The sequence below is a fragment of the Pinus tabuliformis genome, chromosome 4_1 (genome assembly GCF_031772625.1).
Source record: "Pinus tabuliformis cultivar Carrire ecotype Pingquan chromosome 4_1, CPIR1, whole genome shotgun sequence".
NCBI classification, from domain to species: Eukaryota; Viridiplantae; Streptophyta; class Pinopsida; order Pinales; family Pinaceae; genus Pinus; species Pinus tabuliformis.
In genome coordinates this window covers 432464783-432608961 of record NC_142303.1, presented here as the reverse complement: position 1 = coordinate 432608961, position 144179 = coordinate 432464783, and positions in this window count along the sequence as shown.

Sequence of the window (144179 nt, the reverse complement as noted above, 5' to 3'; positions counted from 1 at the left end):
GAAAAGGTCAAGGCTGGAAATGTTTTGTATGTTGATGGATTGAAGCATAATCTTCTAAGTGTCAGCCAGATGTGTGATCAAAGAACCGAGGTTATATTCAGATCAAATGGATGTCTTGTTCGTGATCTTGATACAGGTAAAACAGTGATCAAAGGCAAAAGAACTCCAAATAATCTGTACATATTTGAAGAAGGACAACAACAATGCTATCTGAGCAAGGATGATGAGCACTGGTTATGGCATCGGAGGTTGGGACATCTAAGCTTTTCACAAATAAGGAAAGCATGCAAATATCAGGCAGTTCGCGATCTTCCAGATATCAAAATTCCTGACAACACCATATGCAAATCATGTCAGTTTGGAAAACAAACCAGAACTAACTTTCCAGAGAAAGAAGGATCAGCTAGCATGCCTCTTGAGCTAGTACATACAAATACATGCGGTCCTTTCAGGAAAAGAACACCTCGAGGAGAAGAATACTTGATATTATTCATTGACGATTTCTCCAGGTTTGTCTGGTTAGGAATTATGAAGCACAAAGATGAAGCATTCGAAAAATTCAAATCCTTCAAAGCCTTGGTTGAAAATGAATCAGGTCACAAAATTAAGTGCCTCAGATCCGACAGAGGTGGGGAATTTACTTCAAATGAATTTTTCGATTTCTACGAAGAACATGGGATAAGAAGAGAATTCTCTACAGCAAGAACTCCTCAGCAAAATGGAGTTTTGGAAAGAATGAACAGAACAGTCCAACAAATGGCTCGTGCTATGCTTGATGAGTCAGGAACTCCCGCAACTTTCTGGGGTGAAGCTGCACATGCTGCGGTTGTTATTCTCAACAAAACAAATGTCCGGGTGAACAGCACTCAAACTCCTCATGAGCTCTGGAGTGGTAGGACTCCTTCGGTAAAGCACTTCAAAATCTTTGGGAGCAAATGCTATATCAAGAATACTGATGAGCAGCTTGGCAAACTTGAACCTAGAGCAGATGAAGGCATTCTTCTTGGTTACTCTCCACATAGCAAAGCATACAAATGCTACAATAAAAGACTTGGCAGACTTGTTGACAGCATTGATGTAGTGGTTGATGAGAAGGGATACATTCCTAGGCAAGTACATCATGAAGACATCGAAGAAGATGAAGGCTACCCCCAATGACAGAATGATGAAGAAGAAGAACCTCAAGAAGAACCAGAGGAGCAAACAAGAATAGAAGAAAAGACTCCATCCAGATATGTTCAGAAGAATCATCCAGAATCTCAGATTATGGGGCAGAAAGAAGCAGGTGTACAAACAAGAAGAACAGTTGCAGAAGCTTCAAGCTATTTGGCATTACTCTCCTCTACTGAACCACAAAATGTGAAAGAGGCATGCAAAGATGAATGTTGGGTGAAAGCAATGGATGAAGAAATTGAGCAGATCGAAAAGAACAACACTTGGGAGCTGGTTCCTAGACCAAAGGATAAGAATGTTATCGGAACAAAATGGGTCTTCAAAAATAAATTGAATGAAAATGGAGAAGTAATTAGAAACAAAGCCAGACTTGTTTGTAAAGGGTATGCGCAGCAAGAAGGAATAGACTTTGAAGAAACCTTTGCTCCTGTTGCAAGACTTGAGGCCATCCGAATGTTCCTTGCTCGCTCAAGTTTTCAAAACTTCAAAGTATTTCAAATGGACGTGAAATCAGCCTTTCTGAATGGAGACTTGGAAGAAGAAGTGTACATTGAACAGCCAGATGGGTTCATTCTTGGAAATGATCCAAATCTTGTATGTAGATTGAAGAAGGCTCTCTATGGTCTCAAACAAGCTCCAAGGGCTTGGTACTACCGTTTGGACAAATATCTTCATCAACAAGGCTTTTCAAAAGGATCAGCAGATAGCAATCTCTATATAAAAGTTGAAAATGACAAATTGCTAATACTTGTTGTGTATGTAGATGACATTATTTTTGGGAGCAATGAAGAAGCTATGAGTCAAAGTTTTTCCTTGGTCATGCAGAAAGAATTTGAAATGTCCTTGCTAGGAGAACTGACATATTTCCTTGGTTTGCAAATCCAACAAAAAGAAGGAGGAATCTTTTTATCTCAAACCAAGTATCTCAAACAGATTTTGAAGAAATATGGTATGGAAGATGCAAAACCAGTATGTACACCCATGGTCACAGGATGTAGCCTCAGTGCAAATGATGAATCTGCAGCAATACATCAACCAACCTACAGATCTATGATTGGAAGTTTACTTTATTTGACAGGTACCCGACCGGACATTATGCATGCAGTTGGAATAGTTGGAAGATTTCAGGCAAATCCGAAGGAGACTCATCTTCAGGCAGTGAAGAGAATTTTCAAATATCTTCAAGGGACTCAAAATTATGGCTTATGGTATCCTAGAGATACAGATCTTACACTTCATGCTTATACAGATGCAGATTGGGTCGGAAGCGTGGATGACAGGAAAAGCACAAGTGGTGGTGCGTTCTTTATGGGTTCCAGACTGGTATCTTGGTTCAGCAAGAAACAGAGTTCAATTGCCTTGTCTACAACTGAAGCAGAATATGTTGCTGCTGCATCTTGTTGCACCTAACTCCTTTGGATGATGCAGACTTTGCAAGATTTTCAAATCACTTGTACACCGCCAATCCCCATCTTATGTGATAACACAAGTGCAATCAGCATCTCAAAGAATCCTGTTATGCATTCAAAAACCAAGCACATACCAATCAAGTACCATTTTCTCCGGGAACAAGTGCTTGAACAGAAGGTCAAGTTGGAGTATGTTCCTTCTAAGGAACAAGTTGCTGATATTCTCACCAAACCATTGCCCAGGGACACTTTTGAATACCTCAGGCAAAAGCTGGGGGTTGTTGATGCATCATCTTATTGTTGAACCTCTTCTGATTGATGGTACAGGTTCAGGGGGAGCATATAATGCATTGTTGGCATTATGGAGGATGTGCAAAAGGAGATCTTGGAAGTAGCTGCAATATGTCTCTATCTCTTTCATGGTGGATTATGGTTCTTCGTTGCAGATCTGGTTCATATTTAGGGGGAGCATGTTCTTAGGGGGAGCATAACCCTTTGCCCTTGATGTCAAAGGGGGAGAATGAAGCTGAAGTTTTGAGGTTGCCATCAAGTCCAAAGGGGGAGATTGTTGGCATTATGGCTAAAGTGTTGTCCTTGATGGCAACCCATTCAGGTGATAGATCACAGTACTTCAAGTCAACAGCAGAGATTGATGATCAGCTATCAAATATTGAAGAAAAAAGGAGGTACGCAGGTACACCTTACATAAGGTGCGTACACGCAGGTCAGTGTTACATAAAGTGCGTACATACCCGCAGTTATCCCGTTCAGGAGGTGCGTACCCCCAGTGCACACATTTCAAGGCAAAGAAATTCACATGTGGGGTTTTCTTATGTTTTACTCTTGGTATTTAGCCGACGGTATTGGGTTATTATGGTGTCGGCTTGTGGTATTGATCCATGTTTTAAGGAAGAGCTTTCCTATATAAAGCAAAGGAGATCATTTGGCTTGGGTATGTTTTGGGTTGAATATCTTATGAGGGCTAGATCTGGTCTAGATCTAAATAAGGCGAATCTATTGATGGACTGAGATCTCTTCGGCGCATGTTCAAATCTGTAGATCTGACTGTCTGGTTTATTTCTGAAGTCTTGAAATCATCTATGCCCGAAGGTACGCAGGTACAGTAAAAGAAAAGTGCGTGCATACGCAGGAACGAAGCGTTTCAGGTGCACCGGTACGCAGGCACAGAAGGGTTTCAGGTGCGCCGGTACGCAGGCACAGAAGGGTTTCAGGTGCGCCGGTACGCAGGCACAGAAGGGTTTCAGGTGCGCCGGTACGCAGGCACAGAAGGGTTGCAGGTGCGCCGGTACGCAGGCACAGAAGGGTTGCAGGTGCGGAGGTCCGCAGGCAGTTCAATGAACTCAGAGCGAGGTACGCAGGCGAACAGTTGAGCAGGGTGCGTACTGTAAGCAGGCAAGCAGTTGAGCAGGGTGCGTACTGTAAGCAGGCAAGCAGTTGAGCAGGGTGCTTACTGTAAGCAGGCAAGCAGTTGAGCAGGGTGCTTACGTAAGCAGGTGAGCAGTTGAACAGGGTGCTTACTTCTCTTAAGATCTTTGTTTATCATTGCTGTGTTCTGGGTTTGGTTCTATTATTGTTGATCTGGTTACTACAGTTGACTGGGTGATTTTCTTATACTTTATGATCATTTGATGCTTATGGATCCAGTTTGAAAATTTATGAAAAGTGGTCCTTGTAAGAAAAGAAGTAGGGGGTTGTAGCTCCCTTCCAGGAGAGACTGGAAAACGAGAGAGAGTTGTAGCTCTCTGCAGGTTGCAGCCTGTGTACTGGTAAAGGACTGCACCAGTACAAAACCATTGTAAAAGGAGTTTCTAATTTGAAAGAAGATAGAGACATATTGCAGCAGGTGGTTTTCACCCACATTGGGTTTCCACCTTACATCTTGTGTTCTTTGGTGTGACTATCTGTTTTCTTTGTTCATGCTCATTATTTTATGGTACTGACATGCAAAAATAATTCAAAGAACAAATGAAGAAGATTTATTAAAAGAATTAGATAATACTGATTCACCCCCCTCTCAGTATTATTTCCATCAATTGGTATCAAAGCAGGTCCTTCAGAGAAGCTTGATCACTTGAAGGTAGATCGTTCATCATGAGCAACTATGAGAGAGAAGCATCAATCAGGCCACCGGTTTTTGATGGGACAAACTTCAATTATTGGAAGGTAAGAGTTACTGCCTATCTTCAATCTCTTGGTACAGAAGTTTGGGACATCGTAGAGACAGGCTACGCTTTTCCATCAGCTACTCCTACAGATGCAGCCGAGAAAAAGAAGTATGAAACAAATGCAAAAGCAGTCAGTACTCTATTAGGATGTATATCTCAATCAGAATTCATGAAGGTAATGCACTATAAATCCGCGAAAGAGATTGGGACAAAATTGTCACGAGCTATGAAGGAGATGAACAGGTAAAGCGTGCTAAACTTAAACTCTCAGAATTCAGTATGAGACTCTCAAAATGTATAATGATGAAAGTGTGGCTAACTATTTTCTTCGGGTAGATGAGGTTGTTAACTGTATGAAAAATTTGGGTGAAGAAATAAAAGAGGCTATTGTGGTTGAAAAGGTTCTAAGATCATTGTCCCCCAAGTTTGAATCTAAAGTATCTGCAATAGAAGAAAAGGAAAATCTACGAATTCTTACTATGTCTCAGCTACATGGAATTCTAACTGCTTATGAAATGAGAAAGGGAGGTCCATCAGACAGAAGAGAAGCTGCTTTCAAGGCATCAGGCAAAGGATATTATTATGAAGTGAGCCACGTCCCAGAAGAAGAGGAAGAAGAATCAAATTTTGTCAGAAATCTTCAAAGGGGTTCTGGAAGGTTCAGAGGTAAGTTACCTTTTAAATGCTTTGCTTGTGGAAGAGTAGGTCATTATGCTGCAAAATGTCCTTATAAGGATAAAGGAAAGGAACCTGCTAGATGGAACAAGAAACAGAATGCAAATAAGAAAAGCTACTACACTCATGAAGATAGTGATGGTCTATCAAACAGTGATGAAGATGAACAAGGTAATGAATATAAGTTGTTAATGGCATTTGAAGATGATGATTATATGGATGCTATAGATGTGGATAACCTTTATGATGAAATTACTAGACTCAAGAGATGTATAGAAGAAAAGAACATGATCATTGATACTCTACAATTTCAAATTGATGAAAAGGAAAAACATCTTGAAAAATTAGAAGGTGAAATTGTTGGTCTTAGAAAAGAGATTGAGAAAACAAAAGCTATTAATCTCAAGTTTGTCAAAGGATCTGAAACTTTGGATGAGATTATCAATGTGCAGCGGTCTCCACTAAACAAGACAGGTCTGGGCTATAATGGAGAAACTTCTCAAGCATCCACCTCAAAAAGTTATCTTGATGCAGCAAGAAGAAATGAGCAAAAGCACAATGAAGATCATCAGGTAAAGCAGGGACGAATTACAAACAGAAACTATCAGGGGCAATCCATCTTAAGAGTGAACAAAAGCTACAACCAGCCACAGGTAAAATCTTCTCAATTTGGTTCAAGAATAGATGACAATAGAAATTACAATCAATTGGCTGGTAGATTCGATAACCGCAGAAGTTTCTTCAATGGACAATGCTTTTCTTGCCATAACTTTGGTCACAAAGCAGCTCAATGTGTTGCATATAAAACGATCATGACTAGGGAAGCTCAAAAACAAAGAAGTATGACCGGGATTACAAAAAGGACCTATAACAACTTTTCGGTTCCTGAAAATGAAGTTGAATGTTATATTTGCAATAAATTTGGTCATGAAGACTCTGAATGCAGGAGCAGGTTTCAGCAGAAAAAGGAACAAGCCTCAAGCACCAAAACATGGAGAATAAAGGAACCACAAACAGAAAGATGTGGGATAGCTTTTTATGCAGAGGGACAGGAAAATCTATGGTACATTGACAGTGGATGTTCGAAGCATATGACAGGTGATAAAGAAAAACTTGAGTCATATTTTGCTCTAGAAAAGGGAAAGAAAGTCTCTTTTGGAAATGATACTCCTGCAACTATAAAAGGAAAAGGCATTGCTCAGTTAAAAGAAAAGGTCAAGGCTGGAAATGTTTTGTATGTTGATGGATTGAAGCATAATCTTCTAAGTGTCAGCCAGATGTGTGATCAAAGAACCGAGGTTATATTCAGATCAAATGGATGTCTTGTTCGTGATCTTGATACAGGTAAAACAGTGATCAAAGGCAAAAGAACTCCAAATAATCTGTACATATTTGAAGAAGGACAACAACAATGCTATCTGAGCAAGGATGATGAGCACTGGTTATGGCATCGGAGGTTGGGACATCTAAGCTTTTCACAAATAAGGAAAGCATGCAAATATCAGGCAGTTCGCGATCTTCCAGATATCAAAATTCTTGACAACACCATATGCAAATCATGTCAGTTTGGAAAACAAACCAGAACTAACTTTCCAGAGAAAGAAGGATCAGCTAGCATGCCTCTTGAGCTAGTACATACAGATACATGCGGTCCTTTCAGGAAAAGAACACCTCGAGGAGAAGAATACTTGATATTATTCATTGACGATTTCTCCAGGTTTGTCTGGTTAGGACTTATGAAGCACAAAGATGAAGCATTCGAAAAATTCAAATCCTTCAAAGCCTTGGTTGAAAATGAATCAGGTCACAAAATTAAGTGCCTCAGATCCGACAGAGGTGGGGAATTTACTTCAAATGAATTTTTCGATTTCTGCGAAGAACATGGGATAAGAAGAGAATTCTCTACAGCAAGAACTCCTCAGCAAAATGGAGTTGTGGAAAGAATGAACAGAACAGTCCAACAAATGGCTCGTGCTATGCTTGATGAGTCAGGAACTCCCGCAACTTTCTGGGGTGAAGCTGCACATGCTGCGGTTGTTATTCTCAACAAAACAAATGTCTGGGTGAACAACACTCAAACTCCTCATGAGCTCTGGAGTGGTAGGACTCCTTCGGTAAAGCACTTCAAAATCTTTGGGAGCAAATGCTATATCAAGAATACTGATGAGCAGCTTGGCAAACTTGAACCTAGAGCAGATGAAGGCATTCTTCTTGGTTACTCTCCACATAGCAAAGCATACAAATGCTACAATAAAAGACTTGGCAGAATTGTTGACAGCATTGATGTAGTGGTTGATGAGAAGGGATACATTCCTAGGCAAGTACATCATGAAGACATCGAAGAAGATGAAGGCTACCCCCAACGACAGAATGATGAAGAAGAAGAACCTCAAGAAGAACCTCAAGAAGAACCAGAGGAGCAAACAAGAATAGAAGAAAAGACTCCATCCAGATATGTTCAGAAGAATCATCCAGAATCTCAGATTATGGGGCAGAAAGAAGCAGGTGTACAAACAAGAAGAACAGTTGCAGAAGCTTCAAGCTATTTGGCATTACTCTCCTCTACTGAACCACAAAATGTGAAAGAGGCATGCAAAGATGAATGTTGGGTGAAAGCAATGGATGAAGAACTTGAGCAGATCGAAAAGAACAACACTTGGGAGCTGGTTCCTAGACCAAAGGATAAGAATGTTATCGGAACAAAATGGGTCTTCAAAAATAAATTGAATGAAAATGGAGAAGTAATTAGAAACAAAGCCATACTTGTTTGTAAAGGGTATGCACAGCAAGAAGGAATAGACTTTGAAGAAACCTTTGCTCCTGTTGCAAGACTTGAGGCCATCCAAATGTTCCTTGCTCTCTCAAGTTTTCAAAACTTCAAAGTATTTCAAATGGACGTGAAATCAGCCTTTCTGAATGGAGACTTGGAAGAAGAAGTGTACATTGAACAGCCAGATGGGTTCATTCTTGGAAATGATCCAAATCTTGTATGCAGATTGAAGAAGGCTCTCTATGGTCTCAAACAAGCTCCAAGGGCTTGGTACTACCGTTTGGACAAATATCTTCATCAACAAGGCTTTTCAAAAGGATCAGCAGATAGCAATCTTTATATAAAAGTTGAAAATGACAAATTGCTAATACTTGTTGTGTATGTAGATGACATTATTTTTGGGAGCAATGAAGAAGCTATGAGTCAAAGTTTTGCCTTGGTCATGCAGAAAGAATTTGAAATGTCCTTGCTAGGAGAACTGACATATTTCCTTGGTTTGCAAATCCAACAAAAAGAAGGAGGAATCTTTTTATCTCAAACCAAGTATCTCAAACAGATTTTGAAGAAATATGGTATGGAAGATGAAAAACCGGTATGTACACCCATGGTCACAGGATGTAGCCTCAGTGCAAATGATGAATCTGCAGCAGTACATCAACCAACCTACAGATCTATGATTGGAAGTTTACTTTATTTGACAGGTACCCGACCGGACATTATGCATGCAGTTGGAATAGTTGGAAGATTTCAGGCAAATCCGAAGGAGACTCATCTTAAGGCAGTGAAGAGAATTTTCAAATATCTTCAAGGGACTCAAAATTATGGCTTATGGTATCCTAGAGATACAGATCTTACACTTCATGCTTATACAGATGCAGATTGGGCCGGAAGCGTGGATGACAGGAAAAGCACAAGTGGTGGTGCGTTCTTTATGGGTTCCAGACTGGTATCTTGGTTCAGCAAGAAACAGAGTTCAATTGCCTTGTCTACAACTGAAGCGGAATATGTTGCTGCTGCATCTTGTTGCACCCAACTCCTTTGGATGGTGCAGACTTTGCAGGATTTTCAAATCACTTGTACACCACCAATCCCCATCTTATGTGATAACACAAGTGCAATCAGCATCTCAAAGAATCCTGTTATGCATTCAAAAACCAAGAACATACCAATCAAGTACCATTTTCTCCGGGAACAAGTGCTTGAACAGAAGGTCAAGTTGGAGTATGTTCCTTCTAAGGAACAAGTTGTTGATATTCTCACCAAACCATTGCCCAGGGACACTTTTGAATACCTCAGGCAAAAGCTGGGGGTTGTTGATGCATCATCTTATTGTTGAACCTCTTCTGATTGATGGTACAGGTTCAGGGGGAGCATATAATGCATTGTTGGCATTATGGAGGATGTGCAAAAGGAGATCTTGGAAGTAGCTGCAATATGTCTCTATCTCTTTCATGGTGGATTATGGTTCTTCGTTGCAGATATGGTTCATATTCAGGGGGAGCATGTTCTTAGGGGGAGCATAACCCTTTGCCCTTGATGTCAAAGGGGGAGAATGAAGCTGAAGTTTTGAGGTTGCCATCAAGTCCAAAGGGGGAGATTGTTGGCATTATGGCTAAAGTGTTGTCCTTGATGGCAACCCATTCAGGTGATAGATCACAGTACTTCAAGTCAACAGCAGAGATTGATGATCAGCTATCAAATATTGAAGAAAAAAGGAGGTACGCAGGTACACCTTACATAAGGTGCGTACACGCAGGTCAGTGTTACATAAAGTGCATACATACCCGTAGTTATCCCGTTCAGGAGGTGCGTACCCCCAGTGCACACATTTCAAGGCAAAGAAATTCACATGTGGGGTTTTCTTATGTTTTACTCTTGGTATTTAGCCGACGGTATTGGGTTATTATGGTGTCGGCTCGTGGTATTGATCCATGTTTTAAGGAAGAGCTTTCCTATATAAAGCAAAGGAGATCATTTGTCTTGGGTATGTTTTGGGTTGAATATCTTATGAGGGCTAGATCTGGTCTAGATCTAAATAAGGCGAATCTATTGATGGACTGAGATCTCTTCGGCGCATGTTCAGACTGTAGATCTGACTGTCTGGGTTATTTCTGAAGTCTTGAAATCATCTATGCCCGAAGGTACGCAGGTACAGTAAAAGAAAAGTGCGTGCATACGCAGGAACGAAGCGTTTCAGGTGCGCCGGTACACAGGCATAGAAGGGTTTCAGGTGCGCCGGTACGCAGACACAGAAGGGTTTCAGGTGCGCCGGTACGCAGGCACAGAAGGGTTTCAGGTGCGCCGGTACGCAGGCACAGAAGGGTTGCAGGTGCGCCGGTACGCAGGAACAGAAGGGTTGCAGGTGCGGAGGTCCGCAGGCAGTTCAATGAACTCAGAGCGAGGTACGCAGGCGAACAGTTGAGCAGGGTGCGTACTGTAAGCAGGCAAGCAGTTGAGGAGGGTGCGTACTGTAAGCAGGCAAGCAGTTGAGCAGGGTGCTTACTGTAAGCAGGCAAGCAGTTGAGCAGGGTGCTTACATAAGCAGGTGAGCAGTTGAACAGGGTGCTTACTTCTCTTAAGATCTTTGTTTATCATTGCTGTGTTCTGGGTTTGGTTCTATTATTGTTGATCTGGTTACTACAGTTGACTGGGTGATTTTCTTATACTTTATGATCATTTGATGGTTATGGATCCAGTTTGAAAATTTATGAAAAGTGGTCCTTGTAAGAAAAGAAGTAGGGGGTTGTAGCTCCCTTCCAGGAGAGACTGGAAAACGAGAGAGATTTGTAGCTCTCTGCAGGTTGCAGCTTGTGTACTGGTAAAGGACTGCACCAGTACAAAACCATTGTAAAAGGAGTTTCTAATTTGAAAGAAGATAGAGACATATTGCAGCAGGTGGTTTTCACCCACATTGGGTTTCCACCTTACATCTTGTGTTCTTTGGTGTGACTATCTGTTTTCTTTGTTCATGCTCATTATTTTATGGTACTGACATGCAAAAATAATTCAAAGAACAAATGAAGAAGATTTATTAAAAGAATTAGATAATACTGATTCACCCCCCCTCTCAGTATTATTTCCATCATGATGGCCCTTATCTTTTCTGGATCTACTGTTATGCCTTCCTTGGAAACAACATGTCCCAAGTAATGCACCTCTATCTAAAAGAAGCTGCACTTGATAATATTGGCATACAACTGATACTCTCTGTTGAGCTAATTTATGGTCCTAAATTAACACAATTATTTCTTATCAATCCGGGTTGTTTATGCTTTGAGGCAAGTTCACTTTATGTGAAGATCAGATATAACCAAACCTTGAAAGATAAGTTATTCAAAAGCTAAAAGTAATACATCCTACAACTCTAATTCAATCAGCTTAAAAAGAGAGAAACATTGAAAGGGTTCCTGACCTCAAGAAGTCCATCTTCACCTCAATTATCACTTAATGAATCAGAGATTGAAACCAAAAGCTTAAGATGGATAAATTATTAATGAAAGAAGCTCTTAACTTAAGAGACACATAAGATATTCCATCATAATTCATTCATCTCAATATCTAAATCTTAATGGAAATAAAACTACTTGCATGCAAACAAAAGAAACTAGTTTTGATTCATCATTTTAGCAGAAGGGATGCCCAACTTGAACACCTGTTTTTCCAACTCAATAAAGTGATGAATAAGCTATTAACAAATGAAATCAATCACTATGCATGAACCATAAAGCAAACTGAAATAAAGCTTTGAAAAACTAGTGCTACAATCAATCAGATTACAAGGAAATAAAACTAGTTAACAAGGAAGTGTACTTAGCTTGGAGTGGGGGCCCTCCACCCTTGCCTTGCACACTTTGAGAGGTGATATCAGAAGCTTAGATCAGTCACACATCCATAGCATTGCACAACAAAATAATAATAACACAAGTCTTCAAATTAACTTCTCAATCCAAAGATGTCACAGCATAAAAGTATATCACAAAATCAATACATAAGCCATCAAAGTTTTGGCTTTAAATAAGAAGTCTCATGAACAAACTGATCTATATTCACTCAAACAAACCCATCTACTCTCATCCACCTATCCAAGTCGAATTCATTATCCCCATCCCAAGAAAGATGACCATTCCTATGGAATCTCAAAACTGCCCTATTTCTATGGGATTCCTGCATGACTAGTCATGGTTGACTAGCACCAAATGGGCCTAATAAAGCTTGTTTTGTTCGAACTAAGAATTGTTGGCTTAGTCCTAGTTCCCAAGCTGTCCATCCATGCATTCCATTCGTGCCCAAGTGTCCTGCAACCATATCAACCATAGAGCTATTACGGGAATTTCTGAATCTGCCAATTTTGCACTAAAAACCAAATTTTCATAAAAACTTTAGAAATTGAAAAATTAAAATTAAAAACCTGAATGGATATTAAATATACATCAAAATGGGATAAATGAAGGGAAAATGGATGGAAAATAGATGGATAAGTAAGTTTCTTTGAGCAAAAATGAGACCAAAACTAAGGCTCAACACTCTCTTAGCAATATCAATATTGTTGCTACATGTTTGACATACTCTTATTCATTCTTGAAGTATATCAATATGTCATCAATGAATAAAATAACAAACTTTTCCAAATAAGGATGCAACACACTATTCAAACACAAAAATGTAGTTGGGGCATTAGTAAAACCGAATGGAACTACAACAAACTCATAATGCCCATCCATTCTCCTGAAATTAGTCTTGTATATATCTTCTTCCTTGATGCATACCTAATGATATCCTGATCTCAATTCGAACTTAGAGAACATTGTTGCTCCCTTCAACTGATCAAACAAATCATCAATCATCAGAAATGGGCACATGTTCTTGATCGTTACCTTGTTCAACTTCCTGTAATCAATGCACAATCTAAGAGTACCATCTTTCTTCTTTACAAACAACACTTGTGCACCCCAAGGCAATACACTTGGCCTAATGTACCCCTTTTCAAGCATCTCCTTTAATTTCAACTTCAACTCTACTAGCTCTAGAGTTCTCATTCTGTAGGGTGCCTTCGATGTTGGTGCTGCCCCTATCACCAACTCAATAGAGAAATCGACTTCCCTATGAGGAGGTAACTCTAGAATCTCTGCTGGAAACACATCCTAATACTGTTGCAATACATGGTACCTATGGAAGATTTATGCATCTTCAACATATTTACCATTGTCACTAGATATATGCACTGCAAACATCACACAACCTTTTTTGAAACTACGCTTAGCTTGCATAGCAATAACCATCCTCAATGATGTAGGGTTCTTCTTTCCCTACAAAATTCTCTTTTCCCCACTATCATCCACACACTCAATGGCCTTGTTGAAGAAATTCACTTTGGTCCAGTGAAGGTATAACTAATCCATACCCAAAAGCATACTATACGATACCAATGGTAGTACATTCAAATGTGTTGTTGTAGGCATACCATTTAACTCAAATGCACAAGATCTTACCCAATGGTGAACTCTCTTCTTTGTACCTGTAGCTAACTGTACCAACCAAGATTTTGCATGCACTTATTTTCTCAAACCACAATTATCCACCAGGTCAGGATTAATGTAACTGTAATTAGATCCAGTATCAATCAAAATAGAAACAACCTGATCAAAAATCTTACTATCCATCTCAATGATAGATGCCTAATGATTTGTCTATCTGTTGTCCACAATTGCATAGATATGAGGGATGATATGACCAACATCAACAACTGTATGTGCCTCTTGATCATTATAGATCTAGGGTCTACCACCCTAGTATTGCGAACAATCCCTCTTACGATGATCATTGTCACATATCCAACATTGCAACGGTGCTCTACCATCACCTCCAGCCTACTGCTCTCCATGTCCCTTCTCAGATTTATTGAACTTCTTGTAAGGGACTACATTTTCTTTCTCACTTGCATCTTGAGGTCTTCCCCGCTTTGGTGGCCATTTTCCTTTAAATTTCTCATTTCCTTTCAAGTCATGTTTATGCTCAACTTTGCGCTTCAACTGCTCATAACAATGTTTCAGCTTTCGGATGTCCTCCTCCAACGATCTAGGCTCATCAAACTCAATCCAGTCTTGGTATGATACTAGAAGTCCACTGATGAATATATGAACCTTGGCCTTCTCCTCCTTGAGGTAAGGCACATATCTCAACGGCTCCAAGAACCTGCTACTATACTCATTATCTATCATGGAACACATCTGCAACAAATAAAAATCCTTAGATCTGTCATCTTAGTACCTTTCCGACAAATACTTCTTCCTGAAGAGGTTCTCAAACTCATTCCAAGTCAATTCATCTTCCCGAATGCCTCTAACATTCTTCACCTCTTCCCACCAAATGTTTTCTCTACCTTTGAGACTGAAAGTGATTATATTTTCTTTCATGTTCTTTGAATAATCATGTAATCTAAAGAACCTCCTCATACCAAGCAACCATGTTTCTGCATCCTGTGATTTCTTCATCTCTCCATTGAATGTAGGTGGATTTTCTTTCTTAAACTCATCTGATAAATGTCCCTTGTCACTCCTCCTATAAGGATGATGACGATGACGATCATAATGCCTATCAGAACCAAAACTAGAATAGCACCTTTGTCTATCACCCCTCCTATCTAGAGTATCCAAGTACCTACCATCTCTAACCGTGCCATCTCTATCCGATCTGTGACCACCACAAGACCTATTTCCATATGCCCCATTAGTTTTTTCCTCCTACTCATGGCTTATCCGAAGTGGTCCCTGTCACTGCAATTTTGACAAAATCTGAAGTATCATTGCAGTTACCTCTGCTTGTTTCTCTTGTGCATGTATGATTTTTTCATTTTCTGCCTTACAACTCCTTATTTCTGCCTTTAAACTTCTTAGTGTGTCTGCCAAGTCAGAAGAGTTCCCAACACCACGCTACTCGTCTAAATCATAGGGAGAGTCTTTGTAGTCTACCATCTTGCTGGTCATCTTTGATATTCTTCCTATAAGGTATATCATGTCATCTAAACCAAATCACAGTAAACCAATGTACCTTAGCATAATTCGGGGATGATACCTTGTTTGCAAGATCAATAAATCATCATGATACATGTATAACATAGTCATGACAACATATAGGAATGTAACACATAAGAATGTAACCATATATCCATCATTCTAACTAGGGCCCAGTCATCAATGCATGACCATATCAACTACTCATACCATAACCTCATGCATGAAAACAACAACCATATCAATGTACATTTGACAACATGTAAGTACTAAAACACCTAGTAATGCATAACCAATCATACACTCATGAAGACACACTTCACCCCAACAACATCCTCTTCACATGGCGACACCACTACAACCATGAACGACACCATGCATATGAAACAGGCATTCAAGGGTGATTAACACATGTGCAACCGACATGAATGCATGACCAACACAAAACCCATCCAATCTAAGGGGTGAAGCATGCTATGATAACACTTTGTAATGCCCTCTTCCCACATCTACCTAAGTAACCAACCAAACGAGGTAAACATGTGATGATAAGCTACTATGATATGATTTGACCTCCTAATTCACCTTAAGGAAGTCGAACCGATGGAAACACACAATACAAACCTTCCATATTAGCAACAAGACTCCCATGAACCATCCCAACCTCTCAAGTAACCAGCCCGTGGGTCTTACTGAGTTTTTAGACCAATTAACCCCCAGACGCTCTCATGATATGGGCATGTCAGCGTCCAGAAGGCTCTAGAAATTCCCACAACATGGTATGCCAACGTCCAAGGATTATTTTTCTCATTCCTATGCCAGCGTCCCTGGGATTTGAGCCACTTTTTCAGGCCCAAATCCCAGGTCATTTCCTAGAACTCAAAGACACTTTTATAATCCATGATTTACATAATAATAAGACTTGCGAATCAAAACTAACTTCAGGACTAGGCCTGACCATCCCCAACTAGGACTGAAATTTTTTCAAACACTTGGCATCATTGCAATATACAAGAAATGAATACAAGATAGGCCATAAATGACTGATAACTCATATGAAACTTGATAAGAAGAATTACCACCCTCTTCCCTTATCTATTTTGACATCAATTAGGTCTTTCATCCATTATTCATTATTCTTTCAGTTATAAGTAAATACATGAAATAACCATGAAAATAACTAGTGATATAACCATGCTTATAACTAGCATTAAGCCATGAAAATAACAATGAGATAAATTCCATTAAATCCACATATTAACAAGTATAAAAGCAACATAACTTAGCTTTTATTAAACATAGGAAAATCTAACAAGGTTTCGGACTTCCATGTACCACCCAACCGTAGACATGGATGAACCATTAGCTAGTCACCCTCATGCTATATTCCAAGCATGAATGTGGGATCTCATGGATAAACCAATACAAAGACAACCAAGGGAATCCAGAGGTTAAACTGCCTCCACCCTCACCAAATCACGATCTCACCAAAATCGGCACCAAGATCACAAAACCGAACTGAGCTAGGAATGCCTTAGGAATCCATCACTATCCTTGAGTAATTTTCATCTCCTTCTCTCTCAGGCCTTATCGCAATCCACACCGAATCACTAGGCTGTAAACTGAGACTCCGCCCTTAAACTTTACCATTTATGCCACCAAAACCGGTCAAGGGATTCCTAGGCCTTTGGGATTTTTCTACGACCACCTCCACCCTGGATTCCAAAACCATCCAATAATTCCAAAACTCAAAACTGAGAAAACAATCCCATCACACCATGGCTATCCGGAAAAAGGCAAGGCTAGGATGAAAACCATTATCATAACCCGATAAAACCATATACACCAACATGCAAATCCATGCATGTCAAAACCAGTTAGGAAATCACACATGCAATATGTTACCTGCAAGTATTCATGCTGAAGCTGCTTGATCCCACTTTTCCTTGCTTGATCCTTACTTTCCTTCCTTTGCTTTACCTGCTTTTCCCTTCCTTGCTCCAAAACTAGAGTGCTCCAAGAAAACTCTAAGTGTCCAAGAGTGAGAGAGAGGAAGAGAGAGCAATGAGAGAGCTCCAAAACTAAAATGACAAAAGGTTACAAACTAATCCTCAGAAGCTTTTTTATCAATGAAGCCTCTATTTCCTTCATTTTCCATTATTTTCTTTTAATTTCCTCCTCACATGCAGCCTGTGACCTTTCACCTTACTTTTCTCCTATTTTCCTTTATTTTCATAAATAAATGTGCCAAAATACATTTTTTCCTTTTTAATGCCTTTGCCTTTACCAATTTCCTTTAGCCATAAACACATCGAGTGATGCCCACTAGGATATATTTTCCCAACATCTAGCTTGGAATACGTGTCCCTTAACCATGGTCTTATTTTTCCTTTATTAAATTTTATTACATGAACTTTTAACCAGGGGATGTTACATTTTCCTCATCCATATGACCTCACATGTTTCTTGACTAGCACCCATATAATAGGCCTCTGCTGAGTTAAGTGCTACAAATATATGTTTCTTGCTATACCAAGAAATAACTCTTGACCCAACATTGAAGATAGCACATGAAGTACTTTCCCATCTGATGGACTCTCTGCCTAATATGCATTAGTGAATCCTTGGAGCTTCACTCTCTCTATCATCCTGTACCATAACCGACACCCGGTTGTGCCTCTGAGGTATCTTAACTTGTGATCTATTGCATTTCAATACAACTTGGTAATCTTCACCATGGATTGACTCAATTATTTAATTGCATATCATATGTCGATCCTTGTGTTCACTAGATACATCAAGGATCCAACAAGTTGTTTGTAGATGGTAGCATCTACCATGTTAGAAATAAATTTACGAGGCAATGAAATACACAAAATATTGCGGAAACACAAATAAAAAAATGCATAAAACAAGAGAGACATGAATATACGTGTCTCACCCAATTCAGGCTACGTCCACAGAGAAACAATGAATCCTTCCTTTTATATTTTCCAACAAAATGAAGAGATACAACCTACAACATATCTATTGTAATTTCCTCTTCTCTCTCACACAATTTCCTCTCTCTTTCTTGCTCAGAATAATAATGCACATACGCAATATAATTCCCTCATATAAAATGAGGGGTTGCCTTCTAGGGAAGAAAACCCTAAATTAAACATAACTTCTACCATCATATCATCCACCTAATGAACAACCTAGATTGAATACGAATATTATTTTACAAATCAAATTTTCATTTATTTTTAGCTTCACGGGCGCTACCCACCCCCCCTTGACCCCCCAGGAAGAAAATAGTGGGAGGGTGGGATACCCCCCATTAAGGATTTGAATGCAAACGCTGTTATCGGGAAAAGTGTCTATCTAGATCTGCTCTATCCCACTAAGGTGTGACAACAACCTTAGAAACAAACAGAGAAAACTACTTTTGTATTCTTCTTTATGAACTATAAACGAAGAGGAATAGGATGAACCAACCTGTGTCTTGCGCTAGTCCTTTGATCCAATCTCTCTCCTCTTTGACAGCTTCCAGCTACCTGCTCCCTTGCTTGCCCAGCTTCACCAAGTACCTGCAAGATCAGAGAAGGAAGAAACTATACAAAGACATGGGCTTATATTCATAAATAACTTAGGATCAGATTTAAGTTAACCATACAAATGCAACAAACATCAATGAAACACAAGCATGGAGAAGAAACTCAAATAGTTTTATTGATATACAAGAAGATCCAGGAGGAGTTACAACCGATGATTCCTGACCCAGCATCAACCTCCCAGCAAAGAAGTCCCTTCTTCAACCCCAACAAAGCATAGATCACCCAATTCTCTGATATGTATCTCAAAACCAACAACAATTCCTTACAATGTGCAAAATTCCAGCCTCTGGATCTCTGGGATGAGGGATCCATATATAGATGTATGCAAGGAGGATGAGTCAGCTCATGAATTGATTAGTGGCTTCTCTCTTTCAGTTCTTGCTTCCACTTGGAGACTGAGAGCCTCTTACTCATCCTTGGTCGAATTCAGTGAGGCAAGTGTCATTGGAGAAGATTCTGGAAGCTTCCATTGTCTCTCCACCTCGTGGAATGACTCTGCCACTTGTCATTTCCTGCTCAACGCACCCTGGTAGTGCATTTAGGTGCGTTGCAACGCACCTAGCTAGTGGACTTAGGTGCTATGCAACGCACTTGGCTAGTGGAGCAGCTGAAATGATCCTGATTTGACTAGTTCTGAGCAATTTCTGGTGGAGAACTTCTGGGAGAAGCTGTATTTTGTTGACCTTGTTCCTTTAGGAGTTAGAACAACACTTTTAGGGACTTAGGAGCCCTTGGTTTATGGAAATTTCATGCTTAGAGCTGTAAGGCACACAAATGTCTATAACAGTTGCCCCCTAAAGTATGAGGCCGTTTATCAGGTGAAATGCTTTATTAGGAGGATCCGAAGTTCTTTCAATGCTGGGAGGAGACCTGTAATAAGATACATTACAATACATTATCTTCATACTGTTTTCATGATCTAGCTGAGGCGGGCATTCCCATGCTCAGCTTTATAAATTCATTTTCATGTACATAGGACAGACAAACGTCTGATGGTAGACTGATGATTCCGATAGAGCCATCATCCTTTTGGTAGGATGATTATCTGTGCTGCAATGTTGTACATTTCAATGTCTTTATTTTCCTGAATATATATCGCAGCCCGGATGGATGAAACTAGATCCGGGGTCTTCAATCTCATCCGATCTTCACTCGAAGTACAAGTCGATCCATGTGAGAAATGTTTTGAAGTCGAACATGGAAAGACATCGCTTGATTACCAGTCAATGATGTAAACTGTTAACAAGCGCGAGAGGAATCACCGATAATGATAATGATCCTCAAGGTACTGCAGTACAATTCACGTGGTGTGAATAAAGGACTTGGCGTCGAACACCACGCAAACTCTTTTGGTCGAAGGTCATTGATGTATACCTGTCGCCGGAAGTGAGAAACTTGCCATTGAGGCATGCAAGCTTCAAAGTACTGAATGGGGTGTTCCTAGATCAACTTCTTTGATAATGAGCTGATGTCGACAAGAAGTGATCCGTCATAGGAGGGCCTTAATGAATCCCACATCAATGACACGGAACGGAGCAAATGATTTTGATGGAGGTGAAAACGATCTGGTGATATATGGTTCAGGGTGGCGGTCATGAAAGAATGGAGTATAATGTATGGTAGTGGGCGGGACACAGGTGGCCTTTCTGGATGACTTCTCTTGAACATGTCGGCGACACTTATGTGATGGATTGGTAGCATTAACCCCAAATGTGGATGGTATGGCGAGACCATGGCGATGTGACCGGTGAATGAAACAACCCAACCCGACTCGGGCACGGAGTGGAAGTGTCATGTTCAGGAGCGACTTGCTACCAATAAAGTTTCTTTGAGTTTTCTTCCCAATTTTTCCCCAGTCATTGCTGACCAGTACCTCTTTATTTTTGTCAAGCTTGAGGAGGATAACATATGCTTGTTCTATAATTTGCCCTTCGGGCAAACCCATCGCTATGTTTTAACGAGCCTAGCGATAGTGAAACTCGTTCTCGTCTAAAGACAAGTTTGTCGCTATTAATATTTTTAACGAGTCTAACGACAAAGACAACTCGGTCCTTTTCATTTTTAGAGAGTCTGAAAAGGTACGTAAAGGTAACTCCAAAATTCCTTTTTCGTCATCTAATCCCTCAAGTCCGAAAAAGTATAAAACAATACAGAAGGGATGAATTTTCGATTGTTTTAACGAGCCGAACAAAACAAGCGCTCGATCTTTTTGTGCAATAATCCCTCAGGTCCAAAAAGATTAAAATCTAGAGGAGGGATAGCACTTCCTGTCGCTTTAACGAGCTGGGAGGCCAAAACTCGGCAATCTTTTCATATTTTACGAGTCAGTTGAAAAGAGCTTAAAGAAGACTCGTCTTTTGAGGAACGAGTGATAAAATGGATAGCAGCTGATTCCAGGTAAGGTTTGGAATTTTCCAATCACGACAGTGTCACAAGGATGGCTAGTGAAATCACTCTTCGCAGCTGTTCCTCAAAATGGGTAAACAATCAAATGGAGGTGAATGATCGGCCAATGGAAAAGTGGAGGTGACGGTGCAAACACGACCAAGGCTTTAATGGCTGAAATGTTTCATTCACGGTGGTTATTTACCGGGGGATAGTTCATTTTTTAACGAGCTTAAACGCGGGTGGAAACATTTGCTCATGTCTTATGTTTATTTTTTAACGAGCTTGAACTATGTGCTAAAACTGCTCGATTAGATGGTCTTTTTTTGATTTTTACCATAGATAGCTTGGAGAATTCCTTCGTCGGTGCCATGCACTTGCGACCAGGGATCTGAAGGAGTACCATATTCTCTAGAACTATCTATCCAAACGCTTGACGAGCGTTGATTTGGGTTTGCTTCCCATGCCAGAAACATTGATTGCTATAATATTTCCATTGGGCTTAGGGGCAAAACCATTGCATGATCCATGTTGATATCGTTTTTTGAGATCTTTGTGGAAGATATCATGTTGCAGGTTCCTATTGATGCTACTTCCGCCAGATTGATTGGAGGTGGAAGAGCGAAAGTTCCCATTAGTATAGGATCGTTTAGTAGGCCTACTCCGATATTCTGAAGCGAACGGGGGCTTCCATGGATCATGGGAATGCTTCCTGTAACTTGAGAACCATTGGGGAGGAAGTTTTGCTGATCGACGATTGTGATCCCTCCTTGAAAGGGAAAAGCAATCTTTCGAAAATAGGTCGACACAACAGCTGCCATGGCATATATCCATGGTCGTCCCAGTAGGATGTTGTAATCAAGATTCCCATTGATGACTTCAACATCTATTTCTACTGTTTTCCCTCCTAGTTCAACTTTCAAGTTATTTAGGATAACATACGGGGTATATGTCCTTCCGTTGAATGCTTTTAATGTCATCGCAGATCGCGACAAGGTTGGAGATCCTAAAGTTTTCCAGCAACTCATCGACATAATACATGTGGATGCCCCCTCATCAATAATTGTTCGATGAACAGTTTTGTTGAGGGCTTTCACTTATACAAGGAAAGCTAGTTGAGCCGGTAACTGAGGATCGTATCCTTTGTGGTCGAAGGATACAAGATTGGAATCCTTTGGATCAATCCCACCAATGGCCGATAATAAAGCCTGCCTTTGGGATGGGAAATTTTGTAGTACTTCAAGAGTCGACATAGGGGATGGCGATTGGGCCAAATCTTCCACTATGTTATAATGCTGCGCCGCTCTAGCGCGTGGATTAAATGTCGACTTGTGTACTACTCCCTTCGGCGGTTTTATCGTCAATTCAGGGATGGTGGGTGGTACAACTTCTGTCGAAGTTGTTGTCGAACTACTTGGTTGATCTTTATCCTTGTTGTTCGACAGCTGCGGATTCCGTAATCTTTGTTCCTTGTCGAAATCAAAGCATCATTCTGCTCTTTTGAAATCGACAACATTAGCACTTGAGACGGGGAAGCATTTCCACTTTCAACCAGATTTGTTCCTAGGTTTGGAAACGGATCAGTTAACACTGTTGAGGTTTTCGAACTTTTAAAGAATTTCTTAAGCTCAGCTTTGTATGGACATTCTCTCGTCCAATGATCCTCATCGCATATATGACACCCTGCAGGGGGTTTCTTATTTCCAGGAGGGTTTGAAGAAGATTTTTCAGGTGATGATTCATCCTGTTTCTTCTTCTTCCCTTTGCCTTTCTTCTTGCTTCCTGGTTGTTTGGTTTCTTTGCCCTTATCTGTCGATACGACATTTACTTCTGAAGCAAGAAGTTTGTCTTTTGCATTTTGACCTGAAATCTTACGGGCCTTCTTGGATGTAGCCTTTGTCGATTTCGTGTCTGTCGTGCCAATCACGCCATCGCCGGCATGAGAGTCATTGTTCAATTTAGGAGGAGGAGGAATTGAGAATTCCAGTCTAGCGGCGTCAGGTATTTTGTCATAGAGCGTGCCGGACTGAGTGTAAATCAAGTCCAGATATTGTGCACGAGCGATCACTTGCTCTTCTGTTACGACTCCCCCCTTTGCCACATCTTCCGTGATGGAAGGCAATAATGACTTGATAAACCATTCAGCTAATAGTTGATCGGGAACATACGTTTTTACCATCCTACGATGACGTCGCCACTCATGTATATGATCAGATATGTGAGTGGCCGTTGTCTGTTTGAAGTTGGTAAGCAGTTCTGTTCCCGTTTCATACCTTATTGGTAATTGAAAATGGGTTAAAAAGGTTGTGGCTAAGGTACTGAAGTTGTCGAACAAAGCTCTAGGCAATTCAATGTACCATTTTGCCGCTGGACCCGTTAACATCCTCTAAAAGAGGCGAAGTCTTATCGAATCATCATTTAGGGTGTTTAATGAACACCATAGATGAAAGGTCATCACATGATTCGATGGATCTTCACCCGGATTTCCATTAAATTTAGGAATATCTGATGGAAGTTTATGCGGAATCGCTGGCCACCAAGGGGCGTAAGCAATTGGATCGTTTGTTAACCGGTTTAAATCAGGTAACTCTAATTTTGCCACGAATGGTAACTATTGATTCAGGTTAGGTGAAGCATACCTAGGATACGATGGAATCGCCTGAGCAGTTGGTCTTTTCATACCGGCATAATGCATTTGATGCTGGTATGTTTGGTAAGGTTGGTGGACTTGACCATTATAAAATGGTTGATTTTGACCGTTTTGAATGTACGACTGTCCATTGTTTGCAAAGCTCTACTGCTCAGCACCTTGGTATACTTGTTGGAATTGTGGTTGTTGGTATTGCACCAGCCACGGTTGTGAAGCCATGTGCTGTTGCCCGATACTAACTGTTTGACCAAGGTGAGGGGTAATTGTACCCGTCTGGACCTGTGTCGATCCACTAGTCGGCGATTGTGGTTGAGTCGTAGGGTCAAGGGGCTGTTGCATTACAACCTGAGAAACCTGAGGTTGGCATACAACAGGCAGCGCTTGAACTTGCGACACCGTCACAATAGCTGGCGTAGTCGGGATGTTCGACATAGGTACGCATTGTTGCATCGAATACACAACTCTTGGTTGTTGAGGTAGTATAGGTACCCAACCACTTGATGTAATTCCAGTATAACCTGAATGCTGTTGTGAATTCCCGTATGGATATCCTCCCGGAGGGGATAGTGAAAGGGCATACTGCCCCCCATACGGTGGTATTCCAGAACTCAAGGGAATTGTTTGCCCTTGGGGACCGGACTGCCCAAATTGACCTCCAAATGGATCAATTTGTTGAGACTCAACATAAGAGTTTCCGGATATTATTTCGGATGAACAAACAGGAACGGACCAGACTGTCGAAATAGCCCCTGGGTGGGCTCCTTCTAGCGGTTGTGAGCTAGTCGGGACAGATGGTATGCCGGCGAACATAGTCGGAGTGACAGCAGGGAGTTATGCCGTCGCTGTGTCAGAAGACAGAGTCCTAGATGTTGACGATTGTTCAGACATTTGTAGTCTATCCAAAATATTACCTAGCGATTCTACAGGAACTTCCGCTGGTGGTAGACTAACTTCTGATGTCGAAGGATATAGAGTGATCCCGACTCCAAAGTGCGTTGGAGTACTTGTTTGAGGATCTTCTATAATTTCTTCTATCGCAATCAGACCAGGTGGAAGGGGAAGACCGTCAGGTCCATAAAATATTTCTGGTGCCGAAGAAGCAGCGACAGATGTTTGAAGAGTAAGACTCTCTGAACCGGTTATAGATGGAACTGGTTCAGTAACACAAGTGTTTATTCTCAAACTAGGATCAGTACCACTGTCCCTCTGTGGCTGTTGAACTTCTTCTGTTGAGGCAGGGATTCCAGAAATGTTTGGAGTAACCGGAGTCTCTGATGTCGTTGGAACACTTGTTCTAACTTTTACAGGAGACTTGGAACTGGTTAAACGAGTTCGCTTTGTCCGTACTGGTTTCGATTCCGGAGATAAAGACGGTTGACTCGTAAGCCTCCGCGAACGACGGGGTTTCAATTGACTTTCTTCCACGATTGCGGATTACTCGATCAACTAAAATAAAAGGGAAGGTGTGTTTCCGAATTAAATGAATTTTAGACGCTTTTGACACAACTTGTTTTTTCAGTTTTTAAGAGTCGAGAAAAAACAAAAGATGACTCTAGTCTCCTTCGATTTTTAATGAGCCTGAAGTGACAAGTGCTCAGATGGACCTTTTCTGTTAAGGAGTCTGAAAAGGAACGAAAGGGACTGCTCTGGAGGTCTAGGTAGAGGGAGTACCAAACCAATCGCAAAACTGCAGAATAATTTTTACGGTACGACAGTCAATCTTCCCGAATGCTGTGTTCGGTGCATTGCGATCAGTAGGGCGGCCGACACGGCTTCCTATGGATAAAGGTTTTAAGCCTATAGGGGTCTCCCAATATATACTCGACGGTACGTGGGAGCACAAGTCCGTACTGGCACTTATCATCTCAAAGTGGAGGAATCACCCAACCATCAGTGAGGACAATAGTTACCAGGCTTTACGACGCCAGAATACGTCTCTAGCCTAGACCTCTAAATGTTGTGCGTTAAGTTACAAAGCGTTGTTAAGTTCATTGAATTTATTTTAGGTTGATCTTTCTTATGAAGTTTGCCTTTTGGGATCACCACGATATGTATATGTAATTCCTAAAATGAAATCTAAAGATGATAAACAAACTTTTATCTCTTTTCAGCAATGAAAATCCTAGCTACTAAGGGAAAAGAAAGACACAGTCTTTTCGCAAAGAGCAAAGAGCACACTGTAAATGCACTTTCCTAAATCAAGCCAAAAAGACTACCAATATGCAAATGCACATGCATGTGTTTTGTTTTTCACTTTCTTAATATTGATGCCTAAAAAGAAAGTTGTTGTACAAATCTGAATTTGCTTTCAAGTGACAAACACAAACAAGCTTCTTTTCGAAATCAAAAGGTAGAGACGATTACGACACTTTATGATTTTGAAATAAATACTCGTTTCGACACTAGCAAGTCACAAATTCAAGCCAAAGGCAAAAGTAAAAGCATAATCGACTATCAACAGCAAATAAACTTTCTCCTATGATCAAAATCGACACTTGCGACAGATCTAAATCAAAGGACGACAATACGACTATTATACTTTTGCAATGGAAAACTGTAAATGATGTAACAAACACAAAAAAACACCTACAGTTTCTTTTGTACAACTGAGGCGGAATATCAGTAAGGAAAAGGGGTTTGAAACAGTGAAATACTGATCACAGGCTGCAAAAAACAGAGACAAAACTGGAAAAATGAAGCAAAGAACCTCAGCTGCACAAGGCTAGGCTGATCAGCGCACCTGTTGCACAGAGAAACTGCATTTCAGCGCAGGTAGCCCTCTCGGGAAGTGCGTTGAAATGCAGAACCTCTTCACAGAGCCTGCGCTGGGGCAGAAACGAGAGTTCTATCCGGGTTCTGGGTCACGGTTTGCAGTTTAATCTATGGTTTTTGGCCGAGTAAAAGCAATCAGTAATACACAATCAGAGGTAGATCTAAGAGGGGTTCTAAGAGCTATCACAAGGGTGATTAGTTAGTTTATGAATCAGCTGTTCAAATCATAAACAGATCCAGTGAGTGGATTGAAGTAGCAGATGTCTACTTTGCATTTGTCAATGGAAAATGCAGTTCGATGGCTACTTCTAAGTTTATGAAACAAACAACAAGAGAAACACAAACAAACTAACTAGACACGGTCCCCAGTGGAGTCGCCATTTTGTTATCGGGAAAAGTGTCTATCTAGATCTGCTCTATCCCACTAAGGTGTGACAGCAACCTTAGAAACAAACAGAGAAAACTACTTTTGTATTCTTCTTTATGAACTATAAACGAAGAGGAATACGATGAACCAACCTGTGTCTTGCGCTAGTCCTTTGATCCAATCTCTCTCCTCTTTGACAGCTTCCAGCTACCTGCTCCCTTGCTTGCCCAGCTTCACCAAGTATCTACAAGATCAGAGAAGGAAGAAACTATACAAAGACATGGGCTTATATTCATAAATAACTTAGGATCAGATTTAAGTTAACCATACAAATGCAACAAACATCAATGAAACGCAAGCATGGAGAAGAAACTCAAATAGTTTTATTGATATACAAGAAGATCCGGGAGGAGTTACAACCGATGATTCCTGACCCAGCATCAACCTCCCAGCAAAGAAGTCCCTTCTTCAACCCCAACAAAGCATAGATCACCCAATTCTCTGATATGTATCTCAAAACCAACAACAATTCCTTACAATGTGCAAAATTCCAGCCTCTGGATCTCTGGGATGAGGGATCCATATATAGATGTATGCAAGGAGGATGAGTCAGCTCATGAATTGATTAGTGGCTTCTCTCTTTCAGTTCTTGCTTCCACTTGGAGACTGAGAGCCTCTTACTCATCCTTGGTCGAATTCAGTGAGGCAAGTGTCATTGGAGAAGATTCTGGAAGCTTCCATTGTCTCTCCACCTCGTGGAATGACTCTGCCACTTGTCATTTCCCGCTCAACGCACCCTGGTAGTGCATTTAGGTGCGTTGCAACGCACCTAGCTAGTGGACTTAGGTGCTATGCAACGCACTTGGCTAGTGGAGCAGCTGAAATGATCCTGATTTGACTAGTTCTGAGCAGTTTCTCGTGGAGAACTTCTGGGAAAGCTGTATTTTGTTGACCTTGTTCCTTTAGGAGTTAGAACAACACTTTTAGGGACTTAGGAGCCCTTGGTTTATGGACATTTCATGCTTAGAGCTGTAAGGAACAAAAATGTCTATAACAAACGCGAATGAAACAAGACCTCTGAATCATGAAGATAATCAAGCTCCACATCCAACAATCTCCGACTTGTAGACTGATTATATCAAATCCATCATTGTTTCACTTGTTGGAAAATGCTTCCACTTTGGACCTGGTTGTTTCTCATCTTCACCATCATACTTGAAGACCAATTGAAACTGAGCATAATCTTAGTTTCTCCCTGGTTACAACTTTTGTTAACATATCTGTAGGATTCTGGCTAGTGTGTATCTTTTCCAGTTTCAACTTTCCATTTTCCAACACTGACCGTATGAAATGGTACTTGAGATGTATATGTTTAGTCTTGGAATGAAATGCTAAGTTATTTTCAATATGAATGGTACTCTATATATCACTGTATAACATGACCATCTCCCGCTTCTTGCCTAATTCATCCATAAACCTTTATAACTAAATCATTTATTTACTAGCCTCTGTAGCAGCAACATACTCTACTTCTGTTGTTGAAAGATCAATAATTTTTTGCAATTTTGAAACCCAACTGATAGTTGTTCCACCTACAGTAAACACATACCTTGTGGTGCTCCTCCTATTATCTCTATCACCTACCATATCTGCATCAACATACCCCTATATAGAAATGTTTGAACCACCAAAGCATAATGTTTGATTTGTGGTACCTCTCAAATACTTGAGAATCTACTTTACTGCCATCTAATGCTCTTTTCCTAGATTGTTCATATACCTGCTTACAACTCCCATTGCATGTGCAATATCAAGCCTTTTGCAGACTATTGCATACATTAAGTTTCCAACAATCGATACATATGGAACTTTACACATATAATCCATCTCTTCCTGAGTCTTGGGACACATCTTCTTAGTTTGAAATGGCTAGCCAAAGGTGTACTAACTGGTTTTGCATTCTGCATAGTAAATATTTCCAACACCTTTTCTATGTACTCACTCTAAGACAATGTTAATTTGCGAATTTTCTTGTCGCTTGTTATTCTCATACAAAAGATTTTTTTTGCAACACCCGAATCCTTCATTGCAAATGAATTTTCCAATTTTCCTTTGAGCACATTTATTTCCTGCATGTTACACCCTGCAACAAACATGTCATCTACATACAATAATAATATAATATAGCTGCCATCATTTTATTTTTAAGATAAACACAATGGATAGAGTGACATCTAGTATAACCTTGTTTAGACATAACTTGTCAAATTTTAGATACCACTTCCTTGGAGCCTATTTTAAGCCATACCAACTCTTCTTCAATTTTCACACTAAATTCTCCTTCTCTTTGACCTCATACCCTTATGGTTGTTGCATATATATGTCTTCCTCCAAATCCCCATGGAGAAAGGTTGTCTTTACATCTAACTACTCAATATGGAAATCTTTTGTTGCCATTAGACTTAAAATAGTTCTGATTGAAGTCATTTTAACAACAAGAGAAAAAATTTCATCAAAGTCTATACCTTTCTTTTGTTCAAACCTCTTCACCACAAGTCTAGACTTATGCCTTTGTTTAACTCCATCTTTTTCCTTCAACTTGTAGACCCATTTAATCTATAATGTTGTTTTACTTGTAGGTCTCTTGACTAAGTTCCAAGTCTGGTTATGCATCAAGGAGTCCATCTCTTCTTCCATGGCTTGTTCCCACTTGTTCCTGGTTTCTACTTGCATTGCTTCTTCATATCTTTTTGGTTCACTCGAATCAGTCAACAATACATAATATAATGAAGGAGAGTATTACTCAAGGGGTCTACTTATCCTGGTAGATATTCTAACACCACTTTCAGGTGTTTGAGGTGCTTATTGTTGTTGTGGTTGTTGTTGTTGTTGTGGCTGCTAATCATTATGATTTTTAGGCAACTTTACTTTTTTGTGATCTCATCAAGCACTGCATCTTATTTGTTTTCTTTTTCCTGTTTCTTTCCCTACATTTGATCCTTATACAAGACCTTTTCATTGAATATGACATATATTCTCCTAATCATTTTGTGATTTTCATAAACATATAAGCGATAAGAAAAATCATTTACACCATAATAAAGGTACATTTCTTTGATTTTGCCTCAATATTTGTTCTATTTTCTTTATCGATGTGGATAATGACTTCACAACTGAAAGTATTTAAAAATGAATATTTTACCTTTTTACTTGTCCGTGAATCCTTTGGAATACCACCATCCAAGGAATTTGAAGGCCCTCTATTTATGAGATAAGAAACAATATCTACAACATCTTTCCAAAATTGTAAGGAAAATACTGCATGCACCTTGCACACTCCATGATTGTCTTGTTCATCCTTCCTGACACACCTTTTTCCTATGTTGTTCCTATAACTTTCTTCCCTCTATGAATTCCATGCTCTGAACAGTAGTTATCCAACTCTTTGTTGCAATATTCACCTCCATTGTTTGATTTGAGACACTTCAACTTATTTCCTATCTCATTCTCAACCAAATCTTTCCATTTCTTGAAAGTATCAAATACATCAGATTGAATTCAAATACAATAAATCTAGGTTTTCCTAGTTGCATCATCAATAAAAGTAACATAATAGAGACAACCACCGAGAGATGATAACTGAGTAGGTCCCCATTAATCTGTATGCACAAGCTCTAATCTTTCTCTCTTCTTTTCCTTCCAAACTTTGATAAATATGACTCTCTTTTGTTTTCCATAAACACAATTTTCACATAAATCCAAATCAGCGTGCTTCAAACCTAGTAACAAATTTCTTGAGTGAAAAATTTGCATCCTCTTCTCACTCATGTGCCCGAGCCTATGGTGCTAGAGTGTCATATTTGCTCCCATGGAGGTTAAAGCATTAACAAAATTAGAAATGCTATTGCATAAATACAATGTACCCACCTTTTCTCTTTTTTCTATTACTAGGGCTCCTTTAGTTGCCTTCCAGGTTTTGTCTATAAAAGTAGTTACACATCTCTCACCTCCTGTTGAAGCCCCGAAAATCGAGTCGACAACAAGGGGGATACCCACCCGGTCCGGACCTTGGTTGGCAGCTCCTTATCCGTTTGGTATAGCGGGTCCGACTGGGGATAATGGGACCATTTTCCCAATTTACGAGTGTGTGTGTGCAGAGTTGGATGATGCTGATCTAAGAGTACTTAAAGCTAATTTAATTCAAACTTTTAAACTAACTCTATGCTATTGTAATCTAATGAGAAACAACACATCTAATCTACGCTAACCCGGGGTTTATTTCTTCTATTATGCGATCTAAAGAGATTTCAAACAATAACTGGTAATAAAGATCATTCAGCTATCATAAGAATAGAAATCAATTAAGATAAACCACTTTGCATAAAAAGTTAGCCAAAACAGTTGTGAACAGCATATCGCATAATAAGTTATTCATATATCAAACATAAATAAATGACTCCACCGTACAAAAGTGCCAAATGGTAACTCACACATTCATGCAGTAACATATAAACAACTGAAAACTGTATATCACTTTAAGAATATAAACATAAACGGTCAAGAGATAAAAGTACCATTTATGACTGGTTCCACTCATAAGCTTCAAGCAACAATGATTTATCTCTCCTTGCTCTAACATGTACTAAGAGTACAGAAGTGCAACATCAGTAGCAGAAATCAAATGCAAACATTAATAAACCTTGATCCATCCATTCATCAAAACCCCCTCCGAGGGTGCAAAAGTGCATGTTCTGAGGACAAGTTTTTTGACAAATTTCTGGACCCTTCTCCTAATGCCTGAGAAGGGTTTAAATACTGCTAACTAATTAACTTAATTACATAAATTTAGGATACGGTTTTAAATGACCGCCCTTCTGCTAAAGCAAAACTATTTCTAAAAATCGAATCTAATTCCTAACCATTTCTGTATTTGCTCCTTAGTGCTGCAAGCATGCAACATTCGCCTGGGAAGAGTCGGCTGGTCGCCTTCTACTTTCGTTTGAGCTATGAAAATAGAAATAACAAGCGTTGGCACCACTTTCTGGTAAACTAGAAGATATTTTCGAGAATCTTCCTCTGGCTGGGTGTATTCACTGGTGTATACTTGGTAATAACCCAAATTTCTCTCAAACTGATTCTGCTTTTTCTATTTCGGTTTCCGGCCTTGCGAATGACTGAACAAGTTAGGGACTTTTCTCTCTGAACAATTTTCTACATCGAAAACTGCCTCCTTTCTTTGTTCCGGGCTTTTCTGGTGCATTTTCCTTCTTTAGCGCCCCTTTTCCTTTACTGGGCATAAGCTTCAGGATCTTTTGTAAACATGCTGCTTTTGTGCGCTTTTGACTCTGAGCGTTGGATGGCCTATTGACATCAGCATCTGTTGAGTGATACTCTGGAATCTGTGGTTCTGTTGCATGCGGCATCCGTTTATGAAGGCATCTCTTCTCTGTTCTCCGAGCATTGACACTTTCCCCTTTTCCTTAGATGTTTCCTGCACATTGCTTCATGTTATTTCCTGTCTTACAGTTTACGCAAAGGAAAAGAGTAATGATAATAAATATTGACATGAAAGCTTTAAGCTCTTATGAATGTATAAAATCATGACACCCATAGCGAACTGACTCTTCGAAAAACACAAAACTGTCCTTCTTGAATACTTTGGCGTACATTCATTAATTTCTTTTAAGGCGCGCACCCAATTTTGGTTTATGGATAGTTTTCCTTGAATACTGCGCCGAGGAAAATTTGCGATGGGTGATTTCTGCGACTCGCATCGCAGCATCGCGGATCGCGTCGTCAAGATGTGTCATCGCAGAAATTCACGATCGCATTTATCGCAAATCGCAGATCGCAGATCGCAGCATCGCAGATCGCGCTTAGTCATTCAATCATTGTGTGCTGCTTACGCGATGTTGCGATATGCGACGTCGCATATCGGCCGTCGGAGTTTTCTTAAGATTTTTCATTTAAAAGCACTTCATAATGTATGTGATGCGATGAATTTCGCGTCGCTTCTTCGCAGTTTATTATGCTCATAAGAAAATGTTTTATTCTCTTCTCGCGATGCGATACAGCTTTAAGGAGTTGAATACAAAAATTTTCATAAAATGTTTTTTGGATTTTTACTAAGGGTCCCCATTTGCTTGGTGTTATTGCTAATACCAAACAAAGAGGGGGGTTGTTGGTGGCCACAACACCTCCCAACTTCCCTATTGAAATTAGATTTTCTTCGGATCTAGAACATGTCTTACCTCCTTCAGTAGCCATTGGTTTCCATTCTGTTGCTTTATAAAAACCTTACCCATTCCAACAATTTTACAAGGTTTACCATTACCCATACGAACTTTTCCAAAATATCCTTGATCCGGATTGGATCATTATATTGTTTTTCATCCATCTCGATGCCTTTGGAGTGGAAAAAGTGGAGGAATTGACTCACAAGATTGTTTTTATCTGCAAGACCTATTTTGGCAAAACAAGGTCTGAAACCTTTCAGGAGCGTTTTGAGGCATCAAATGAAATTTTTGGGGGATAAAACTTTCCCACTTTTGTGCAACATCATTTTATGCTATTCTAAACACATAGATATTTCCAATGGTATAAGAATCACGCAAATAGGAGTCCTTATGCAAAATCTTTTCCACTCAGAAGTTGACCTTCCTGTTTTCATGCCTATAGTTCGGGAGGATGCCAAGTCAGCCTCCATTATTCATGGAAAAGAAGCTAGTCACATATTTGTGATGTAAAATAATATAGAATAGTCTATATTGTAACTCTAGATAAGAGTTGATGTAGTCAAAATCAACCACCAGTAGGTTATTAGGCTATGTTATAACTGGGCCACTAGGAGGAAGAGGCATTCCATTCTTTCGAGAGAATTTTGTTCCATAGATGAGAAAATATAGCCATGAGAGATAGGAGGTAGAGCACATAGAGAGGATTTGTGCATTGTAGCATCCCACAGGCCACAAACATTACTTCTTTGTACCTACATCCATATTTCTAGGTAGAGAAAGAGAGCGAAGCGACCTCACCTTCCAGTTGGTTTTTCTTCCGAATGGGTTTCCCAGAGAGCATATCTTGTGTCTTATGTGTTTGTGTGAGATTATTTTGTTGTTCTCTACTCTTTTGCATATTTTCCATTTGCATTCATGCACTAATTATAGTTAAATCTACATATCTTAAAGTTTAATAAAATTGTTATAGTGTAGAATCTCATATTTTTAATATAATATTATCGGATCTGTTGTGATGAAATGCCCAGTGGAATATCCATGGTAATTTACAGATCACTCCTTGAACATAGTCATGAAAATGTTTCCTATCAGGTGTGGCATGGAATGAATCCCCTGAATCTACCACCCAGGCATCAATAATATTCTCTAAATAAAGATTCAAATCATCTTGCAACACATCACCTATCACGTTAGCTTCGTGATTTCTCTCTTGTTTTCTATCTCCTTCTTTTCCATTATGAGATTTACAGTATTTCTTTAGGTGTGATTTCTTCCCACATTTCCAGCACACTATCCCTGAATTGAATTTGGATCTGCCTTTTCTTGAATTACTGCGATTTCCAGGGCTCCTTCCTCTTTCCAATTTTCTTCCCCTAGTCTCTATAGTCAAAGCATTACTTGATGTCTCACCAGAGCTATTCTATCACATTTCCTCACTAAGGATGGCACCAACATAATCATCAAAATTTAAAGTACTAGATCCAAAGACAAAGTCACTAATAGCCATAACCAGTCCATTCCAACTTTCTAGCAATGCACACATGAATAACAGAGTCCTAATTTCATCATCAAAATACACCCGTACAAAACTTCACTGATTGGTAACTGTGTTAAATTCATTTAAATGATTAGCAACAAATCCACCTTCTAACCTATTCATATTAACTTAGATGATTCATAAGAAATACCTTATTTGAGGTTGAGGGTTTTTCATATAGTTTTTCCAATGCCATCATTAAACCTTTTGTTGTTGTTTCCTTTGAAATTTTGAATGCCACTGACACTGCCAAACAAAGTCATATTGTTCCTAGTTCCTTTTTGTCGAGAATCTCCCATTTTGCGTCCATCATACTCATTGGATTCTTTGATTTTCCACTGAATGATAGGTACAAATATTTCTAATAAATATAATGTTCCATCTGCATCTTCCATAACTGGAATTTTTGGCCATTAAATATCTTGACCCTAAACCTACCATCTTCTGCCATTGCTCCCACTCGAACTAGGAACCCTTCTCTCTAGTGAGTTTATCAGGTAAATAAACCTTCGGCTCTAATACTAGTTGTTAGAAATTAATTTACGGATCAATGAAATACAAAAATATTACAGTGGAAACACAAATACAGAAACACATAAAACAAGAGAGACACAAATATATGTGGTTCTCCCAATTTGGGCTACGTCCATGGAGAAATGACTAGTCCTTCCTTTTATATTATTCATCAAAATGAAGAGATAGAACCTACAACAGATCCATTGTGATTTCCTCTTCACTCTCACATAATATTCTCTCTCTTTCTTTCTCAGAATAATAATGCACATCCACAATACAATTCCCTCATATAAACCAAGGGGTTGCCTTCTAGGGAAAAAACCCTAAATTAAACATAACTTCTACCATCAGATCATTCACCTAATGAACGTCCTAGATTAACTTCGAAATTACAATATTTTACAAGATAGCCACCCCCTGGATCCTCCAGGAAGCAATAGTGGGGGCGAAATCCCCCCCCCCCCCTGTCAGGGATTGGGATCCAAACGTGCCTGAAACAAGACGTATGAATCGAGAAGATAATCAGGCTCCACATCCAACATAATGTCTCTCCTAAAGAAACACTATCTTTCCTCTAATTTGTAGCTAGAGGTGTGTCCATAAGCTTGTAGTTCTCCATGTGAAATATTTGAAGTATTTCAAAGGAATACTTCCCCTGAATCACAAACAACTCACCATCACCCTACCATACTTCCAACCCAAGGAAGTAATGCATCAATCCCATGTCTTTCATATCTAATTCTTTTCCACAGTCCTCCTTGCAAGAGTGAATCAACTGCTCATCCCCTGTAAGTATCAAGTCATCAACATACAACACCAAGATATGCAACTTTCCATATACCACAATGCGATGGAGATTGGAATTTGCTTCACTTTTGGTGAATCCCAATACGTTGAGATATGTGTCAATCAAAGTGTACCATGCTTAGGGAACTTGCTTGAAACCATACAGGGCTGTTCCAAGTCTACACAAGTGTTTCCCTATCATATGTCTCAAATCCATTTGGTCGTTTTATGTAAATTGCTTCCTCAACAACACCATTGAGGAAGGCGGTCTTTGCATCCATCTGATAGATCTTCCACCCCATCTGTGCAGCTAATGCAAGAATGATTCTGATTGAGGAATACCTTTCCACTCGGGATAATGTTTCCTCATAGTTCACTCCCTCTACTTGTGAGAATCATTTGGCCAAAAATCAGGCCTTGTACTTATCGATGCTCCCATCAGCTGCATGCTTCACTTTGTAAATCCACCTAGAAAAAACCACTGACTTGTTCTATGGTCTTGACACCACCTCCCATAAATTTTTCTTCATGGTGGAGTCATACTCCTCCACCATGGCATCAACCCACACTGGTTGAGAAAATAATTGCTCAAATGAATACGGCTTTGACTCAATGAGTTCTATCATGAAATCCATATAACCATAGTTTTTGTTTAGTGACCTCCTTTTTTTGTGCACAAATGAAGGAACTCCCACATGCTCCCATGCATCATGTACCAATTTGTCAACTTCTTTGGTTCTCTTCCTCCCCACTCTCTGGAATATTTCAGTTGAGTGGGTGTCTCCATTTGGCCTCTTGTTTGTTCCTCCACTTGTGGATGCTCCACATAAACCTGAAGATTTTTTTGAGGCTCCTCATTTGGATCTAGAAGTTCCTCCTCTAGTGGGATACTCATCTTTATCTCTCTAGAAAATCTCATAGCCTTCTCCTCATCAAATTTGACATCTCTCCTCACTATTGTCACCTTGAGTAAGGGAAAATACACCTTATAGTTATGTGGAGTCTCTGTGTATCCTACAAAGACCCCAATCTCAGTTGTAGCCTCCAATTTATTCATGTTATCCTTGGAAACATGATAATAAACAATAGCTCCAAAAATTTGAAAATGAGATATATCTCGCTTTCTCCGAGAAAAATCTTCTTCGGGTGTGATCATGCCAAGTATTCTATGAGGGATCCTATTCTAAAAATAAACTGCAGTGTTGCATGCTTCTGCCCATAGATGTAATGGCAACCCTTGATCATGAAACATGGATCTTGCTGCTCCCACTATGCTTTTGTTCTTCCTTTCAGCCACCCCATTTTGTTGTGGGTTATGGGATGTTATAGTTCTCTTCTAATACCATCGTTTGCACAAAATTCCTGGAAGGTGCTAGAAAAAAATTCTCCTCCATTATCACTTCTTCAGGCTTTCGATTTCTGATCAGTCTCCTTTTCAACCAATGCTTTGAATTCAATTTTTTTTGAGAAAAATTAACCTTTCTTCTGCATGAAGAGGATCCAACATTTTCTAGAAAAATTCATCAACAAAAATCACATAATACCTGTGTTTTGTTGTAGGGGTTGTATAAAATGGTCCACGTATATCAGAGTGGACTCGCTCCAAGATTAACCCCGCTCTGCTATATCGACCCTGGAAGGTGGGTTTTACATATTTCCCTGAAGTGCATCCCTTGCATACATCATGTTGGTCAAGAGTACATTTCGGGAGACCAGTGGTAATCAGTAGCATGGTTTTTAAGGCCCCATGGTGTAAGTGTCCCATGCACCTATGCTAGAGTTTTCCAACATCCCAACTCTGAACATTTTTTTCTTTACGACTCAATGCAACGCTAGACTCCACCTTAAGTTTGTAGATATTTTTCACTCTAACTCTAATTTGTTTCACCTTCTCGGTAGCTACATGTCTAAAAAATTATTTCCCTTTACTAAAAACAACATCATAGCCTCTATTCTCCAATACAACTACAAATATCAAATTTTTCTTAAGCCTACATACATACATAACATCTTTCAAATAGATGGGAGGTTGACTGCCTCTTAAACTTTACAACTCCAATTCCTTTGGTATTGTACCTCCCATCATCCCCATGTTCTATGTGCACATGGATATCCTTCTCCTCTAGGCTACCGAAGAATTCTTTGCATCATGTCATATGGAATGAGGCACTTGAATCTAGGTACCACACACTCCCCATTATAATGTTGGCTGTGTATACAATTAGGGTGAATTCTAATTCGAATTGTGAGGAAAGTGCTTCACCTCTTGCTCCTCTTGAAAGCTTCTTGTTACTCTTCTTGTGTAGACACTTTTTTGAATAGTGCCCATATTCGTGGTAGTGATTTTTATTTTTTAATCTTTCTTAAGTCCTTATTTCCATTGTTTTGGTTGGAATCTGACTTTCTTTGGGCCTTCTTTCCCTTAACTTTGTTTCCCTTCCAAACCAAGGAAAGATTCCCTTCCTCCTATGCTTTTGATGTTACTCCATCGCTAGTCTTCCTTTAGATTTATTCCTCTACAAAATTGGACCAAAGTCTCTCTCGATTTGGCAATTTGTCCCTTCCATTTATAGAGTGCTAGTAGTTGTGCCAAGATTCTAGAAGGGCTAGGAGAGCTAGGCTCACTAGCTCCGAAGATGGTATATTTTCTCCAACTCCTCCAAGCTCATCTTGACACTGAGTGAATCTAGAGCGGTAATGTGGAATGGTTTCATTTTTCTGCATGCAGGTGTTTCTAAGGTTGTCCCTCAATGCCAATTTCCTAGCATCACTACCATTTTCGAATAACTCAGTGAGGGTGTTCCACATAGCAAATGGAATATCCTTTCTATGTAAATTAGAGACTATGTGGTCTCTCACACCCTCCAAGATGATCATGTATCCTTCTTCCATTGGGTTAACTATTGTGCATCCGATATTGCTGGTTTTGGAATGTTAGTTTTGGTGTACTCTAACACTCCATTATCATCGAGTACAAATTCCATCTTGTCCTTCCAAGATATGAAATTCGAGTTTCCCTCCAAGGCATACGCCAATCTCAATCTGTTGAAATAAATTTTCCCACGAGGAAGAAAACTTGCTTCATTGAATTTGTAAATCAAAATCTCTAAAGGAGAAGATCTATTAACTAGTTTTTGTTGTGATTTCGAGCTCTGATACCATGTAGAAAATCTAACCACCCCTCCCATATCTACCCATTTTCACCAGCCTTCCAGGGTAAACATGAGAGGAGGAGCTACTATGACATGAATTGAAATCCTAGGTACCATTAAGGAAGTGGGGCTTACTACGGAAGACAAAATGTCATCTCATAACATCCTATAGGGACTACAGGTCACTGAGAGGCTGAGTAACCACACCAGGTGGGAAAAACTTGGGTTGGACACCCTTTCCTCTGATTTGGGAAACCAATTGAACCTACAACAAGTGCTCCATGTGGTTAGAAGCCTCCAAATTCATGCACAAGTCAGCATCTATGTGGTTGCAAACCAAAAATTTCCAATTTAGAGGTAGCGGTCCTAGATTCTGAGCCACCATTTAAGGCTAGCCTTTATACCACTACATATAACTTAGTGATACTCTCTAGAATGATAGAATACATTAGGTCAAATGTATTCATACAAAATTTGATAAAAAAATTGACCTAACCAGGCCTAACCATGACAATCATTTCATTAAAAATGTTGAGGACTTGTAATCTACGAGTCATGAATGCATATTTAAACATAGGGGTATGATACTTATTCAATAATAATCAAGAAGGTCTAATTCCCTCTCACAATAGATGTAATAACATATATTATCTCATTCATTCATTAACCATTCATCAACAAGAAAAACATATCAAGAGCCATAGCTAGAACCTGTTATGAAATCATACTTATACCTAACATATAACTAGAATAATAACCATGATAAAACAACCATAAAAATCACATAATAACAAGTATAATTACTCATGAAAATACAAGAGGAAAAGAGTTATTATTAACATGTTCAAAATCCAACCAAGTCAGGGACTTCCACATACCACCTGAGGATAGATTGGGTTGAAGAAAACCTCTCCTTTAGCCAATCACCCCCATGCCATATTCCAAGCATAAATGTGGAATCTCATGGAATAAACCAAAAAAAACCAATCCATGGCTTCAGAGGCCAGACCTCAACCCTCAACTAGTGATTCAACCTAACGGTCGGACATCACTAACACCAACCAAATCGGTCTCTACCCAAGTTGTCCAAGGCTCCAGAGCATTTGTCCCAACCGCTGTTCTAGGAACTAATAACTCAACCCATATCCTTCCAAGGCTCTAGATTGTTTGTCCAACCCAACTCTAGGACTAGTAATTAAATATGCCAAGGGCTCCAAAGTGTTTGTCCAACCTAGGCTCCACGACTAGTAACTCAACCCAAGTTGTTCCAGGGCTACAGAGCATTTTTTCCAACCAATGAATCCAGGAACCAGTAACTCAGCCCACAGCCACAAAGAAACTAAGCACTAATTAGAAACAATAAATGGAAAAACACACAACACCATGGGTCCCTAGGAAATGGAAAGGCTAGAAAAAACCATTGTTAATACAGGCAATCCTTCATGCCAATGATAGATCATAAGTACATAATAACATGTATATACCATGCATCGTAATCAACAAGGAAAATCACACATGCAACCTATTACCTGCAAATAAATCCAGTTGTAGCTGTTGATCCACATGTTCCCTTATGCTTTCCCATTTTATTTTTCCTTCCTTCTCCAAATCCAATGAAAACTAGAGTGCTCCAAGCATGCTCCAACAATGCTCTAATATTTCTATTAGTGTCCAACAGTATGAGAGAGAGATAATAGAGAGAGAGCTCCACCATAAAACTGTCAAAAGCTAGCCAACCAAAGACTAAATCATCAAAAGTTGTGAATTGATCCTTAGAAGCCTTTATATCATTGAGGCCTCTATTTTCTTCAATTTCCTTTATTTTTCTATTAATTTTCCTCACATGCAATTCTTTGACATTTCACCTTCCTTTTATCTTGTTTTCCATTATTTTCATAAATAAATGCCAATAAATGCCACTTTGCCTTTGCCATTGTATTTGCCAATTTCCATAGCCATTAATCAATTACCAATGATCCCCATCACTATGTTTTTTCCAAACATTTAGCTTGGAATATGTGCCTCGTGACCTTGGTTATTATTTTTATTTATTTACATAGGAAATCAACCAAGGGTTGTTACAAAATGCTCCCCCTTGGAGGAACATTGGCCTTGGTGTTCAATGACACTTATAAACCAGAAAACACATGTTTCATATGGAGCTTTATAACATAGCTCATTGAAACTCTTACATCATATCCATCTATTGAAAACATAACCAACTTATCATGAACACCATACTGCTTATTGGAGTTTTATAACACAACTTGATGCAATATTTACATACATATGCATAAACAAACATAACAAAAACACAACATCAAAACATATATCAAAATGCATCCTCTCAACCAACGAATAGAGAAGGATACATAGCCCACATCTGATTATCCAAATCCCATGTAGCTTTGTTGGGCCTGAATTGCTTCCATTGCACTTTAACTTGCTCAATTGGTCAATTTCAAAGCATGGACATATTTCATTACAAAATGCACTGAGGTTCTAGATGGAATTCTCCTTCGGGTTCCACCTGCAATACATGCCACTCAATCACATGACCAACACATTTCACATACTTATTAAGCAATGACACATGGAAAACATCATGGACTTTCACTGTCAAAGGTAGTGCAAGTCGGTAGGCTACTGGTCCAATCCTCTTAAGAATCTTGAAAGGTCCGCAATACTGAGGTTTCGGCTTTGCACGTGATCTAATATTTAAGGAGCTCTTCTTGGGCATGATGCGCAAGTACACCTGTTACCCAACCTAAAACTCCTTAAACACCCTATGATGATCTGCATAACTCTTTTGTCTGTCCTATGCTGCCTTTATATTCTTCTTGATAACCTACATTTCTTGTTCCATATATTCCAACATATTTGGTCCAATCAACACCATGTTCATTGGATCACTCCAACTGATAGGAGTATTAAAAATTCACCCATAAAGTGTCTCAAACAGACTCATCTTCAATGAATCTTGATAGATATTGTTATATGCAAACTCCACGAGTGGAAGATACTCTTCCCACTTCTGCTACTAATGCATAACATACACTCCCAATATGTCCTCAAGAATCTTGTTGACCCTCTCTGTCTATCCATCTGTCTAAAATGATAAGTTGTACTAAAGACCAACTTTGTACCCAATCCTGCATATAACTTTTTCCAAAACTTGGAAGTGAACTTGGCATCTTTGTCTAATACAATGTTCCTAGGAATACTATGTAACCTCACTATCTCCCTTATGAAGACCTGATTTACCTCACTGGCTTAATTCGTAGACTTTACTAGAATGAGGTGAGCTACCTTAGTCAACTTGCCAACCACAACCATAATAGAATCATGATTCCTAGATGTCCTCAACAAACCTATAATGAAGTCCATGGAATTGACATCCCATTTCCACTCTGGAATCGAAATTGACTACAATAAACCACCTGGATGTTTACACTCTGCTTTTACATGTTGACAATCCAAACGTCTCACAACAAATCTGCCACCTCTTGTTAGGTGTGGAGCCTAATTATCTTCCTAATTTTCAGAGGTTTTTTGCTTCAGCAATGTTGGATCCCTGTTCATAATGGGGCGGAAACACCTCCCGTTTAATCGTTGTTAGGGGGGTTTGGGGGGGGGGGGAGGGGGGGAGGTGGGTGACAACGATTTTTATGAGCCCCCCCTAGCAAGGGTTTGGGGGTAGCACCCCCGAAGCTAAAAATAGATGAAAATTTTCCTTGTAAAATATTGTAATTTCATAGTTAATCTTGGTTGTTCATTAGGCTGATGATCTGACGATAGAAGTTATGTTAATTTAGGGATTTTTCCTTAGAAGGAAACCCACGATTTATATGAGGGAATTATATTGTGGCTCTGTATTATTATTTAGAGCGAGAGAGAGAGAGGAGGTTGTGTGAGAGAAAAGAGGAAATTGTAGTGGATCTGTTGTAGGTTGTATCTCTTCATTTTGTTGGATAATATAAAAGGAAGGACTGGCTATTTCTTTGTGGACGTAGCCCAAATTGGGTGAACCACGTATATCTGTGTATCTCTTATTTTATGCATTTCTGTATTTGTGTGTCTACAATGTTTTATGTATTTCATTACTCCATTAGTTAATTTCTAACACATTTCTCTCCAAATTCAGCCAATGGTAGAACTTCTTAACCACTATCAATGTCTTCTGATATCCTAGGTGACCTGAATATGGCTTAACATGAAAGCCCCTCAAGATAAACTTCTTGATCTCGCTATTGTTCGACACATAGATCTTGTCCCTAAATCTGACCAAACCATCTGTCGTGAGATGATAGTCCACATCCTGTTCACTTGTACCCTGCTGTTGTAACCTATGCTTAAGCTGCTAGTATCTGCCATCCTATTGTCCTACCTGTAAGAACCAATCCTGTAAATCTGTCCCATATGAACTCATAGTTACTATGTGATTTACCTATACTATTCTGCTAAGAGAATCTGCAACCATGTTCTCTTTACCCTGAATGTACCTGATCTCAAAGTTAAACTCACTAATCGTAGCTAACCACCTAGCCTATCTGGCACTCTGATTTGGTTGGTCAAACAAGTATATCAATCCACTGTGATCACACATCAAGATGAACCTCCTGCCAAGAATATATTGTCTCCAAATCTTCAATGCAGGGATGATAACTGCCAATTCAAGATCATGCGTCACATAATTTTTCTCGTGCTTATTCAGTTTCTTTGACTCATAGAATACTAGTTTTCCTTCCTGCATTAGAACTCCACCAAGTCCTCTCTTGCAAGCATCTATACATACCACAAACTCTTTTTTTGGATTTGCGATCTTTAGAACTTGAGCATTTGTAAGCAATTGTTTCAACTGCTGAAAACTTGCGCACATTCCCGTGTCCATTCAAATTTATTTCCTTGCCTCTGCAAGGATGTAATAGGATAGGAAATCGACAAGAAATTTCTGATCAATCGCCTATAGTAACCTGCTATTCCCATGAATGGTTTGACCTCATCCACATTCCTAGGAGTTTCCCATTCCATGATAGCTCTAATATTTTCCAGGTCCACTGCTATACCTTCCTTGGAAACCACATGCCTCAAGTAATGTACCTATGTTTAAAAGAAACTGCATTTACTAAGCTTGGCATACAATTGATGCTCTCTTAGAAATCTCAATGTTGTTGCTAAGTGCTCGACATGCTCTTCCTCATTGTTAGAATATATCAATATATCATCAATGAATACAATCACAAACTTTTCCAGATAAGGACGCAACACACTATTCATCAAACACATGAAAGTAGTTGGAGCATTAGTTAAACCAAAAGGAACCACAACAAACTCATAATGCCCATACCTGGTCTGGAAATCAATCTTGAAGATGTCCTCTTCTTTGATGTGTAATTGATGATATCCTTATCTCAAGTCGATATTTGAGAACACTGTTGCTCGCTTCAACTGATCAAACAAGTAATCAATTTGTGACAAAGGGTACCTATTCTTGATCGTCACCTTGTTCAACTTCTTGTAATCACTATATAACCTAAGAGTACCAACCTTCTTCTTCACATACAACATTGGTGCACCCGAAGACAACACACTTGTACTAATGTATCCCTTGTCAGGCATTTCCTTCAACTGCAACTTCAATTCCACTAGCTCTGGAGTGCTCATCCTGTACGGTGCCTTTGATGCTGGTGCTTCTCCTTGCATCAACTCAATAGAAAAGCCCACTTCCCTGTGAGGCGGTAACTCCAAGATCTCTGCTGGAAACACATCCTGAAACTGCTGTAAAATTTGATACCTATTCAAGGTTTCTGCATCCTCAACATCCTTACCTCTGTCACTAGAAATATGAACTATGAACAAGACACACCCTGTCCTGCTATTGCGCTTTGCCTACATAGTTGTAACCATCCTCACTGATGTAGGATTTTTCTTACCCTGCAAGATTCTTTTCTCTCCATCATCATCCAAGAACCCAATAGCCTTATCATATAAATCCACCTTGGTTATGTGAATGTACATTCAATCCATACCCAACAACATATTGTATGATCCCAACGAAAGAAAATTGAGATGTGTTGATTTAGACATACCGTTCAACCCAAATACACAAGCTATTACTCAGTTATGAACTCTTTTATTGTTACTTGTAGGCAATGATGTTATAGACATTTTTGTGCCTTACAACATGAAGCATGAAATGTCCATAATCTGAGGGATCCAAAGTCCCTAAACATGTTGTTCCTGCCCCTAGAGGAACAAGGTCAGCAAACCACAACACTAAATATCAGTTCTCCACCTGAAAACACTCAAAAACAAGCTAATTCTAGATCATGTCAACTGCTCCACTGAGCATCTGCGCTGAATGTCAACTGCTCCACTCTGTACCTGCGCTGAATGTCAACTGTAAAGAAGGCTACCTGCGCTGGGCGAGTTTGGCCAAGTGGCACAGTCATTCCTCAAGGTGTCAATGCCCAGGAAGCTTCCAAAATGACACTTGGATCAGGGAATTCGCCTAGTGATGAGTAAGAGGGTCTAGATCTCCAAGTGGAAGCAAGAACCTCCAAGTGGACTCAAGAACTGAAGAATAACTGAAGTGGGAGAGGACACTAGTCAGCTTCATGCCAGCCTCAAGCTGACTCATCCTTTCTCCAAAACTCCTATATATAGAGCTCTCTCATGAGGTCTAAAGAGGCTGGAATCTTGTGAATGTAAGGAAGTGTTGTTGGTTTGAGTATAGAACTATTGGGTGATTTGCTTTGAAGGAGGTGAAGAGGAGATTTCTTTCTACTGGGAGGTGATGCTGGATTGGGCCTTTTATGGTTGTATCACTTCCTGAACTTTACTTCTTCCATTAATAAAGCATTTGAGGTTCTTCTATATGCATGTGTCTTAATGGCGTATCGATACTTGTATATTTGATTTATTCTAATCCTTGAATCAATTATGAATGTATGCTTCTTGTAGTTTCCCCCTCTTGTTATTTTGCAGGATCTTGGTGTAGCTGGGTCAGTGAAAGAGCAAGGAGCTGGGAGCAAGCAGCAAAGAGAGAAGATTGGATCAATCATTAGCAGAAGACAACGGTTAGTGGATCTCTTTCTCCCCTCTCTTACATCTCATAAAGAAGTAATCTCGAATAGCTTTGCTTTGATTGTTGCTGAGGTACTATCACCGTTAGAGTGGGATAGGGTCATTCCGTATTGGATACTTTTCCCAACAACAAATTGGCGACTCCGCTGGGGATCATATCTTGTTGGTTGTTTGTGTTTTTGCTATTCATTCATAAACACAGGGAGTACCGAATCAAACTGCATTTGGATCTTTCAAATGCAAAGTAGAGGGCAGCTACTCTAGCTCAGTTTCTGGGCAAGTTTATGATTTGAAGAGCTGATCCACAAGGACTCTGAACAGCTCTTAATGATAGCTTTTCATCCCTTTGTGTGTACTTGACTGATAGCTTCTGATTTGGCCAAAAACTGTGAATTTTTGAGCAATCTGTGACCCAGAAACTGAGAAAAACGAAAGTTTATCTCTTCAGTGCAGGCACTGTGAAGGTAGTCTGCATTTCAGCGCAGTTCCCGAAGGGGCTACCTGCGCTGAAGGTCAAACTTCCAGTGTACTACCTGCGCTGAACCAGTTTTGCCTAGTGCTACTGGGGTTCCCTCCTGTTTATTGCCCTGTTTTCACCCTTGTTTTTGCAGCCTGTTACCAGTCAATGTACCTATCTGAAACCAACTTTCCTTGCCACTATTCCGCCTCGGTTGTATAAAGAAACTGTATTTGTTCTTTGTGTATTTCTTATATCATTTGCAGTTTCCCATAACGAAAAGTGAACTAGTCTTGCTGTGGCCTCTTAGATCTAGACCTGTGAGAAGTGTCGTTTTGATCTTAAGAGTTAGTTTATTTGCTGTTCATAGCTGATTGAGCTTTTGCTTCCGTCATATGGTTTGAATTTATATATTTCTAGTGTCGAAACAAGTAAATCTTAAGGTGTCTTTTGATTTTGGACAAGCTTGTTTGCTTTCACTTGAAATTGAATTCGAAATTATACAACAGCTTTCTTTTTGTATTGCACCAACATTAAGAAAGAGAAAAGAAATACTTGCATTGTGCATGTGCATTATGACAGTTTGCATGTTGATTTAGGAAAAAGTGCATTAGTGTGTGCTCTATGATCTGTGTGAAAAGATGATGTCTTTCTTTTCCCTCAGTAGTTAAGATTTTCAAAGTTGAAAGATTGAAAAGCTTGCTTATCATCTTAGACTACATTTAGGAGTGTTACTATACATCTCGTGGTGATCCATAAAGGCAAACTGCTAAACAAGATCAACCTTAAAATAAATTGAATTTACATAACAACGCATTGAAACATAACGCAAACACATAGAGGTCTAAGCTAGAGACGTGTTCCGGCATCGTTAAACGTGATATCTTAGCGTTGAGTGGTTGGGTGATTCCTCCACGGTGAAGCGATAAGTATCAATACGGACTTGTGCTCCCACATACCGTCGCGTATATATTGGGAGACCCCTATAGGAACAAAGCCTTTATCCATAGGAAGCCGTGTCGGCCGCCCTACTGATCGCAATGCAGTGAACACAGCATTCACGAAGATCGACCACCCGTACCGTAAAACGTATTCTCTGGTTTTGCGAAAAGTTTGGCACACCCTCTGCCTAGATCTCCAGAGCAGTTTCTTTTGGCCTTTTTCAAACTCTATAACTGAAAAAGTCCATCCGAGCATTTGTCACTTCGGGCTCGTTAAAACATCGAAGGAGACTAGAGTCATCTTTAGCTTTTTCTCGACTCTTAAAAAGTGAAAAAGCAAGTTGTGTCTAAAGCGTCGTTATAAAATTTATTTTAAACGGAACATAATCACCTCCTATTCCTGCGTTGATCTGTAGGTTGAGAACATGGAACGCTCCAACCAAGGAATTCCACATGATGGAAATCCTAGTCCTTTCTCCTCTTGGGGAGAAGTTGGTGCGCCCCACATGGCCACATTGTCGCTTCCAGGACTGACAATTGGCCTGCCAATTTGGCTATTCTCAACCAATGTAGTTCAGAACACCATGGTTCCTGAACAGTCGAGTCAACAGTTAGATCAGTCTAGAGCTGCCCACCAGCCTTCTACTTCCTATAACTCTTCCTCCAATCCTTCATCTTCGCAAGGTAGAGCCGGCAAAAGCCAAGCTCCCATGGAGAAGAAGGAGAAGAAGAAAGAAAAGAAGAAGAAGGAGCCTAAGGCGACTGGGGGCAAGCAAAAGACATCTGACAAAAATCCACACACAGCACAGATCGGGCCTAAATCGCCATGTGTCATATGTAAAGGAGACCACTTCCATAGAGATTGTCCCTGTATTCCCCGGATACTAAGGGACTGGTCCCCTCGTTTGCACAATTCGGGAGCATCAACCTCTGATAGCCATGTTGAATGCTTACCGTCAACCAGCGAAAGTGAAGGTTCAAGACAAAGAGGGGAGCAAGATCCCCCTGCAGACTGTGTGAAGGCGATCACGCCATCCACCGTTGTCCCTTCTTAGACGAAGTGAAGAGAGTTTTGGAAGATCGTCCGGTTTCATCGGTAATACTTCCTCCTGGATACAAAAAACTCGTGCCAAGTCCTTCGTTGGTTGAAAATACAGCTGGCCCACTCAAGTGGTCAGCTGAAACGTCAGTCATTAAGAATGAACCTACTGAATCCAGACCGGACGGAAGTCCAAAGGTCGAAACGGCAGTTGACCCGGTTCCGCCTTCAGAGGTTTCATCTTCAAATGACACCGTCATTGAAGATTCATCTTCAAATGACACCCTCACTGAAGAGAATAAGGATGACACCATCCAAATTCTTTTCATCAACACAGATTCTGATGAGCATCAGGGCAATGCGCCCATTCCTTTATCGCAGGAAGGAACATCGTCAGGGTCATATCCGGCCGTGCATTCGGTCCCACCACCAAGCAACCTAGTTGTATCCTTTGATTGGAACCAACTAGGCAGACCCCGGTTGCCAGCCAGCATACCATTCAGAATCATAGTCCAAATTTATAGAATGGTAATGGCTGGCGCTATCATTGATGAAGGGGCATCTGTGAGTATCCTTTCCTCTATTGCTTGGAAAGCACTGGGTTCCCCGGGGCTTTTACCTGAGATAAGAAATCTCTCGAGTTTTGATAAAGGAACCAGTCGACCATTAGGGATCCTCCCCAATGTACTTGTTACATTGAAAGGGAAGACCCTTCAAATGAACGTGATGGTCGTTCAAGGACCCTTGGATTATAACCTACTCCTTGGACGAGACTATATATATTGCATGGGAGCTATAGTCTCCTCACTCTTTAGAGTAATGTGTTTTCCACACGAAGGAAGAATGGTCAAGCTCGTAGACCAACTTTCATTTCCGGGATCACGCATCGCAAATAGTCAAATACCAACCCTGAATGGTCTATTCAATCAAGAAATGTCTCCACCCCCAGTCCTCCTTCCCGATGAGTGCGAGTGATTCAGAAAGATGGGACTGGAACCCAGGGGGCATGCATCCTGGTCTGCTTCGGGCAGAGGAAACCCTGGGTATAAGGTAGAATTTCCGCGAGAGAATATGACTAGTCCGTACCCCGTCCGTGGATGGAAGAGGGGTTGTTCTGGAATAGGATTCTTTTGTTAAGGTTACTTGTTTGACAAGGGTCATTCACCATTGTCTACTTCGGTAGACAGTGCCGAGGAGATGTTTTCGTTTGATGGTGTTAACAAAACAATCTTTGGGTAACCAGAAAGAGGCAAGCCTCACCCTTTAAAACAAATGTTTTGACGGATAAGTAGGGGCAGCCTTGAAATTTTACCTTATACCTGGGGGCATGCAACCTTTTGGAGTGCAAGCAAGGGACGACTATTTATTTTTTAAATTTTTAGGTCCTCCCTTTAAACCTGTAGGTCTAACCCTTTAAACTCGTAGGATTAGCCGTTTCCAAACTTGCATAAAGAAAGGATATGAGGAGCATAGCTTCGTGAGATAAAGCTCTATAAAAAATAGCTATCTCACAGGAGACATTTCTTATCTTATGACTGGTATAATCGAGCAGTTTTACCGCGGAATTTATGCTCATTAAAAAATAGAAAAGCGAGATCCGAGCAGTTTTAGCACATAGTTCATGCTCGTTAAAAAATAAACATAAGATTGAGCATTCAAGCTCATTAAAAAATGAACATACCCCCGGTAAATAACCATTGTGATCGTAAATTTATTAGCCATAAAAAGCCTTGGTCGTGTTTGCACCTGCCACCTCCATTTCATTTGGCCGATCGTTCACCTCCATATGATTGTTTACCCATTTTGAGGAACAGCTGCGAAGAGTGATTTCACCTAGCCATCCTTGTGACACTGCCGTGATTGGAAAGTTCCAACCTGTACCTGGAATCTGCTGCTATCCCTGTTTATCACTCGTTCCTCAAAAGACGAGTCTTCTTTGAGCTCTTTTCATCTGACTCGTAAAATATGAAAAGTTTGCCGAGTTGTGGCCTTCCAGCTCGTTAAAAGGACCGGAAGAGCTATCCCTCCTCTAGATTTTAATCTTTTTGGACCTGAGGGATTATTACAAAAAAAGGTCGAGCGCTTGTTTTATTCGGCTCGTTAAAGTTATCGAAAACTCATCCCTTCTGTATTGTTTTATACTTTTTCGGACTTAAGGGATTAGATGACGAAAAAGGAATTTTGGAGTTAACTTTCTGTACCTTTTCAGACTCTCTAAAAATGAAAAGGACCGAGTTTTCCTTGTCGTTAGACTCGTTAAAATGATTAAATAGCGACAAACTTGTCTTTAGACGAGAACGAGTTTCCCTATCGCTAGGCTCGTTAAAACATAGCGATGGGCTTGCCCGAAGGGCAGGTTATAGAACAAGCATATGTTATCCTCCTGAAGCTTGACAAAAATAAAGAGGTACTGGTCAGAAATGACTGGGGAAAAATTGGGAGAACCTCAAAGCTTTAATGGTAGCAAGTCGCTCTTGAACATGACACTTTTCCTTCGTATCACATCGGGTTGGGTTGTTTCATTCACCGGTCTCATCACCATGGTCCTCGCCAAACCATCCACATTTGGGGTAATGCTACCGATCCATCGCATCAGTGTCGTTATATGTTCAAGAGATGTTGTTCAGAAAGAGTCAACCGTGTCCCATCCACTACCATACATTATCCTTCATCCACCCATGATCGCCACCCTGAATCATATTTCACAGATTGTTTTCACCTCCACTAAAATCATTAGCTCCGTTCCGTGTCACTGATGTGGGATTCATTAAGGCCCTCCTTTGACGGATCGCTTCTTGTCGACTTCAGCTCATTATCCAAGAAGTTGATCTAGGAACACCCCCCTCAGTACTTTGAAGCTTGCATGCCTCAATGGCAAGTTTCTCACTTCCGGCGACAGGTATACATCAATGACCTTCGACCAGAAGATTTTGCGTGGTGTTCGACGCCAAGTCCTATATTCACACCACGTGAATTGTACTGCAGTACCTTGAGGGTCATTATCATTATCGGTGATTCCTCTCGCGCTTGTTAACGGTTTACATTATTGACTGGTAATCAAGCGATGTCTTTCCATGTTCGACTTCAGCGTAATTCTCACATGGATCGACTTGTACTTAGAGTGAAGATCGAACGAGTTTGAAGACCTCGGATCTAGTTTCATCCATCCGGGCTGCGATATATATTCAGGAAATATAAAGACATTTGATATGTACATTATTACAGCAGATGATCATCCTACTCAAAGGATGATAATTTCAGCAGAGAATTATCAGTCTATCATCAGACGATCGTCTGTTATATGTACCAAAATGAATTTATAAAGCTGAGCATGGGAATGCCCGCCTCAGCTAGATCATGAAAGCAGAATGAAAAATAATGTATTGTATTGTATTTTATTACAGGTCACCTCTCAGCGATTGAATGAACTTCGGATCCTCCTGATAAAGCATTTCACCCGATAAACGACCTCATACTTTAGGGGGCAACTGTTATAGACATTTTTGTGCCTTACAGCATGAAGCATGAAATGTCCATAATCTGAGGGATCCAAAGTCCCTAAACATGTTGTTCCTGCCCCTAGAGGAACAAGGTCAGCAAACCACAGCACTAAATATCAGTTCTCCACCTGAAAACACTCAAAAACAAGCTAATTCTGGATCATGTCAACTGCTCCACTGAGCATCTGCGCTGAATGTCAACTGCTCCACTCTGTACCTGCGCTGAATGTCAACTGTAAAGAAGGCTACCTGCGCTGGGCGAGTTTGGCCAAATGGCACAGTCATTCCTCAAGGTGTCAATGCCCAGGAAGCTTCCAAAATGACACTTGGATCAGGGAATTCGCCTAGTGATGAGTAAGAGGGTCTAGATCTCCAAGTGGAAGCAAGAACCTCCAAGTGGACTCAAGAACTGAAGAATAACTGAAGTGGGAGAGGACACTAGTCAGCTTCATGCCAGCCTCAAGCTGACTCATCCTTTCTCCAAAACTCCTATATATAGAGCTCTCTCATGAGGTCTAAAGAGGCTGGAATCTTGTGAATGTAAGGAAGTGCTGTTGGTTTGAGTATAGAACTATTGGGTGATTTGCTTTGAAGGAGGTGAAGAGGAGATTTCTTTCTGCTGGGAGGTGATGCTGGATTGGGCCTTTTATGGTTGTATCACTTCCTGAACTTTACTTCTTCCATTAATAAAGCATTTGAGGTTCTTCTATATGAATGTGTATTAATGGCGTATCGATACTTGTATATTTGATTTATTCTAATCCTTGAATCAATTATGAATGTATGCTTCTTGTAGTTTCTCCCTCTTGTTATTTTGCAGGATCTTTGTGTAGCTGGGTCAGTGAAAGAGCAAGGAGCTGGGAGCAAGCAGCAAAGAGAGAAGATTGGATCAATCATTAGTGGAAGACAACGGTTAGTGGATCTCTTTCTCCCCTCTCTTACATCTCATAAAGAAGTAATCTTGAATAGCTTTGCTTTGATTGTTGCTGAGGTACTATCACCCTTAGAGTGGGATGGGGTCATTCCGTATTGGATACTTTTCCCAACAACAAACGACAACAACCAAGATTCTGCATGCACTTATTTATTCAAACCACACTTATCCACGAGGTCAGGACTAATATAACTATAGTTAGATCTAGGTTCAATCAAAATAGAAACAACTTGAGCACAAATCTTACCTTCCGCCTCGATAATAGATGTCTGATGATCAACCTGCCTATTATCCAAACATGCATAAATAAGAGGAATACTCTGTCCAACATCCCCATCTGTCTGTGCCTCTTGGGCACTGTAGATCTGCGATTTTCCACCCTCACGGTGAGAAAAATATCTCCTACGATGATCCTTGTCATAAGTCCAACACTACAAAGAATTCCTTCCATCGCCCTTGTTCTACTCCTCAAATTGAAATCCTTATCCTCTGTCAACTGCATTGAACTTCTTGTGTGGTACTACATTCTCCTTGTCATATATATCCTACAACTTTCCTCTCTCCTTAACCCCCTTTCCTTTTTTCTTCTAATTACCCTTCCAGTCTTACTTAGTCTTAGACCTACACTTTGATTTCTCATAACAATGATTCAACATTTCGATGGCTTCATCCATCAATCTACGCTCATCTAAGTCAATCATGTCTTTGAATGATACTAGCAACCCACTGATGAATCTCTAAATCTTGGCCTCTCCTCCTTAAGATAAGGCACATATCTCAACAACTCCAAGAATCTTCTAGTATACTCCTCATCAGTCATAGATCCCATCTTTAGCTCATAAAATTCCTTTTCCCTATCATTGTAGTATCTTTCAGATATATACTTCTTCTTGAAAAGTCTCTCGAACTCACTCCAAGTCAACTCATCTTCTCGAAAGCCTCTGACATTATTCACATCTTCCCACCAAATGTTTGCTTTTCCTTTAAGGTTGAATGTAGTTATCTTGGCTTTCATATTTTCTTAATAATCATGCAATCAAAAGAACTTATTCATCCCAAGGAATAAAGCCTATGCATCTCGTGACTTCTTCATTTCTCCATCAGACGTAGGAGGCTTTTCTTTCTTTAATTTATTTGGCAAGTACTACTTCTCACTCCTCCTATATGGATGGTGAAGGTGATAAGGATGTTGTCTCTCTGAACCAGAACTAGAATAGAACCTGCGATCATTACCCCTCTGATTAGGTGTATCCAAGAACTTACCATCTCTAACTATATCATCCCTGTCAAATGTGTATCCCGACTAAGACCTGTTGCCATAAACCCGATTGGTCCTTTCCTCCTGTCCATGACTAATCCTAAGCGGTCCCTGTTTTTGCAAATCTGACAAACTATGAAGGATCAATGCATTAACCTCTACTTATTTCTCCTTTACCCTAGAAAGTCTTTCCTGTAACTGAATTATTCTGTCATTATCTGTGTTACAACTTCTGATCTTTGCTTTCAAAATTCTTAATGTATCCTCTATGCCGGGGAAGTACTCATCACTATGTTGCTCATATGATCTGTAGGTAGAATCATGTGAACTATAGTCCACCATTTTTATTGTCATCTTTGACCCTCTACTTTGTGTAAACATGTCATGTCAGATAAACTAAACATAAACATAATCAAAATACCTCAGCGAAGTTCAAGGGAGACTATCTCGTCTACAAGATCAATCCAGATTAGCACAACACACACACACACATGAAATCAACATATCAATCATCTCAACATCAACATCATCAACCTCTACATGACGAAACAACTGCAACAATGACAATCATAATGCATGCATAATGAACACATATACAACTGACATGCATTCATACCAAACACATTCTGCCCATTGAGTCCAAGTGTTGAACCTGGGATTCTCGATACCATTCTGTAACGACCCCTCCCATATCTATCCAGTTTCATCGGCTTGCCAGGGTAAACATGAGAGGAGTAGCTACCGTGACATGACCCAACATCCTAGGTCCCATTAAGGAAGACAAACTAACATCTCATAACATCTCACAGGGACTACAGGTCACTCAGAGGTTGAGTAACCACGCCAAGTGGCCAAAACCTGAGTTGGAAACCCTTTCCTTTGACCTGGGTCCATAGCCTCACCCACAACAAGCCATCCGTGCATTTGGAAGCCTCTTACTGCATCCATAAGCCTACATCCATGCAATTGCAACCAAAATTTTCCAATTCAGAGGTAGCGGTCCTGGATTCTGAGCTACCATTTAAGGATAGCCTCCAAACCATTACTCAGAACTTATTGGTACTTTCCAAAATGATAAAATACATTAGGAGAAAGCTATTCATACAAAATTTGATCAAGGACTTTACCTAACTAGGCCTAACCATGACAATCATTTCATCAAACATTTTGAGGACTTTTAATCCACAGGTCATGAATGCATATTTAAACAAGGGGTCTGATACTTAACTAAGAATCGTCAAGAAGGTCCAATTCCCTCTCAGAATAACTTAAATACCATCTATTAGCTCATGCAATCATTAACCATTCATCAACAAGAAAAACATATCAAGATCAATAGCTAGGACCTGTTATGAAATCATACTTATAACCAACATATAAACAAAATAATAACCATGATAGAACAATCATCAAAATCACATAATAACAAGTACAATTACTCATGAAAATACAAGAGGAAAAGAGCTCTTATTAACATATGAAAAATCCAACCAAGTTAGGGACTTCCACCTACCACCCGAACATAAATTGGGTTGAACCAAATATCTCTTTCAACTAATCACCCCCATGTCATGTTCCAATCACATGGAATAAACCAAACAAAACAAAACCAAGGCTTCCAAAGGCCAAACCACCTCAACCCTCAACCAATGATTCCATCTCACGGTCAAACATCACTAACACCAATCAAATCAGTCTCTACCTAAGTTGTCTAGGGCTCCAAAGTGTTTGTCCCAAATCTGGCTCAAGGAAGTAATAACTCAACCCAAAACCTTCTAGGGCTCTAGAGTGTTTATCCAACCAAGCTTCAGGCCTTGTAACTCAACCCACCAAGGGCTCTAAAGCGTTTATCCAACCTAGGCTCCAGGACTAGTAACTCAACCCAAGTTTTTCCAGAGCTTCAAAGTGTTTATTCCAACCAACGAATCCAAGAACTAGAAACACAACCCACAACCATAAGGAACCTGATCACCAATTAGACACAACAAATGGAAAAACCCACAATATCATGGATATCTAGGAAATGTGAAGGCTAGGGAAAACTATTGTCAAATAGATCATAACTAGATAATAACATGCAGATACCATGCATCATAATCAACAAGGAAAATCGCACATGCAACCTATTACCTGCAAATCAATCCAATTGTAGTTGTTGATCCACCTATTCCTTTGTGCTTTCCCATTTTACCGCTTTCATTTTCCTTTCTTCTCTAAATATAATGAAAACTAGAGTTCTCCAACAATGCTCGAACATTTCTCTAACTGTGCAAGAGTAAGAGAGAGAGAGAGAATAGAGAGAGCTCCACCATAGAACTGTAAAAATCTAGCCAACCAAAAATTAAACCAGCAAAAGTTGTGAAATGATCCTCAAAATCCTTTTTATAATTGAGGCCTCTATTTTCTTCAATTTCATCTATTTTTCCTCACATGCAATTATGTGACATTTCACCTTCCTTTTCTCATATTTTCCATTATTTTCATTAATGAATGTCAATAAATGCCACTTTGCATTTGCCAATTTCCATAGCCATTAATTAATCACCAGTGATCCCCATCACTATGCTTTTTCCCAACATTCAGCTTGGAATATGTGTCCTGTGATCTTGGGTATTATTTTTATTTATTTACATAGGAAATCATCTAGGGGTTGTTACAAAAACTCCTTGAAACCTTGCAACTTCTAATGATAGAAAACTGATCACAAAAGACAATATTTCTCTACCAAAATTCTACTGAAAGAATACAATGAATAAAAACATAATCACACATAGATCAATCACACATATAAATTTATCTAGGGAACCCAACCAGGGAAAAACCCTTCTTGCTTGTATTTTCAACTAAGAAATCTGATCTATTACAAAGAATCTGCTTCAAGCTTGAAGCCCCTGCAATATTGATCAACTCTCTACAAGACTTGCCCAAAACTTAGGCAAATAAACCTACAAGGAAGATCCTATTTCCTTGTGCAATTCAACCCCTAAAAAATAGGAGTATTTAGTATATTTTAGGGGTTGAATTGCGCAAGGAAATAAGAGCTTCCTTGCAGATTTATTTGCCTAAGTGTTGGGAAAGTCTCTTAGAGAGTTGATTAGTATTGCAAGGGCTTTAGGCTTGAAGAAGATTCTTTGTAATAGATTATATTTCTCAGTTGATAAGATAAGCAAGAGGGGTTTTTTCCCATTTGGGTTCCCCAGGTAAATTTTTGTGTAATTGATCTATGTGTCATTGCGTTTCTATTCATTGTTTTCTTTCCGTGAAATTTTGGTAGAGAAATATTGTGTCTTTTGTGATCAATTTTCTCTCATTAGCAGTTCCAAGGTTTCAAGGATTTTGTACAATAATTGAGGGAGATTATGGAAACCACTCTTCTCGTGTGTTGTCTACAAAAAATACCATTCTACAAGCATACATTCTTTGAGTTCTTAGTGGCCTAGTTCGACAGTGTTCCAGTGGTATCAAATTTAATTGCCTTTCAAATGAGAATAAAGTCTCAAGACCCCTTATGTTATCTCCTTACCCTCATCCATGGATGATGGGAATTGATCAGAGTTCCATTCTAAACAAAATCAAGCCAAAGATATCTATTATTCTTAAGTGATGATACATGTTATTAAAAGTTGCAGTGGTAGTTGTAGGGAATGGCATAAACACGAGTAGCATCATAACACCAATCTTTATACATTTATGAGATGTTGATAGTGATAATTGGGATTGCATTTTGTCCTCAATGGATTATTGATTGCATCCCGCTACATTATAATTTCATTGGTAATGAAAACATCACCTTCATGCTTAAAAATTTAATTCTTACAAAATTTATTTGAGTTTTATACAATAAGTTATTTAACATTTTATATTTTTATTTCTTAATCTAACAAGATTGCTAAAACATGCGAGAAGACACTTAAAGTCGGTGGATAATTGATGAAATGAAGTGAATGATGGTTATGATTGCTAAAACATGCGAGAAGACACTTAAAGTCGGTGGATAATTGATGAAATGAAGTGAATGATGGTTATGATATCTAGAGTGCTAGTTGACCCTATAAGTTAAGCGTACAAAATTAGAAGATGAAACACAAAATTAATGGAAGGAGAGATATTTTCTTAATGAAGTTAATATTTTAAATATGTAAGGTAAAACACAAAGCCTAATAGAAGGATAAACATTGTATTTAGTATAATATATTTTATAAAAAATAAATAATAAATAAATAATAATAATAATAATAATAATAATAATAATAATAATAATAATGGGAATGAAGCACATTTTTGTAATTTGGGGTTAGCTACAAGACTCATTTTTTGTATTTTAAGATAATAACAAAACTTATAAACTTGGGTACACTTGCATCCCTAGGTGACTTCAGAGAAATCCTCAATTTATTAGATGTAACAAACATGTATCTCTCAATTTATTTTGATAATATAAAACAATTTAATTTAAAAAAATACTAATTACCATAATATTATATATTTAAAAATAACCCTAAAACTATATCATAAAGCATTTCTTTTTTTCAAACATTCAATTAAAATGTCAATCACCTCCAAGTGAATAAATCATCATATAATTATCTTTTATACTCATCCAAACCCACATTAATTCATTACTCTCCACTTAAAGTCATTTTTAAGTAACTCAATGTTGTAGTAATTTTTGGTTTTGGTAAGTTAAAATCAATTAGTCAAAATATGAAAATATATTTAAAAAATGTTAAGCTAGGATATGGACAAAATAATATTGAACCAAAGTTAGGAAATATTTTAATAAATATGTCCATATAAAATAAAATGTTAGAATAGATTCCCTAAAAAATGAAGGAAAAAGTAAAATGTTAGGTTAGAAAGAAAAGCAAAAACAATAAACTCTGATAGTGTTGCAAGTCTAAATGGCACTACTTTAGTCTAGTTTACTTCTGCAAATAAAAGTTGTGTGCAGTTTATTTAAAAATGCCAAACTTGTTTATACAATCCAGTTATATAGTTTAATCATGATTGGATTTGTATTAAATTTTTGTTAATAGGTAGCAATAGGTAGCAAATAAAATTGGCCCAACAGTTTAAACTGAGCCAATGGAGGAAATAAGGGATAGAGGTAGATTAGGCATAAAAAGGAAATGTTGAGTTGCTAGCTTAAATGCACTCAAAAATAAGTGAAAATGTTAGGAGTAAAAGGGGTAGGTAGACATGTAAAATGTAATTGGAGCATCAAATGTTTTTATCCTAAGCTGTAACATTGGAAAAACATACATTCGATGATGGGTTTTAATTAACCTAAAGTTTTAAAGTTGCAATGTTGTTTCATAAATATTTCCATTCATCCATTTATCGCCATAACCCGCAGCTGTCACATCCGCCCTCAAAGTCATGACCCCACCATCACTTCCTCTTATGTGTTAAATACCCCCTGTTAGCTCTGCTACATTCTGTGACATTTGATGGATCGAAAACAGGTGTGGAAGTGCTGGTTATGCTTACAAGGGACCCGCATTGGTCAGTATTCTCCTACTCCTCCATTCTCCTTCTACTTTCTTAACCCCCCGCCATCTTTGTTTTCTTCCAAAGCCCTGCATAAACCCATTTTCTTTAGCTCCCGGGCGCTGAGTTTATACTGCCATGTAGCCGTGATCCCATAACCGAGCGCTTTCGCAAGCCCTTTTTCATGTCACATCCGACGAAAACACGTGCTTTTAACACCCTGCTATCTGATCGTTTACCATGAGATCCAACGACATACGCTTCCCCCGCCGCCGAAACATGTCGCGCTTTAACCCACGGGGAAAGCAGTTCCCCTCCCGTCACGTTCGCCATGGGTCTCCTGCTAACTCGCATCACTCCCCCGCATACGAATACCACCCGTCCCTCGTAAGCGGTGCGATCAATACCGCCCGCCAACAAAACCACCCTCCCCGCACGCTATCTCCCCTGCAGCTTATCCGCCTGATCACCGTTGAATATGTCCACCCGAGATTTGACGGCTCATGACTGTCTACCTCCCATTTCCACCCGATCACCGTTGGATCTGTCCGCCTGAGATTTGACGGCTCACGACTGTCTACCTCTCGTTTCCGCCCGATTCCTCCCGCTAAGGGATCTCTGCCGTCCATGCGTTGGATCCAACGGCTCACAATTTTCTTCCACCTCACCTCCCCGTACTCCTCGTCAAGCATTGTCCGCCGTTAATCTGCTCGATCCAACGACTGGTTTTCTTCCACCACATGTCCTGACTATCCACATCCATAACTATTCTGTGCTTCCGAAGGACGAAGGTGGCCAGCTACCTATACCTAGCACAGTTACTCCTCAACAACTGCATTCAACCGAAAGTATGGCCGAGAAGAAAAGGACGTACCTCGAGCAGTTACAAGCATTTATCGGTCATGGAATGTCTTCTATACTACGCTCCACCTATTCGAGAAGGACAACAGAATATCAGAGAAGATCAAGGCCGTTCACCAAAGCAAGTTGATTGTGGTAGAGATCCATATTAGATAGTTAATGTGGTTGGTGGTCCATTATGACCCCTCCACGTATAAAACAACATGATATTTTTTTAATGAAACTCTATATATACCCAGAAACAAGATGTAATGAAGATTGATGGTTGTATTTTTGATGTAATGTTCAACTTCTGGAGACTATAACTATTGTGATACTTGCAACGTCTGGTCTTCATTTTCAGCTAATATAAGCTTCTTTTGTTGTTAATTGCTCACTTTCCATTTCTAATCTGTTCTAGGATATGCCTGTTATGTAATTTTCATGTGCTCTTGATGTTTAGCATTAGAGGGACTGTCATCCCACCTCTGTGTTAGAATCTAGTATGTATCATTGAATGTGCTATGTAGGTTTTGTTTACTTAGTGCCAGAGAGCTATCATCCTGTCTGTGCATTAGGAAATAGATTTGCAGACCTTTTACTGGTTGCAGCCGGCCATCACATGGTCTTGTGCATCTGCTGGTGTGGTCATTATTCTCCATGTTCACTTAATCCTCAAACTATGAGTAATTGGTGGTCTAAAGCCTTGTAGTCTGCGGGTGTTCACCCATGTCTGGAGTCAAGCATAGTAGAAGTGGTTATCTGGCTTGAATATGCATCATTCCTTCCATTCATCCATTTCCAACATTTTTTTGAGTTTGTAATGTTCCTGAGCATCTCTGAGATACAACCTAGGATATTTTCTTGGGGTGATAACATTAATTGGCGCCGTTGCCGGGGAGAGGAGATTGAAGCTTAGCTTCCCTGGGAGAACGACACAGTTCTAGATTTTGATGATAGAAAAGGTCTGGACACATTTCTAGTTGTAATCATCTATCTGGTGACTCCATTGGAGGAAGACCAACATTTGGAAACTCCACATTATAGTCCTGGCTCAGTTTGTGAGACACACTCAAAGAAATCCTCAGAAATCACTAGCTGAACCAGTGCCTGACCCTGAGAATATTGTTAAACCGAAGAAAACATCACAGAAAGGGGCATCTGGATCAGGTAAGCCTAAGAAAACTCATGCATCCCTGAAAGATAAAGTTATAGCTGAAGATATACAGTTTGAAGATTTAGAGTCCAGCACTGTTAGTAAGGAAATTCCTTCAGAGATTAATACAGCCCCTTGTTCAGTTAGTTCCCTTTTGAATCTCAGTTCAAAGAAAGCTTCCCATACAGTCCATAACATCCCTTTGTCTCTGTCATCCATTTCATTGTTTCATACTGTTGAATCTGCCAGTGTCCTTCCTCATACCCCAGTCATGGCAGGCTAGCAAGCACCTACGAAGATAGAAAGAATTGTAGCTGCCAGGTATGGACCTTTAGTCTTGCCTGTTCCTTTGGACGTTATGCCTGTAGGAGAATATCAGAAATATATGCCAAAGTTCACTGGTACAGAGGGAGTAACAGCAGAAGAACACCTTGAGGCTTTCTATAGTTATGCTGATAACTTAGACATTAGTGAAAATGATGTGTGGATGAGATTTTTTGTCCAGAGCCTTGATAGAGAGGCCAGAAAGTGGTTCAGAGAACTAGCCCTTAGATCTATTGTTGATATTGAAGCCTTAGATGATGCATTTTTGAAGCACTGGGGAGATAAAAAAGATTTGCTATATTATCATACTGAGTTTCGTAACCTGAAGAGGGAAAATGGGGAGTCATTGCTTGATTTTAATAAAATATTCAATTGTATGTATAGTAAGATACCAGCTGAGGTAAAGCCTACCCCCACCTCTGCCAAACTCACTTATGCCAATGCTTTTGACTTTGATTGCGGCCTGTTGTTGAGAGAAAGAAGATGTGCCACTCTAGTTGACATGCAGGATGCAACACTAGAGGTGGAAGCTAATATTATGGCTGCAGAAAAGCTTAAAAGTCATGTTGATAGAAGGAGGCAGAGAGGTGAGGCTTCTTCTTCCTCGGCTTCATCTTTAGAACCCAAATTAGATAAAATGACTAGAATGATAGAGTCATTGGCTGCGGAGATATCTAAGCTGAAGATTGAGCAGAACTTAGGAAAAGCAAGAACTCGAGGCACATTTGCTCCAAGAAACCCAAATCCATTCAGAAGAGAAAATGAACAGTTGAAAATCATTCAGAGGGGTAAAGAAACAAATGAAGATTAGAAGGTTAAAGCTCCTTTCTAGAATGTAGTCATGGAGGAGGAACAGTTCGAAGATGAGGATGAAATTCACTGCATGGAAGATAAAGGCAGTGCTGCATTTTTGACATTGGCTGCATATGAAGAATCATTGCTGCAGGAATAATATAGTCAGGAGTGGGACAGAGAAGCTGTTCTACAAAATGAGCAGCAGCGGAGATATAATCTGAGGTCAAATGCAAAAAATGCCAAGGAGAATCTTGCCCAAAGGGCTGTTGTCCAAACAGAGTCACAGAATATTAGGCAAAGAAGACCAGCAGCTGATCCAGTCATCCTCAAAGCTCCAGTTCAAGAGGTAAGGGGTTCTGACAAGTTTCCTTCCTCTTTCAGCTTTGAGTCAGAAGTCCAGAAGTTAAAAATATCTGTGCCTCTGGTAGAGTTGGTAAAGAATGAAGTATTTAGAAAGCCTATCCTTGAAGCTCTTGAGCTGGAAACCACACAAACCTCCACTGACTTTGTCAATTTGCAAGATGATAAGCCTGCCATTGTGCTTAGTCCCATGATTGAACCTACTGATAATAATTCTCCATCATTTTATGTCTCCTTGACCATTCATGACAAAATCCTCCACAACTGCCTGCTAGATACAGGGGCCAGCCACAATCTGATGCCTAAAGCTGTCATGGAAGAGTTAGGCCTTGATATCACCAGACCATATCATGATTTATTCTCATTTGATTCAAGAAAGGTGAAATGTCTAAGGTTGATTAAAGATCTAGCCATTACCCTAACTCAGCTGGCCATGAAGAGTATGATGATGGATATTGTGGTAGCAGATGTCCCTCCTAAGTTTGGTATGCTGCTGTCTAGAGGATGGATTAAGAGACTAGGTGGGACCTTACAAAATGATCTATCTTATGCCACTATCCCAGTTTTTGGAGGAGAAAGCAGGAGATTGTACAGGGAAGCATAGTTGGCATACATCATCAGTGATGAGAAGGACCCTACTAATCATCCCATATATGCTGCGGACACTGATTTTGGAGCATGTATCCTCCAAATAGAAGAATCCTAGAAGGCCTTATTGCAGCTCAAGAAACCAATCGTTCAGGCCGAGAATGAGCAAGGAAGTCAGGTTTGGGAGATGTTCTTTCATGGAGCATGTTCCAGGGAGACTGCAGGAGCAGGGGTGGTGCTGATATCTCCAGAACAAAAAAGCACACAACTGTCTTTTAAGCTGGCTTTTCAAGTCACAAACAATATAGCAGAATATGAGGCTCTAATATTGCGCCTTAACATAGCAAAAGACAGAGGGATTAGGAACATAAAGGTGTTCGGAGATGCTGGTCTTATCATTTAGCAAGTGAATAAAAAATTCCAGGCAAAGCACCCAAGGCTGAAAGCATACAGAGATGAGGTATGGAGACTCAAATATTCCTTTGATAATTTCTGTATTTCATATATCCCTAGAGCCAAAAATCATCTTGCTGATTCCCTTGTTGTGTCTGCTAGCATGTTTATCCCTCCCATGCCTCCCGGACTAGTTTATGAAGTGCAAATGAAATACATACCATCCTTGGCTGACAATGTCCAGCATTGGAAAGTTTTTAATGATGATGATGAGATAAATAGGTTTCTGTAAGTCATTGATGAATTTTCTGAAACACAAATTGACCAAGAAAATGAAGCCTTGGAAGAAAGTACCAAATCCCAGCTTAGAAATAAAATTGGCAAAGATAGCATTGTCCAGCTTCCCAGCAATCATATTCCTAAGGGTTTAATTCCTCTAGAAAGACTGTTCGACCAAAATGATGTGCCTTACAAGGCTGCCCAAAAAGAATATCAATCTGCAGTCTGTAAGCATGATATAGGGAGTCTAGATCAGCCAACATATGTAAATCTGTCCGCCCATCTGTCTGCCGCCCAAAATATTGAATATTCTAATTTAATGAAGCTATTTGCTGATGTGTTTGCTTGGGAATATAGTGACCTAAAAACCTATGATAAAAAGATTATTCAGCATCAAATCCCTTTGGAGAAAGATACCATACCTTTCGAACAGAAGCTGAGACCAATAAATCCTATGCTTCTTCCTCTGATTGAAAAAGAAATTAAAAAGTTGCTGGCTGCCAAAATCATAGTCCCTCTCAGATATTCAAAATGGGTAGCCAACTTGGTGGTAGTGAGGAAGAAAAGTGGAGAAATCAGAATCCGTGTCGATTTCAAAAACTTAAACAAATTCTCTAAGAAAGACAACTATCCTCTACCCAAGATAGAGCATTTGCTGCAAAGAGTCTCAGGAGCCAAAGTAATGTCTTTTTTGGATGGATTTTCAAGCTACAACCAGATTGCTGTACATCCAGATGACCCAGAGAAGACTGCATTCACCACTCCTTGGGGTACTTTTATGTATGCCAAGGTGCCTTTTGGATTGATGAATGCTGGAGCTACCTTTCATAGAGCTATGGACATAGCATTGTGGGAGAGAAGGATAAATTTGTTCTTATCTACCTTGATGATATAACAGTATACTCCAGCAGCCATTTTGACCATTTGCAACATTTAAAGAAAATGTTTATGATATGCAGAAGGTTTGGGAATCCAGTCAATCCTAAAAAATCACAATTTTCTTTAGAAGAAGGCAAGCTGTTGGGACATATTGTTTCTGCTGCAGGTGTCCGAATTGACCTAGAAAGAGTAAGAGCAATACAAACTTTGTCTGTCCTGAGATCAAAGAAAGATATCTAGTCCTTTCTGGGCAAAATTAATTTTCTGAGGAGGTTTATACCAAATTTTGCAAAATTGGTGAAGCATATTACCTCCATGTTGAAGAAGGGGTCAGAGATTAATGGATTGATATAGCAAGAAAATCCTTCGAATCCATTAAGAAGGCTATTATGGAGGCTCCCACTTTAATAAGTCCGGATTACAGAAAGGAGTTCCATATATTTTCATTTGCCTCTGAAGACACCCTTGCAGCAGTTTTATTACAAGCAGATGAAGAAGGCTCAGATCATCCAGTGGCATTTTTCAGCAAAAACTTAAGGGATGCTGAACTGAGGTATGACATTATTGAGAAACAAGCATATGCTCTTATCAAATCTTTGAAAGCTTTCAAAGTTTACATTATGCATTCTAAGATAATTGCATATCTACCCTTTGGTGCAATAAAGGATGTCTTAACACAACTTGATATTGATGGAAGAAGGGCTAAATGGATTGCAAAGATGATTGAATTCAATATAGAACTGAAGCCCACCAAACTTGTCAGAGGTCAAGGTCTTGCCAAGTTATTGGCTGAAGAAAATTGCAGATCATTGGATATTGATTTCCTATGCACAATTACAGAAATTGGTCAGACAGATGAAGAAGAGGAAGTGGCTGAACCAGAGAGAAAGCAGTCAGTGGAATAAAATCTAGCTTCTTGTGATTGGTATTCTGTAATAGTTAAATTCTTGCTGAGGCTAGAAATCCCTCCAAGCTTAAGCACAAGTCAAGCTAGAACGATAAAGATTAGGGCAACTAAATACTGCATTAATAAAAATCTGCTCTATTGGAGGGATCCATATGGAATGCTTTTGAGGTGTCTGGACAAAGAAAAATCAATGGAGGTTATGCAACAATTTCGTTCCAGCACGTGTGGAGGGCACCATTATTGGAAAACCACTACCCATAAGATCCTCAGAGCTGGGTACTATTGGCCCACTTTATTTTCTGATGAATTTCATTTGTTAAATCTTGTGACAGGTGCCAAAGATTTGAAGGAAAGCAGCAACTGAAGTCCCTGCCCTGAAACCAATACATGCAAAAGGCCCTTTTCAACAGTGGGGCTTGGATTTCGTTGGAGGGATTAATCCACATTCCAGTGGCCAACATAGATGGATATTAGTAGCCACTGATTACTTCACTAAATGGATTGAAGCAATCCCGACCATAAAGGCTGATCATAACGTGGTCATGAAGTTTTTGACAGAAAATATCTTCACCAGATTTGGTTGTCCACATAGATTAGTCACAGACAATGCAGCACCCTTCAGAGCAAAAGAATTGGTGGAAATGTGTGATTCAATGGGTATTAAACTGGTTCACTCCACCTCATACTATCCTCAAGGCAATGGTCTAACAGAATCCTCTAACAAAAGTCTGATAAGGATAATCAAAAAGCTGTTGGAGGACAACAAAAAGAATTGGGATTCTAAGCTCAAGTATGCACTGTGGGCTGACAGAGTGACCATTAAGAAATCCACAGGGAATTCTCCATTCAGGCTGGTATATGGCACTGAGGCTGTGTTTCCAATTTAGTTAACTCTCCCTGTGGCAAAGTTCCTGAAAGAAGAACATAGTGAGGGAGAAGACATGGCATGAAGGATCACTAATTTAGCAGAGGTACATCATATTAGAGAACAACTGGTTGAGAAGGCTGTAGCACATTAGAAAAACATCAATGAAGCTTTTGACAGAGGGACAAAAGCAGATAATTTTTAGGTTGTAGACTTGATTCTGAAGTGGGATGCACTGAAAGTGAAGAAAGGCAACCATGGGAAGTTTGATGCTTTCTGGACAGGGCCTTTTATCATTTCTCAGATTCAAGGGAACAACACCTTCATACTAAAAATTATGGGAGGAGAGGCAGTTTTTGATGGCCCAGTTTGTTATCACCAAAATAGGACCTTGATAGGCTGTTGATCAGACTATCTCAGTGTAACTATTTCAAACCAAATTTTAGCTGAGGCTTAGCCTCCTCAGCCTGAGAGGGCTCTCTCAAAGGTTAATGATATTGATTGATGATAATATAGATAGCTAACTCTATCTTGGTTTTGTGTGTTTGTAGGTGGAAAAGATGAAGGCTTGCTACCATTGGGCTATGGAGTCAACAAGTCAATAAATTCAGTGGCAAGGTTCCTTAACATGAAAGCTGAGGCAAATGGGGTTTTAAAACAAAGATAATTTACTCAATAACATAGGTCAAAAGATTCATTCCATTACTAAAGGAAGTCAAAGAATAGGGTTATGAATTCTGAGTAATAGTAATGAAATCTACTGCTGATGGTTAAAAGGTGGTTTACTCACAAGATTCTGAAAAAACACAGTCATCTCATTACTAAAGTAAGTCAGAGCATAAGATTATGAATTTTGAGTAATAGTAATGAGATCTACTGCTCAACACAATCATTCCATTACTAAAAGAAAATAGAGCACATGGTTGTGAATTCTAAATAATAGCAATGTAATCTAGTGCTGGTGGTTCAAATATAAAACACAGTCATCTTATTGTTAAAGGAAGTCAGAGCATTAGATCATGAATTCTGAGTACTAAAAGTAAGATATATTGTAAGTAATTAAAATAACATATAGATCAAGAAAGGATTAACCCCATGAGAACTCAGATCTGTTCAGGAAAACCTCTCTGCATTACTGATTATAGTTCATAGCATAAAGCAGCAGCTGGGCCAAAAAGTCTTCAACCCTTCTCTCATTCAACCTCTTGCTTCATATATAGCATTTAAAATATGGATTCCCTCATCCCTCATCAAGAGAATTCGAATTTTCTATGAGTGACACCTATTCTAACCATAAAACAAACTATTAAATACAAATGACAGCTAACTAGCAGTCTTAGAGTCCTAATACAATTAGGAGTGTAACTCTTCATTATGATTACAACAACCTTATCTAGGAATTAAACATTCCTTCTGACACCTATAACTCCATGAATTTGAATTTGATGGTGCTCATAACCCTCTAGCTGGCCCTTGATTCCTCATCCTTTTACTGTTCCTGGAAACTAGGAGATTGTTCCTTGCTCTGTTCTGGTTGAAAAATAGGTGTTGGGATAGAGCTCGTATCTTCTCATACAAAATGTATTTTGAAAAACTGAAGGACCCTTTTGTGAACCAATCCATTTTGAATAAAAAACCTCTCTTGTTTTTTTGAAATAATTTTCCTACTACCTAGAATATGTTTTTGAAAAACAGGTGTTAAACAGGAAAAATCTGTTTATGAAAAACTGCCCCTATAGCAGTTTCGTAGCACAAGTTCAACCATAAATTCCTCCCACCTCAGAATTAATTTGAAGAAACTGAAAGAGGTTTTTGTAGTTTAGTATGTTAGGAAGAAAAACCTCTTTTGTTTTTCCAAAATATGCTTTCAGTTTCTCAAGAGACCTTTTGGAAATTGACTACTTAAAATAATTTTTCTGCTGAAAAAATGCTGCTTCAGTGATTTCGTAGCACAAAACTGGTTTTTACACTGTCTACGCTACGAAAACATGAATTCGCAACAAATTTCAATTTTTTTTCAAAATTTCTAAACACATGACTTTCAAAACATGATATGAGATCCATAAAGTGTAAAACAAGGTTGTTGAGCTTTATTTGATGATGGAAATGAGACTCTAACCCTATGACTTAGACTTTAAAAACCATAAAAGTGACTTAACCACTATCTAACATTATGACTTAGGAACAAATGTAAAATGTAAACCTTGACACAAGCTTGACACATGGAAATAATGTGTGATGTGGGACCAGTGATGGGCAAGAACGGAGTGTTGACCCTATTTGACCATATCAATAAGACTCTTTTCTAGATCTTAGACACTAAAGCAACCACGGAAAGACTAGATCAAGACTAACACCAATCCTTTGGAATAGATTTGATTGTCCGAATTTAGAAATCATTTCTTAAGTGATAACAATGGCTCCACTAGGGATGGTGTGCCCCTGTGGTACACTAAGAACTTGTAGCTCCGGTGCCGCTATCCATTCTTTAGAATAAAACTCTGAACTTCCGCCCAATCTGCTCCTCAAGCGTTTAATGATTTTTTTCAAGAAGAATTCAAACTGCACCTACTGAAATAGATGCTCAGTCAACCTACCCTGAGCTTATTTGCACATTCCTACCTACCCTATCAGCTGCAATCTCCACTTGTAGCTCAAGGAACATGAAACTTCCAATGAAGCCAGTCATCGATCTGATCTGACACTTGAATCTATTTATTGTGCTTGAAGCAAAAATAAACCAGATACTAAAATAACCAAGGCAGCATGGGGTGTAACTGTTCTTCAAGATGAAAATATAACTGGAAGCCTGAACAGTAAATCTTTTCCATGTAATAAGCTATAGGGTCAAAAAAGACATGATTAGTTTGATGATCATCATAACATTCTATGTCTTCAGACAACTAATTCTCAGCCACACAAGATTCTTTTGATATGCTATCCAACTGCTTTTCTACATGATTTCCACAAACAATGTAATTTTCTTCACTATTATGATCATTCTTTGAAGTAATTTGCTGCAAGGAATTACATAAATGAACAACCTTTTCCTCTGCCTGAGGGTTATAAAGAATTTCTTCCAGTATTTCTTCTCGGTGTATGCAATTATTTTCATCTTCATTATGATCTGAAGACTGACAAGTTTGCTGCATCTCTACATTAATCTCGAAGGATGTAATATGATTTTCATAAGTATGCTCTTGCTGATTTCTATGTTGCATGTCATGGGATGTTATCCTTTCTTCTTGGTGTTGAAATGCATTGTTATGAAGAGCCTCTAAAATTTCTTCATCCATAAATTCATCATCATCATAACAATCCTCCAAATACTGAATAAGACTTAAAGAATGTCTACAACAATCTTTGACTAGCAATAAGGAGGGATGACACTCTTTATACATGTCATAGAATACATCATGGAAATCAGCAAGAGAATATAATGAACCATTTTCCAAGCTTTGATACCAAGACCATGCTTTTCCTTCTAAGGTGGTCATAAACATCTTCATGAGACAATCTTCAGGGAAATGAACCTTAAGACTGCGTACATGCATATGGAACCTAACCAAATGAAGAGTGGCATTGTCTTTATTTTCATCCTTGAATATTGGAAAATCATCTAACCAATCAACCTTTGGCATAGGATTTGGAAAACCAAGGATATGAGACCGATTCATAGGGGCATACCTGGCCTTCATTCTTGCAATGGAAATCATCTTGAAACTTCATCAAGCTACTGATATTTATAGCAGTGGAGTCACCTTCCAATTTGTTATTTGATGTGTGGAGTCGCCAAGGTAGTTTGTAGCCTTGAAAACCTTCTGAGCTCCTTCTACCTTCAGAAGTTCAGATTCTTGATTTCGGGAATGAATAATCTTCAGACTCCCGATAGACGCACCAAAATGTTATCACCAAAATAGGACCCTGATAGGCTGCTGATCGGACTATCTCAGTGTAACTATTTCAAACCAACTTTTAGCTGAGGCTTAGCCTCCTCAGCGTGAGAGGGCTCTCTCAGAGGTTAATGATATTTATTAATGATAATATAGATGGCTAACTCTATCTTGGTTTTGTGTGTTTGTAGGTTGAAAAGATGAAGGCTTGCTACCATTGGGCTATGAAGTCAACAAGTCAATAAATTTAGTGGCAAGGTTTCTTGACATGAAAGTTGAGGCAAATGGGGTTTTAAAAAAAATATAATTTACTCAATAACATAGGTCAAAAGAGTCATTCCATTACTAAAGGAAGTCAGAGCATAGGGTTATGAATTCTGAGTAATAGTAATGAAATCTACTGCTAATGGTTCAAAGGTGGTTTAATCACAAGATTCTGAAAAAACACAGTCATCTCATTACTAAAGGAAGTCAGAGCATAAGATTATCAATTTTGAGTAATAGTAATGAGATCTACTTCTCAACACAATCATTCCATTACTAAAAGAAAATAGAGCACATGGTTGTGAATTCTGAATAATAGCAATGTAATCTAGTGCTGGTGGTTCAAATATAAAACACAGTCATCTTATTGTTAAAGGAAGTTAGAGCATTAGATCACGAATTCTGAGTATTAACAATAAGATCTACTGCAAGTAATTAAAATAACATATAGATCAAGAAAGGATTAACCCCATGAGAAGTCAGATCTGTTCAGGAAAACCTCTCTGCATTATTGATTATAGTTCATAGCATAAAGCAACAGCTGGGCCAAAAAGTCTTCAACCATTCTCTCATTCAACCTCTTGCTTCATATATAGCATTTACAATATATATTCCCTCATCCCTCATCAAGAGAATTCGAATTTTCTATGAGTGACACCTATTCTAACCATAAAACAAACTATTAAATACAAATGACAGCTAACTAGCAGTTTTAGATTCCTAATACAATTAGGAGTGTAACTCTTCATTATGATTACAACAACCTTATCTAGGAATTAAACATTCCTTTTGACACCTATAACTCCATGAATTAGAATTTGATGGTGCTCATAACCCTCCAGCTGGCCCTTGATGCCTCATCCTTTTATTGTTCTTGGAAACTAGGAGACTGTTCCTTGCTCTGTTCTGGCTGAAAAATAGGTGTTGGGACAGAGCTCGTATCTTCTCATACAAAACGTATTTTGAAAAACTGAAGGATGATTTTGTGAAACAATTGGTGCTGAACAAAAACCTCTCTTGGTTTTTTGATATACCTTTCCTACTACCCAAAATATGTCTTTGAAAAATAGGTGTTAAACAAGAAAAGTCTGTTTGTGAAAAATTGCACATACAGTAGTTTCGTAGCACAAGAGAAACCATAAATTCCTCCCACCTCAGAAAGAATTTGAAGAAACTGAAAGAGGATTTTGTATTTTAGTATGTTAGGAAGAAAAACCTCTTTCAGTTTTCCAAAATATGATTTCAGTTGCGCAAGAGACCTTTTGGAAATTGACTACTTAAAATAATTTTTCTGCTAAAAAAAGGCTGCTTCAGTGATTTCGTAGCGCAAAACTGGTTTTTTACACTGTATGCGCTACAAAAACGTGGATTCGTAGCAATTTTCAAAATGGCTAAACACATGACTTTCAAAACATGATATGAGATCCATAAAGTGTAAAACAAGGTTGTTGAGCTTTATTTGATGATGTGTTGTGGTAAAAATACAACACCCCCCATTATTGATGCGTCCGCTTCGAATAATGGGGACCCTTTCTATAAAATTTTTGGCTAAGCATCTTTTTGATTTTTATTTTAATTAATTGCCCTACGCTTTTGTTAATTTTTAGTTTTCTTTGGATTCTTGTTTTGATTGCTTTGTTAGAATCGATTTTTTATAAGCTTCTCATCGACGCTTGTTTCGCCTCATTTGGTCAACTGGTTTGAAAATGGCACTCCTTTGAAGTCTCATCATTTATCTAGCCTGGGTTAAAAATGTGTAAAATGTACAATATCGCATTTTGTAAATAAATTTGTCCAATAACGCATTCAGTTTAAATATTAACTCGTAGAGGGTTTTACTAACATTTTTCATTATGCAGCCAAATAATTAAGCATCGGGACTTAAGAAATTCACTCCAATTTTCCAATCAAATCTTAATCTCGAAAAACCAAACATTCAAGTGGCTGTAGTTTATTTTTATTATTTTCTAAGTGGCTATAGTGTTATTTTTAGCTATAGTTAAAAACTTATGTTCATGTTCATAAAAACAAAACAAAAAATGAAAATTTAAGTTTAAAATTAAATTTTAAATTAATTAATATATTATATAATTAATTTAATTAAATTAAAATTTAAAACAAACAAAAAAAAAACGAATATAAAAATAAATAAATAAAAATCGCATCGGGAGTTTTCATATGTGCAAATTTATTAACCCCGATAGCCTCCCATCCCCGATACCGATTGCCGATCACCAAAATATAAAGTTTTGTTATAGGTCTCTATCGCATCGGAGCTTTATGTGAATCAAATTAAACACTCCTCCCGATATCGGATCGGAGATTTTGCAATGTAATGATTTTCATAACCCCGACACCTTGCCGATCCGATTTCCCGATTGTAAAAAGTCAAATAGCATGAGGGGGCATTAACTTAGGTTATCTTTCAAGTTTGTTTTGAATTTCAACTCATACGTATGAAGAAGTGGAGTGTGGTTTAGTTATAATATAATACATTAAAGTAGTTATTTAATATTTTAAATTAATTAATAATATGTAATATTATATTATATTAATTAAATTAATTAATATGTAATATATTATAATCTGTAATATATTATATTAATTAAATTAACTAATTATATGTAATATTTAATTAATTTAAATATCAGTTAGATTAATATTAATTAGTTTTTAATTAGATTAATATTGATTAGTTTTTAATTAAGAATGGATTTGTTTATAAATCATTAGTTAGTTAAATTAATAAATAGTTTAGCTTATAATTAGGAATTAAATTAGAATTAATTAGGGACTAATTTAGGATTTAATTTTTAATTTAAATTCTCATTTTTTTAGCTCAGCAACAGAATTTCCAGATTTACATCAGATTTGACCCATCAACTTTGGAAGCTCATAAATTGAGTTCTACTTGGCCAAATGAGGCCCAGGACGGCTCATTGGAAAGAGAAAATCAAGGAGAACATTTTGAAGGAGGTTTCACCAACAGAGTTAATCATTTATTGGGCCAAAAATCAGGCAGAAGATCAGGCTCCGAATTTTGAAGACAAAATCAATTTTCTGAGTTATTGTTTTGAATTTCATTTGTCCAAAGCCTCTTCTAATTGCAGATCCATTGGTCAATGATGTCATTTACCAATCGAACCATTCCAAGCATCGATACAAAGTTTATATTTGTTTTCAGTTATTTATTTAAATAAAATTTGATTGGATTTGATTTAAATGCCAGCAATGCCATGATTGATTTTGTTGTTGCATTTTAATTTATTTTGATTTCTTTTTGCAGGAAAACAGTGGGAAGAATATGGAGAAAAAAATCTCAATCAATGAGAAGGCTCCAGCAATTGAAGATCAGGAATTTTGAGAAAATAGAATTAGATTTGGCAGATTTCTCTTCACCAAACTTTCCTCTCAAGAATTCCTTCACAAACAGTATAAATAATAGATTGCAAAATGGAATAGGGGCTGCTCTCCTCTGCAATTTTAGAGCTTCTAAAAGCACTATTGTAATTGGAATTTAGAGTTGTAGGAGAGAGGAGTGAAAAATCTCAGATCTGGGGATTATTGAGGATTTTCCCTTTGTATATTGAATTATGCATGAAGAACAAATCTTGCACTATTGTGGCTCTAGTTTTGAAAGCAGAAGTTCAAGCAATGTAAAGGGCTGTTGGAGACCAAGAACAGAGAAATGGATGCAATAAATTGGTATTTCTAATACTATTGTTTTAAATATCAGTTTCATTTTTATAGTGACAGGGATGTCTCATTTTATTCATGTTTGTGCACTATTGTCAATATGGGTAATTTGTCTCAATCTTGTTATTATGTATCTCTGTTTTTTATGGATTAATTTCTGATTTCTGAGTAACTATTTACTCAGAAATCTGTCCTATTAAAACTGATTTATTGAGTGGTAATATGTTGTGAACTATTTCCACATATTATTGTTTAGTTATTGGGTTTGTTGATTTGATAATCAATATCATTTTGAGAACTACTTCCTGAATGTTGTTGATTTATTATTTCAGTTTTAAGGTCTCAATAGGATGTGTTTTGGTAACCATAATATCAGTTAATTGAACTACTTCATTAACTTGATATTCATTATAAACAAGACATATCTAAATCCCAATATTTTGATTATCTTGCTCTTAGTTGGGTTAGATCTATATCTACCTAATTAAGATAGGATTTAGATTAGTTTCTTTTGTTTGCATCATAGAATAAACTTGCATTTAGAGTAAATTATACACTCTGTTAAGTCCTCTCCTCAAAGAGGCAAAACTTTAGTTATGGCTTGGCTGAGCCCAAATCAGCTTAAGGGTCATTCTCTTGCCTGATCAGCAAGAAGAAGTGATCTGATGTCCCTGTCTATTGGTAGTTAAAGATACATTATAAACCAATAGCAATAGGGAGAAGGTAACTGGACCTAGATGAACAGTCGGAGCCACCACACCAAACGGAAAAGGAGCTGCTTTTAAGGTCTGGACCGGGTGGTTATCCCCCAATGTTGTTGCAGCGATTTTCGAGGCATCAACAAAATGGCGCTAGAAGGAGGGCCTGAGATTTTTGTCTATTGGAGTCTTTTTAGTTTTTAATATTTTATTTATTGCGATGGCTCCTCTCAAACTTCCAATTTGGAGTTGTATTCATGGACGTGCATCATCCAATACTCCACCCGAAGTGGTAAGACTCTTGTCTCAGGAAAAGTTTAATGGTAAGAGAAATTCTTCTGCTTTTAATCATGTCTTTCAATTCATTCAAAATGTTTCAAAATATGATTTTCAAGGAATTGATGAAGGAATTTTATGCAGAATTTTTACTCTCACATTTGCGGCAAAAGCCAGAAGCTGGTGCAGAATTCTTCCAGTTGCCTCAATCCACGGCTGGGATCAATTTGCTGCAATTTTCATTTGTAAGTTTGACAGCTATAATTATGAACAGGTATGTGAAGAAATTGAATATCTACGAAGGTTTAAAAATGAGTCTGTTAGTGATTTTAATATGTGATTTCATTTGAATTGCTTAAGATTTAAAGACGAAGATAAACCTACGAAAAAAGAATCATTAGATTGGTTTAAATATATTAGTTCTCTTCCAACCATTCCCAATCCATATGAAATTGATTCAAGCTTTGTTCCATCCCCTTCCAATATAAATGAGAATCCCAATTTGGATGTGCAAATAAATGGTGATGAAGTGGTTTCACAAAGCTTAGAAGATATTTCTAATCAAATGCAAGAGGACAACAGCAACAATTTTGGAGAAAAAGCCGCCTTGAGATCTGAAAGCTACTTTGAAGCAAATTCAGAAAATAAAATCACAAATCAGCAAGTACAAGCAGCAATCAAAGTAAATAAAATGCAAACTGCTGTACAAATTTCTGAATTTCTCCATAATGAGCAAATGCCAAAATCAGAGCAGCAAAGCAGCGTTCTTCAAGAAAGCATATGCACGCAAAGGAATGATCTGCAATCTGAAATTTACAATGAGCATAATGCACAAGAGCTCTTAAACAGAGACAGTTTTAAATGCATTGTTTCATGTTCACACTTTTCCCTTTATCCTGATATTTTCAATAATGGTAATATTTTTCCTCTTGATATTAATGATATTTCAGAAATTAAAGAGGATGATTTAAATGAATTACCATTAAATTTTTATCAAGATAAAGAAATAGTAATCGATCATTCTTTTGCCATTAATGAACTAGAAATTCTTGTTCCTCCTTGTTTGGATATATTGGATGAAATCGAAGGGAATTTCACACAATCTTGTGAGGTCATTTATGATGATTACTCTGACATTGAGGATGTTGATTTCTATTATTCTCAAGAGAATCCTCATGATAATATTCAAATAACATCTGAGGATGATGAACGCTTCAATTTAGGAATTATCCCAACTAATCCTCATTTTAGAGCAGCGAATTATCTTCATGATTTCACCATTCCAGAAATCATTCCAATTTATGATTCATATGAGGATCAAACTCCCATTCCTATTCATAATCATAGTTCATTTTCTAATTCACAAGTTGGAATTCAAAATTTTTCAAATTCCATAATTCTGGCCATTCTTTGTGAAAATGAAATCATTTCAAAACGATCCCAAATGTGTTGTAACATTAGCTGTACAAATAGTGATTTCATTTTAGTTTTTCTTTCACAGCTATTTTGTTTAAACTTAGATTTATTTTCTGATTTTATTTTGCAAAATTTTCACACTTTTTGTTGGCATATTGAACACCTTACTATTAAACACTCAATTGATGCATTGTCGAATTGGGAAATTGAAGTTTCATATTATAACCATGAACATAGAAAACTATTAACATATCAATGTCAATCGATGTTCATTGCTTATCAAAAGCTTCTATCTTCTCAAAGGCAATATCAACAAGAGAATGTATTTTTGCAATCTGGCCAGCAATTCAATTCAATTAATAAATTGTCATTTTATTTGAAAGGCTTCCATCCATTTTTCATTGACTCATTTGAAAATTGTTTGGAAATTTTTCCTTCAAGTAAAATTGTCAATGATTTAACATTTGTACATAACACTAACAAATTTTTTCAGGTCAAAGAATCTAAAAGCTCATCTTCACAATCTGGCCTGTTATCTCTTCCTTTGAATATTTCTCAATCCTTAATAGAAATCCATCCAGATTTCTATGACCCAATTGGTATTCAATTGGAAAGGAAATTTCAGGAGAAAGAGATTTTAAATAAGTTACTAACAATAACTGTACATTCTTATTTCAGATTTATTTTCCTTAGTTTAGTTAGATTTTTATTCTTATTGCTAACATTTGAACTGTACATAAACGCAGGAATAAAAATGAGAGAATGGCTACACTGGAAATACGACTATACCTAGTCATTTTCATGTAAATAGTTAAAATAGGAGTAGAATTAATTTAGTTAGTTTGTTTTATGTAGTTAATTTATTTTCAGCAGTTCTGTAGATTAAAAATAAAACAAAGCAATCAGCCTTCTCATACATGTTCAGTGGAAACATTTTTCCTTATCAGAAAATTTTAATTCTTGCTTTCCTTTTTGAAATTTCTTATAGTGATTTCTCTACTCTGCCTATTTTGAATAATGTCTTGATCAAAGTCAATTAAAATTGCACTTGGCATCGATTGCCTCAAAGCCACTTTTCTTTATTTCGAGATTTCCTTCTAAGATTTTCTTTTGAAATTTTTATGGTAAGGATTTGAGGATATAAAAGCTTCACGATCCCATTATCCCATGAGATGTCTGATTGACTATGATAAGCCTAATTTTAATTCAATCATTATCAGTCAATCTAACCTGTCAGAGCAATCATATGAAGTTCATATTATATTCCTCGGAATTTGCCAAAAGCTGATCTTAAGGATGCCCATTTTGCCAAGTGCACACATTTAAATCTGTGTTGACATTTTTCTACAATTAGTGGCTTAATCTCATTCTAATCTTTAGTTTATTATCTGATGCTGTAAAAATGCATCATGTCTATTTACTAAAGGCAATATTAAAAAGTCACTATAACAATACAGATTTTTCTCAAGATTAATTCGGAATGAGCAGAGGTAATAAATTGTTACTTCACTTCGAAAGGGAAGCATAGTTTCATATTTATTTCTGGTAAATTTTATATTCCATGAACATGAGTGATTGATTTTATTTAGGCTGATTGCACACCTAGATTTAGAATAAATAATGAGATGATTTTAATCAAAGGAAGGATTTGAAGATTTATCAGGTAAAATTTGCAGACAAACTCCTTTCAGGTACGCATTTACAACTTTATCCTCATCCATTATTAGTTCATCTTTTCCTTAGTTTATTTTTGATTTGTGTTCTGTTTTATTTGCAGGTTCTCATTTGTTTTCAAAAAACTTGAAGCAAGCAGCGAACTCATTTCAAATTTGCAACAGGTTCAGGGAAATTTAATTCTGATGTATTAGAATTCAAGCATTTTTGTAGCTTTGCTTTCATTCATTAGAAAACCCAATTGAAATTTCAAGAAATATCATAACACCATTCGCATCATAAGATTTTATCGGAAGAAGTTTTTAGTATTTCTTTTGATAAATTGTTCATCGAAGACCTCCGATGTATTATCATACTCATATGCCATATTGCATTTTGCTTATCGGAGCTTTCCAAGTGAAGTATACTTCTATGAACATGAATCGCCGATAATCGAGTTTACTGATATTGCGATAAACACATAATTCCGGACCTGATATGAAATGCAAATCAAAGTCATAAAATATCGCGTCCGTTCAATCGCAATAATGGTAGGAGTATAACTTTAAAGGAGGCCGATGTTTTGGATCCGATATGTTATCAAATTTTCAACATAGAATTATCGGGTCCACTCTTCATCACATATTGGCATATTGAGAATTGTTAAATCGTGCGCATAACATTGCCGATCGCGATCGCCGATTAGCCACGTCATTCATCGTATATCGGCATCGCAACAATCATATTGTGTTACATCGGGTGCTTAAGATTGCCGATCGCCGATTTACGTCATCCATCGCATCGCCGATATCACAATCGCTTCCTTGCAGTTTTATTTATAGCCGATATCTCGGATCCGATATGTTATTAAAATCTCATCATAAAAAATTATCGGGTCCGCTCTTCATCGCATATCGGCATTGCAAAAAATATATTGTGTTACATCGGGTACCCAAAGTTGCCGATTGCCGATTAACTACGACATCCATCGCATCACCGATAGTGCAATCATTTCATCACATTTATTATGCTCACGTCACTTCTCTGAATGTATGATGTGCGAAACACAATGTAAATATTTTCTGATCCCTGATATAATGTTTCTTTAATGATGCGATCTCTTCATTTCATTGCACATGTTCTTATTAGCAATTTGCCATTGCAATCTCCGATGCGATAGCTTCCAATGCATGCCTTTGAGCCATTAACATTTAATCGATATATGGCATAGCAATGAAAGTGAAGTCTTGCAAATTAAAATTCAAGCATGGTGAAGAGACATTTGATGCAGATCATCCGATGAGGCGATGTGTTAAAGAGAGCTTGGCTAACCATTATGGGAAAAGGGTAATTGATGACCAATTTGCAGCATACAAAAATCATTTCAATTTCTCATACATTTTAGTTTTAAATATATAACTCCATAATTAAAAATGGAATTCAAGACCTCTATCTTTATATTTAAATTTTATTATCTTAGATTTGGTCTTGATTCTGGACAATTTATCAAATCATGGAGTTTATATTAAAACTTATAATATTTTGAGGAATAGTCATTACTGCAAATTCTCATTCTCATCTCTGATGCATTTCTTTTATTTCAATTCCCCTGAGCACTAAGCATTCTATTTTTACATTTTACTGTTTGCTTTAGTTTAAATAAAATAAATAATGACTTTGGGTTATAGGATTTTGGTTAGTGGGATTTCTTCATGTTTTTAATGATAATTAAAATAAGAAGTCAGCTAGTTTGGGGAAATTGATACCTTTCAGGTAAGATCAAAAGCAATTATCCAATGGTAAGATTCATGTGCCCACTTTCATTAGTTCCCATTTCATCACTCTAGTTTCATTTTTGTTTTTAAATTATGCTGATGTAAAACTCTGTTTTGCAGCTCTTCACAAAATGTTCCAATCCTCCACCAGATCATATTTTCGAAAGTCCATACTCTTCTCCTGGCTTTATTTCAAGAAGCAGCAATAATCCTCATTGAAACAGCCACACCAGGAAGTTTCTGAACCTTTAGTTTGTTTCTCTAAGCATTCCTTTTTTTTTTTTTTAGAAAATGATTAAGATAATGCTTGGAAACAAGAAGATTCATATCAAACAGAAATTATTCATTGTGGCTGAATTTTACGATCACTGTTATCTAAAAGCCTAAAGCATTCACAACTCTGCAAGGTATGTTTTTCTAACTCTCAACATAAGAAGGAATGATTACATGCTTATTTTCGTTTTCTTCATATTGTTGAGGCATTGGTACAAACATTCTTGTTTGAGTTTATCTTGCGAAACATAGATTTTCCTTTTCATTCTTAGAGATTTCTTTGTTCTTATTTTTATTTTTGTTTGCTGATTTCGTTTTCACTTTAGCATAAAAATTATTTTTCTTTGGTTTTCAGTTTTGATTTTGGTGACTTTGCCATTATTTATATGGAAGGCCTATTGGTTACCTAACAATGGTCAGCATACATGGAGAAAAATTGTTAATAGTCACCTATTAGCTTTTTCTTAAATCTCTTAGTAAAGTTTGATTTTCTTATTATAAAAGTAGACATACTTAAGGAAGAGATTACCAATCAAGAGAAGTTGGCAAAGTATCATAAAATCTGGAAAATTTCTTTTTCATCAAATTGTAATCATTTTGAGATTTCAAAATTTTATTAAGATCTTTCAGAATTCTATTATCAGTCAAGAAAAGTTATTTTTAACCAAGTAAAGACACTTTACAGCAAAGCACCTTTAACTCTAAAATTGTCATTCATAACTCTTGAGTCAATGATTCTCCCTGTCCCAAAGAGTCTTATTTTTCTAGAGGATAATCCTGAAATATATTTAAACTTAGAAGATAAGAGGTCTCATCATGAGCCTGCTTACCATGATCATAGGGGAAAAATAGGCTGACATTACCACCACTGCTAAACAAACCAGGGTAATGGCTTATGATTGCAAACAATTATAAGACAAGGGGTCTCATCACGAGCCAGCTTGTTCAGCCCAATTTTAACCAGTGAATGGCATTGTCAACTATCTGGCTACCATACTAGGACAATGACTTTTAAGATTTAATAAAAAATAAAAATAATAAAATAATAAATAATAAAAAAATAAAAAGTAATACATATATAAATGGATTTATCTCTAGGTCAATAATTCTTGAAAAGATGGGATTCTGAATCATTGATGATTAAAAGGTAACCCTGTCGAAACTATGGATGTTTGCTGGCAACAGTGGCTCTACCTGTGACAAATGAGTATACCTTAAAAGCTAAGCTGTAAAGTTACCCCTACTTTATCCCTTCAGCTAATTAATGACTGATATAGAGTTTCGAAATATTTTAATTTATGAGGAATTTTAAGAAAAATTACAGTTAGATGATTCTGGTTTTTATTCAGACTAATGAACTAAGTCAAGCATTTCAAGCATAATCTTCTCTTCTTTAATTATTTTTGCTTTAATTTTAGGAAAATCTCATTCATAACAGAGATAACTGGTTCTTCTCCCGTGTGTCGCCAATTGTTGTGGTAAAAATACAACACCCCCCATTATTGATGCATCCGCTTCGAATAATGGGGACCCTTTCTATAAAATTTTTGGCTAAGCATCTTTTTGATTTTTATTTTAATTAATTGCCCTACGCTTTTGTTAATTTTTAGTTTTCTTTGGATTCTTGTTTTGATTGCTTTGTTAGAATCGATTTTTTATAAGCTTCTCATCGACGCTTGTTTCGCCTCATTTGGTCAACTGGTTTGAAAATGGCACTCCTTTGAAGTCTCATCATTTATCTAGCCTGGGTTAAAAATGCATAAAATGTACAATATCGCATTTTGTAAATAAATTTGTCCAATAACGCATTCAGTTTAAATATTAACTCGTAGAGGGTTTTACTAACATTTTTCATTATGCAGCCAAATAATTAAGCATCGGGACTTAAGAAATTCACTCCAATTTTCTAATCAAATCTTAATCTCGAAAAACCAAACATTCAAGTGGCTGTAGTTTATTTTTATTATTTTCTAAGTGGCTGTAGTGTTATTTTTAGCTATAGTTTAAAAACTTATGTTCATAAAAAACAAAACAAAAAATGAAAATTTAAGTTTAAAATTAAATTTTAAATTAATTAAATTAATTAATATATTATATAATTAATTTAATTAAATTAATATTTAAAACAAACAAAAAAACGAATATAAAAATAAATAAATAAAAATCGCATCGGGAGTTTTCATATGTGCAAGTTTATTAACCCCCGATAACCTCCCATCCCCGATACCGATTGCCGATCACCAAAATATAAAGTTTCGTTATAGGTCTCTATCGCATCGGAGCTTTATGTGAATCAAGTTAAACACTCCTCCCTATATCGGATCGGAGATTTTGTAATGTAATGATTTTCATAACCCCGACACCTTGCCGATCCGATTTCCCGATTGTAAAAAGTCAAATAGCATAGGGGGCATTAACTTAGGTTATCTTTCAAGTTTGTTTTGAGTTTCAACTCATACGTATGAAGAAGTGGAGTGTAGTTTAGTTATAATATAATACATTAAAGTAGTTATTTAATATTTTAAATTAATTAATAATATGTAATATTATATTATATTAATTAAATTAATTAATATGTAATATATTATAATCTGTAATATATTATATTAATTAAATTAACTAATTATATGTAATATTTAATTAATTTAAATATCAGTTAGATTAATATTAATTAGTTTTTAATTAGATTAATATTGATTAGTTTTTAATTAAGAATGGATTTGTTTATAAATCATTAGTTAGTTAAATTAATAAATAGTTTAGCTTATAATTAGGAATTAAATTAGAATTAATTAGGGACTAATTTAGGATTTAATTTTTAATTTAAATTCTCATTTTTTTAGCTCAGCAACAGAATTTCCAGATTTACATCAGATTTGACCCATCAACTTTGGAAGCTCATAAATTGAGTTCTACTTGGCCAAATGAGGCCCAGGACGGCTCATTGGAAAGAGAAAATCAAGGAGAACATTTTGAAGGAGGTTTCACCAACAGATTTGATCATTTATTGGGCCAAAAATCAGGCAGAAGATCAGGCTCCGAATTTTGAAGACAAAATCAATTTTCTGAGTTATTGTTTTGAATTTCATTTGTCCAAAGCCTCTTCTAATTGCAGATCCATTGGTCAATGATGCCATTTACCAATCGAACCATTCCAAGCATCGATACAAAGTTTATATTTGTTTTCAGTTATTTATTTAAATAAAATTTGATTGGATTTGATTTAAATGCCAGCAATGCCATGATTGATTTTGTTGTTGCATTTTAATTTATTTTGATTTCTTTTTGCAGGAAAACAGTGGGAAGAATATGGAGAAAAAGATCTCAATCAATGAGAAGGCTCCAGCAATTGAAGATCAGGAATTTTGAGAAAATAGAATTAGATTTGACAGATTTCTCTTCACCAAACTTTCCTCTCAAGAATTCCTTCACAAACAGTATAAATAACAGATTGCAAAATGGAATAGGGGCTGCTCTCCTCTGCAATTTTAGAGCTTCTAAAAGCACTATTGTAATTGGAATTTAGAGTTGTAGGAGAGAGGAGTGAAAAAACTCAGATCTGGGGATTATTGAGGATTTTCCCTTTGTATATTGAATTATGCATGAAGAACAAAGCTTGCACTATTGTGGCTCTAGTTTTGAAAGCAGAAGTTCAAGCAATGTAAAGGGTTGTTGGAGACCAAGAATAGAGAAATGGATGCAATAAATTGGTATTTCTAATACTACTGTTTTAAATATCAGTTTCATTTTTATAGTGACAGGGATGTCTCATTTTATTCATGTTTGTGCACTATTGTCAATATGGGTAATTTGTCTCAATCTTGTTATTATGTATCTCTGTTTTTTATGGATTAATTTCTGATTTCTGAGTAACTATTTACTCAGAAATCTGTCCTATTAAAACTGATTTATTGAGTGGTAATATGTTGTGAACTATTTCCACATATTATTGTTTAGTTATTGGGTTTGTTGATTTGATAATCAATATCATTTTGAGAACTACTTCCTGAATGTTGTTGATTTATTATTTCAGTTTTAAGGTCTCAATAGGATGTGTTTTGGTAACCATAATATCAGTTAATTGAACTACTTCATTAACTTGATATTCATTATAAACAAGACATATCTAAATCCCAATATTTTGATTATCTTGCTCTTAGTTGGGTTAGATCTATATCTACCTAATTAAGATAGGATTTAGATTAGTTTCTTTTGTTTGCATCATAGAATAAACTTGCATTTAGAGTAAATTATACACTCTGTTAAGTCCTCTCCTCAAAGAGGCAAAACTTTAGTTATGGCTTGGCTGAGCCCAAATCAGCTTAAGGGTCATTCTCTTGCCTGATCAGCAAGAAGAAGTGATCTGATGTCCCTGTCTATTGGTAGTTAAAGATACATTATAAACCAATAGCAATAGGGAGAAGGTAACTGGACCTAGATGAATAGTCGGAGCCACCACACCAAACGGAAAAGGAGCCGCTTTTAAGGTCTGGACCGGGTGGTTATCCCCCAATGTTGTTGCAGCGATTTTCGAGGCATCAACATGATGGAAATGAGACTCTAACCCTATGACTTAGACTCTAAAAACCATAAAAGCGACTTAACCACCATCTAACATTATGACTTAGGAACAAATGTAAAATGTAAACCTTGACACAAGCTTGACACATGGAAATAATGTGTGATGTGGGACCAGTGATGGGCAAGAACGGAGTGTTGACCCTAATTGACCATACCAACAAGACTCTTTTCTAGATCTTAGACACTAAAGCAACCATGGAAAGACTAGACCAAGACTAACACCAATCCTTTGGAACAAAACTGATGCTCCGAATTTAGAAATCATTTCTTAAGTGATAACACAGTTAATGGGCGTTTTTTGAAAGTTTATGTTGTTTAAGGTCTTTTGGCCTTAAAATTGTAAATATTTGATTTTATCAGTCTTAGTGTAGGTTCACTCAGACTCCATGCCCAATGGAACAATAGGAAATTTTGATAATTTGTTTTCATTAGGAAGGCATTGATCTGTAGGTTCTTGAGATGTCACAGGGAGGATCTCATCCCTAGAAGGAGCCACTGTTAGCTCTGCTACATTCTGCGACATTTGATGGATCAAAAATAGGTGTGGCAGTGCTGGTTATGCTTATAAGGGACCCGCATTGGTCGGTCTTCTCTTGCTCCTTAATTCTCCTTCTACTTTCTTAACCCCCCGCCATCTCTGTTTTCTTCCAAAGCTCGGCATAAACCCATTTTATTTATCTCCCGGGTGACAAGTTTATACTGCCATGTAGCCGTGATCCCATGACTGAGCGCTTTCACAAACCCTTTTTCACATCACATCTGACGAAAACACGTGCTTTTAACACCCCGCCATTTGATCGTTTACCATGAGATCCAATGGCATACGCTTCCCCCGCCGCTGAAACATGCCCGTGCTTTAACCCGCGGGGAAAGCGGTTTCCCTCCCATCACGTCCGCCATGCATTGCTCGCTGACTCGCATCACTCCCCTGCATATGAATACCACCCGTCCCCCGTAAGTGGTGTGATCAATACCGCCCGCCAACAAAACCACCCTCCCCGCTCGCTCTCTCCCGTGTAGCTTATCCGCCCGATCACCGTTAGATCTGTCCGCCCGAGATTCGACGGCTCATGACTGTCTGCCTCCCGCTTCCACCCGATTCCTCCCGCCAAGGGATCTCTGTTGTCCATGCGCTGGATCCAACAACTCACGATTTTGTTCCACCTCGCCTCCCAGTACTCCTCGTCAAGCGTTGTCTGTCGTTCATCTGCATGATCCAACGACTGGTTTTCTTCCTCCGCCTATCCCGACTATCCACATCCATAACTATTCTGTGCTTTCGAATGAAAAAGGTGTCCAGCTACCTGTACCCGACGTGGTTACTCCTCAATGACTGCATTCAACTGAAAGTATGGCCAAGAAGAAAAGGACGTACCTCGAGCAGTTACAAGCATTTATCAGTCATGGAATGTCTTCTATACTGCGCTCCACCTGTTCGAGAAGGACAACAGAATATCAGAGAAGATCAAGGTTGTTCGCCAAAGCAAGAAGATTGCTGCAGAGATCCATATTAGATAGTTAATGTGGTTGGTGGTCCATTATGACCCCTCCACGCATAGAACGACAGGATAGTTTTGTAATGAAACTCTATATATACCCAGAAACAAGATGTAATGAAGATTGATGGTTGTAGTTTTGATGTAAGGTTCAACTTCTGGAGACTGTAACTACTGTCATACTTGCAGTGTCTGGTCTTCATTTTCAGCTAATACAAGCTTCTTTTGCTGTTAATTGCTCACTTTCCATTTCTACTTTGTTCTAGGCTGTGCCTGTTATGTATTTTTCATGTGCTCTTGATGTTTAGGATTAGAGGGGCTGTCATCCCACCTCTGTGTTAGAATCTAGTATGTATCATTGAATGTGCTATGCAAGTTTCTGTTTACTCAGTGCCAGAGAGCTGTCATCCTGTCTGTGCATTAGGAAATAGATTTGCAGACCTCTTACTGGTTGCAGCCAGCCATCACATGGTCTTGTGCATCTGCTAGTGTGGTCAGTATTCTCCATGTTCACTTAATCCTCAAACTGTGAGTAATTGGTGGTCTAAAGCCTTGTAGTCTAGGGGTGTTCACCCATGTTTGGAGTCAAGCATAGTAGAAGTGGTTATATGGCTTGAATATGCATCATTCCTTCCATTCATCCATTTCCAACATTTTTTTGAGTTTGTAATGTTCCCGAGCATCTCTGAGATACAACCTACGAGAGTTTCTTGGGGTGATAACACCCCCCACCTCACCTTTCATCCCGCATGTGCACCCAAGATCTAATGGCCCACGTCCCTCCTCGACCCTCATTCACCGTCCGAACTTTGTCGGCTGGGGGAGGTTCGAAATGGGCAGTTTCCAATACCGATGACATAAACAACCTTTTCCACTTTTTAGTGTTTCGGGACTTAAAATCCCGAAACTACTTACCGCCTCACCTTACCCTCGAACGTGGTATATCAAGTGATCATTTACTACCGCTCCACATCATGCTCCACCTCATGCCTATCGTCCAATCAACTGCTGCCTATCCGTTATCCATTTAATGTCACTCCCATGAATTTATGATTCAAAGACCCGTTAATTAATCTCGTTGGGTTATTAATGCAAAATTCAAACATTCATTGCCACCCCTGCTCCAATTTTTCCATTATAAACCCTGTTAATTCATGAAAATGGTTACATAGTCCATTTCTGTAACCAAAGCTAATCATTGGAGGTTTCTTCGCCACAGCTCGACCACTGTCCAACATTAAGCAATTATTTTTCCTGTTCAGGAAACTGACATTCAGGTCCACTTGCTCATTTTACAGTTATACTGTTTTGACTGTAATCACTCTGTTTTAGGCCTATTTCTATCGCCATCAGTCTGCAATTTGTTTGACAGAATGCCTCCCAAGGGAAAAGAACTTGCAGAAGTCCCAAATCCTCTGATTCATCCACAGGTCGACTTTCATCATACCCCATTAGTCGATAGAGATTGTAAAATCATTGAGACTTCTTCTCAATTCGATTTATATGAAATCTATTGCAAGATGGAAGATCAGCTAATTGACCAAACATATGAGATAAGGCTTTGGAACTCCAAACTCCATCATTATATTTTTCCTCAGATTCACAAAGCACTTGAATTTGTGAGGAAATTCCATGAATCTTATGATCCTAGTCAGAGAGCAAATATTTCACCCACAGGAGAAATATTTTGCTTAATCAATTCTGATTCCATTGAAAAAATGTTGCAAGCCCCTGCTACTATACCCACCCATCCTTTCTCCCATGAAAACCTAATAGAATCCTATCAAAAACTAGAGTTTACTAAAAGATCCCAGTCCCTTGAACTCTTTCTAGCTATTGATAGTCCTTTGCCTAAAATAAATCCTCCTTATGATTCATCCATTTTCCCTGATAGAACCAAGAAAATCACCTCTATTTTGTGCTATTTTCTTGGTTACAACTTTGATCAAAATTTTAATGAAGCCATCCTTGGTTTCTTGTCTATCTTTTTTGCTGATTCTAAACCCAGTTTCATTTATGATTTCAGTCAATTCCTAGATGAAGCAATACATGAGCAATTTGTCAAGTTCAATACTTAAAAAGTATTCAAGTATGCTTCAGTACTTGTTTACCTTTTTATATATTTTTAGGGAGATAAATTCCCATTTTCTTTACAAAAGTTAGATGAGGAAGGAAATAAAAAATCGGTGATATTCTGGACTTCAATGGGGATGAAGGAGAAAGAAGAATTTACATATAAACAATTCATAGAATTGTTTATTCATCCAGAAATCAGTCTTATGAGCAGCACTCTAGTACCAAGGATCAGTGAGGAGATTGTCAAAATATTACAGTTGGTTGATCAAGCTGCAATAGGGGATTGGTATTGCTACCAAAACTATACAGAGATCAAGGTTTATGGTTGTGAGCTTCCACCCTACAAACTGCCCAAGTACCTACCTATCAGAATCTTTGCACTGGAATATATAAGGCAGAGGTTAAATGTAGATGAAGTGCACTTTGTGGCTGCAAAGAATAAATCACAATTCAAGCTGAAAGCCCAAGTTGGTCCATTCATCTGTAACACTAGGGCAGCAGGAGAGGAAGCAAACAAATTACTAAAGGAGATGAAGTTTGGTCTGAGTTTCACTTGGTCTTATGACCCAATGGGAATAGTTTCCAAGCTCAGGATGGAGAACAAATTTACAACATATCATCACACAGTCAGGCCTAAGATAGAACAATATAAAAATCAGTTGGAATGGGTAGAGAACACCCTCCAAGAGGCTGAAGAGAAGACAATTTCTACATCAAACGTGCAAACTCCACTTGCACAAGAAAAGACAACCAAGAGAGGGAGGGAAGAATAGTCATCCCCTACAACTGAAGCATCAAGCCAGGGTTTTAGGATTGTGCACAGAAAGAAGAGACCTAGAATCTTTGTGATTGTAGGTGTAGCACATGAGTCTATGAAAACCAAATTTGATGGACTTGGAGAGACTATGCTCCATACACAGTCGGGTGCACAGTCTACATAGTCCCCAACTCATTCCACTACTTCTCAGGAACAACAGATAACCCAGACCAGTGGAAGCACTCAGAAGGACAAGGAGGAAGACATCTTTCATGTTTTCAGTGAGATCAAAAATAAGAATGAAGAGTTGAAGTTGAACACCTACACACACTTCTGGAAACATTCTTCCAGCTCGCAGGCCAGACTTCTTTCATTCTTTCATTCTTTGCTGCTCAATATCAAAAGCATACCTCTTTTGAGTTCAATGTGAAGGATGTGCATCCAATTGATCAAATTGAGATGCACAAACAAACTGGGCAGATGATTGCTTCAACCTTGACAAACACTACCATGAGTTTGTCAAAAATGCAGGTTACCTTGGCCAACACTCAGTCATAGCTTAAGTTGGAGAAAGTCTCCTCATTAGCAAAGGATACCAAGATTCAATCCTTGGAGAATCTAGTGCTGAAGATGGGATATGATCCCTCAAACATAAACACTGCAAAAGAGCTTATTAAGAAAAATAATGTTGAAGTTGCAACATTAAATAAGCAGTTGAAATTTCCAGCGTCTGAGTACCCAATGGCCAAAGAAATTGAGGAGACAGAAACTTAGAAGTCTGATATGATGAAGCTCATCATAGAACAAAATATGCAGATCAAACAAATGGAGGAGCAGATGGAGAAACTGGTCAAGGAAAAAGAGGAAGTTGTTAACAAGGCTCAAACTCCAATGGATATAGTCCCCCTTACAACAATTCCCACCACCAAAGTTTCCACTTCAGCTACAACATTGAATATAGGTGCAGCAGAAGGAGCTGAACAGCTTACTGAAGCCGTTTAGAACCTGTCTATCCAGACATGAGAAATTAATAATCTGAAGGATGAACTCAAGGAGTTACGGCTTATGAAGTTAGTAGCAGACAGTTCACATGCAACTGAGTTGAACAAAGTCAAAGGTCAGATTGAAGTACTACAAAGGGAACTCAAGGAATCCTTCATTGGAAACAAATTGGGTTTAGCAAAGGAAATTCTGTGGGAAGAAATTATAGAATCAATCAAGGATATTTGGCCCTTTATCAAGATAGTGTTTGATCAGAAAGATCTCTTAGAGAAAGCCCAAGAAGCAGTTGAAACCATTACCAAATAGCTTGAGGATATGCCATAAATTGCCTCTGATATAATCAAGTTCCTAAATTCCAAAGATAGCTATGAGCTTGAGGAATTAGGCATAAGTGATAGAACAACAACTATATTGGAGGTAAAGAAGATCATCACCAAAAAAAAAACTCATCCTTCAGCTACAGGAAAAGTGCAACAATGTCAATACCATAGTTCAGAGGATTTTCAGCAAGATAGAACCCTTAACCAGCAAAGGTTTACCCTCTATGATTGTGATCAATGACAAATTGATGCCAATTGAGGATTATGTTCAGAAGTTGACAGAGGTGGGCAAACATGCAGCTTCAATTTCAAACATCAGAGGTTCAACAACACTAGCACTTATAGTAAATACACTCAGGGATACCTTCTTTATTTTGAATGAGATCAGACACATATTTTTAGTAAAACCCACTTTTACTAAATATACAGAGATGGATGAAATCTATAGAAGAGTAATTAAGATATCTATCCCAGAAAAGAAACACTGGGAAGAGTTGACAGATTTACTTGACTGAAGGGTGATCTAACAACATTCAGTTTTTGGAGGAACAGTCAGCTAGCTTCAATAGTTTTCAATTTTTCCAGCGACAGTCATCAACACCTCAGCACCAAAATAGTGCCAGATCAACTAGCAGTTTTTATTTTTGATTTTGTAATAATCTATTTTTGTAAAAACAGTTTAGGATATTTTCTTAGTTCCACTGTTGTATAAATAACTCTCTTCATGAGTTATCAAGGGTTGCACCCTTGAAGAAGCATTTTTAAGCATCAAATGTACTTGACTTTTCTGGATCATTAATATAAAAGCAAAAGATTTTGAATTCTGATTTACACAGTTTTGTGTTTCCTGTAAGTTTTTCCAGTATTATTCATTATGTTTTTCTTCAAATTCTTATGTCTTACAGAGGTACCTAGGTAGGAATAATTGGGTCTCAATCTATTCCTATAAGCTTATGAAGTGATAATCTTTAAAGAGAATGAATTAGTGCACTGTTTGTTTAGTAATTCCCTCTAAATCAATAAATCATCAACATCTCTTGTCAGCTTAAGCGTATTCTATTAAACCTTTAGAACATAGTTTAAAGGTTTTCATACTTATGATTATTTAATTTTCAATCGGAAGACTGATAATCATATCATTTCTTTGTTTTTTCTCACAACCATACAAGCTTTATCCCTATGTGAATTTTAATAGCAGCCTTCTATTTTAATATTAATATTATCCAAAAGGTTAGGCATTACAATGTTACATTTGTTTCATACATTGGTCCTCCAAATTAAAACAAAACCCCCAAAATAATTATCTTAGATGCTTTGGCATGATGGCTGACCATTGTCATATCAGAGATACAACACTCAATACAAGCCAATTTGAATAATTAATGTGGTCATTTGATTCTTTTTAACCTAACTCTACTTTGCTTATTAGTCCCTACCAAGGCAAGACTCTAGCAATCGATTTGTCTTTTGACTACTATTAGTTTTGCATTGACCATGACAAGTTATAATTTTTAACTTTATAAATAATTAAAGTCACTTTTGTTTTAATTTAAAAAAATAATTTCTTAGCATTTCATTAGCTTAAAAATTTACATGTCTTACCCCAGGTTCCTCACATCTATCCCATATTGTCCATGAAATTAGCTCACCCTAAAAACTCATCAATTTTCACAAGAATCGCACATTTTAACAAGATCTTGTAAATAAATTCCACTACTAATTTTATTTATATTAAATTATGAATACCGATTTTATTTATGACAAATTGATGGAAAATTTATTTGAATTATATATATAAATATATATATATATATATATATATATAAAAAAAATTAAATAGATATTTTCACTAAACTTATACTATAAAATGAAAAATATAAATATATAAAAAAATGTTTTGAATATAAAAAAAAACTTTGAATTTTATTTCATTTTATTTTGTATTAACATTTTTTAATCATTTAAATTTATATATTTTATCATATTTAAATTTATATATATATATAGATAGTTTAAACATATTTATAATTAATAAACATTCATATATATATTTTATAGTTATAAAAATAATATTAAACATTTTAAATTAATCTTCATATTAATTTATATATTTATTTAAATATATATATATAATTTTATTTTTTCATTTAAGTCAATCAAATAGAAAAATAGAAGTAACTAATTAGAAACATTTCTAACAATAAATATATAATACCTTTAGACATCTTTAAAATAAAAAACATTCGTTCAAATATATATTCTACTATTAAAAATAAATTTAAATATTCTTTTTCTTCTATATTAAATTATAAAAAAATAAAATTTGAATAAAATTAAAATTTTTAAATTAAAAATTTACCTATATAATAAATTACTAATTTAAATATCCTTCAAAATATCATTCTTGAAAAAGATTATTATAAGCAATTCCTTACATCCTGAAGATTGAATAGCAAATCACTGATAATTATTTTTGGTTTAAATTTAGATGATTGAATAGGGAAATGTGTATTAAACTGGCTATGTGTTTTGGTGCGGATCAACAATGTGGCACAATCAACACTGCGACTTTCCCTTTGAAAGGAGACGAACATTGATTTTTAAATGTAGGTGGATGCCATTGATTATAAATGACACCAAGTGAATTTTTTTTTATTCTTTAACAAGATTATTTTTGTCGAGTTTAAATTGAGCAAGCTAAAGCGTTTTCTCCCCCACTACGAAGTGATGGGTTGTAGTAAAAACTACTTCTTGGACCAATTGTTTTGTCTCCATCATCACACCATTGGAATTTTGAGCTTAAAGATGTTGAGTAATTTTTTATTAACCACCATTCATATTAGATTGCACATATTATTATATTGTATATAAATATTTGTCTTATCTAATTTATTTATTAACATTTTTATTATGGACCTATTGAAGTCCCGAAAATCGGGTCGACAACAAGGGGGATACCTGCCCAGTCCGGACCTTGGTTGGCAGCTCCTTATTTATTTGGTATAGCGGGTCCCACTGGAGATAATGGGACCAATTTCCCAATCTATGAGTGTGTGTGTAGAATTTGATGTGGCTGATCTAACAGTTCCTATTTAAGATATTCTAATTCGAACTTTAATTTAATTATATGCTATTGTAATCTAATAAACAACGCATCTAAATCTATACTAACCCGGGATGTAATTCTTCTATTATGCGATCTAAAGAGATTTCAAATAACAACTAGTAATAAAGATCATTCAGCGATTATAAGAAAAGAAATCAATAAAGATGAACCATTTTGCATAAAAAGTTAGACGAAACAGTTGTGAAAAACATATCGCATAATGAACTATTCATATATTAGGCATAAACAAATAGCTATCACTGTACAAAAGTGCTAAATGATAATTCAAGCATTCATGCAATAATACATAAACAACTAAAAAACTGTATATCACTTTAACATATAAGCAGAAATGGTCAAGAGATAAAAGTACCATTTATGACTAGTCTTACTCATAAGCTTCAAGCGACAATGATTTATCTCTCCTTGCTCTAATATCCACTAAGAGTACAGAAGTGCAACATCAGTAGCAGAAATCAAATGCAAACATCAACAAATCTTGATCCATTCATTCACCAAAACCCCTGTGAGGGTGCAAAAGTACATGTTCTGAGGACAAGTTTTTGATAAATTTCTGGACCCTTCTCTAAATGCATGAGAATGGTTTAAATACTACGAACTAAATAGCATAATTACACAGATTCAGGATACGGTTTAAATGACCGCCCTTTTTCTAAGCAAAACTATTTCTAAAAATTAAATCTAATATCTAACTATTTCTGCATTTGTTCCTTAATGTTGCGAGCATTCAGTATTTGCCTGGGAGAGTCGGCTGACTCTCTTCCGCTTTTGGTTGAGCTAAGCAAATAGAAATGGTAAGCGCTGGCACCATCTTTTCAGCAAAATGGATGATATACTCGAGAGTCATCTTCTGACTATGTGGATTCACTACGTATGCCTAGTAATAATCCAAGCTCAACTTGGTTAACCCTTGAATTGCTTCTGCCTTTTTCTTTAGCTTTCTGTTTCCAGTTTGTTCTTTACCATTTCTCTCTTGCATTTTTCGGGCTTACAAGTGACTACGCAGTTAGAGGCTTTACTTCTCGAACAATTTTCTCAGCAATGTGCGATTAGCTTTAGGCGCTAATCGCGCATCGGAAACTGCTTACGTTCCTTGATCTGGGCCTCTCTGATGCGTTTTTCTCCTTTAACGCCTTTTTCTTTACCGGGTATAAGCTTCAAAATTTGTAAAAACACTGCTTTCACGAGCCCTTGACCTTGAGCGTTAAATTGCATATTGATATCAGCATCATTTAATACTCATTCAACCATGGCTGTAAATGAAAGATCTGTAATGGATAGCTTCGCAACGTTCTGTGAATCTGTGGCTCTGTTGCACGCGGTATCCATTTATGAGGGCATCTTTTCTCTGTCTTTGAACATTGGAGCGTTACTCTTTTTCCCTCATAGCTTCCTGCATATTGCTTTGTGTTACTTCTGTTTTTCGTTCTTGCAGTTCACAAGTGAGGAAATACTAATGACAATAAAAATCGACAGGAAAGCTTCAAGCTCTACGGATGTACAAAAACATGCCACCTGACGTAACCTGGCTCTTTGAACAACACAAAACCGTCTTTCATTAACAACTGGCGTATAATTCATTAATTATCATTAAAGCGCGTATCCAGTTCTTGGTTCATGGAAAACTTTTCTTGAACATTGAGCCAGGAAAATTTGCGATGGACTGTTCCTGCGATTTGCATTGCAACATCACAGCATCGCATTATCGCAATTTCATTGTGCTGTGTTATCGCAAGGTCGCTTGATCGCGCTATCGCAAGATCGCGGATCACAGTATCGCAGTATCGCGAAATCGCAGATCGCTGTAATCGTTAAATCGTTATGTGTTTTTTATGCAACTTTGCGATATGCGATATGCGATATCGCATATCGGCGATTTTTTTAAGGTTTTTCAATGTGAGTGTTTTCTTAATGCATGCGATGCGATGGAGTTCGCGTCGCAATTTCACAGTTTATCATTTTTACTCATAAGGAAATGTCCTATCATTCTTTGCGCGATGCAATGTTTTCTTAAGGAGTAAAATACATGAGCCTTAATTGATTTTTTGAATTTTTTCTAAGGGTACCCACTTACCTAGTGTTATTGCTAATACTAAATAAGGAGGGGGGTTGTTGGTGACCACACCAATTGCGGATTCACTTGGAAGAACTAGTTATCTCTGCTTTTCTATTGATTTTTCTAAACTTCCAAAACAGAAAATTTTTCAGAAAATTAAACTTTATTATAGAAAGATAAAGTACATTGTGCTTTAAACTGTCAATGATATTTTGTTTCAACCATTTTCCACTTCAATTGTTTGCTTCCTCAGGCTAGTCCTTGTATTTACATCAATCATTACTTGGTCTTGTAAAGATAAAACAAAGTCTCCTCTGTAAACCAGTTTTAAATATGCTCATTTGTCGTAGGTAGAGCCTCTGCTGCCAGCAGGCGTTTATAGTCTCGACAAGGTTACTTGTTACCCAGCAATGATCTTGTATCCTACTTAAGGCAACCTATAGCTTTCAAAGAAAAAATCCATATCCACACTTATTGCTTTGATTTTCTTTTTATTCTTAAAGAACAATGTCTTGGTTTAGTAGCCAAATTATGACACAGTCATTCACTTGATTTATAACTTTGTTGAACAAGCTGGCTCGTGACAGCAAGTTGTGGTATACAGAATTGGCAAAGTCAGCAAGTTATAACATCTATGACAATGATAAGCTGGCTCGTGATGAAACCTCTCATTCTTCAAGATAAAGTGTATCCTTGGGTCGTTCCTCTGAAAGTTGTGATTTCCTTAGCAGGGAGGAAGTCATTGTTTCCTTAAGATAGCTCTGGACGACAATAATAGAGTTTTTGGAAACAGCTGTTCTACAAAGAATCTTTATTTTGTTATTGATACCTTTCATTGTACTGAGATAAAACAATTTCTTCACTAAAGGTTGCTTTCATCAAACTTTTTGAAGTTGAAACTAGTATCATATCGAGGCTAGAGTCTTTAACTGTATCTATCAATAATAAAGATCAGTTTTCCAAAAAATTTTCTATTTATACAAGCGAAAAGTTCAAAATCTGAAAGAGAATTGGTGTCTTTTTCGTAAATGCCTAATGTAACCACTCACAACTAGTTTTATTATGAAAATGAAAAACAACTATTCTACAAAAATAGAAGAATAATCTTCTATGGAAAATATTTCTTGAGAATTTGTCCATTAACAAGCAAAGGATCCCTCTTACCTGCTAAATCCTGTAACACAAATGTTGATGGACCTATGAATTCTACAATTTGAAAAGGACCAAGCCACATTCTTTGAAATTTTGTATGTTTGCCCTTTTCTTCATGAGCCTTGTCCCACTCTAAAACTAAATCTCCCATTTGAAAATATTTTCTGTCATTATGTTTTAATCAAAAGAAGATTTTACTAGTGCTTGATGATGAGCATGCGTTTTCCTAGCCTGTTCTCGTTGTTCTTCTAATTTGATTATTTCCATTTGTCTTAGCTGTAAGGAGGAAGTGGGTACTTCATCAATGTATTGAACTAAAGACAAAGAGGGAATTTCTAAGTGAGTCGGAAGAACCACTTCTTTCCCATAAACTAAATTAAAGGGAGAAGTGCCGATAGAAGCTTTTTACGTTATTCGGTCTGCCCATAAAGCATATATCAAAGCCTTATGCCAATTTTTATGATTTTGGTCAATTGTTCTTTTAATAATCTTTATTAGGTTTTTATTTGTTGACTCAGCTAGCCCATTACCTTTTGGGTAGTAATTGGCCGAATATTTAAGTTTGAATCCTCTTTTTAAGTGCGAATTCAATCATTGCATTTCCAGAAAAGTATGATGCATTATCAAACATTAAAGCGGATGGCAATCCAAACCTGGTGATTATAAATTGATCTATGAACTCAATGATATTTTCAGAATTAGCTGTCTTCAGCGGAACTGCTTCTACCCACTTAGTGAAATAATATGTTGCTGTAAGGATGTATCTATGCTGCTTAGAAGAGTGAGGAACGATCTCACCTATTATGTCCAAGCCCCACTGACTGAAAGGTTGCTCGATGTTTACCGGCTGTAGTGGCAAGGATGGCTTCTTTTGTCTTCCAGCAGTAGTTTGACAGACTTGACATCTCCTCACGTAACTGTGCGAGTCTTTAAACATCGTGGGCTAGTAATATCCTGCGCGCAAGATTTTATGTGCAGTAGCATCTTCAGCATAGTGTCCGCCTACTGGCCCATCGTGGAGTTCCTGCAAAACTTTTTCAGCTTCAGCTTTCTCAAGACACCTAAGAAGAACATAATCATAATTTTTCCTAAAAAGAATATCATTCATGAGCTGATATTGTTTGGCTTTCAACCTTAGAGATCTTTTCTTAGTATGATCGAGGTGTGAAGGAGCATAACCATTCTTAAGATAATAAATGATATCAATGTATAATGATTCTGCATCGTTTAGGCTTACCTCGCACACTTGTACCTCTTCAAATAGATTTTCAGAAATTTGCGCTGCTCCGGCCAGCATTTTGCAGAAGCCTTGACCTCTCACAATGTTTGCTGGTTTAATCTCAATGTCATATTCCTGTAGGGCAGTAACCCAATTAGCCCTTTTCTCACCCACATCCTTCTGTACTAGAAGATTCCTTACCACTGGAAACGATACTATAATCTTAGTATGGGTTTTAAGTAAGAAAGGTCTGAAATATTTGACCGCTTTGAAAACAGCATAAGCTTGTTTCTCCACGTCTGAATAATTTAGTTCAGCACCCTGTAAATTTGAACTGAAAAACGCAATTGGGGCTTCCGCTTTTTCTTGATTTGCTTGAGTTAGAATCGCAACATATGACTTATCTGAGGCAAATGTGTATAAAATAAAAGGCTCTGAAAAATTCGGAGTTGCTAACAATGGAGCATTAATAATAGCTTGTTTGATCAGGTTGAATGCTTCATGTTCATCTTGGCCCCATTTAAAATTTGAGTTCTTTTTAATCATGGTTTGCAAAGGAGACACGATTCGTGAAAAATCTGGAACGAATCTCTTTACAAAGTTGGTCTGACCAAGGAAAGATTGCATGGCTTTTTTGTTATGAGGTAGGGATATTTCAGAAATTTCTTTGATTCTGTCGGGATTGATGTGAATACCGGATTTTGACACTATGAATCCTAGAAGTTTCCCTTCACTTAGCGCGAAAAAAGATTTCTTTGGGTTAAGTGAAATTCCATACCTTAAACATTGTTGAAAAACATGTTTTAGGTCTTTGAGATGGTCGCTTCGTTTCTTCGAGTACACTGTTATATCATCCAAATAAACTACTATAGATTTATTGACTAAACCTTTGAATGCGATGTCCATGGCTCTCTGAAATGTGGCACCAGCATTAATCAAACCAAATGGCATCTTTTGATATGCGTATGTTCCCCATTTAGTTCTGAATGTGGTTTTCAATTGATCATTAGGATGTACCAACACTTGATTGTATCCTGAAAATCCATCCAAGAAGGACATTAATTTTGAGCTCGCCACTGCCTGCAGTATCTGTTCCATAGGTGGTAAAGGAAAATTATCTTTTTGACAGGCTTTGTTAAGGTTTTGAAAGTCAATGCAAATCCTAATATCTCCGTTTTTCTTTCTAACAGGTACCATATTGTAGACCCATTTGGAATGTCTAACGGGAAAGATTATTCTGGCTTTCAATAACTTATTGAGCTCAGTTTTTATCTGATTTTCTAAATTTGGGTGAATCTTTCTCAGCTTTTGTTGGACAGGCTTTTCAATATCGATCATGGGAATCGTATGTTGGATGATGGAAGTGTCGTATGTTTTCAGCTCATCATAATTCCAGGCAAAAACATTTTTATATTGTTTCAAAAGACGAATATACGCTAGTTTCTCTTCAGGGGTTAGGCCGAGGCCTAGATTAATGTTTTGTGGTTTAGCATCGGTCCCTAGGTTTACTAATTCGTAGTTCAAGGTTGAACTTTGGAGTTTTGAATTAGTATACCTCTTAAACCGATCTTTCAAATCGTACAAGTCTTCTAACTTGACCACCGACTTAGGTATAACATTGTTAGTGCTATCTTGTTGCAATTGTCGATAGTGCTGGTCTTCGTCAATTATTTGATTGGAGTAGGATCCTTCAGATGTGAGGAAATTTACAATATCAGGATTGTCATTGAATACTCTCCAGTTTGTGATGTTGTTGGGAATGGATGGTCTAAATATTAATTCTATTGAGAATCTATCTGGACTAAAGTCTTCGGAAGGAATAAGCTTAGAAGCTACGTTAGCCAAAAGGTCTGCACTTGTGTTTTGGAGTCTGGGGATTGAAGAAATATTAAACGCTATGAAATGCTCAGTCAGATCTTGAACTAAGGATTGATAATGTTTTAAATGACCTGATAAGCAATGTATAGTGTTACGTACCTGTTTAACCACAATCTCAGAGTCTCCGAAAACTTGAAGATACTTGACATCTAACCCGATTGGTTTGTACAAGCCTTGAACCAAAGCCTCATATTTTGCTGTATTGTTTGTGCAATCGAATTCGAGTCTGCATGTGAGCATGATTTTATCTCCTTCTGGACTAATCAGAACGCATCCTGCTCCTGCCCCTTCGTTAGATCTAGAACCATCAAAAAATAATTTCCAAAACAAAGATTTATTTACAGGTTTATCTAAAAAATTGATACATTTTGAACTATTAGTTCGAGAAAAATTTTCGACTTGGGACAAAACAAAGTTTTCTAAATAGGGTGACGCATGAGCATTGAAATTGCCGAGGAAATAATCTACCGAGTAATTGCCAATAATGCTGTTGTTATACGCTACTGGTTCATTTTCTCCCTCTAACTCTGTTACTATGTACTTCTGATGTAACTCTTGTTCAAGTTTTATTTGATTGGGTTTACCGTTGTAGGGCAACTACATGTGCGACCAGTCAGTTGAGAAGTATCCATGAAGTTTTTCTGACCAATCTCTGCTAAGAATTAAGCCATAGAATTCAGGAATGTCAGCAACTAAAATGTCAATAACTTGACATACCTTTGGGTTGGATGACAACCTTATGGTTACTTGATTTAGTTCGCTAATCACTTTGACTTGAGATCGATCTAGCTAAACTATGCACACTGCGGATTTCTGTGGTTGAACATTTAACTTGGCACATATGGATTTGGGTAAAATATTCGATGAAGCACCAGAATCTACCAAACAATTGTGCACATTTTTATTGAAGATTTCATAAGTAAGGAGAAACAGGGGAGTGTGAGATCTTGATCTTCCTCCAATTAGAGCGATGTCATTTGGATCAATCTTATTGATCGTGTTAGTTGGAGGTCTTCCCATGTTATGGGAAGCTTGAGAAAGTACAGCGGCAGGCAAAGGTGCAACTGGCACGGCATGTAATTCTTTCATCATTATCTTATGTTGATGCTTCAACTTGCTCAGTTCGTAAAGGGTGATGTTGGCCCTAGTCTTCTTCATGTCTTCTATAATATTGTACTCCATTTCATCCGACACTATCAGTGTTTTAGATCGAGTTGTTTCATCTGCTTGGACTGGACTGGTTTGAGTCACTTTAGACGTCGTTTTCTTTGATGCGACTTTATCCTTTATTGCAGAGCTTGCGCTCTTCGGCTTAGGGGTAGTTTGGGGAGGATCAAGCTGATTTTTGCTTCATGTGCTAATTGGAAATACTTCTTGATCTTCTTCTTGTGGGAGGATGAAATCCCACATTCCTTGTAATTCCACAACTTCTTCGTCATCAGTCTGCCCTTCAGTGGCAATTTCCTCTTCCTCTTCCTCAGATTCAACACTTGAAATGGCATTGGGTGGCTTTGAATCCGTTGAAGGACCTCTTTTAAAAGCTCTGTAGGGCTTTTTTGAAGAAGTTTCTGCTACTTGCTTTTTGATGTCGACCATTTCATTGGACATGGTGTTTAGAACTTTCTGCAATCCTTCCAAATCAAATGGATCTTTTGCTTGTTTCTTCTTGGAGTCTTCCTTGAAGGTGACTTTTTTGGATTTACGTTCCTCTATCGCGGATTCCTTTTCCAGGGTTATTATCCGTTTTTCTACTGCTATTGCTTCTTTCATGTTCTCGACTAAGGTTGTTTTATTGGCCCTATCCATGAAGATTGCTATGTTCGATGGTAGAGCGGTGATATACCATTCACATCGTACTTCTTCGCTGGGCTAGGAAACAATAGGAATTTTGTTGAAAATTTTGTTGAAACGTAAATTGAAATCCTTGATAGGCTCTCTAGTTTCGGCTCTAAGGTTGGATAGGTCATTGATTAACGTTGCCGTAGACCTTTCATCACCAAACTTGGTTAGGAATTTCTCCTGGAAGATGTCCCAACTTGTTATAGATCTGGAGGGTAATGAAAAATACCATGACCCGGCTGTTTCTTGTAGTGTATAAGGAAAAAGCCGAACAATAGCATCTTCATTAGTAATCCCATTGAGATTAATGGATAACATGAAGTTGTTTATGTGCTCTTCTGCTAGCATGCCTGCCTCGGGATTAAATTTAGGCAGCCATTTCTCAGGATGGGTTGGTATTTGACTCAAGGGTGCAGGCATTAAGACTTCCCCAGGGTTATTCCATGGAGACTGGGCCATTGTTGAACTGCTAACAGAGGAAAGTGTAGAAGATGATCCCTGTGGCTGGGAGGATGAGGATACTATGATTGTAGATGATTGAAGAGGGGTTGTGGGGGTTCCAGTGGACGGATGGACGATGATCTGGTGGAGTGGATGGTTGACTTCGCGGTGAAGAAGTTGAGATGGACGATGTTGACGAAAGAGTCTCGCTGTCGGATTCTTTAGGTGATTTCCTCGCTCTTTTCCTGGTGGGAAGAGGTAATTCGGTTGGCTAAATGCCAAAATTTTCACTCTTTAGCCTGGTCAGGGGGTGAGCAGGATTGTAATGCGAAGTCACGCTGCCTTGAGATTTATCAGACCTTTGAGGAGAAATGGAAAATCGCTGAAGTTTTTGAATCAGAGATTCGACTTCCGGAAGTTCAATGGTAGATTGTTCTGAAATATCAGGGTGTGTAGCAGCGGTTGATACTCGAGCGACTTCTAAATCTGGATTTAAGTGTAATGGAGAAGTCAGGGGAGATGATGAGGATGATTTACTCTCAGAATGGTATTCAGATTTAGATTTGCTTGCCATTCATAGTTCAGGCCCTCCTTCTAGCGCCAAATATGTTGAAGCCCCGAAAATTGGGTCGACAACAAGGGGGATACCCGCCTGGTCCAGAACTTGGTTGGCATCTCCTTATCCGTTTGGTATAGCGGGTCCGACTGGGGATAATGGGACTAGTTTCCCAATCTATGATTGTGTGTGTGTAGAATTTGATGTTGTTGATCTAACAGTTCCTATTTAAGATATTCTAATTCAAACTTTAATCTAATTCTATGCTATTGTAATCTAATAAAAAAAGCATCTAAATCTATACTAACCCGGGATGTAATTATTCTATTATGCGATCTAAAGAGATTTCAAATAACAACTGGTAATAAAGATCATTCAGCGATTATAAGAAAGGAAATCAATAAAGATGAACCATTTCGCATAAAAAGTTAGACGAAACAGTTGCAAAAAACATATCGCATAATGAGCTATTCATATATTAGGCATAAACAAATAGCTATCACCGTACAAAAGTGCCAAATGATAACTCAAGCATTCATCCAATAATACATAAACAACTAAAAAATTGTATATCACTTTAACATATAAGCAGAAATGGTCAAGAGATAAAAGTACGATTTATGACTAGTCCTACTCATAAGCTTCAAGCGACAATGATTTATTTCTCCTTGCTCTAACATCCACTAAGAGTACAGAAGTGCAACATCAGTAGCAGATATCAAATGCAAACATCAACAAATCTTGATCCATTCATTCACCAAAACCTCCTCTGAGGGTGCAAAAGTGCATGTTCTGAGGACAAGTTTTTGATAAATTTCTGGACCCTTCTCTAAATGCATGAGAAGAGTTTAAATACTACTAACTAAATAACTTAATTACACAGATTCAAGATACAGTTTAAATGACCGCCCTTTTTCTAAGCAAAACTATTTCTAAAAATTAAATCTAATATCTAACTATTTCTGCATTTGCTCCTTAATGTTGCGAGCATTCAGTATTTTCCTAGGAGAGTCGGCTGACTGTCTTCTGCTTTTGGTTGAGCTATGGAAACAAAAATGGTAAGAGCTGGCACCATCTTTTCAGCAAAATGGATGATATACTCGAGAGTCATCTTCTGACTATGTGGATTCACTGCGTATGCCCAGTAATAATCCAAGTTCAACTTGGTTAACCCTTGAATTTCTTCTGCCTTTTTCTTTAGCTTTATGTTTCCAATTTGTTCTTTACCATTGCTCTCTTGCATTTTTCGGGCTTATAGGTGACTAAACAGTTAGAGGCTTTGCTTCTTGAACAATTTCTCAGCGATGCGCGATTAGCGCTAGGTGCTAATTGGAAACTGCTTCCGTTCCTTGATTCGGGCCTCTCTGATGTGTTTTTCGCCTTTAGCGCCTTTTTCTTTACTGGGTATAAGCTTCAAAATTTGTAAAAAAACTGCTTTCGCGAGCCCTTGACCTTGAGCGTTAAACTGCCTATTGATATCAGCATCATTTAATACTCATTCAACCATGGCTGTAAATGAAAGATCTGTAATGGATAGCTCCTCAACATTCTGTGAATCTGCGGCTCTGTTGCACGCAGTATCCGTTTATGAGGGCATCTTTTCTCTGTCTTTGAACATTGGAGCGTTACTCTTTTTCCCTCATAGCTTCCTACACATTGCTTTGTGTTACTTCTGTTTTTCATTCCTGCAGTTCACAAGTGAGGAAAGAGTAATGACAATAAAAATTGACAGGAAAGCTTTAAGCTCTACGGATGTACAAAAACATGCCACCTGACGTAACCTGACTCTTTGAACAACACAAAACCATCTTTCATTAACAACTGGCGTATAATTCATTAATTATCATTAAAGCGTGTATCCAGTTCTTGGTTCATGGAAAACTTTTCTTGAACATTGAGCCAGGAAAATTTGCAATGGACTGTTCCTGCGATTTGCATCGCAACATCACAACATCGCATTATCGCAATTTCATTGTGCTGTGTTATCGCAAGGTCGCTTGATCGCGTTATCGCAAGATCGCGGATCGCAGTATCGCGAAATCGCAGATTGCTGTAATCGTTAAATCATTATGTGTTTTTTATGCAACTTTGCGATATGCGATATCGCATATCGGCGATTTTTTTAAGGTTTTTCAATGTGAGTGTTTTCTTAATGCATGCGATGCGATGGAGTTCGCGTCGCAATTTCGTAGTTTATCATTTTTACTCATAAGGAAATGTCCTATCATTCTTTGCGCGATGCGATGTTTTCTTAAGGAGTAAAATACATGAGCCTTAATTGATTTTTTGAATTTTTTCTAAGGGTCCCCACTTACCTAGTGTTATTGCTAATACTAAATAAGGAGGGGGGTTGTTGGTGACCACAACAGGACCGTGATTTGTATAGTAGGATTTGATTATAACTTTATTAGTCAAAGCAAGATTCTGTATTGAATTAAATGTTTTTGTAGTCACTTGGTTCACGTAGCTAGCTCGTTGAGGCAACTACATCCAACAACCCTCATCTTACAATTTTAGAATCTAAATTATTGCCCTAACAATTTTGATGCAGATCTTTCTTTTGGTTTTGTCCTTTTGCTTTCAACACTTAAATTGCAGTTAATGTCATTATCACATCAAAACATCAGATTCTTCATTGAAGTTAATGCCATTATCATATCAGAACATCAGATTCTTCATTGATAATAAGAGTTTTCTTCTGAAAAAGTCTTATAAACATCTTGGGTTCTTTCATTCATCATGAAATATATGTATAAAGTGCTTTATAGTATTTCTAATATTATTTTAATTTGTCATTCTTTTTCTATTTCACAAGTTTCCATATTTTCTATACCTTGATATATGGTTTAGGGTTGTTTTGGTTGTGAAATGTGTTTGATACTTTTAACAAAAAGCAACATTTTATCATAGTTTTTCTTTCGATAAGCATTTGGGTACATTGTGAATTGCAACCTTACGATGTTTATGACTTCGAGAGATCTAAAATATTGCAACAACTATAGATACTATAATTCTATCATGCTCGACAAAAGAATTTTTATAGTCACTTAGGGTATTGAATAAATGTTTTAGCTAGCATAGTAGAAGATAAAAGAATTTAGGGTTTGATATTGCCTTCTATGAATATATCATAACGTGCTCCTATGGACAATATGAAGATAACTTTTATTAGAAGGAAAATACTTTCATTTTCTTAGGATGTAATGTTTATGCAAAGAGCAGTGTTGTCTTGGGTGAATTGGTACTCACACCTTTTCATTTGTTACGATGATAGATTTAAAAATAATTTTCTTACTCTTTTTAACAAATATTGAATACAACTATTAAATATTAAGTTCCAAATTATTTGATGCCATGGTTATTTAAAAGAATTTTCTCCATATAAATATATTCCATTCCAAATTAATTGATGAGATGGATACTTGAGATTTTACAAGATTAAATATTGTTATAGTGTGATTACAATGGATTTGAATCCTTATGTTTACGCAGTGCAGATTAAAAATCGAATCTTTCTATTTACGCGGTGCAGAGTCAAATAGAGATGAGCATGACTACTAAGGTTTTTTTCATATACACCATTATTACACTTCACTTGTCTCAGCGTTGATTAAAACCCAACGCAATATGATTTTTATAGAATAATAGAAGACCAAATTAAAAGCCCTAGCGAAAACAACTTTTTCTTTTAAAATAGAGAACCACCAATAAGAACAATACTAGAACATGAAATTAGTTTATTTTTCATGAAAGCTCAAGTTGCACAAAAATGAATTCAATCTAAGAATCCTTAGGAGATGTAAATTCTAAAATAAATGGGTTAGTTGGATTTAAGGACAATAATCATCCAGTTAAAAAAGCATGATCTGCAAAAATATTCCTAAATCAAAATAAAACATAAATTTGTAAAAAGCACGAAACTTATTCATTTCAATATGGACATTTTGAAAATGCTACAATAGAGCAACGACAAAAATTTTCCCTAAATATATTTTTCCTTATTTTAGTTCCCAAAAGGACATTAACTTTTATGTCACGACCTTCCTATCCAATCATGGGAAACAATAGAGAAGACATTGGTTCATATCTTTCGACATAGAGATGGTTGTCTCTATTGATCAAGATGATCCTAGCTTGCTCCTCTTAAGATGGAGTTAACCAGATTATAATTTCTCATATTTATATTTTTGTTCTCATCTCCATGCTCTCATGGTCATCCCTAATTGATATCAGCCTCATATGTCATGATTTTTAAATATTTGTGCAATTATTTTTCATTGTTAAGCTTCATAGGAAAACCACCTAAAATTAAAATCCTTGAAAATAGCTTATACTCATGTAAATAACCTATTTACCATCAGCTACTACCCACCGTAATTTAAGCAAATATTAGCATAAAAAATGAATAGGAATGCGACGGAAATAACTATAGCAACCATGGGTTAATGCATATACTACCCACCAAAAATTTATGCAAGTCTTCATCCCACACAACTAACCTTTCCACTTCATATGTCATTTTGTAACTTTTTTTTATAACATAACATCCACTTAAGTGGCAGGAACTATGGTGCCTTGCAACACTTGTTTTATGATACATTTCATATTGTCAATATTAAAAAAAAAGTCATACACATTAACTAAACTTTAACTTTATTTTAAATTAGTATTGTATTGTTAATTAAAAAAGGAACTAATATGAGTTAAACATATATACATTTACAAAAATATGTAACAAGATTCTTAACTATGGAGATTCTTAAATAGGAGTTGTTATAATACCATGGGATAATACCATGATTTAAATGCTACATGCCCAAAAAGACATTACTCATTTCATATGATACTTGTTCGTATGACATTTTGTTTTCAATTAATTAATTGAAAGAGAAAAAAGGCTATGACTACCTTTGAGATAAATACCAATCATTGATCTGTGAACACTAATAATATTCTAAAATATTCCCTAGAAGTTAAATGTATATCATCCATCTAATAATTACTGATAATTAGATTAAAGTTGTGGAAGCCCTAATCCAAAATAGATGTTCCTATTGGCATAGTTAATAATAATAATATAATTTAAAATAAAGTTATAATTTAGTTAGCTTCAATGATTTTTTTAATTTTAACGATGTGAGACATATCATGAAGTGTTTTGATGTTTATTATAGATTGATGCCTATCTATGTTTACTAGTTATTTAATTTATATAGTTTCACTAGTTTTATATTGCAAAAATTATGTCATGCATTGTTTAATTATATATGAGGATGATGATCAATTTCTATTAAGATTATCAAAACTTAAAAAAGGCAAAGGACTACCTATGTTTCTTTAAAATTGTATGTGTATGCTGAAAAAAAAAATATGGGAAGTGTTTCAAGATCACTATAGTTTTGATAACTTTGAAAGTTAGAAATGTCATTGATATGACAAATATTTTGAAATTGTAATTTAATTTAGAAATATGCAAAGTACTTTAGGGAAAGACCATTTTCATTTTGAACCTTTTTAGTATCAATTGCTCCAAAAGCTTGGTTTTTGTCTCTTAGGCTTGAATAATGACCCCCTAGGTTTTGAAATCATGATTGAGCAAGACGAAAGACCACTTAGGACTTTCCTTTTTACCCTTGCAACACACGTCCACCTTTTGGGTTAGTGGAATTATCTGTGAATTGGATAAACAAATAATGATTTTCTTAATTGCCACATGTAATGAACTTTATCAATGGATATAAACTCTTTAGAATGCAGTGATTGATTACATTCTCTTTCCTTCATGCAAGTTAGCTTAGTTTTCTTTCTTTATTCTTAAGCTATGGCTTCTATTTCAAGCATTGTTATTTCCATCCCATAGACTAGGTTTCCTTTCAATGAAACATTTACATTTTTCAAGTAGCTTAATGTTCACATTTTTGCAAGTAGTATAGCCTTTACATTTTTACAATTAGGATTAGCACTTACATTTGAGCAAGAATAATTTCCATTTCTTACAAATAGAGTAGCATTTCCATTTCTACAATTAGTTTAGGCTTTGATTTTATGACATTCACTTCATCGCATCAGATCAATGAAAGAAGGACACATTGAATACTACACATGTAGTGTTGATACCTCTTAAGTTTGTACACACATTGGGTTGATAATTTAATTTGATAGCCTTGGGAGTTGTAGCATTATTGTTGCAATACTAGGGCTCATCATTTTTTGGCACCATTCTCCAACACATAACCCCCCCATTTGATCATGTGATGTAGTAAGAACCACATCACCATCCACTTTTGTAGGTAGTAGAAGAAGAGGTGGCAAAGAAGGTAGAATAAATGGATGGAGATGATGACAATGAAGAAGATCCTCTTGGATTTCCCATTCAAGATATTGATATCAATGTTCAGATGAAGAACATCCCTCCATCTTTCCTTCCCAACTTCTATGGCATGAGGTCAGAGGATCCGAAAACCTTTCTCTTTCAATTTGAAATACTTTGCAGATCTTATGGTTACTTATTAAACACTCAAAAATTGAGATTGTTTCTGACAACATTGAAGGATAAAGCTCTTAAATGGCTCATGAGATTAAGGACTATTTCAATAAGGTCATGGAATGATATGAAAAATATATTTCTAGAAAAATATAAAGATCACGGTCTTAAAGAAGAAATATTTAGAATGACTCAAAAAAAAGATGAGAGCCTTAAGGATCTAATAGACAAATTTATGTATAATGTTAAGAGGGAAATATTACATCATTTAGGATCGGACACACTAAAAACCCTCTTACTTAGAACACTTAGGGATGAGTGTATTGATCTCCTTGATCTCATGAGTAGAGGTGATGTATACCAATTATCATTTGAAGAAATTTGTGAAACATGCAAGCACATATCAAGAGGAAGGGTAAGAGTAAGTAAATCAACATCGAGATTGGTAAGTCAAGTTGAACTTGGAATTTTTCTTAATAACTTTAAAATATAAATTCTTAACAATCTAAATGAACAAGTAGAGATGTTAAGAGTGAAAAATGAGAAAAATGAGGATGATAATATTCGTTTTATCCATGCAGAATCATATGCTACTGAAGATTTCCCATCATTACCAAGGTTGAAATAAGTTTACCAGGAGGACAATGGAGCAAGTCAATCACCAAAGTAGCTATGTTATTTAGCTCCGAGAATACCATGACAGGTTATTCAACTTGGTATAATGCAAGAACCTAATTCACAATTTCAATGATATGCACAACTATCTCAAGGTAATTGGAAGACACCCTTTCCTTGGCAACCTTGGCCATCCCAACCCCAAAACCAATATTTTCCACAAGGTTGGAAAGAACCTTATGGGAGAGATCCATAATATCCTCAATCTTTGCTATCCCTACCATCCACCTCCACCACATCCATATCAAAGATCTAGTCCCACTCAACTACCTATACCACCATTTATGAATCCAAAAACCAAAGTAACTCAACCCACTTATAATGTTGAGGTACAATACTTCCAATCAACTCCTCTTGATCTAAATGGTATTCATCTTATACCAGGAAGAGTATTGAAAAAAATAGATTCTCTTGATGTCATTGAAGGACACCATTCAAAAAATTATAGAGGATCTAAAAGAGGAGACCAAAGAATCATGGGCTACACATAATGGAGAGTAGACATCAAAATCAGAGATTGAGAAAATTCCATCATGTTTACCATCAAATTCTCTCTGTGTTCAAGAGAATAATCAGAAAAAGAAGAAGATTTGAATGTCATGGTGGAAGAGGACACATAAAGTAATCCAAATGTGAAATTTAACCAAGGGTGTAACATTTATATTGAAATATGGTTCCAAACAATCATTAAGTTGGAGCAACACACTCTTGTTCAATAATTCATGATCTCATCTTAGTCAAACTAGTTGGTCTCTCAAATTCCGGTACATGTCAAAGCATACATTTCGAGCCTACACATGAGTTTATATGTTATCTTGATGTGCACATGGATCCATTGGAAGTATTCCTACACTTGAAAGAGATTTTGTTTTTTCAAGTAGAGTAGGATAGAAAAAAAGAAATAAAAAAAAATGGAAAAGGGAAAAATAATAGTAAAAGAATAAAATCTCAGGTGAAAACCTCTTTTGAGGCACCTAATATTAGCTCATTTATTGAAAAACTCCATGAGGCAGTCAATGGGTTGAAAAAAAAAGAGAAAAAAGAAATAAGATCCTAGGTGAAAACCTCTTCTTAGGCACCTAGGCAGACCTACTAGTTGAAAACCTCATTGAGGCAGCTAGTAGGCCTAAAAAAAAAGAAACAAAAATGAAAAATGAAAAGAAACAAAAAAATATTTTCCCAAGAATCTCTCTCTAATAAATGCAAGTACCCTCCAAACTTTCTAAGCAATAAGAACTATTCAACACCAAAAGAAAAAAGTTGATAAAAAACGTAGTCAAAGGAAATCAAACTTGGGCTTTCTCCCCATTTTCCCAAATGCTCCAACGAGACCAAATCCACGTAAATCCATCACCCACATACATTTCCATGACATTTTCTATCATTCCCAAGCCTTTCCCACTCATTTCCTCATTGTCCTGAAGTGCTATAGGAAAGTTATGTTTTGCTACAACACTTGTCAAAATCCACTGGGTAGAAATTGTTTTGCTCATATCTCAAAAACCATGCATAATTTTCCTGATTTGTTTCATGGGTAGATATATAATGATTATGGTAACATGCTCAAGAAATTTCAGCAAATTCCGATGCATACTTTTTGAGAAATTGGCCTCCATCACCTACAACGAGTTTTCATTTTTCTCGAGGTTTGTGAATTTTTTGGCCAAAATGTTTTATGGGGAGATGCATAAGGATGATGGAAACATGCTTGAAATTTTTTTAGGCCAATCCAATCTACCTTTTGAGAGATATGGATAAAACAAGTCTGCTACAAGATTGTCCTAAAATGCTACAAGATTGACTAGAATTGCTACATGAATGTGATCGACAAAGAAAAAGGGTTCATATCTTATATTTTTCATATAGGAACAAGAGGAGGGGTTCACCACACCCTCATCATCCATCCTTCACACCATTTCTCCTTTTTCCATCAAAAATACCGATTTTCACCTCTTATTCCACCCCTTCCACCACAAAAAATGCCTCTGATCCTTGTCAATAAATTACTCATGAATTATCAGTATTTTTAAAGGTATCACCTAAAAGGAAATAATTATCCTAGGAGGGTCTAGGTGACTGCTACAGGAAGACACACAGTCTTGTAATAGTCTACACATCCCTTGTCAAACCATAGCTAGAGAATCAGATTTAGAATTCAGTTACCATGGGCACTTGAGGATTGCAATTTTGATCCTTCAGTAGCCACAAGACCTCATATCATTTGTTATAAGATTCTTGATCACCTAGAAAGTAGCAACACCTGATTCCAAAAGCACCTGCATAAAAGACAAAGGACCTACATCATCAAGTTTTAACCAACAAAGAACATAAAAGGTTTATATTCTTCTCAAGAAATTATAGAAGGCAAGGGAGACAAAGCAATGACCTCACACATTGCCCATGTCTAGATCATCCATGAAACTATCAAAGGATCATCACTAGAAGCTTCAGAACCACCAAAGGCAACTTCAACAGTGATCTCAAAAACCTCAATATCACCTGTGAAAACACATCAAGGGCAAGGCTCAGGTATGCAATCCTCTAAACCTTTCCTACAAACTTATTTTAGCTTGAAAAATATTGCAAGTGTATGAAGGAAAAGGTCTTTTATAGCCAAAATTATAGTAGAGAAACCTCGACCTTATATAGCAGTTAACTTTAATTTTCCACCAAGGCTCCCACACAATAACCTGGAAAATCACTTATTTCAATTATTCAACCAATATAACCTACAAAATATGAAGCATGGATACTAGATGCAGAAATAGGAAAAACAAGAATAAGAGATGCATGAAAATAAGAAGTGAAAAGAAGAACAATAAATTGCACAACAAGGCTTTGTGTCTCCTAGGATAGTCAAGCCTAAGGATACTCAAAGTCCTATTAAGGAAACCAAGATTTATAAGTTGAAAATGAAATCAAACTTCATTACTTGAACCAATCCAAGTACATCCCTACTATAAATGAAAGTGGAGTTGCTACATAACAAGTTTTCTCCAAAAGATGACTAAGAAATACATTCCCCTAGACGAAAACTCGAATTTTTACTTATACAAAGTGATGAGGAAGCATTCTCCTTGAAAGGAGGTAGATTTCCCCTCCAAAATCCCTCAAAAAGTGGATTTGGTTCACAACACTAGGAACCTTCATTAAATGACATGGACAAGGAAAATTTTAGGGGCTAATATTCACAGGTGGGCTAATTTTGTTTTATGTTTTTTCCAAAAAAAAGATTTCCCATTTCCATTTTTCCTAAAAACCCAAATTTTATATCATAAAATTATTTTACCTTAAAAATTGCCAAATTTTTATAGAGACTATATAAAATCATTAGAAATTTGAATAATTTTACAAACATATCGCTAAACATTTTATAGTTTGCATGTTATGGAGTAGTAATATTTGCCAAGGTTTCTAAACTTTAAGATACATTTCCATCCTTAAAATTTTCCTTGGACATGAAACACATTCCTAGATTTTCTCAATCAATGGAGCTCTAGAATTTGTCAATATATTTTATTATATATTAAAATAGTATATGATTTTTTAAATGTTATTTATATTTTATGGTGAAATTTTGTTATTTTATTTTTAATCTATAAATTAATTTTTTTGTTTATTAGTTTTATTTTTATTTTTCGAGGAAAATATCACATTTTTCTATTAATAAAAATAAAAGGCTACATAAGTATATGCACAAGTGCATTCATCTACAGTCCCAAAAGAGCATTTGTATGTTCCTAAAGCATGCATCATAGCCTAGTTACCAAAAATAAAATTTACCTAGATAAACTAAGTTTCTCTATTTTACCTTTTTTCCTTTGTACTTTTTGCCAAACCCTAGAATTTGGTGTGGCCATTACAATATCCATTTCTTTTCTTTCTAATTTTACTAGAACTTCTTTAGCTAAGTCTGAACTCTTAGATGCATGTGTTCAGTTTATTCTAACTTCTCCTTGGTTGTTGTTGATTTCCTCACGTTGTTTTCTAGGAGTCTGAATCAATGCTAAATTGTTGGCTTTCTCGGCATGGTTGGTAGTATCCTTATGATTCTTTTCTCCCTCCTCTGCCTAGGAGCCTTGTTGATTCTGTTCTTCTAATTGATAATGAATGTTGTCCAATTCTTCATATTTGTCATTTGAAGAAGGCGAATCTGGAAATTTCCATCCCTTTGGATTTTGCAGTCTTTTATTTGTCCTACTTCTTGCTTGAGGGTATGAGATTTGCAGGTGCCCTATCTAATGGTAGATCTGACACCTGAAAGTGGTATTTTCAAAATCTAACAATTATGTCCACTTTAAATCTTCATGAACCAAATGGATGTGATCTGATAAACCTTTACTTAGGTCTATCTCCATGCAAATGTGCGAAAAAGTAAAAATACCTTTTTCAATTCTTTCTTGATCCATTTTCATAAATTTCCCCAACATGTTTCCAATGCCTTCTAAAACTTGTTGGTTCTAGAAAGGAAGAGGGAAATTGTATAACCTTAACCACATCAACCTCTTCGTAATGACCATTGTTGTGGCATCAAAAGCTAGAGTAACGAATAAACCCGCCCTTCCCCAAAACCATGGCCCTTCATTTATGATGTATTCCAAATCTTTCTAATTTTTGAATTAAAACACAAAATATAACTTCAAATATAGATAAATATCACATTTTTTGGTCCATTTGAGGAATATCCATTGATGGAGATCTTCATAATTGAGCCAGAAGCCATTAAATCAACAAATTAGAGCTCTAGCTTGGAGAACGATGAAAATACCACTTACTTCTGGCAATTTTACTGACAAATTTAGTGCTTTCTCCATATGCTCAACTAGGTAAGGACCTGGAATTGTCATATTAGGGGTTTGTCTGTCTAGTGTGGTAGCTTTCCCTTTCATGGCATCTTTGAACGAAACTAAATCCTCAGGGTTTCTAGTAGAAGAGGTTGATCCATGTGGATTTCTTATTCTTGGAACTCCACCCTATAACCTCAACTTTATAATGATTGTAGAATTACATTTGATTCCATAGGCTTTCAACTTGATTGCATCTTGTAATGATTTACCCTCATTGATTAGGTTCTTTATATTAGTTGGAATACCCAATTTTTCTTGAACCTTATTTTTTAGATATGTTACTAGATCCAAGGTTTGAACCCCTATAAGGAATTGTTTATTGTTTAGAGTCTTAAAAAAATTTTGAAAACCTTCCTCATGATCCAAATTTGAATCCTGAAAAATCATGGCTCTGAAATGAATAAAATGGGGACCATATCATAGATTTGGGTTGTGTTTGATTCAATTTCCTTCTACTTGAACCATCAAATAGATGCACCGAGTTGTGAATCAATACTAGACCTACCAAAAGATGAAAAAATGCACATTTTTGGACATATAACCACAAGCCCAGATTGATGATTAAAATATTCACCTGTGATTTATTTGTTTATTATTTTTATAGTATTTATTAATTAAAAGAAAAAAAACACCATACATTTACTAAAATGTGATATTTTGTAAAATTGTATGAGTCAATGAAAGAATATGGAAGATATCTCATCGTTATTATTTTTTAATTTGAAATTAAAGATGAATATTATGGAAATTTCCAAAGGCTTTTTTCTTTTTCCACTTTAATTTTGTTCATCTGGAATCATGGTTTTCTCCCTTTATTTGAGGGCCCTACATATTTCAAAAACTCATAGTCGATAAAGTTATTGACTACCCTCCACATGTCTTAAAGAATCACCTCTCTCATCACTTCCTGTGAAACTTTGATTATGTCCTATTTTTAAGGGTTTCTTATAGTAATCTTACACATGGAATATTTGGGGGATGACCAGGTGGAATATGAACCTAGTCCATCTCAGAGTTTGATCTTCCACCCTAAGCTAGACAACATAAAAATCCTTGAGGTTATGTCAGTACTTGCCATGGTAAGGGGATCTAGTACCTTCCAAATTAATTGTAGCTAGGGGTTATAAGAGCCTACCTCCTACTTAGATCCCATCCATCCCATGTATACAACTTTTCTTTTGACATTACATTTACTCCCTTAGTCTATGTTTGCTTGTATGTTGCCCAAGTCTCTTCTACTGTGAATGTGTCTCCCACTGCTCGAATATGCTTAGAATATTTGAGTTGTAGGTGCATTCGTAGGTGCCAAAGTTAGGTGAGATTGGTCATAGGTAAGGACGTTGAAATACATCATGACATGGATTATGACAATAAGACTTTGGTAGGGAGATTTTGTGTCAAATATGTTAAATTTTAATCCTTGGGGTCCTGGATTTCATAGCAGCCTCTCCTAGGCTATCTGCTTTAATTTCACATTTTGGTTAGGGGTTGGATAGCCTTTATCTTACGCAATAAAGTATAATTCTCATGCATCCTTAGTATGAATAGGAACAAGGGTCATATTGGGTTGACACTATGAAATTGGACAGTTGATTTCGACCCTGTGAGGGATGAAGGTTTGGAAAATTATTCCTGAGTTTCCCCTGCATTTTTGAAATTTGGTGTGGATTCAAATTGAGGTGAGCCTAAAAGATGGGTTGGTGGTCAAATTTGAGCTCAATTTGGATAGGTTTGTATGGAACCAAAAGGTGGTCTTACGCTTCAAGTGTCAAGGATGCCATGAGGTTGGACATATAAGAAGGATTGTGATAATGTCGGTCCAATTCCTTTGGCTTGGGGTTCTAATAAGGGTTTGAAGGCCTCTATTTCAAGTGTTTCTCCTTGCTCAGTGAAAATCCCTCCTTCATTAGCTAAGGTCATGTCAGTCTCCTCCTCAGACCAGGGCCCCCTAGCACTCAACATATCATCTCTTCCTCTCTTGGTAAGGTATTGGGCTCCCTTTTGGTCAATTTAATTATGCTTTAAATTCCATTACATTAAATCATAAATCCAACTAAGTAAACTTGTGAAATATACAACACAATATATGTTAGGAGTTTATCTTTCAATTCTAATGGAAATAAATTATAATGAAACAAAATCCTATTCAATGAGTAGCTTGAATTGAAATATTAATCTATGAAAGAGTGTAAAATGACATGAAATGAAATACTTGATCTATGAAAAGCGATGGAAATTCTAATTAATATAGGAAAGTTGTTGAAAATTTATTCTAAGAAAAGAATACACATTTAATCTATGAAAGCATGAAATTTTAATCTAGCATATAAATATAAATTATGAAAGAAGGAAACTTACTTCTAGGAAAGCATTAAAACCTTGTCTAGTTAATACTGGAAACATATTTTATGAAAGCAAGGAAATATATACTATGAAATCATTCAAAACTGTTCTATGAAAGTAATTCTTAGTCTAAGAAAGTGGGAAATTATTAACCTATTAAAGCATGGTAAAAGATTAATCCTATGAGAAATATGAAAGTATTGAGAAACTGATCTAATCTACAAAAGCATTGAAATCTGGCAATTTAAGAAAACAATGAATTTAATCTAGAAGTGCTTTAAGAGTCCTATTCTAGAAAGTGTGAATGTAAAGAGAAAAATATGTGAATGACAAATGCATAAATGTAAATTCTTATGAGTGATTTTGTTTTTATTTTCATATATTTTTCAAGTACTTGATTACGACCTAGAAAAAAAGACAACAATTATTAGAAACCTAAGACATAGTATATATTGTAATAGAACAGAGCAAAGCAGAGAAAAAATAATAATTATACTACAGGTGTCTCGCATGTCCACAAGGGGGCCCTACGGGTGATCACACGAGATTATAGAAATGAAGAAAACATTATTGTAACTAGTACAAGTTATCCATCAATATGCAATGGTAGCAAAAGAATCAATGTCAGATATTAAATTGAAAATAAAAATGCATACATAATTAATCTAAATTATATATCATCTCTATATATCTCTCACTTGTCCATTGAGTCAATTTATAATGTTCTAAAAAGTAACCAACTCAGAATAATGTTGCCACATATCAGAAAATTGACAATAATTAAGTGTCCAGTTACAATTGTGAAATTCGATTCCTATGATTCACTGATGACTCAGTGAATACACATCAAGATGTGTTATGGAAATATAATCATCCTTATGTTATTCCTTATTCTTTTGGATCTAACGAAGACAACTCGCTCACTTGAAGTCATCTCCACCACCAAATAACAATTTTAGTGCAATCTAGATCTATTCTTTATGCCACAGAAGTTGACTGGAGGTTTGACCATGCCATCGTGATCATCCAATGGCTTCTTTATCGCGCCTATAGTTGGATCAGGATACTAAAAATTTTCCACCTGTCCATGCGCTTAATTTGGCTTCACTGCTTCAAGAACCATGTTAACCTTGGATTCTGCTATGAATTGTCACACAAGTTATGAAAATTGTTAGTTTCTACAATATTTTCACATTAGTCTAATTTTATAAATGAAAACATATAAAACCATATAAATATTGGACTTATTACCTCTATATACCTTTGTAGCTCATATGGCCATGTTCATGTAAAATATGACAAGATGATGAAAAATAGGTTGATTATGGAGGCTTCTACAAGGTATAAGTGATAAAACTAGTGTAACAAACTGAAAAAAATATAATATTCCTAGACTCAACACTCCCCTCATTCTTCCTCTTCAATCAAATTATTTTCCTCCTCCCCTTTTGAGGTATGCCCCATACTCTCCCCCGAGATCCTTTGCTTGGAGGTCCCTCTCAAAAGTTCCCCTTCCTCCACCTATTTTATCCCATGGCCTAAAGTCCTAGTATCCATTTTTCCCCTTTCCCCTCCATCGATGCCACTCACATACCCTACTCAAGTCCTTGATGAAACAATATTTACGTACTCCACCCATGGTTGAAACTTCAATATTTTCCCCTTTTTAGTGGCAAGATTTCATTGGACCTACCTTTGATCAATCTAGCGAGAAGGAAATCAAACTTTACAGAAAGAAAAAGAGAAATATTTTTTGGAGCTCAAAAAAGGAAAACAAGCATCCATTTCGAGGGCCCTTAGAGCTATAAATTCCCACTCCAAGGGGGTGATATGATCATTTTATCCGTAAATGTGATGGGTCTTAGGGGTTCCCATAAAAAACTAGCACTCAAAAGGCTCATTGTGAGTGAAAGTCTTATCATTATCCTGATTCAGGAGACAATATGGTCAGAGTTAAAATCCAGGGAGTCTTTGGAAATGATATTATTTTTTTTTTCCTTCTGTCTTGTGGATGCAGTTGGATTTTGTAGTGGTTGGATCTCTAGTTGGATCCTAGCCTACAAGGCCATTTCCTCCTCATTTATTCCTTCCTCCATTCTATTAAAGTCACAAATTAGAGATTGTGTCAACCCCATTTCTATTTCAAATTCATATGATCCATACTCTAATCGTGTTTATTTCTAGGAATATTTGGCCTTAGGAGGTGCACTAGTGGACCCATTTGACATTGTTGGAGGTGATATCAACCACATTCTTTCACTTAGAGAAGTTTGGAGGCCCAAACTCAAATTGGACCCTCAATGCAATTTGTTTTGCATACTTTTTGATAAAAAATCACCTTATGGAAATAGAGTTAATTAAATTATCTCCCACATGGATGAATGGATTCTCAGGGGGAGGTGAAGTCTCTAAATGATTGGATAGATTATTGGTTTCTTAAAATATTCTGAGCTTTGGGTTTTCATTCAAATATAAAGTGCATCTTTGTGGCCTCTTGGACCACATACCTATTCTCCTTCACTTCTCTTACCATGAAGGCCCAAAATCCATCCCCTTCAAAATTAATCCTTCTTGGCTACATGAAGAATATTATCTCCTTGGTGACCAATCAATGGAGACATTTGGTTAACTCAGACTCATCCTCCTACATGAGTCAATTTTCCAACAACCTAGTGTCTATCAAGCAGGTTTCTAAAGTTTGGGTGAAGGAATTCCATGCTGAGAGTCAGACTAGATTGGTCAATGTGGAAAAGTAGATCGAAAAATATTACAAACTATTAGAAAGTAGATAGTTCCCCATGGATAATCTTGTCTTGTAAAATCCTTGGAAGTTGAGAGACACTCCTTCTTCAGGAGTAGGAATGTTAGAGGCTAAAAAGTAGGGCTACTTGGCTTCAAGTATGCAATAGTAACACCAAATTTTTCCATTAGTATGCCAACTTAAGGAAGCATGAAAACACAATATGGAATATTGATGATTCAAATGGTAACTTCCTACACTCCTTCACAGATAAAGTAGAAGGAGTTAATTTCTTTCATTCTCATTTTCAGGCCTCACAAAGTAGTCCCTTTTAGGAAATTTTATAGGTTGTATCTAAATTCCCTCTTGTTCTTACAGAGGAAATGAATGTGTTATTATAAAAAGAGGTTATTTAATAATAAATTATAGATTCTTTGCACTCCATGCAAAAGTAAAAAATCTTGGGTAATGATGGATTCCTAGGGGAATTTTACTTGGGATTTTATGACTTAATTAAGGGGGATTTATTGAAAACTATAAAAAAATACCAAGAAACTAGCAAAGTTTTGGGATCTTTCGAGAACACTTTCCTTTTTCTTATACCAAAACTCAGGGGGGGACCTCCTTTTCCAATTTAGGTTACTAACATGTTTCAATTTTATATATAAGTTGATTTCAAAGATTATTGTTCGAATGTTGAAGATATCTCTTAGTTCCTCCATTTCATAGGAGCAATTTGGTTTCCTTCACAACAAAAATATTCATGATGTGGTCTAAATTTGGATCTCTCAAAAGATTTTAATATGGTGGATTATACTTTTCTTAGGCTTGTTCTCATTTAGGTGAGGATAGAAATCCATGTGGTTAATTGGATAATGGGGTGTATTAAGTCAACTTCATTTGTAGTGATTATTAATGGGTATCCTTCAATATTCTTTCATGCCTCTTGAGGGCTTTGAAAAGGATTCCCCTTGTATCCTCTCTTATTTATTATAGTGGTTGAGGCCCTGAGCAAATTGATTTCAGATTTTAGATTGAGTTCTACCCTCCAAGGTTGATCTGTAAACTTTTGTGGATATTTCACTCGATAGTTCGTCACAACAAATTTGATAATATTATATTAAAAATATGAGATTCTACATTATTACAGTTTTAATAAACTTTAATATCTGTAAAACTTAACTATAATTAGTGCATGCATGCAAATACAAATTATGCAGAAAAGTAGAGAACGACAAAATAAGCTCACATACACACATAAGACAGAAGATATGTTCTTTGGGAAACCCTTTCAAGAGAAAACCCAGTTGGAAGGTGAGGTTGCTTCACTATCTTTCTTTGTCTGGAAATATGGTTGTAGGTACAAAGAAGTAATGCCTATGCCCCATGGGTTGTTATAGTGCATAGATCCTCTCTATGTGCTCTACCTCCTGTCTCTCCTGGATATCTTTTCTTGGCTATGGAACAAAATGCTCTCAAAAGAATGGAATGCATCTTCCTCCTAGTGGCCTGATTATAACACAGCTGGATAGCCTATTAGTGGTTAATTTTCACTACATCAACTCTTAACTAGAGTTATAATATAGACCCTTCTAGAGTCCTTTACATCATAATCAAGTGGTCAACCCCATTTCCATGAATAATGGGGGCTAACACAGTACTCTCCCAAACTATAGGTGTGAAAATAGGAAGTTCAACTTCTGAGCGGCATAACTTTTGCACAAGAATAACATGAAATGTTTCCATGCTAAAGCGACAATTTTTACCCCAAAAAATGTCATTTGATTCCTCAAAATTCTCCTGGAAGGTTTCAGACCCCGTCTGGCCAAACTAAGTCTCACTGGTAAAAACGGTACCGTGAGATGATTCCTCCACTTTTCCCACTCCAAATGCATCAAGATGTATGAAAAAAAATATAATGATCCAATATGGATCACATCTCCCGATTTTGGGATCATTTTGGTCCCAAAAAGCTTCTATTGAATGAGGTGACGAAATGTTTTCTCCACCTTCTCTCTTGTGTACCATTTATATTTTCCTAGAAGTTTTCCCTTCAATTCAATCTTCGAAAGGTCATACTGCCCCTATCTTTTAGTTCTATACCTCTTTTGCAAAACTATATCTTTTGTCAACTTTTCCTGAGTATCAGGTGCCAAATCCTCCACTAAAGGTAGGATATGTTCCTCTTCCTGATATGGCATGAAAATCTCATAGAGTTTCAAATTCTCCACATTCATAGCTGAGTAAATGTTCATATATGGTGGTAAGCTGAGTTGATACGCATTATCACCCACCTTTTACAGTATCTCAAACGGACTATATATGAGAGCCTTGATTTTCTTACCAGGCCCTTGCAGCCTCTCCTTGTTCAACAATATCCATACTTTATCTCCCACCTTGAACGATTTCTCTGTTTTGTGTTGATCATGCCTACCCTTACACTTCTCTTGCAACTTCTGTGGTGTTTCTTGTACCTATATATGGATCTCCTTGATCTTCTCTATAAACTTTTCAACCCTCAAATCATCTCTGTAAGATCTTCCCTCACTCCTCCTTGTTTCCCATATGCAATATCCAAAGGTGAAGGTGGAAAATATCCAAAACAAGTCTCAAATGGGGACTTTCATGTAGAAGTGTCGACTACTTTGTTATAGGAATATTGTATATATACCAAATTTTCATCCCAGGTTCTCAGATGCTTCTAGTTTTGTCCCCTCAGAAGTTGCACCAAAGTCCTGTTGACTACTTTTGTCTCCCTATCTGATGGTATTTTTATAGGTCATCAGAACACACATCTTATTGAACCTATTAACTACCACGAATAGGTATTTATGTCCATTCCTAATTGTTAGTAAACCTCCCATAAATTCCATGGAAATTCTTTCCCAAGGACGAGTAGGTACAAGTAAGGGATGATATAGACCATGTTTCCTATTACTAAGCTTGTTGGTACAACAAATCATGCATACTCTTATGAACCTAGCTACCTTCTCTTGCATCTTGGGCCAATACACATGCCTTTGCAAGTTAGCCACAGTCTTCCCTACACCAAATTTCCATGTATTCTTGGAGGTGTGAGCCTCTTTGATCAGTTGCAATTTCTCACCTTTAGGAACACATAGCTTATCCAACATGTAGAGTAATCCATCTTGGATAAGGTAGTCAACTATCCTATCTCCATCATGCACATGACTCTGACTTTGCAACTGCTGATACACCTCCTTGAAGTCTACATCTTATGAATATGCCTCTCTCTATGTATCATGTGTGAATGGCTCCATGTGCATAAGAGTCCCCAAAGCTGTGATATTTGATGTGGGTGGCCTTGAAACCATGTCGTCCAACTTTTTTGTGATATCTTTCATATACTTGATCACTAAATGAAATTGTTGTAAAAACCCCGTCCACTTGTAATGCCTAGTGTGTTGTAGCTTACTCTAGGTATACAAGTACTGTAATGACTAGTGATTTGTGTGGATTACCATCTCCTTTCCATTTAGATAGTGCTTCCACTTCTTCACAACTTGTACCATGGCATAGAGCTCCTTGTCATAGGTAGGGTATTTAAGGACTACCCCATGAAATACTTTAGAATGGTAGCATAAAAGCCTTCTTCCCTGCATCAAGGCAACTCCCATAGCATACCCACTAACATTTGTCTCCACTTCAAAGGGTCACTGCAAGTTTGGTAATGCCAGAACTGGTGCTTGGCTTATCTTCTTCTTTAACTCCTCGAAAGCCCTTTGCTGACCTTTTCCCCATGGGAAACTCTTACCACTTGTTGTTATGGCATGGAGTGGTGTTACTACTATTGAAAATGAGGCTATGGAATTCCTCATGTATTTTTCTAACCTAATGAAACTACTAATCTTAGAAACATTAATAGGCATGACCATTTAATGATGGGTGCTATCTTGGAAGAATTTATCTTCAATTCTCCTCCACCGATCACATACCTTAGATACACCAAAGACTATTGCGTGAACTCGCACTCCTTGAGATATGCTAGCAGTTGGTGCTTCTTCAATGTTTCCAACATCTGCGTCAAATGTGACATATGCTCGTCCCAGGTAGCACTATATACCAGTGTATCATCCAAATAGATAATAACAAATGAATCTATAAAAGGGTGTAGTACATCATTCATTAATCTCATAAATGTAGTTGGTGCACTACATATGCCAAATGGCATGATTAATCACTCATATAAACCTTGCTTGGTTTTGAAGGAGGTTTTCCAGGTATCTTCTTCTTTGACTTGTACCTAGTGATATCCAGACTTCACTTCCAACTTGGTGGAGTACTTTGCTTGTTGCAACTGATCTGGAAGATCATATATCCTGGGCAGGGGGTATTTGTTCTTGAGCTTGATTTTGTTCAATGCCCTGTAATCTATACACATCCGCCAAGTCCCATCCTTCTTCAGAACAATGATGATGGGTGACCCACATGATGATGTACTAAGTGGAATGACACCCTGTTCTAGCAGTTGTTGCAATTGTTCATTCACCTCACTTGCTTCTATAACAAACTGCCTGTACAACCCAATATTTGACAATGGGAAGTCTATAAATAGTTGGATCTCATGCTCCACTTCTCTCTTAGGTATTAACCCTTTAGGCTCTCTGAAGACATCCTGGTATGCTTGTAACAACTCCTCCAATTATTGTTTATGTTTCTTAGTACACCCCTCCTGGGATGAATTGCCTCTTATTGAATCCTCTTCGGACCAACTTTATCGCAAAAACAATAAAACATACTTCTTGCTGGAAATAATCAATTTCTTGGCATGGTTGACACTTACCAGTGAGATTTTTGACTTGCCTTTGTGCGCGTTGATGATGAACAATTTTCCATCCTTGACGAGTCAATATTGGTTGTCTCTCCTCGTGAATATCATCATGCATGTACATGTATGGAATCCCAAACACGACTCCACATACATCAAGGGGGGCCACATCTAGGTCTACTTCATCAATAAAATCTGCACTAATAGCAAATCTAATTTTACATTGTTTTGTTACCTTCATCTCTGCATCCTTATTTAGCCATCCCAATGGATATGGGTTTGGATGATCATGAACTTCCAACCCCAACTTCTTGACCATCTCTTCTACAATGAGATTTTCCTGTGATACTGAGTCAAATAAAGCATCAATATTTGTCTTCTTGACTTGTATCTTTATATGGAAGAGTTTGGTCATTTCTTTCTCTTCTTGTTGCTGAAGGCTACTCAAATTCACCTCCTTCTACACTGATGTACAGATCATATTCTAATCCACATCCAAGATACTTTCAACTTGGTTGCTCGAATTGGTGGCCATGAGATTCTTCTTCTTATTATCTTTCTTCTTGTTCTTTAGGTTTAGTTGTAGATGCAACTTCCAACATTTTTCCTATGTATGGCCATAGATGTTGCAGTGGTTGCAATGGTTGTTAGGATCTTTACACTAGTGTGTTGTGGTTGTCATCTTCTTATCTTTTCCCCCTTCTTGCTTCTTCTTCCCCTCCTTAGTAGCTTCTTGTTTCTCCTTCTGCCTCGATCTACTTGATTTCACTCTCTTCAGGCCTATTTTCCCCAGGTACTATGCCTTTACAAAAACCCCGTCCACTGATTTGGGCTTGAATAACATCACTTACTCACGCAGATGGCGTCGTAGAGCCCCCAAATGCTTGACGAGTAAATTTGGGTTCTTTGGAGAGATACCCAATGTTATGGCCATCTTTCTGAATTCCACGGTGTACACCTGCACGCTTTGGCCTAGCTTTTTCCTGAAGTAATGCCACTGGATCCACTGGTCCTCGACGTACCCAATGGGATACAATTGTGACTTAATGAGGGTTTTGAAATATTCCTACTAAGCCACTGGAGGTTCTCCCTCCACCCTCAGGGTTTTCGTTTGGATCTCCCACCAAGTCAGTGCATGGCACTCTAATTTTAGTCACGCAAATGAGATATTTTTCCCTTCCTTGATCTGATGGACACTGAAATAAACTTCTAGTTGGTGAAACTAGTGGTTTAGCTTCAGAGAATCTATCTCATCGTGGTACAACTTGATATTGAATTTTTCTTCTAGTTTAAACAGGGTGTTTTCACTCACTGCATTGTGGGTTTCAATTGGTCAAGGTTGCCCAAGAGTAGTGAATTTTGGAGCCACTTTCCCAGGCCACAGAAGGTCTTAGAGCTAAATTGTACCCTCTCCATTGCCTAGTGCTTAGAGAGATATTTCCAAAGGTATATATAAGTCCAAGAATGGACTTCTGGATCATAAGTTAGAGCATGTTGAAGATCACTCTTGGAAAGCCTTAAAAACCAAGAAAATAACTAAGTATGAGGAAAAATATCACATATCAAGGACCCTGGGAACAATAAGCCCCACACATTGCAATCCCGCATATTGACAGCCACACAGTCTCGTGCATAAGCTTCTCGGACATATCAGTGGCCCCGAGAGTTCATAGGTTTATTGGCGATCGATGGTGGGCAAATCCTGCATCCCGCAGTCCCACATGGTCCCCGCAATACCAACGGGCCATTCTTAAGGAATTGTAGGGGGAAACACTCCGGTAGTGTTAATAACGAGGGAGGGGCCGATTTCATTTTAAATAGAATACACACAAAGGCAGGGACAGGTGGGCCCTTTCTCTCTCCTCCACATGGCGATAATGTTTATCAGAGATCAAGGGTACTGGGCACAGTGAATCTCGCATCTCAATGACCCCGTAGTAATAGCAATCCTGTAGGTCCTTCACCCTGCATCTTGGTGACCCTGCAGTCTCGCAGTCATAGCAGTCCCGCATCCCACATCCCACATGGTCCCCTCAATACCTGATGGGCCATCCTTAAGGAATTACGAGGGGGAGAATCGTCGATAAGTCTAGATCTTAGTGTGTTAGGTGTGGGATCCCCCGAGGAAAGTTTTGGGGCTTAAAGCCTAGATTTTGGCTAAAATGTGTAAATGTGATGTAAAGACTCCGCATTTTGTGGGCACGGAGCCCGAAATTGTAAATGAGTCATAGGGTTGTTCGCCCTCAATCTTTTAATGTAATGTCAGCTATAGAGATCTACCCACGGTCCGCGGACCATGGGATTATATAAATAGAGCGAGGCTCTAAGTAGTTGAAGGAGAATCTAATTGAAGTAGTGATCATGAAATAGAAGCATAGCAGAAGATCTAAGTGTGAGTCAAGTCTTTGGGTCGTAGAGTAGGGGAAGGCTCTACAACTGAGTGCGCAGAGGCCTGGTAGTCCGCAGCTGAGTGCACGGACACCTGTAGCTGAGTACGCAGGGCAGGTCGAGTCTGTAACTGTTGAAGCATTAATAAAGAGAAGTTTTACCTCAATTATGTGTATTTATTTCTTGTTTTCTATATCGATTATATTGGGTATAAATTGCATTTTTGTTGTCTATATGGTGCATGAACATAAATAACTATGTAGATTAAGTAAATGAGAGTTAAAGTATCTGGTTATGTGAATTTGACTAACATTTATAAGAGGATAATTAAGGTAAATGGTGTAACTTGGGGAAATAGCGCAGATCGCTGCCATAGCAGCACGAAATCACCTTAGCCCCCTGGTTAGGGCTACGCGAAGGACAATTACAAGAAATTGCGAAGGTATTGCAGGTTAGAATAGTGCGCGAAGTAACCTGCGTGAAGGTAGGAACAATTGGACTAAATCAACCCCTCAGACATCTCAAGGGTGGGGAAACTTGTTTCCAACATCTCCCCATACTGCTTCAAGTGAGACTTCAGTCCGCGCACCGCGGGCTAATGTTGAAAGGGCCAGTAGTGTAGCGATTTGTTTGGCTAATTAACTCTAAACCTGGGTTAGGCCCCATCAAGCCAACATATGGTTCCGTTGTTGTTGGGCGCGAGATCCCCCAAGGAAAGTTTTGTGGCTTAAAGCCCAAATTTTGGCTAAAAAGTGTAAATTCAATGTAAAGACTCCACATTTTGTGGGCGCAGAGCACAAAGTTGTAAATGAGTCATAGGGTTGTTTGCCCTCAATTTTGTAATGTAATGTTGGTTGTAGAGATATACCCATGGTCTGCGGACCATGGGATTGTATAAATAGAGTGAGGCTCTAAGTAGTTGAAAAAGAATCGAATTCAAGTAGTGATCATGGAATAGAAGCATAACAAAAGATCTAAGTGTAAGTCAAGTCTTTGGGTCGTAGAGTAGGAGAAGGCTCTACAGCTGAGTGCGCAGAGGCCTAGTAGTCTGCAACTGAGTGCGTGGACCCATGTAGCTAAGTGCGCAGGGCGAGTCGAGTCTGTAACCGTTGAAGCATTAATAAAGAGAAGTTTTACATCAATTTTGTGTATTTATTTCCTGTTTTTTGTATTGAATATATTGGGTATAAATTGCATTTTTGTTGTCTGTATGGTGCGCAAACATATATAACTGTGTAGATTAAATGAATGTGAGTTAAAGTATCTGGTTACACAAAGTTGACTAACATCTATAAGAGGATAATTAATATACACGGTGTAACCTAGGGAAATAGTGTAGATCGCAGCCATAGCAGCATGAAATCACCTCAGCCCCCTGATTAGGGTTGTGTGAAGGCCAATTATAGTAGATTGCGAAGGTATCGTAGGTTAGAACAATGCATGAAGTAACCTGCGCGAAGGTAGGAATAGTTGGACTAAATAGACCCCTCAGGCATTTCAAGGGTGCAGAAACTTGGTTCTAGCATCCCCCCATACTGCTTCAGGTGAGACTTCAATCCACACATTGCGCGCTGATGCCGAAAGGGCCAGTAGTGTAGGGATTTGTTTGGATAATTAACTCTGAACCTAGGTCAGGCCCCATTAAGCCAAAAAATGGTTCTGTTGTCGGGTCTGGAATCTTCATAGAGATGTCTGATGTCGTATCATTGGAATCCAACTAAGAAGGAAATTGAAGGCTGGTTGGACAGAAGAATTCACGAGTTTGCGGCGCAGGAGAACAAGAACTTGCGACTGACAAAAGAAGAGTGGTTAGACTGCTACCTGTACACAAAGATCCATGAAATCTTCTTTGCGTCTTTTCCTACCGAGCTGTACGAGTGGATCGCAAAGCTAGTGGATAGCCAAGGAAGGTGGAAACTCGACAATCCTATTGTGTGAAACCCAGAGTTAGTGCAAAGGTTGGAAGCATTGGAGGACAAGATCACGTGTGCCATCGATCATTTTCTTGATCGGATTATAGGAAGATTCATTACTGAGTTTCCAGTTGACACCTTAGTTAGCTACAACGAGGCAGAGCGACAGTTTCTCAAGGGACTGCAAGGTAAGTACGTAAAGTCCCAAAATACTTGGATTAAAATGTTACTGTGTGAAAAGAGGGTTATGCAAGTACCTTGATGTTCGGGGCTACACGAAGTGGAAAAACTTATAGGAATGAAGGAAATAAGGGACCAGAAACTAGCCCCTTGATTTCACCTCCTTGAGGGGACGAGGAGGTGAATTGTACAGAAATTAATTGCATACGAATTCTAAAACACATAAAATAAACAATGCAAGAGCATAACACATAAAACACATATACACAGAGATTTTCCCCTGGATCCCAAAACCGGGACTACCAGCTTGATTTTTCATTATGTTCCTTTCAATGTTATAATACATATTTATACATGCCGAAGCATCCAATACCATGGACTGAAAACCATCGCGTCCAATACCATGGACCGAAAACCAACGCGTCCAAAAAACATGTGCAAAAATCATGCACAAAACCATAGGTGGGTCCACCCAACCTAACATAGGTTCCAAAACCAAAATTTTCCAGGGCATTGCCCCAGACCCCATAAAGTGGGGTTACGGGTATGCCTCAAAATGTGACCTCCCCCCCCCTAAGCCCTGGGTAACTATGTGGGCTAGTCGTGGAAAGAATATAACACAACCCAACATTCTCCCACTTGTTGTTTTCTTTCCACAGGGGGCCACAAGAGAGATTAGTAATTTATCCAACCCTACAATGCCCATTGTTTCTCTACACCAAGAGAACTTCACAGAGCTCACAAATTTTGTCAATGTATTTGCAGTATTCTTCAAATTGTCCACCTTGACCAGCAACACCTTCTTTTCTTCTATCATATCCCTCACAAAGTGATACTAAACATCAATGTGCTTTGTCTTTGAATGATATGTGGGGTTCTTTGCCAAGAAAATTGCACTTTGGCTATCACAGGCTATCCTTATAGATCCTTGTACTAACCCCATACTTGAACACAATCTCTGCAAACAAACTGCTTCCTTGCTTGCATGAGTGGCTGCCATGTATTCTGCCTCTGTAGTTGATAGTGCCACTACAGATTGTTTCTTACTCATCCAACTAACTGCATCTCCAAATAGGTTAACCTCATACCCACTTGTAGATCTTCTTTGATCCAGATCTCTAGCCCAATCAGCATCAACAAATCCATGAATATCCAACACTCCATCCAATCCTGGTCTTCCTTGGTAGCACAAACCATAATCACTAGTGCCATGCAAATACCTGAAAAACCGCTTCATTGTTATCCAATGCTCCTTCCCTGGTTTTGATATAAACCTGCTCAATACTCCCACTGCATGTGCAATGTCTGGTCTAGTACAGACCATTGCATACATCAGGCTACCGACTGCACTTGCATATGGAACACGGGACATGTCCTCTTCCTCTTCTTGTGTCTTGGGACACTGTTCAACAGATAACCTCACACCTACAGGAATAGGAATCTTCACCGATTTACTATCCTGCATATTAAACCTCTGCAATATTGTCTCGACATACTTCCTCTGGTTTAACCAGAGCTTCCTCTTTGTATGATCTCTTTTAATTTCCATGCCCAAAATATAGTTTGCAACACCAAGATCTTTCATGTCGAATTTGGAGGTGTCGTGGCGGAAAAAGTCGTTTGTGCGGACACAACTGACCTCCCTAGGAGTCTAAACTCTCTAGCGACAAACAAGACAAAATGGAGTGATCTTTCTCTAAATATACCTTTTAAAACATGAAAACTACAAGTGTTTAGGCTTACCTTATTCCAAAACGCTGTTGTTGTAGTCCGTCCTTGCCGATCCGGATGAGCTCCTCCTTCACATCAATTCCTGCAACCACAAACAATCAAACAATTACCAAGCACTTGCATTTCATATAATAAAACATATATTCAACATGCAGACCAAGGAACACATGAAATAACTCATTAACACAAGCTATTGAGAAAAATAAACCAGTTTGTATTAATAACGAAACAAAGAAACTCTTACAACCTGGCCTTAGTGTTGTGCAAGTTCCTCCCAGGGTCCATCAAGGGTTTTCCTCTACTTTGACAAAGCTCACCCACTTCCAAGTAGAATCAAGCAAAGACAATATCTCCTCACAAGGTTCTAAATGGGAGTCCTAATTCCTGCAGCATTTACCCAAAGAAAATGTATAGCTTCCACCTCCTCTCCCTCTGGCTCAATGTCTTTATTTATAGTGCTGTAAAGAGGTTATTCAGGTCCACCATCAATGGGATAATCCCCCTCTTTGGGTGGGATAGCTCCCTTATTGATGGGATAAGTTCCTCCTTAATAGGGATACATGAACCAACTGGAGGCGCATCCATTTCATCAAACCGACCTCTAGAAAGTTCTAGAAGTAACCACAAGTAACTTTTTTAAGATGAAACTTGCGCATTTTGCCTTTTACAGAAGGACGCACCTGTCCCTTAACATACAGAGCGTCCAAGGACGCAGCTTTTGTGAACATTGTGAGCGTCCCCGCAGGTAAGGCTTGAGAGAACCTGCGTCCCCAGAGATAAACACATTTTTTACAAGACTTTCTCTCTTTTTTGAGTTTGAGATGGATAGTAGAGGCATAAGACTTGCCTAAGAGGGTAGCATGACTGTTGATTGAGCCATACTAACTGTAAATAGTCATGGTGACATTTTTTAGTGTAACAGATTGCCCCCTAAAGTGCGAAGCCTGGAATAGATTAGGGTTTTGTAATTCTAGGAAGGGTGAAGCGCTTTATCATTTCAAGGATTGTCTTGTGGATGACCTGGTTGGAACCTGCAATTTTCAACACAAAATACATGTATAAGATTATATCATCACTGAGGTAGGCATTCCCATACTCAGATTCAAAGCTTTAACTAATGGACTAACTATTATGATACAGGAATGATCTTGCAGTACATCATTTTTATAGACTTTTGTAGACACAGTATGGACGCAGCCATCTGTTTATGATTAGTCTACATAGATAATGAATACAAAACTCCTCGCAGCCTGGATGGTAGAAACTAGATCCAGGGTCTTCACTTCTACTTCCCGAATTGGTACGATTCTAGCCATGTGATTAAATGATTCGATGTCGAACATGTTAGAAACCACTTGATTACCAGTCAATGATGCAAACCGTTAACAAGCGTGAGAGAAACCACCAGTAATGTCAATGGTTCTCAAAGTACCAAGCACAACCCGTGAAATGTGAATAGATGTTTTGATGTCGAACACTTCACGGAATCCTTTGATCGAAAGTCAATGATGTAAACTGACGTCAAAGGCGAGAAACCTGCCATTGATGCATGCAGACTTCAAGGTGCTGTCGATTCCTAAGTCATCTTTCTAGATAATGTGTCGATGTCGATAGAAAGCGACCCGTTGTAGGCAAGCCCGCAACACGAAATCATTGTTCAAGTTGAAGAAATGTTGCTGTAAGGACTGACTCAGGGATGGTCAAATGGATGACAAGTATTTTGCAGATGAAAGTTTTGCTTGCAGACCTCTTGAACACATAACGACACGACAGATGGCTTGGTGACGAATAACTCAAAGTTAATCCGCGGAACCCGGTTAAAGACTTTCAAAGTGGTTTGGTCAACTGTGAGGTAAAATATTTCCCAACCCAGGTGAATGAAAAGTGTCGTGTTGAAGAGTGGTAATAAAGTTTCTTCTGAGACAAAAGGTGACAAACAGGTTCATTCTTCTCTCTTTTCCCCCACCATTTCTGGCAAGTACCTCTTTATTTTTAACAAGCTTGAGGAGGATAACATATGCTTGATTATAAGCTCATCCTTCGGACAAGTCCAACCTAGTTTAAATTCGAACCCTAGGAAGGAGTGGTTCGTTCCTGTTTGTAATTGAACAGGTCCTTTACTGTAAAAGTTTAACGAGCCCAGTATAGGAGAAACTCGGCGTTTTTCATTTTTAGAGAGTCTGAAAAAACAAAAGAAGACTCCACGTTGAACTTTTTCGTATATTTGTGTCCCTCAAGCCCGAAAAAGTATAAAATAATACCTGGGGGAACTGCTTGATCTTGCGACCAAGGAGTACTTTCATAATGGTGTCGTTGACCTGAAAAGTAAAAAGCGATCAAGGACACGTCGTTTGATTTCCTTATCGAGTTCGAAACGACAAAAACCCGGCAATCTTTTCCTGATTTTGCGGTCAGAAAAGAGCTAAAAGGGGACCGTCTTTTAATTCCGTTTTAACGAGTGTAAAAGAAACGCTCGGTGATCTTTTCATGTTTTAGGAGTCAGAAAAGGGCTTAAAAGATGACTCTGAGGTTTCACTTTTTCGTAAGTTTTAACGAGTTCGAAAAAGGGATAAAAATGTACTCATGGTTTTCACTTTTTCGTAAGTTTTAACGAGTTCAAAAAAATGATAAAAATGTACTCATATGGCTGACTTTCAATTTAATTTACGAGCAGGAAAAGACGGAAAGAACTCGACATTTTTCATTTGTTTTACGAGAATGAAAGATAGCAAAATAATCTCGGTATTTTCATGAGTTTAACGAGTCTTGAAAATAACTGAAATTGACTCGAGATAGGTTTCATTTTTACAAAAGCTTGAAACAAAGAAAAACTATGCTTCAGAGTAGTTTCATTTTTTCACAAGCTCGAAACAGAGAGAAAACTGTGCTTGATGCCCCCTAAGCATGATTGCTAGAGTGCATGCCCCCCAGCTTCATTTCATTCAACCAGTTGGATGAAATGAAGGTTCATGAACGAGATCATTTGAAAGACTCGACCTAAAACTGTAAGAAAATTATGCAAAAACTGAAATAACTAACCTAAACGTACAACCTAACATCTATGAGGTCTAGTCAAACTCTCGACTCAATTAGAGGAGGATTTGTTTCATTTTTTAACGAGCTTGACACAGGAAAAGAACTATGCTCAGATTCAGTTTCATGTTTATGCAAGCTTGAAACGACAAACTATGCTTGTTATAAGTTCACATGCCCCCAGCATAATGATGCAAATCAAGGTACATGCCCCCCAAGCTTCATTGCATTCAATGAGGTGGATGGAATGAAGCTTTACTTTCAATATCTTGGAAAGAATTGTGGGAGTTGTTTCATTTTTTAGTGAGCTTGACACAAGACAAGGAACTATGCTCATAACTACTCTCTACAATCTACCTAACAAAAACTTAACTCTAAAAACCTTGATTCATTTTTTAACGAGCTTGACACAAGACAAGGAACTATGCTCTAAAATCCTTGATTCATTTTTTAAATGAGCTTGACACAAGACAAGGAACTAAGCTCAAAAAGTTCGCATGCCCCCAGCATAATGACGCAAAGAGAGGTACATGCCCCCCAGGCTTCATTGCATTCAACCGGCTGGATGAAATGAAGGTTTACTTTCAATATTTAACTTGAAAAGGGAGTTGTTTCATTTTTAAGGAGGTTGACACAAGAAAAGAACTATCCTCATACCTGATTCATTTTTAAACGAGGTTGACTCAGTAACAGGAACTTTCCTCGTACCTGATTCATTTTTTAACGAGGTTGTCTCAGTAACAGGAACTGTCCTCAAAACTCTACTTTTTACAGTCTACCTACATAACCTAAAATCTACCTGATTCATTTTTTAATGAGGTTGACTCAGTAAAAGAACTATCCTCATTACAGCCTATTTCATTTTTTAACGAGGTTGATACAGGAAAAAATTATCCTTGTACTCACTGATTCATTTTTTAACGAGGTCGACACAGTAAAAGGAACTTTCCTCGTACCATCCAATTTCATTTTTTAACGAGGTTGAGAGAGGAACAAACTATCCTCGTGGACACCTGTTTCATTTTTTAACGAGGTTGGCACAGGAAAAGGAACTGTCCTCGCACTAGCCTGTTTCATTTTTTAACGAGGTTGATACAGGAAAAAACTATCCTCATAACTCCTTGTTTCATTTTTTAATGAGCTTGACACAAGACAAGGAACTATGCTCATGACTTCCAGTTTCATTTTTTAACGAGGTTGAGACTAGAAGAAACTATCCTCACACTCACTGATCATGGCTTCCAACTGGAAGAAAGACATGTCAATGGACACACCTTGATCATGGCCTCCAAGAGGTCTTCATCAGAAGGAAGAATACTCCTCTGGAAGGAACACATGTCAAGGGACTCAAGAGGGATAAGAACATCGTGTTCAAATAATCCCATAGAGTTTTCCATGTCAATTACCGGATCTAAATCAACAGTGAGAGGCTCACTTACATCGGTAACTGAAAACATGGGACCAGTTGCCACATAATTAACCCGTGGCTGGGTAGATACCACTTTAGAATCAGGAACATTTAGGGGTGTCATATTATTGGTAGTTGAGACAAGACTAGGGAATGAAAGCTGATCTACAGTCACAATACTGCCATTGTGAGGGAAAGACATCACGCGAAAGAGTGTCGATATGACCGCTTTCATTGCATAAACATAGTCTCGCCCAAGGAGTAAATTGAAATCCAAGGGAGCTCGAACTACCATAAGATCAATACAAACAGTTTTACCTTCCAAGGTAATAGAAAACTTAGGAAGGATCCCTAAAGGTTTGCTAATGGTTCTGTTAAAAGCTTTCAGATTCTGCGTAATAGGCGCAAGCTGAGGGGAACCCAAAGCTTTCCAAACTGTTGAGGATAAAATACTAACAGAAGCACCTTCATCTACCTGAGTACGATGTATGTCCCTACCACCAGCCTTGACAATGATTTGGAAAGGGGAGGAAGGAAGACGAGGTTCTGTTAGTCTATTCCAATCAAAGGAAAAGACCTCACTGCTTGGAGGGGGTTCGGTAGAAACAGGTGAAATGCCCCCCGGCATAGAAGAATCTGATGTAACAAGAAGAACCTGAGCGGTATGAAGTTCACTCTCTAAAGGGAAAGTGGGATCGACTGAATGTGAAATTGAATCGACCACTTGATCAACTAAAGGATCATCAACCTGAGTGACATGATTTTCACTCTCCAATGGAAGAGTGTGATCGACTGTACTTGAAATTAGATCAATTACTCCGTCAGTTGACGGTAGGTTGGGAGAAAGTTTACGGTAACCAGTTGGAAATTCTTGCTGTGGAACAGTAAGGTTTTCCAACAATGTTGAGGCTTCATCCATGTGAGGGCAAATGTGAGTTTGATGACTCCCTTTGCATAACTTACAAGGAAACCTAACTTTACCCTTTTTCCCAGGAACCTGACTATCACTGGTTGATGGATCAATGGAAAGTTGAAGAGATTTTTCTGACCATACTTCCAAGACCTTTGGAATACTAGGACAATTGACAAGGAAGTGGTCACCCTTACAAAGCCTGCAAGGGTATTTTGGTTTACGATGCATGTCGGAATTTTCCTCAACACAACTAACACTTACAGCCACGGTTGGTTGGTTGACTTCTTTCTTATCTTGCTTCTTTTTCTTCTTCTTCTTCTTCCCTTTCTTCTTCTTCTTAGCCTCCTGGTTACTGGCATCAAGGCTTTTACCAGGCGAAGAGGAAGAAATGGAGGAAGAAAAATTAGGCGAAGAAGGTAAAGGGTCAACAGAAGGTTGGTGATGTTGAGATGGTGAACTCTGTTGAGGTGAAGCATCCGGTTGAGATGGAACAATTGGAGTATTTTGGGCCAACGAAGTTGAAAATAACCATATCGGTAAACCTATTGTAAATCCAGGTAATGACAAAGTAGCCATATAAGGAGGACCAACATTTCCAAAGTAAGGAAAAGTACTAGGATTCTCATTAGGAGGGGTTCCTAGGTCGATAAATTCCGGAACATTTGCCATTATATTCAACTTCAGTGAATTTTATTAACAATTTAAAACTAAAATTAACAATTCACAATTCACACCTAACAATTAAAATTCACAATTCACACCTATGGTCTCTAAAAGTAAAAAAAAACAAATTAACATGCGCTATCAAATCTAGGAGTCAAACCACACACAAACAGTAAGCTCTCCGGACCGAAAACACTAGTTGGTGATGAAGCCCAACCTCGCAGAATTCAGTACAGAAATGGCGGGTGGAACAGTTACCCCGGCAACCTGCTTAATGAATAGACCGGCACAAGTTCCTCCACTTTAACCGTCTCGAAGTGAAGTGAACCCCCCGGAAAATCCAAGTGAGTATAACCGACGTCTGCTCCAGGTACAGTGGGACCTTCCCTCCACCGTCACCTCGGTAGAACCCTAACGATTATGGTCACTAAGGTCACCAACAGTAACAAATACACCTGGGGGAACAGTCTAAACTCCGACAGCACGCAAGGGCAGAGTAGCAAGCTCAATCCCCTTACCGGTTCCTTGACAACAATCCAAGGTTTACCGATAAGTGACCCCTGGCTCCTCGACAATGGTTAATCCGAGGTTTGCCGTTTGTAATACGTACTGTCTGGCGTCGTTCCCAACGAGGGGGGAATGATCCCCTCACTGGTTCGGACACGAGCTCGTGCTTCTCCTTTAAGAGGAGCTTTACCAGAGTGCAATTGAAACAATTGGATTTATTCTACTCAAGATAAACTATCTGTTTGGTTTTGTAGTCTTGGAGAGTTAAGTACTTACCTACTCCAAGACCCTAGCCTAAGCTATGTTGGTGTTTCAGAGCCCTAGAAATGTAAAAATTACTAGATGAATTTTAATTAAGCGCTGTGTTATTAAGGCTGTTATTACTCAAATGGGTAAATGGAGATGAAACCAATGGTGTTATGACCCGACTCAACTGAATGCAATCGAATATGATAATGCAATCCTTTCAATTCGATGAATCCTAACTAGAGTAAGGAGAGAGTTTCCATTCACTTCCAACAATGCAAAAAATTGATCATTAAGAGAAAATTTAACAAATTCTCTAATGCACTAATTTCATCAAGAAAAACTAATGCAAATCAATTCCAAACCAATTTTTATTTTTATTTTTGCGTAAATTCAAATCAAAGAAAGCTGATCTAAATCTACGATTGATTTTTCAGAATGTAAACTATGCAATTGTAATCTATGCACAATTCACATGAAAAGTATGCAAATGTAATCTATGCACATTTTTCATTCATATTCTGAAACTGAGAACTCTAATTATGCAAATGTGATCTATGCAAGAGAATTCTCAAACACAAGATGATTCTAATGTAATCTAAGAACCAATCAAGTGCAAGTCGAGAAAATTGGGTGAGAGTTCCAAAGATCAAAACATAAAAACACTCAAAGGCGATTAACACTCATACACAATTTAGCCTGAGAGAAACCTCCAAGTAATGACCAAAGGAAATCAAATTAAGAATTTCTCAAAAAAGAGACTCAAAACACCCAATTGATGAAAGCTAAAAGCAGGAATGCTAATGAAACAAGTTCAGGTGAAAATTTTTGACAGGGTACTAAAGGATATGGGCAGAAAACACTAAGAAAAACCAAAATCTAAAAGCAATTAAAGCAAAAATGGAGTTTTCCTAAATTTTTACAGGAAGACGCAGGCAACCCGTTAGAACAGGCGCGGGCCCGCTCTGTGCAAACGGCAACAGCGCGTCCAAAGACGCACTGTGCAGTACTCAGAGGGTGCGTCCTTCTGGAAAAGTTAAGAAAAACCAATCTAACTAAATCTAAAGCTAAGCCACCCAAATACTAATTCTCACAGTCAAAAACCAGAAAATAAAAGTGATTTTCACAGAGCAAAGTTCACACAAAGGAAAAGACTTTCACATTAATGGCATCCCCAGCGGAGTCGCCAATTTGTCGTGGCGGAAAAAGTCGTTTGTGCGGACACAACTGACCTCCCTAGGAGTCTAAACTCTCTAGCGACAAACAAGACAAAATGGAGTGATCTTTCTCTAAATATACCTTTTAAAACATGAAAACTACAAGTGTTTAGGCTTACCTTATTCCAAAACGCTGTTGTTGTAGTCCGTCCTTGCCGATCCGGATGAGCTCCTCCTTCACATCAATTCCTGCAACCACAAACAATCAAACAATTACCAAGCACTTGCATTTCATATAATAAAACATATATTCAACATGCAGACCAAGGAACACATGAAATAACTCATTAACACAAGCTATTGAGAAAAATAAACCAGTTTGTATTAATAACGAAACAAAGAAACTCTTACAACCTGGCCTTGGTGTTGTGCAAGTTCCTCCCAGGGTCCATCAAGGGTTTTCCTCTACTTTGACAAAGCTCACCCACTTCCAAGTAGAATCAAGCAAAGACAATATCTCCTCACAAGGTTCTAAATGGGAGTCCTAATTCCTGCAGCATTTACCCAAAGAAAATGTATAGCTTCCACCTCCTCTCCCTCTGGCTCAATGTCTTTATTTATAGTGCTGTAAAGAGGTTATTCAGGTCCACCATCAATGGGATAATCCCCCTCTTTGGGTGGGATAGCTCCCTTATTGATGGGATAAGTTCCTCCTTAATAGGGATACATGAACCAACTGGAGGCGCATCCATTTCATCAAACCGACCTCTAGAAAGTTCTAGAAGTAACCACAAGTAACTTTTTAAGATGAAACTTGCGCATTTTGCCTTTTACAGAAGGACGCACCTGTCCCTTAACATACAGAGTGTCCAAGGACGCAGCTTTTGTGAACATTGTGAGCGTCCCCGCAGGTAAGGCTTGAGAGAACTTGCGTCCCCAGAGATAAACACATTTTTTACAAGACTTTCTCTCTTTTTTGAGTTTGAGATGGATAGCAGAGGCATAAGACTTGCCTAAGAGGGTAGCATGACTGTTGATTGAGCCATACTAACTGTAAATAGTCATGGTGACATTTTTTAGTGTAACAGGAGGACAATTGGATTTTCAAATCCTGGATAGTTTCTTTGTCATTTCCAACTAGCAACATATCATCCACTTACAAGACCAGATAAATAACACGGTCACCAATTAATTTAAAATACACACAGTGATATGCTTTGCTTCTGGTGAAGCCAAGTCCCCGTATAAATGTATCAAATTTCTGATACCACATCCTTGGTGACTGTTTTAACCCATACAGAGAATTCTTTAACTTGCATACCAGTTCTTTCTTACCCTTCACCGCAAAGACTTCAGGTTGCTTCATGTAGATCTCCTCTTCCAGATCCCCGTGAAGAAATGATGTCTTCACATCCATCTGTTCTACCTCAAAATCAAAAGCAGCAGCAACAGATGGAAGTAATCTAATAGAAGTTACCTTGGCAACAGGAGAAAAAATATCACCAAAATCAATTCCCGACACCTGGGAATAACTTTTTTCTACCAACCGAGCTTGTATTTCTCCACTTTTCCTTCTGCATTTGCTTCTCCACTTTTCCTTCTGCATTTGTCTTCTTCTTGAACACCCATTTGCTTCCAATGGTTTTCCTTCCAGCCGGAAACTCCACTAGATCCCAAGCCTCATTTCTGTGAAAATATGCCATTTCATCAACCATGGCCTCTTTCCAGAGTTTTCCATCCTCTGAAGCCACTGCTTCCTTCACAGTTCTGGGATCATCATCAGTAACAAACAAAGCAAAATTTGACTAGAAAGCAGATGGAATATACCTTTCTAGCTGCCTTCTTTCTCGAACTGATCTTCTCATAGCCAAAGTTTGTGGCTCTTCATCTTCTGATTCCTCCTCTGCTGTAGAGTCTGATTCTTCCTCTTTCATCTCAAAATCTATCTTCTCAGGTTCCTTTGGTTGGAATTCATGTTTAATAACATCTTTCACCTCTCCGAAAATCACATCTCGGCTGTACACAACCTTCCTTGTTACTAGGTTCCAAAGCTTATAACCCTTTAAACCATTGTTATACCCAATAAAAATGAACTTTTCAGATTTACTATCCAACTTGGTTCGTTTCTCCTTTGGAACATATACATATGCATCACATAAAAATACTCTTAGATGTGAAAGAGAGGGTTTCTTACCAGTCCATACCTCTTATGGAGTCTTATCCTCCAACGCTGATGAAGGTGACCTATTGACCAGGTAACATGCAGTATCCATCGCCTCTGCCCAGAATTCCTGTCCTAACCCGACACCACTGAGCATGCTTCTTTCCCTTTCCATCAACGTCTTCTTCATTCTTTCTGCAACTCCATTTTGCTGAGGTGTATATGGAGTAGTCTTCTGTCATGCTATACCACACTTCTTACAAAATTCTTCAAATTATTTGCTGCAAAACTCTCCACCATTATCTGTCCTCAGCACCTTTATCTTCTTCTTTGTTTGATTTTCCACAAGAGCCTTAAATTCTTTAAACCTGTCAAATACTTCAAATTTTTTCTTAAGGAAATATATCCATGTATTCCTTGAGAAGTCATCTATAAATGATACATAGTACACAGACTTACCCAGTGATAGAACCTTCACAGGTCCAAACACATCACTGTGCACAAGCTCTAATATTTGTTTCGCCCTCTTACTACCAGAGGGGAAACTCACCCGTTTCTGCTTCCCATATACACAATTTTCACAGAAATCAAAATCCAGAGTGTTATTACTCATACCTTCTACCATACCTTTACCATGAAGTATTCGAAGGCCCTTCTCTCCAATATGTCCAAGCTTATGATGCCACAACATGGTCTTCTCTCCAGAGACCACTAGATTTTTTGCTCCACTTTCAGGAACCACAGAATTGTTGCACCCATCAATAACAGTGCTACCTTGCAGCTTGTACAGAGTTCCAATTCGAACTTCCCGCATCAATACTAGTGCTCCCCGAACAATTTTGCAGGCATCCTTCTCGAACACTGTTTTTACACCTGCATCATCCAGCTTGCTTACAGAAATCAGATTTTGGCCAATGCGGGAATATGCAGAACACCCGGAAGTGTTCTAACCCTTCCACCTTACAACTTCAACTTTCTTTTCCGCGACCAATGATTCTAGCCTTCCTATCATCCCCTAAGAAGACATCACCACCATCGTATTTCTCATACTCGCAAAACCACTCTCTATGGGGAGTGAAGTGAAAGGATGCACCTGAGTCAATCAACCATGCCTCATGATCTACATGTGTACTTGAAGAAGCCAAGTACACATCCCCACCTTCATCTGAGGTGGTTTTCGCCTTTGCAGAAGGAGCATCATCAAATCCCTTTCCTTTATCAGCAGCTTTAGATTTACAGTCCCTTTTGTGGTGCCATTCCTTTCCTCATTTCCAGCACACCACCTTCACAGGTTTTCTTAGAGATTTATATCTCCCTCTAGATTTAGATCTCCCACTTGATGACTTAATTTTTTTTCTGTTCTGGGACTGTCCTCGTATAGACAAGGCATCATCATTCTGGCTTTCCATATTTTTTTGTCTCATCTCCTCCGTCAGCAAGGATGAGACTATTTCATCAAACTGCAAGGCAGTTGCATTGCTACCTATTGCAATAACCAGACTATCCCACAAATCTGGTAGAGAACACAACAAACTGATGCACTTATCTTCATCTGAAATTTTAATATCAACAGATGCTAACTGACTTACCACAATGTTAAATGCATTCAGATGCTCTATCACCGAGTCTCCATCTTTCATCCTTAGGTTATGTAGCGTTTTCCGCAGGAACAGTTTACACCAAAGACTTAGTTTGGTACAAAGTCCCTAACTTGTCCCACAAATCCTTTGTCGTAGCTTCCCCTGATACATTCAGCAATACTGAATCTGAGACACATAATCGTATTGTGCTCTTTGCCTTCCGATCCAACTTCTTCCATTCTTCATCGGACACCCCCATTGGTTTAGTTCCCGGATCTACCGCGATCCACTTGTGGAGCTCTGGAAAGGTATGTTTTTGACCAACAATTTAGTGACTTTTCGGTAGCAATTGTAACCCTTTCGGCATAATGAATTTAAAGAGATAAATCATTTTTAGTGGAATATGTGAGAATTAGTATGAAAAGCTTAATCATTGATAATTGCTATTTTTCTATGTAGGAAAGGGTGGAAACGAAGGATTACTGCTTAAGAGGAAAAGACAAAGGAAGAGTAACTGCTGTCCCTTTGGAAGGGAACCAGATGCGAACAAGATCAAGCGACTCGAAGCAGAATGACCCGGGAAAGAAAGAAGAATTATCGAGTCGATGAAGCAGGGAAAGGAAAATCAAGGAGTAACGGCTTGGCGAATCCCTCAGGATCTTT